At 39.9% G+C, this 144179-nt stretch overlaps 1 protein-coding gene across 4 annotated transcripts; it reads left to right on the forward strand.

The window, feature by feature from the left end:
* The first annotated feature begins 2763 nt into the window (after positions 1 to 2763).
* LOC127583023 (G protein-activated inward rectifier potassium channel 1-like) lies at positions 2764 to 58022 on the forward strand. 4 transcript variants are annotated; one of them, XR_007958192.1, is made up of 4 exons: positions 2764 to 3690; positions 27831 to 28047; positions 34097 to 34170; positions 50571 to 50688. XR_007958192.1 is itself a non-coding variant. In XM_052038717.1 (3 exons), exons 1-3 carry the CDS (start codon positions 3025 to 3027, stop codon positions 51173 to 51175), a joined length of 1488 nt encoding a protein of 495 aa, XP_051894677.1. In that variant the 5' UTR covers positions 2764 to 3024; the 3' UTR covers positions 51176 to 58022. The 4 variants fall into 4 exon arrangements, 3 of the variants coding, with proteins under 3 accessions (XP_051894677.1, XP_051894678.1, XP_051894679.1); XM_052038717.1 differs by lacking the exon at positions 34097 to 34170 and having other exon boundaries at positions 50571 to 58022; XM_052038718.1 differs by lacking the exon at positions 34097 to 34170 and having other exon boundaries at positions 27984 to 28047; positions 50571 to 58022.
* The last annotated feature ends 86157 nt before the right edge of the window (positions 58023 to 144179 follow it).

Below are 144179 nucleotides of genomic sequence, written 5' to 3' on the forward strand. Positions count from 1 at the left end.
GGCTGAAGGCTGCAATGGGACATATTGGGGATATGGGCATCAATTAGCAGTTTACAACCAGTGTCCTGAATTGTCCAAGTTTAGGTGTGCATGCACAAGGCTTGATTTCAAATGGCCTGGAGTACAACAGCTGGTCTCGAGACATATGGTATTTTTCATGATTTATTAGAGACTCTGGAACAAATCTTGGGTTCTCAGCTATGTTTGTGATCTATTAGGACCAGTACAGAATTAGAAAGTCTATTGTGATCATTTTGTCTAAATGGTCATCAGAGAACTTATCACAAAGGATTAGTTGATATTTGCTTCAGGGAAAAATCCATGAATGCAATACCATAGAAACAAAATTGGGCAAGGCTCAGAAGGACTAAGGCCTGGAAAATCGGGCAAGTTGCAGATGCATGAAAAGTGCTCCGTGAGCACATGGCCCACGCCCATCACCCTGACTTCAGATTTAGATTCAGATCCAATATTCAGTTTCCTGCGGTTCCCTCATCAGTTATGCAGCCACCCACCCATCCTTCAACAGAGGAGCACTTAAGTTGTCAAGCACCTCCGCAATTATTGTGGAAAATTCATGACGCACAAGCAGCAAATGTGGCAAATAAATAATTAAGGTCCATCAGCAGAGTCACTGCACTCTAATTATAATAAAAAATAATTCACTGTTACTATAACTTCCAGATGATCATTCTTTGTGGCATAAAATATAAAATACTAGTTGTCCAGAGACTAAACATTAATATGTGGGCACACAGCTTGAATAAAATAGGACAGGAAAATAGCAAAGGCATAATGAGAACAAAGTAAGGGAGTATTTTGAACTCCTTAAATTGCTGTAATGCAAGTACAGGAGGAGTTAAAATCAAGGACACTCCATACCCATTGGTGCTCAGAGTGCACTTGAAGAACTGAGTAGTAAAACCTCCAGCATCAGTTTCCCTACCTGCATATAGTTCTTGATAAGATGTCTGCGATGAGATTTTGGTTTACTTATTTGATCATAAGATGTGGATGTCACTGGGATAATTTACTGACCATTTCATTTCATAGGGCAGTTGAGAGTCATGCACATTGGTGAGTCTGGAGTCACGTGTAGACCAGACTATGTAGAAATGGATGATTTCATAACCTAAGGATGTTAATGAACAAAGTATTTCTTTATATTAATCCAGTAGTTTCATGGCAACATTAAAAATTCAAGCTTTTTTAATCTGAATAATTTGAATACTTGAATTTAAGTTGCTGAGCTGCCACTCCTGCCTCTTGATAGGTAGCTCAGAACACTGGATGTTAGACCAGTAACTTCACCACTTTGGCACTGTAACAGTAAGATGTGCAGTGTAACTGACCCATGAAATGAAATGGCCAGTAAATGCTTGTCAGACATCTGCATCCCATGACCCAATAACAAAAAACAAAATCTCACCATACCCCTTCAACTTATCAGGGTTATAAAGGCTCTCAATGTTGTTGTGATCATGTGGTATTAAAGCTCACAAGTTATCATAGTTCAAGACTTTGCAAAAGCTAGCTTGTGACCTTTGCAACGTGTCCATCATTAGACAGATCAATGACTTTGGTGGATGGACACGAGAAGGAAAACTATAAAATTTAAGAAATGGGATAAAAGTGTCCAAAAAATATTTTAAAAAAGGAACTGCAGACCTTTGAAATGAGGTCTGTGACTATTTTGGAGGCAATGGCCTGATGTCATGATCCAGGGGGAAGTATGAGTAGGTATCTGATAACCTGCCTCTGCAATTCACCAGACTACAACAGCATTACGTTTTTAGCTGGTTTAGGGTTTTTTTTTGTGTGTGAGTGGGTCTGCATGTTCAGATTGGGTTATGTTAGAGAAAGCAAAGGGATAGAAAAATTGAGATGGTCAATGTTGTGTCTGCATGGTTAGAGCTTGTAAGTTACTCTGAAGGATATGGCAGCTAAACGCTTATTGCATGTGTTGAAATTCCTCACTGCTATTTTGCTGGAGACATTAACCAATTTTAAAACTTTCTCCCAAACCGTGAGAGTAGATGACCAAAACAATATGCTCAGTACTTATTTAATTTCAGGGCTCTGGTTTTGTTTGATTTTATAGGTAACTTTTAGCTGTAGGGGGCAGCATCATATCTCATACACATTTTCATTGCAATCCTTGAGAAATTGCAGTTTTGTAAACGATACAGCTTTTATAATGCATAAACTCAGATTTTCCTTGTTCTTTATTTTATAATATTTATCAACACTTTAACATTTTCAAGATTGTTCTCAACATTTAAACTATTATAATTATTCAAGTTGGAATAAGTTTTTATTTGTACTGTCACCATGAATTTTTCTAGCATATTACCATGTAGTTTAATGGAAAATGGTTAATGTAGTAATATTATATTAATGTTCTGGATGGCTGAACTTTGCATTACTAAAATGACCTGTGATCCTCACTTATGTTATTTCTGTCTGTGTTTTGTTGTCTCCTTCTCTGTTATTCCACATCACAGTTCTGTTTGCCAATCTCATTTTTACATCACTTTATCTTTTTATTTGCCTGCCTCTCTTTCTCTCTGTTCACTCATTCTGTTTATCACTTCCCGGAGGGATGATTGCAAGGCAGCAATGTGCTCCAATTGGTCAGCAGCTGCCGTGTACAGCTCCCATCTCTAGAAACACCGTGATGCTGGATAACAGTTCCCAGGGAGTCTCCAAGACCACAGCAGCATTCCTGTAACAAAGCTGCACATGCTCCCGAGCCTTCTACCTCTTCTGATCATCACAAAGCAGCTGAATCGAGGAGAGTCCCCACTTTCCTTCGTTGGCTGGAAACATTAAACTCCCTAGCAACAGGAAAACATCTTTCAAAGTAAAAATCCTAAGCTACCTAGCAACTAAACAATGTCATTTAGTGCCTTTCCAACTTCCAGATTTGAAAGGAGACCTGTGTCTTTACACAAAGACTGAGGCTGCTTCAAGGATAAAACAACACTGGACAAGGATTGATGGTCTCGGGGTACTGCTGAAAGGATGTCTGCACTCCGTCGAAAATTCGGTGAAGACTATCAAGTTGTCAATACTTCCAGGGGTTCCACCTACAACGCTCCCATAAAAAAGAAAAGACAAAGGTTTGTTGACAAGAACGGTCGTTGTAACGTACAGCATGGGAACTTAGGCGGAGAGACAAGTAGGTACCTTTCTGATTTGTTCACTACTTTAGTGGATCTGAAGTGGAGATGGAACCTTCTAATTTTCATTCTGACTTACACAATAGCCTGGCTAGTGATGGCTTCAATGTGGTGGATCATAGCCTATATCCGTGGAGACATAGATCAGACCCATGGTGAGAACTACACTCCGTGTGTGGCCAATGTCTACAATTTTCCATCAGCTTTTCTCTTCTTCATAGAAACAGAAGCCACTATTGGTTACGGCTTCCGATACATCACCGAGAAATGCCCTGAGGGTATCATCCTCTTCTTGTTCCAGTCTTTGCTTGGCTCCATTGTGGATGCCTTTTTGATCGGGTGTATGTTCATCAAAATGTCCCAGCCAAAGAAAAGGGCAGAGACTTTGATGTTCAGCCACAGCGCAGTCATCTCTCAGCGTGATGGCAAAATGTGCCTGATGTTTCGAGTAGGGAACCTTAGAAACAGCCATATGGTCTCTGCTCAGATGAGATGCAAAGTGATAAAGGTAAGCGCTGTCAAACATTAACTAATTTGCCAGTAAAAGTCTCTGTAATGTGTTTAAGTCAAACCAGGCACTTGAACTAGATTTGGCTCTGTAGATAATTTGTTAGACTGAAATGGTTCATTAAAACAAACCTGTTTTATTGCAAGATGTTGCCTTCAGTAATGGAGATTGTTGCAAATTTAATTTTAAAGCATTTAGCATTAACTGACTGGAAAATAAAATGAAGCTCAAGTAAGAGAAATATTGTTCCCAGGGCATTTCAGCAATGGAGGAGTTAATAAAGTCAGTGTGGGCATGACAAGTAAATGCAACACTTGTGCTTCTTTCATGTGTAGACTCCATCAGACTATGTTCAAATGCTACAAGTATTCCCTGTGGCTTCGAATATCTGGATAGATGGTGAAATGATGAGAGAGTAAATTAGAATTACTGTTGCCATCATTAACACAACAGTAACTTGTTTGTTGTTTCTCTTTCCTGCTGAGGTGCTATTCAGTGTGTGCGCAATAATGGAACTTCATCACAAACATAATTTTACACTGTTGTGCATTAAACATTGTCAATACATAATTGTAATATTATTTAACTTAAGGCATTACCCCAGAATTTGTCAGATGAAAGCCCAGCAACTGAAAGGTGAGTGAAAGATGCTCTCACTTCCAGGGCCCAGTCAAATTCAAGTGCCATTTGGGACATATCTTTGGCCAGCTACTTGATCATGGCTGCTGGGAACTTCAGTGCCTTGTAAGAGGTGCTAATGAGGGCCAGTGGGAGTAGGGTGGCAATGAGGGGTGTGGTGATGAGGGGTGGGTTCTCTCTCCCAGTGATAACTCTAAACAATTAAAGACAGGGGAGCCCTTTGGAGAATTGGGCCATTTGAGTGGCCTGGATAAACATAATGTAAAACCCACTTAAGTTTGCATTTATGTTGTAGCTCTGGACACTCGAAAGCCTTTGAAAGCCTGCATAATGTTCTTGAAATGCAATCATTATTGTAGAGTAACACACCAGGAAATGGATGCATTGTAAGGTCTTACACACAATCATGAGGCAAATCACCAATTAAGGTAATGTTGGTGGTTTCATTTGAGGATCAAATGTTGGTCAGGCCACCGGAGAACATTCCTAATCATTTCATGGGGTTTTATGTATCCATCTTAAAAGGCTGGACCAAACATTGATCTATTGCTTCATATAATGGATAATACTTCCATCAATACAACATGTCTTCAAAACTGCTCTGAAATTGAAATAAAATGCTAGAATGAGGTTTAAACCCATAACCACCTAACTCAGAAGACAAGAGTACAGCCATTAAGTCAAGGCTGATACCTAGCACTAGGAATGGGTATGTCACCAATGACCACATTGCCAAACAGAGACAAGTAGTGGCAGGAACATCTGACCTGTGGGAGTTGCTGCCCTTCAGCAGGACCACCACCCCAGTATGAGCTCAATCACTTATCTCTTATCAGGGTCAGATGGAAGTTCTGCATTGTGTCAAGGTTGAAAGCCAGTTCACCTGTGTCACTCTCTTTGTCCTGGTGAGCTCTGCCAAGCCTCTGGTGGAAATCTGGTGGAATCACAATACAATTTCTGGGCCATGAAATTCAAAGTAACATTTAGTTGCTATCAAAACAGAAAATGCTGGAAAACCTCAGTGGGTTAGGCAGGATGTGTGGAAAGAGAAACAGTCAATGTTTCTGGTTTGCGACCTTTTGGCAACTGTGAGTTCTGATGTAGGGTCACAGCCTTGAAACATTGACCATGTCTTTTTCTGAAAATGCTTCCTGATCTGCTGAGTTTTGCCAGAATTTTCTGTTGTTTTTCTTTCAGATTTCCAGCGTCTGCAGTTTTTTTTATTTTCATTTACACATTTATTTGATCTCCCTCCCTCAGAATCATGTGCAAGTCCTACTTTGTATTGCTCGAGGGTATAAAGATACTTACTGCACTTGTAGAGAAAGCTGAGCACCTTGCAGTCTCCAAATCAATAGTTAGTTGGGAAGGATGTTTGTAAGTAATTATTCTGTCAGCAATTTAATTAAATTTTCAAGTATTAGCTAATGTAAAAATGTTATGCTAAGAAAGTGACAAATACAACTCAGAGGAGAGAAGAATAGCATATCACAAGAACACGAGACAATAGGAATAGGCCACCAGACCCCTCAAGCTTGCCCTGCCATTCAATATGATCACAGCTGAGCTTTGCTGGTCTCAACTCTTCTTCTGTGCCAGTTCCCCTTAACCTTCAATTCCTTGATCTTTCAAATATTTGTCTGTTTCCACCTGAATCATACTAATATCTGGCTTCCACCACTCTCAGAGGCAGGAAGTTCCAGAGATTCACTACCCTTTGAGAGAAAAAATTCTACGCACCTCAGTTTTAAATGACCAGCCCCTTATTTTGTAGTTATGTCCCTTTGTTTGATTCCTCCTTACCATGTAACAGAAATACAGAATAACTCCTAAACCTAAATGAAAATGATAATGAATGGCAAATAACAAATAAATATTCAGTTAATGTTTGCATTACACTGTCGGTATAATACAATGTAGCATGATCAGCACGATAATTGTATGTCTAAACAAACAGAACACAAAAAAGGAAAAGATTTATAAAAAAGTTTGTTACAACTGAGTGCCTGTTAAAATTTCTAGTCTCAATTTTGTTGTAAATTATTTTGTACTAAGATGTGTATGATTTTGAAATATATTTGTTAAGCCAGTTTTATGTGTAGCCAATCTGGTATGTACTATGTTGCAGAGGGCATAAAAGCTGGTTTCACATCTCAATTCACTTTTATGAATGTATTAATCAAAAGCTTCAAAACTAAAGCCAGCACGAAAAATAAATCAGTCATTGTTCAGAAATTAATTTGCGCAAATCTCTATGTAAGCATAAAATAGCAGCTACAGAAATAGTTTGCAATCAATTGCATTTTGTTTTAGACTTATTTTGTAACATCCATGTAATCAATTTTAGATTTAGGTTTTTAAACTAAAATGTTTTACATTGAACAATTTCGACTGTAGGTCTGATAGACTCGCACTTAAAACCATTTCTGTGCCAGATCATTTACATAAAATGAACTGTTGCCATAAGACATCAAAATAAAACTCAAGATCTTTGTGGGAACATTTTTATCAAACCTGTTTTTGAACAATTAAAGGGAATGTTAGGTCAAGTTGAAAACCTTAGTGTATTATAACAATTACAACAAGATTCATGGTCAGTTACCTCAGAATTGACACTGTAATTTCAGCCACGAGATACTATGCTTTTTATTGGCAAGATAATTCAACCTCTTTAACCTTTTCAAAGCTTGCATTGATATTTCTGGCCACTAATCAAAAATGGCATTTCCTGTTACTTTCTTATTGCCTCATGAATTGAACCATTTTCACTCCTTCATATTTACTTCCCATTGTGCACATTTAATGCTCTGTACTGAAGAAAATATAATGTGGGGAAAAATCTGTTTCTTAGAATCTGTCTCCGAGGATACAACATAACATCAAGAAAACAGTGATTTCAAACTAACATCCATTCTGCTTTTCAAATAACAGCATTGACTACAAATCATAAACACTTACTTTTAGTTTCAATTAGTAGTATAATGTAGAGGAACAGTCCTTCATAGGAACATAACAAATTGAATCTGGAATAAGCCTTTCAACCCCTTGTGCTACTCTTTGTGATTCAGTAAGATCATGACTGATCTTTTTTCTCAGCGCCAATTTCCTTTTCTAACCCAATAACTCTTGATTCCCTAAATAACTTAAAATCGATCAAACTTGACTGGTTGCATCCTGGTCTGGTGTGGCAATTCAAATGTGCAGGGACATAAGAAGCTCCAGAAAGTAGTGGACTCTGCCCAATACATCACGGGCACAACCCTCCCCATCATTGATGGAAAGCAGCATTTATCATCAAAGATCCCCACCATCCGAGCCATGCCATTTTCTCACAACTACCATCAGGCAGGAGGTACAGAAACCTGAAGTCCCACACCACCAAGTTCAAGAACAGCTACTTCACTTCAACCATTCGGTTCTTGAACCAACTGGCAAAACCCTAATCACCACAGTTTAGCAATACTATGGACATTTTGACCATATTGCACTGAAATGGACTTATTTTTTTTTGTTCTAACTGTTTTTTCCTGTAAAAACTGATGTATAATTTATATTTTTCTTGTGAATGCTGCTTATATAATGCCATGTGCCTGTGATCTGCTGCAAGGAAGTTTTTCATTGCACCTGTGCATAGATGTACATGTGTGTATGACAATATACTCAACTTAAACTTAAACTCTGCCTTGAATATCTCAGTGACTGAGCCTCCACAGCCCTCTGACATAGTGAATTCACCACCGACTGATTGAAGAATTATCTCCTCAGCTCTGATCTGAATGGCCAACCCTTTATTTTGAGACCATGACCATTGGTTCCAGACATTCCAAACAGAGGAAACGTCAACTTCCAATCTACCCTATCAAGTGGCACTTTGATCTCTCTTGCACGTTCAGAAATGTTCCATTGCATACCAAATTTAGGGATAGTTTATTTACTCATTTTCAGGATGCAGATGTTGCTAGGGAGGCTGGCATCGGATGTCCATCTTTAATTGACTTTAAGAAGGAGGTTGTGGTGCACTGCCTCCTTGAACTGCTGAAGTCCTTCTGGTGAAGGTTGTTGTTGGGTAGGGAGTTTTGAATTTGGACTGAATGACAATGAAGGATTAGCATTGTACTTCCAAGTCAGGATACTGTGTGCGACTTGGAGTGGAATTTGATTCAAATTGCTATTCTACGTATTTGAAATGAGTTGCTGAAATTACATTTCTTGTTACTATTTGGAAAGCACATCACACTAAAATAATTGAAAAATCACTTTTTTCTAAATCTGCTATTTCCTAATTGTGATGCAGAATGATACCAGAATACTCTCCACTTGCTTGCTTTTCGAATCAAGGTCAAAGTCAAGTTTATTGTCATATGCACAAACACATGTATGCACCGGTGCAATGAAAAACTTCAGCAGTATCACAGGCACATAGCATGAGATACACAACAATCACCAGAAAAACATAAATCAACAACATAAGTTATACAAAACTATACAAGAAAGAACACAATTAGAACAAAAAAAAGCAAAGTCCATTGTAGTGCAAGTGTTGCTATTCTGAGGTAGTGATTAGTGCTGTTCAGGTTGGTTCAAGAACCGAATGGTTAAAGGGAAGTAGCTGTTCCTGAACCTGGTGGTGTGGGACTTCATGCTTCTGTACCTCCTGCCTGATGGTAGCTGTGAGCTGCTTGAGTGCAGGTCCAACACTCAAGAAGCTTGATATCATCGAGGACAAAGCAGCTCACTTGATTGGCACCCATCCATAAATGACACCCAGACTGCAATGTGTACCATCTGAAAGAAAACACTGCTGTTATTTACCTTGGGTACTCTGACAGCACCTCCCAACCCTGCAATCTGCATCATTAGGAAAGACAAAAGCTTCAGGTACATGGGAGCAGCACCATTTGCAAGTTTCCCCACAAGCTGCACACCATGCTGACTTGAATATATAGTGCCAGTTCTTCATCATCACCTGACCTAAACCCTGGAGCTCCCTCCCCAACTGCATTATGTGTACCTTCACCAGAATTCGTTATTTATGTAAATGATTTGGATGTGAATGTACAAGGCGTAGGTTAGTAAGGTTGCAGCTGATACTAAAATAGATGGTATGATAGACAGTGAAGATCATTATCAAAAAATACAGGGGGTTCTTGATCAGCTAGGTAAGTGGGTTGAAGATTGGCAACTGGCTTTCAATTCAGATAAGTGTGAAGTGTTGCATTTTGGGAAGAGTACAACTTATACAGTAAATGGTTGGGCCCTGTGGAGTGCTGTGGAACATGGAGCCCGAGGAATACAAGTCCATAGTTCGCTGAAAGCAGCCTCACAGGTTGACAGGGTGGTAGCCTGTCACTACCCTGGTACGCCATCACCCCTGGCGTTTGGCACGCTGGCCTTCGTCAGTCAGGGCACCGAGTATAGGAGTTGGGACGTTATGTTACAGATGTACACGATGTTGGTGAGGCCGCACTTGGAGTACTGTTTTGGTCGCCCTGCTATAGGAATGACGTCATTAAACTAGAAAGAGTGCAGGGAAGATTTACGAGGATGCTGCCAGGACTTGAGGGCCTGAGTTATTGCGACAGGTTGGGCAGGCTAGGACTTTATTCCTTGGAAGATAGGAGATTGAGGGGTGACCTTGTAGAGGTGTATAAAATCATGAGGGGTAGGGAGAGGGTGAATGCACACAGTCTTTTTCTGAGGTTAGGGAAATAAAAACTAGAGGGTACAGGTTTAAGGTGAGAGGGGAAAGATTTAAAAGGGACCTGAGGGACAACTTCTTCACACAGAGGGTGGTGCCTAAATGGAACGAGCTGCCAGATGAAGTGGTTGAGGCAGGTACAATAATAACATTTAAAAGACCTTTGGATAAGTACATGGGTAGGAGGGGTTTAGAGGGATATGAGCTAAATGCGAGCAAATGGGACTAGCTTGGTGCGCACCATGGTCAGCATGGACAAGTTAGGCCAAAGGGCCTGTTTCCATGCTGTATTACTCAATGACTCTGTGTCAGCAGTGGCTCAAGAAGGTGGTTCATCACCACCTTCAAGAGGAATTAGGGATGGGAAATAATGTTGGCCTTACCCGAGTTGCCAAATCCTTAAAAACTTAATAAATATTAAATTAAAAATGTATCAAGTAGACCATTGGAAGTCATGATTGAAATGCTACAAACAATCTGCTGGAGGAACTCAGCGGATCGAGCAGCATCTGTGGGAAGAAAGGAATAGATGACATTTCAGTTCAAAACCCTGCATCAGGATCTTTCCTCCCACAGATGCTGCTCAACCCGCTGAGTTCCTCCAGCAGATTGTTTGTTGCTCCAGATTCCAGCATCTGCAGTGTCCTGTGTCACGATTGAAATGCGTTTGGGGAAACTATCTGATATTATTAGTGTTATTTTATTATTCCATTGATTCTACTGTCACATTTTCTTTCTGAAATGTAAGCCTCTGCAAGTAGTCCAAGAAAAACAGGCAGCCCTTTGTCTCAAGAAACATAGTGGGTCACACCACACTTCATCAATTAACGTCGCCTATTGTTGGATTCTCAGTGTGAGGTGCACATGCCCTGCTTTTTCTTTCCTGACCTTTCACCTCTCTCCTTTCCAAACATCACAGAACAGTCCTGGGTGTGGTGTCCTAGCACAAGGCCATTTCCACGTATCAGGACAACTCCAGGATTGTCCTTGTGTCTTTTTAAAATTGAATGACTGAAGTGTTGTATGACTTTAAGTACAATAATGTCACTGTGCTACATATCACTTGGATTGCTTTTCTGTGAGTCTGAAAATCATTTGTTCTGTGATTAATGGAGTTGATCCTGTTGAATCTATTGAAGTAGTTACACGTTGTCTGAATTAAACTGTGTGCTATTTACAGAGCTGCAGTTCACAGAGTCAAAGAATCAGAGCCATTCGGAACAGAAGCTGGTCCGTTAGCTCAGCCTGTCCATGACGACAATCAAGCAGCTATCTATACCAATCCCATTTATCAGTATTTGGTCCATTTCTTTCTGTGCATTGGTGATTCAAGTGCTTGTCCAGATACTTGTTAAATCCCATCACATCACCATTTTTAGTTGCCTGTCTGTCTGTCATCATCAGTAACTGCTATGGTGGGAAGGAGGTAGAGACAATCAAAGCCATCAGGAGCAGTGTGGATCACATCTTGACTCCATATGAATTAAGAATAAATTCTTTTTGATAACAACTACAACTACCCCCAGAAAGGCATTGTACAGCAGTCTCATCGAAGTAGTCCAATTGTCCCATGGGAGGGTTTAAGATCCTGTTACCAATAAACAAGGAGCCCAAAGGTTTTATTTTAAAAGTGTTTGCCATGGATGCCTGAAAATTGTCAGAAAGCAACAAAGATTTTTCTCAGATCTCCTTAGAGCACTGGGCAGATCCTGGCCCACTTTGCAGCTCCCTCCACCTCATATTTCCCTCTGGGAATGTGGAAAACAGTGACTGATTTCTAACCTGAGTCATAATGTATTAGAACACAGAACATTGTATTCCAGCCTTATTCAGCCATTTTAAACTTGTCCTTCTGGTGACAATTGCCACAGTTGGGAACGCCTGAGTAATGCAGGCCAAATACTGGGGGAGCAGTAGGTCTAAATTTGTCTCAACATAAGTTTGGCCCAGTTCAACAGAGTAATGCAAAAATGCTGGAGAAGAGGGTGATGGGGCTGTAAAGAAGAAAGCTGACCCTTGTGCTGTGTTTCAGGGTACAGTGTCACCCTGTAGTAATTACACTCATCCTGGAGCTTTTGATGAGTTCTGTGTGTAGGAAACTCTTTACACACCAGTGGAACAGAAATATGAATGTTATAGAATTATCTTCATCTGTCTGTCACACCTTCTGCTGCAAAGCTGAAGAACAGGAAAGTTCTGCTGGGTTTAGTGTTTCTGCCCTGTGCATTTGATAAGTATTTCAGTCTTGTCTGTTTTGCTTGTCGTACCACAGTAAGTAGGACAACCAAACCATGCTAAATATGTGAGAACAGGGAACCTGGTATGGTTGAAGATAACCTGATCAAAGGTTTCAAATATGCTACTGGAATGTTTTATAATGCAGTACTCGATGCCAAATCTTAAGGAAGTAATGCAGTTTTGGATTCACATCCATAAGCCTGCAGTGACTCAGTAAGTACCAAGTTCCCTCTCTCAAAAAGTTATGGGTTCAAGTTCTGCTCTGGATTTTTTTTTGTCAAGAATACTGGACTGACATTCCAGAGAAGTACTGAAAAAATGCTGCACTGTTGGAGCTTCTGTTTTTTGAACTGGATGTTAAATGGGGACACTGTCTACTCTTTCATGGGAACATGGACATTTTCATGTCACCATTTTGAAGAGAAGCACAGAACATCCCAAGTGTCGAAACCAATCGTTACTGTTCACTAAACACTTCTAATAAATGTCTAATTAATTCAGGTCATTGTCACTTTTTCTGGGAGCTTTCTGTGCTCAAATTAGCTTCAACATCACTGACATCACTATAGTATCTAACACTTCACAATTACTTCATTGTCCACAACGACAATCAAGCAGCTATCTATATACCAATCCCATTTACCAGCATTTGGTCCATTTCTTTCTGTGCATTGGTGATTCAAGTGCTTGTCCAGATACTTGTTAAATCCCATCACATCGCCATTTTCAGCTGCTGCTTGATAGCTGCTTGATTGTCGACATGGACAGGCTGAGCTAACGGACATTCTGAAAAAGGGCATTGGTTGAGCAAATCCTGTGTGGGCATGGGGTGGGTTTGGAGAAGGCCCAAGTTGTAGGGAAGTACCTTCTTGCCATACAGGGCCCTCAGGTCAGAGCTGTGCAGTGAAGACTAAGTATTCTTGCGCACAACACACCCGTGTTCTTGTTGCCCTGTCAGACTCCAAAAGGGAATCACTGTGGGGTTGTAGGGTGACTGATGATAGGAAGTGCCTGCCGAATTTTTTAGGAATGTCATTTCCATTTTTCACTCCGGAATAAAAAATGATTTTCATGTGAAATAAAAATCATTATGTACTATAATGTTCACAAAAATATATTACACACATACATAAAATACTCTGGCAGTGTCATCTGGGCTTTGAAGTTTTGTGAAGATTATGGGTGTCCACGTTCTTGCTGTAAGTTAGAATGTCACTGCTCTGGTTGTCTTGACAGTTTCTGAGTCAGTCATTAACTTACCAAACAGCATGTAGTTGGGATGCAGGAGGAAATTGGAACACTCAGAGGAAACCTACGCAAATTCAGGGAAACATGCACCCACGCAGCAACTGAAGTCAGGATCAAACCCTATACTCACCAACTCACCAAGGCTTCCACAGCAAGCACCTCCTAAATGCCATTTCTGTAAGGTTAAGGACAGTAGACCATCTGTGTGTTCCCTTCCATTTTCCAAATCAATATCCTGACATGGGAATACTGGGAAAAATCCTGGAAGGTCCTGCCAAAAACACTATAGAAGTGCCTTCTGTACAAAGAATGCAACTGGTTAAGAATGAAAATCACTATCCCCTTCTCAATGGACAAAAGAGAAGGATATTAAATGTTGGCTTTTCCAAAAATGTTCACGTTTAAAGTGAATAAAAGGTTGCAAATCTGAGAACAACATGGGACATCCAGTTGTAATATTCTGAAGACACAAGAGACTGCAGATGCTGGAACCTGGAGCAACACACAAAAAGCTGGAGGAACTCAGCGAGCCAGGCAGTATCTATGGAGGGAAGTAAACAGTCAATCTTTTGGATCAAAAACCTTTACCTTGAGTCCAGATGATGCATCTTGACCCGAAACGTTGACTGTCATTTCCCTCCACAGATGCTGCCTAACTTGCTGAGTTCCTCCAGCTTTTTGTGTGTAATATTCTGAACACCATTTAAAGTGGTTTTTTTTTGGGTCCTGCATATTATTTTGTGTCATGCCCCCGACATAACACATATTTAACAGAATATTGTATCCAATGGTGCACTGATAACAAAAGAATTGTTGCACTTCTGTCGTTTTCTTAAGTGCTGATGGAAGTTTCACTGAAATCCCTTTTACTTTTTAAGGGTTAGCTCATCACTGACTAACTCGGCAATGCTGTGTAGAACAATCATTCAGTAGCTATAGCAACAAAGATTCTTTCAGATCTGAGTTCAAATGCTAATACTTCTGTTTTTATTGCTTGCACCATGAAACAATACATTGTTCATACTTTGACACCTACGATATCATTATCCAAAAGAGGAAAAAGCTTCAGATTGACTGCTATTTGACAGTGCACTCCAGAGGCAAGTTCAATGTCTTTGTGTTTGTGTGATCTATAGCAGAATGTACTTTATGATGCCCCATTGGAATCAGACACTTTCATCTTTCCAACGTTACCAAGTATGTACTCATTTTTCTTGTCTTTACATCTCCACCGCCATGTGAACCAAGAGCCAAGGAGATGGATAAGACATTTTCTCTCAGTAATCTGCTGGTGTCACTCTGAGACCTGTTTTCAGAGGATGTGAGAGGGACTTACTTTGATCTTTTTTAACAGTTTTACTTGATCTTTTCTTGACTTCAGCTTGCTGTTTCGTATTACTGCCTCGAAGCCAGAAGTTCCTGGGTCCAAGGTAAACCCAAGAAACTTGAACACAAAAAAGTGACTGACACCACAGAGAATTGCTGAGAGAGGGTGGTCCTACTGGGGAACTATTCGGGCACTATCATTTTCAGATGAATGGTAAACCAAATATGCGCCCTCGAGTTGATGCACAACATCTCAGGGGAACAGCAGGGGTAACATCCCTAGTGTTCTACCTAATAATTATCCTTCAGTTGATATAATTAAAACAAATTATCTGGTCATTAAATCTAGCTGTTCACTGGGGGCAAATTGCTTTATGCACTTCTTACATTATTATTGTCACTGTACTTCAGGAAACAATTCAATGATCGTGGAAGGAGTGGAAACGCTAAGGCTGAGAAAATGCCTGTATAAATGCAAATCTTTTCATCCTTATACTTTCTTGAAGTACCTTGCCTGCAACAAGGAACTCAGCCTGAGGATTTATGATTTCTGTGGTTGTTTATAAGAAAATCTGGATGTTGTTGAAAATGTTCCCTTTTTTTTCTATTGCAAAGCTGTCAATACTTCTATTGCTTTTGTTTTAGTAAAAGTAAACATAAAGGGTAAAATGCATAAAGTCTGACCAAAAATTTGTGTTTAGGCTATTTTTCTGTATCCCTGACAACTGCTTCAACAGGTGTTTGGTCTATTAATGAGGAAACCCAATGCTTGTTTCCAATCCTCACATAGAAACAGGCTTTGGCGCTGCTGTTCAAACATTTCTTCAATAGGGTTTACAGCTGGTACCAACTAAGCAGAACACAGAACAGTACACGCCGACCATGATGCCAAATTAAACTGAACCTATCTACCTGCCATGATCCATATCCTTCCAGTCCCTGAACATTCATGTGTCCGTCTATATGCCTCTTAAACACACTATTGTGTCTGCTTCCACTGCCACACCCAGCAGTGTGTTCCATGTTCTTACCACTTACTGTGTAAAAAGAACTTACTCCACACATCTTCTTCAAACTTTCCCCCCCTTGCTTTAAAGCTACGCCCTCTGGTATTTAACATTTCAACCCTGGGAAAAAGACTTTGACCATCTACCCTATCTATGCTTCTCATAATTTTATACACTTCTATCAGGTCTCCTCTTGCCCTCCAACCTCTCCTTACAGTTCATACCCTGTAATCCAAGCAGCATCCTGGTGAATCTCCTCTGCACCCTCTCCAATGCCTTTACATCCTGCCTGTATTGGGGCTACAAGAACTGCACACAATACTCCAAATGCAGCCTCACCAAAGTTGTATACAGTTTTTAACAATAAATGTAAATTAATTTAACAAAGGATAAACAGTCAAAGAAATGTAGCTTAAATGGTAAGATACTGCAACAGAGGCCTACAGAATGGCTCTACATAAGGCTCAATTTAAGATAAGAGATAAGACAAGATATCTTTATTAGTCACATGTACATCAAAACACACAGTGAAATGCATCTTTTGCGTAGAGTGTTCAGAGAGGAGCCTGCAAGTGTCGTCACGCTTCCGGTGCCAACATAGCATGCCCACAACTTCCTAACCCGTACGTCTTTGGAATGTGGGAAGAAACTGGAGCACCCGGAGGAAACCCACGCAGACACAGGGAGTTTGTACATTCTGGTGTACATGAGGAGGGAGTTGAAGCAGGCAGTAAAGTGTTCATTTCTCTGCAGGGATGGATGGGGAGCAGAGGGCATTGAGGAGATGACCAAGGGCAAGGTGGGAAGTGGATTGAGGTGGGGTAGTGACCAGAGAAAAAGAAGATGATGGGCAATGGGGAAAGTATTGTGGAAAAGGGAGATGGAAACTACTGAGGACAAATATAAGAAAAGAAGATGGGAGTGGGTTGGTGTGAAGCTCAGGAAAAGAGTTATGGTGAGAACTAGTGGGAGGGGGTCATGGAAAAGTATCAGAAGGTCTGGGAGTTAAAAGGATGTTTAGAAGGGAATGAAAAGAGAGTGAAGGTGGAGGGTTGATGGCTGAGAGTTGGGGGGGAGAAACTGAGAGGTGATTGGATAGGGAAAGGTGGTTGGAGAAGGGTAAAAGAAGTCTAGGTGGGTACTAAGGATTCTGATATAAAATCAAGGGTTGATGGAGGTGGATTGCAATGACAGGCCTGAGGGGTCAGGAAGATATCAGTAATATTAGGCAGGCACAATCATTATGGATGAGAAGATAAAGAAGGAACCCATCTAAAGCCAGATCAATGCATCCACAGAGAACCCTCACTGCTGACGAGGCCTTCAATTAATGCTGCAGCAAGCCACACCTCTCCAGCTGACACCTGCTGCAGTTTTTAAAGACTGCTTATGAATTGTCTTTGCCCAGTAGAACTTATTACAGATGACTCTTTAACCATGGGGTGGACATCACTTTTCACCTTTAGAAATATCCAGTGGTTTTGTGCATTTTTGTGAGGTATTCGTCGCGGTCCCAGATCAAAATTGCAGAAGTGCACTTACTGCGCATGGAGCAAGAGAATTTCCAGAATGTGATCTCCCAACGAAACACTGAGGATTTCTGCCTCTGCCTGGAGACAAGGTTTTGGATAACAATCACTAGGAGGGCTTTGGAGATGATTGTGATTGGAGAAGGGTGAGATGAGCCCTCAGTAGGTGAAAGCCAGGTTTCCGGTGGTAATAGGTGAAGCTATCCCATGTGCTGATGGTCTCCCACCTGAAGACCCTGCTTCAACCAATGACTAGGTTGCCACACATTTCGGCTGCAGAGTGTGCGTTGGATTAGCCCTAACCCCAAGCAGCCAGTCTCTCGCTTCATGTGTCAGGGTAAAAAGTTAGGATGGATGGATGTGCATATGTAAGATGAAACCATCACAGCAGTAACCTGGGTGAAGACCACTGGTATTGGTATTGGTTTATTATTGTCACTTGTACCGAGGTACAGTGAAAAACTTGTCTTGCATACCATTCCTACAGATCAAATCATTACATATTGCATTGAGGTAGTACAGGGTAAAAACAATAACAGAATACAGAGTAAAGTGTCACAGCTGCAGGGAAGTGAGCTAGTGACATAGAATTTAAATTTAAAAGTGTAGAACGATTATAGTAAAAGTAATGAATAGATCTGCAGAGAGCAGCTTGCAACGAGTCGCCACACTCCAGCACCATCTTGCCTGTGAAAGGGTTTGCTAAGCAACAAGAGTCCAGTCAGTGATGGTCTGTACTCAGGCAAAGTCTTCAATCTGTGTGAACTTGCAGTCCCAGACTTTTCTATTCAGTTTTTCATCTGGAATGAGATGAACGTTAATGCCCGAGTAAACATGACGTCAGTCAGCTGCTTAATGCAATTGCAAACTTCAGACTTACTGACCTTACAGTTATTCCCCATAGCAGTTTGGCAGGGAGTGAAGCATAGAAGTGAAAGTTTCAGTGACCTTGACTACAAACAGGCCCGCTGTGACAGCTGGTAGCAGGGTCACTGCAGGAGGAGATGCAACTCTATGAGAACCCTCTTGCAGACACATAGTTCCCTTGTGTGGTAATTCTGAGAGCCCGACCCCGACCTAGGCCTGACTGGACATGACTGTAAGTTTGGGATGTAAATTCTGATAAAACTTTCAGTTTGGTTGGGCCAGTCTGACTCAGTACTCTCTCCAGGTCAGGATCATTTGTGCATTGATTTGATCAATAGAAAAGTAGGTGTAGTATAGCAAGTCTGTTTTATCACATTTCTGCAAACACCTCTGGATTGATATGGCTACGGTAAAGATTATTAGAGTACAGCTCGGCTTGAACATCGTCAGGTCAGGTTTAATTTAATATCTGAGCAGACATCTACAAATGGTCAGAAAAAATGTCAATGTTGTGCTCAATCTTACATTTTTAAGCTCTGTTGAGCTGGAAAGGGTTTCTGTGAGGACCTCTCTTTTTATTTGGTCTGTCTACAGTTGCAGTTGTGTTTCTCTTTGCCATCTGCTCGCTTTCTTGTCGTTGTGCTCCTCTTGCTGGAGAGGAATTGGTAGAAGGACACCATGGAGTACAAAGTGCCCATTTAATTCAGGAAATTCTGTAACAACTGGAAGTGCGAAGGAATAATCTGAGCAAAATGTGCGCCACGTAATGCAATATGCTCATCTGCCCAAAACCATTTTGTCTTTAATTTGAGAGAAATTATCATTTCATTCCTGAGGCCCCTTTCCCCTTTCTCTTTCCCCTTCTCCCACCCTCATGACCGGCCCATCTATTCCCCACCTCCTTCCCTTTATTCCATGGTCCACTGCCCTCTCCTGCCGGATTCCTTCTTCTTCAGCCCTTTGCCTCTTCTACCTACCACCTCTCAGCTTCTTACTCCTCCCCCACTCCCACCCCCAACCACCACCCCACCCTCCTACCTTCCCCCCTCATCTGAACTCACCCATCACCTGCCTGCATGTGCTCCTCCCCCCTCCCCCAACCTTCTTATTCCGGCTTCTGCCCCCTTCTCTCCAGTCCTGATGAAGGGTCTCAGCCCGAAACGTCGACTGTTTATTTCTCTCTTTTGATGCTGCCTGACCTGCTGAGTTCCTCCAGCATTTTGTGTGTTGTGTGTTGCTCCAAATTCCAGCGTCTGCAGAATCTCTTGTGTCGATCATTTCATTTTTAATGTGTTAATCATGGCTCAGTTGTTAGCATACTTATCTCTGAGTTAAATGCTTGTGGTTTCAAGTTATGCTCCAGAAATCTGTACAGAAGAATGTAGACTGGTGATAATATCAGGCAATATTCACAACCTGATGGATGATTATTGACTTAAAAAGTTAAGTCGATTTCTTTCTCACAGATGCTGCCTGACCTGCTAAGTATTTTGAATATTTCCTTTTTTTTTATTTCAGATTTCCAGCATTGTAATATTTTGCTTTTCAATTTGGACACTTCAGTTCAGTTCTAAAAGAGTGTTGTACTGCCAAAGTGCATTTTCTCTGTACATAGAATGACTACTTTCTCAGCTGGGCACAAAAGGTCTCCTGGTACCAGTATGAACAGCAGAGGAGTTATGCTCAATGCGAGAACCTCTAGCCAATGATTACTCCTCTGTCAAAGTCACAGAAACAGATTGTCTGGTCAGGATCTATCTATGGGAGCTTGCTCCACACAAATTTACCATATTAGAGAAACTCCCCAAAATCCACAAGAAGGAATGTCCTGGCAGACCTATTGTCTCCACGTGCTCTTGCCCCACTGAGCTCGTATCCTTGTATCTGGACACTATTCTGTCCCCCCCAGTCCAATCCCTTTCGACCTACATCTGTGACAACCTCTCACACTCTCCAACTCTTCCATAACTTTAAGTTCTCTGGCAAGCACAACCTCATCTTCACCATGGACATCCAGTCCCTATGTACCTCCATTCTCCATCATGACAGCCTCACTGCCCTCCACTTCTTCGTCAACCAGAACAGAACCAGTCCCCTTCCACTAACATTCTCCTCTTCCTGGCTGAACTTGTCTTCACCCTAAACAACTTCTCTTTCAATTCCTCTCACTTTTTGCGGATAAGGGTGTAGCCATGCGTATTTACATGGGCCCCAGCTATGCCTGCCTCTTCATTGGTTACATTGAACAGTCTCTGTTCCAAGCCTACTCTGGCCCCACTCGTCAACTCTTTCTCCACTATGTCGATGACTGCATTGGTGCAACCTCTTGTACCCCTGCAGAACTCGACAGTTTCATAAATTTCTCCACCAATTTTCACCCGGCTCTCCAACTCACTTGGACTATCTCTGATATCTCTCTCTCCTTCTTGATCTCTCCATCTCCATCTCAGGAGATTCATTATCCACCTACATCTTCTACAAACCCACTGACGCCCACATCTACCTTGATGGACAGCTCTTGTCATCCCGTCTCTTGCAAGGACGCGATCCCTTTTCACAATTTCTCCACCTTCACTGCATCTGCTCCCATGATGAGGCTTTCCACTCCAGGACATCAGAGATGTCCAACTCCTTTTCTAACCATGCCTTCCCCCCGACTGTGGTAGTGAATGAAAATGGCATGCATCTCTGCCATTTTCTGCACCTCTGCCCTCTCCCCCACCCCTCCCAGATCCAACAGGGATTGGGTCCCTCCCTTGTCCTCACATTTCATCCCACCAGCCAACATACTCCACCACCTCCTCCATCTCCAATGGGGCCCCACCACCAAGCATATCTTCCCCTCCCTACTCCTTTCAGCCTTTCATATGGACCGCTCTCTCCATGACTCCCCAGTTCACTCCTCCCCCTCCCCCCCCCCCCCCCCCACCACACCATCCCGTTCCCACCCAGGAACTTTCCACTGCCCCCTGCCATAGGTGCAACACCTGCCCCTGCACCACATCCATCCAGGGACACAAACAGTCCTTTCGGGTGAGGCAGAGATTTACCGGCACATCCCCTAATATCATCTACTACATTCGGTTCTCCAAGTGTGGCCTCCCCTACATTGGCGAGACCAAATGCAGACTAGGTGACCATGTTGTAGAACACCTACGCTCCGTCTGTAACCGCAATCTACATCTCCCCATTGCCAGTCACTTCAACTCCCCCTCCCACTCCATCAGTGATACATCAGACCTTGGCCTCATCCACTGCCGGCAGAAGTCCAAACTCAAAATGGAGGAACAACACCTAATTTCCCGTCTTGGAACCTTGCAGCCTAATGGCAAGAATATTGAATTCTCCTACTTTAAGTAAACCAACTTCTCCCCAACTTGCCTCTTATTTTGTTCCCTTTCCTAGCCTATCTCTTTCTTCTCACCAATTTTTTTCCTTCTCCTTTTCCTCTCCTCCCCCACAACCCCCCATGCTACCTTCCTCCCTACCTTTAACCCATCCTGATAGATCTGCTCTTCCATCCTCCCCCATACCTGCCTATGACTATCTCTTACCTGCATCTACCTATCACCACCTTGTGCCCACCCCGCCTCCCCTCTTTTGTCCACTTATCACTGCTCTGTTTTCCACCCTATATATTTGGCTTCCCCTTTTCCTATCTTCAGTCCTGAAGAAGGGTCCTGACCCAAAACATTGACCATCTGCTTTTCTCCATGGATGCTGCCTGGTCTCCTGAGTTTCTCCAGCATCTTGTTGTTTGTTACCATATTTCCTCCCTTACAACAGTGACCATTTTGCAATAATGCCATTGGCTGTAAAGAACTTTTTGGTGATATAAAATGGGAAAGCCACTATAGAAATGGAAGATTTCCATCTTTCTACCTCACTGGAATTAAGTGCCCCCGATCCATGCCCTTAGATCCCAGGAATCTAAACGATATAGAATTTATGCATTAAAAGGGGGAAGTCCTTGCAATCAACTTCTGATTTTCAAATGCACATTGGATTCACAAAATAGAGTTACCGAGGACTTCAATGGCAAAATGTTGTATTTTAGCATTATGCAATTAAATATCATTTTATTTCAGATATAAATGTGATAAGGACTATTTCTGGGGCATTTTTACAGAAATTTTGCCATGCTCTTCCTGGTATGCACCTGGTGTGATGACATCATTCTCCATGTAGCAGTCCTTTGGTCATTCCTGGGACAAGTAGGTCTTCCAAAACAATGCTGGATTGGGATTCTTCTCATGCAAGTCAACCTTAGCTATCATCCTTCCAAGGTTTCCAAAGCAGCATTATTGCCATAATCCCCTGTGCTCTCTGATGTTGCTCTCAATCCCTCATGAAACTAAAACAAAACCTGGCTTCGACACGTCACGCCACGCCACGCCACGCCCCCAATGCAGCAATCCCATGGGGTCCCCTACAGTGGCTCCACATTTCAACCCCTACCAATTAGCACATCATTAGCCCAATCACAGGCTCCAACTGTTCTCCCACTATGCAATGGGTCCATGGCCTAATGGTTCTAACCCTGCCCCTCTCAATGTAACTGACATTTGCGACAGAGAACCCTTAACCAACATCTGCTGCATTGCCAATCTAGTAAACCTATTTAGATACACAAGAATGTCCAGACTATATATGATTGAGGAGTTGCATTCTCAGTGTATGCAGCTTTTGAATATTCTCCCTGTAAGTGAAAGCTATCCCCAACCAGTGTAAAGATGATTAATTACCCTGTCTGGAGACCACACTGCCTTAAATTGCTGAGATAGATTTCATGCACCTACTTTAAATATAGCTGCTTACTGCATTTTTCTGAAGGAGGTTTACTCATTTTATTGGGTAAAATTGCTGCAGCTTCTTTCATATTCTTTCTTTAAATAGACTGTTTTCTGAGTGAATTTACTTTATTTATAGTATGATTTGTTTACTGTGATTCAGACACCCACCCTGCCTGCTTCAACTCAGTGGCTGTCGACATGTTGCAAATAGGCACCCTGATGGTCAAAGTAAACTAATCGCAACAGCAGTAAGTTACCATAAAAAACCATCCAGCACACTTTATGTTTTGTCACTGGAATTGAGATGGTGCAGATTAATCCTTTTGAACACTGAATGTATTCCTGAACTTCATTGTCAAAATTAACTTTTGCTTTGGTTTTGTCCCATGTCCCTGTTTGAAGTTAAGCAAGACTGGGTAGACATGAAAATGGAACCATTTATTTGGTTAACAAGTGAACAGAGTCTAATGTGTGCTTATGCGATGAAAGGAAACATATCAGCACGAGGCAGAGGTAGACAATGAAATGCTATCACTTAGAACAAATTAAAATACTGTAACTTAGTACAAGATCAATTATTCTAAGAAATGATTAATTATGATGTTGGTTAATTTATAAAATTTGGTATCAAGATTCTTATTGCGTGTTTTTCTTGTTGGAAATAAATCCCAGTTCATTAACCAAAATGGCAGAAGGATATTAACTACAATTCTAATCATCATTCAATCTTAATAATGATGTGTTGAAATTAGCAGGAGAGCTTTAATGAACCGAATAAAGGGTTGTAAATCAGAAAATCATTTAATTTAGCTATGGTTTTTGAAGGAATGAGAGTTTTGCTGCATCTGTATAAAGCTCTGATTAGATCTCATCTTGTGCACCTGCTACAAAGCATTCTTCTTTCATATATGGAAATGGAAAATGCTGGAAATACTCAGCAGGTCAGCTAACATCTGTGAAGAGAGGTGCAAAATAATGTTTCAGTTTGATGACCTTCCATGAGAATCCTCTTTCATCTTGTGCTGACACCCCTCTTGTCACTTACCATTAAATTACAAACCTTCCCTAATTTCTTGCCACTCTGTCTCCCCCCACCCTTTCTCTAATATACTAAATTTGCTTTATCTATGACAACTCCCAATTCTGATGAAAGATCATAACATGAAACAATAGAATCAGAATCAGATTTATTATTACTGACTTATATGACGTTAAATTGTTGTTTTGTGGCAGCAGTGCAGTGCCAGGTCATAAAATTACTATAAATTACAAAACTAGTTCAAAAAAAGGAAGAATGAGGTAGTGTTCATGGACCATTCAGAAATCTGATGGCGGAGGGAAAGAAGCTGTTCCTGAATCATGAATGTGGGGTCTTCAGGCTCCTGTACCTCCTTGCCGATGGTAGTAATGAGAAGATGAGATGGATGTCAGAATATGAATAATTGGTGTTAAGATATAAGTCAGCCATTGATTTAATTGAACATTGGAACAAGCAGGAGGGAGGAAGGGGGTAGGTGGTTGATAGACCAATTCGTAAACTCCTTACTATCTAGGTAGAAAATATAAATATTTAGTTTGGATTGAAATCCATTGAGTTAACTGACTGGTTCTCCAAAGCCCTAATAATGGTACCATGGAGATGCAGTTCCCACAAAAAAACAAATTGGAACTAAGATGAGTAACATATTTAGTGATGATTGGGTTATTTGGTTATTTTATGTTCTTTTCACCAAGACATTTTCTACAAACAAAAATTGACAAATTAAGTATCATAAATAGAATGGCACTGTTTGGGCTGTAACTAGCAAAGCCAGGCCTCCACTGCGAGGGGCAAACTGAGGGAAACATGGCCGAGGAAGTGAGCCACAGCTGCACTCTCCTATCTCAAATTTGCAGAGATTATTTTTAAACATTCATTATTTATGATGTTGTTATTTCCAAATCTTGCTTTGCATTTAAAGTCAGGAAGCCTAGATTCTTTCACTATCAGCTTCTGGATGTCACTTTCATTTAGTCTGGCCCTGGTTAAAGGTGATAGTCGACTGCCTGATGAATCAGTTGAAGGGAGTCTGATGTAATGGCTCACTGGGCTATTTCAGATGGTAATTAAGATTCAACCCTATTTCTTAAAGCTCGGTTTCATAAAGGTGGGTTTTGACAATAAACTGATGGTTTTATTGTCTAGCTGGTGTCAAGTTTACTAAGACCAATGGTTTAAAACTGAATTCAAATTCACAAGCTGCCATTGTGGGATAGATTGTTGGATTCCCAGTTAAATAACATACTTGATACACTGCCATATAGATCTCTGGTTTCCAAGTCCAATATCATAACCATAGGATTATTCGACCCCATTATCACCCTGCTTTATTACTAATCCAGCTACTTAAACCTGTATATTCAATAACTCATAACTCGGCCACTACATTCCAACCTATTAGTTTTACTATCCAAGTAACATTATCACTACACTCCTGTAACCAAGAGTTCTGAATGACGGTGAAAATCTAATTTTCATTTCTAATTCCTAACCAGTTTTTGGGATTCTGTTATGAACTGATTAGAATGATAGATGAAACTTAGTTATCATGATCTGACAATCTTTGTCACATGTCTATTTGCACCAAATTATTTTTAGTGCAATTAATGTCTGGAGGGAAACAAACCTTTAAGTCAAGTCAAGTTTATTGTCATGTGCACAAGTACAGTGAGGTACAGGTACAATGATAAACTTGCTTGGGGCAGCATCACAGGCATGTAGGTACTAGACAGCACAAAGGATATAAATTATACATAAATTATACAAGACAGTGGAGAGAGAGACAGAGAGAGAGAGAGAGAGACAGACAGAGAGATAGAGGGAGAGAGAGAGAGAGGGAGAGAGAAAGACTGCAAAAAACAAGACCTTAGTGCAAAAAAAAGACACAATCAGGGACAAGTCCATGGTGGGTGCAGGAGGTGATCCATAGTGTTCCATTGCTGAGGTAGGGTTAGGCTTGTGCAGGTTGGATCAGGAACCTGATGGTTGTAGGGAAGTAGCTGTTCCTGAATCTGGTGGTGTGGGACTTCAGGCTTCTGTACCTCCTGGCTGATGGTAGCAATGAGAAGAGGGCATGACCCAGATGGCGGGGATCCTTGATGATAGATAATTGTTAGTGGATAGCTTAATAGAACATATAAACATGTCTTCAAACATGGTGCTAATTTGACATTTTTCTTTAGAATAGATATACTAATGAGGTGCATCTAAAATTAAATGGTTGTGATGGGTTTGAATTAAATGCATCAAGGGTAGAAACAGTGACAACTAAGTTTACTTTTATCAACTTTCATTGCGATGTGGTTAAACAATAGTCCTGGATGCCACTAATATGGTATGGATGCATTATGGTTGGATTTTGGGAACAGGTCTGAAGGAAGGAAAATGATAGTGCAGAAGGAAAACAAAGGGGTAAAATGAAATGTACTAAAATAAAACTTAAAAAATGATGTAAAATGAAAGGCAGAGCATGAACAGAATGCACTAAGAATGTGAAACAGAACAATGGATAGGAAAAATGAAGGAACCATTAAGAAAGGAGAAATGAAAGGGTGGATTACACAAAGCCCTCCACTTCCAGCTGTGATCTACATTGTATTGGTGAAAGTCAGTGGTTACTTACACTTAAACTGATAATGAAAATTTGATTTGCATTGTAATTTAGTGATCCAGTTTCTAGAATATCTGTGTGAGATGATACTGTTCCCTATACTATGTCCTTTTGGAGGATGTGTGGAGACTTGTGCTGGGAAATGACTATCATTGGGCAATTGTAAGACACTCAAGTCTTAAAGGGCCACCCAAATTGGGACCCCTATAAGTGAAGTCCTTACTTGATTTGGTTCCCTCCCCAATATATGGCATCAGGTTCACTCTGACCTACTAATGTCACTTCTGACCCCATGAAGTCTAGGCACCAAACCCATATTCCACCTGGCCTCATTCCCCCTCTCTCCTTCTCCCAAGACTTCTCAGATCCTTCCAACTCCTTGACTCCCATCCTTTTCTCCAACCACCTAATGTCCAAATGTTCCCGAGACTCTTACAATGTTCCTGACTATCCTCCCACTGCCCCAACTCTCTGAACCCAACCTCAGTTCCAGGTGACATAATTTTGATCTCAAACATGTGCAACACTTGTTCAGTTGCTGAAATTTCTACAACCAAAATTGTTGTCAATACTGTGCCTCAGTGCCAGCCTTGTGCACCCACTTGGGTTCACCGGAACTTGCAAGCAGATGCTCCTTTACTTGACCATTTACAATTAGAAAGCATCTATTCCCTATCTCCTGCTAATTGTGAGATTATTTTGCCTCTCGTTTCCTCCGCTTTGGTAGACATGTTCCTCTGCTCACTCTTCCCTTTGAGAGCCGACGAGGAATGCTCCCTCCTATACCCCAGATGCTCGATGTGAGTAAAGCATTAGACATATCTATCAACCACAACCATACTTACTTCTCACCTTTTGTTCACTTTTAAATACCAAACTTATGCTAGGATATGCAGATCTTTATAAAAGGCTTTTTTGAAAGTTATGATTTGTAAAACTCAAGTGACTTATCTTAATTTTAAAACAAAAATCAACTTACAATTATTACTTTAACTCTGAAAGCTATTTACAGTCATGGAGGTGAATATATGAGATGCAGATTGATATGGTATACAGAGGACCACTGAGTCTATTTAAGAAGCAAGCATGAAAGTTACAAAGAATAAATTCCAATGATAATATTGTTTTGTCTCTCTTGTGTTCAGTCCCGACAGACTCCAGAAGGCGAGTTCTTGCCCCTAGATCAGTGCGAGTTGGACGTCGGATTTGGCACTGGTGCAGACCAACTGTTCCTTGTTTCACCTCTGACTATTTGCCATGAAATAAATCCTAACAGCCCTTTCTTTGATCTATCTCAGCGATCTCTCAGAAGTGATCAATTTGAGATTGTGGTAATACTGGAAGGAATTGTCGAGACTACTGGTAAGTCAGTGTTTATTTCTGCATGTCATTAAAATATTTTATTTCTTCTTTATAAACATTTCATAATATTTCCATCTGTTTCCTGTGCCCTTGTAACTCACCAAGACCTTTTTCACTTGTGGAATGTAGTTAGGTTTTGTTGTGACTGTGACTGAGTCAATGGAGACTGAAGCTGATAGATACAAAGGGTCTTATACAGGACAGAAGATCCTCTGGAGAATCTATTTCTCCTGTCCTGACACTTGACAGTACAGTGATGTTCTTCTTTTAAAACACGAAGATAACAATAAGCAATTAACTACAGTTTCAATGGTTGTAATTATCTACTTAACTTTAACATTTTGAGTGTAAACAGGTAACTTTTTCAGAATTACATATTTACAATGGAAGCACAACTGACTGAACACCTTTGAATATTCAAATACCTGTGGCTGGTCTGAGGAGTTCTGAGCACAAAAACATCAGAGACACCCAAAATACATCTCTTTTGTTAGAGTGTTGAGTGATGGCTCACTGGATATACAAACAGCCAGAATAGTAAGTGACAAAATAGGCATGACCTGAACTGTGTATTAAGTGGCAGAGATATGTCTTTAAAAACATGTTAATACAGGAGATGGCACTTAATGCCTTCCCTGATCTCATCATGAGGGTTTTTAATGAGGGCCAATTCACGTGGACCGTTCCTTTAGAGTCTTCCCCTGCATAGTTATAATGGTACAGAATCAAAATGTCCCACACCTGATGATTAGCTTCAATGGACTTAAAGAATCAGTGGAAGTTAAATTGTGAACAGCTTTTAAGACTGTTTCTTGTTTGAATTAACTAGCTGCTCCCTCTATACCAGAAGTGCTGAAGATGTCCCAGTGATACATTACCGAGGACTTTTCCTGGGCAATACACCCCTCAGCTGTCATTAGGAAGGCACAGCAACCCCTCTAGTTTTTGAGGAAATTGAGGAGAGCCAGACTACCTCAGAAGATTCTGGTGAAGTTCTACCGGTGTGTGCGGTGGAGAGCGTCCTGACATTACAGCATTACTGCTTGGTATGCCAGCTGCACTAGGAAGGAGCAGAAGGCTCTGCAGAGGGTCACCAAGACGGCCCAAAACATCATTGGGACTCAGTTACCGGCGATGGAGGACATCTATAAGGCTCGATGTCGGAGCAGTGCTTTAAACATAATTCGAGAACCACCTCACCCTGCTCACTACCTTTTTAAATTACTCCCCTCTGGTAGGCGATACAGGACAATAAATGCACACACTACAAGACTGAAACACAGCTTTTTTCCCCAAAGCTATTAAATTGTTGAACATGGACTGACACCTCCTATACATACATACACACACATGCTATGTCTTCACCCCTTTACCAGGCTGGGCTCATCATGGTGTTATTTAATATATGCTGCTGATTATCATTATTTATATTACCACGGTTCATTTGCACACTGCCTTTTTATATTTTTTATATACTTTATCTTTGTGTGAGTATGTTTGTTTTATTTTATAGTTATAATTGCTCTTATCAATTTACTGTTTTGGTTTTTATTAGGCAAGGGAGTGCCATCATAATCTTGTTGTGTTGTTGTTGCAATGACAAATAAAGAAATAAAGAAAGAAAGAAAGAAAGATCCTGAATAGGTTAAACTGAACTAACCTTTTAAATGAAGGTCAGTGACCCAGTTCAAGTGAATGAGCTGTGCTGGGTTTGCCAGCTGTGGCTGGAGTAAAAATGAAGGGCCAGATGTAAACTGTGGCCAGTAACTTATGGAACCCCCCACCCGCCCCTCCACGTATATGAGCTTCAGTTCGTTCCCAAACTCTATGCTGCAGCATACAGGCATGTAAGTGTTGCCAATTAAATGCCAGCATACAATAAAACACACCAGACAATGACTTTGCCTAACAGCTCTACTTCTTTATTAACCACAATTAGTTCAAAACAACTCAAACATTCACTAGGAGACACAAGAGATACTGCAGATGCTGGAAATCCGGAGCATCACACACAAAATGCTGGAGGAACTCAGCAGGTCAAGCAGCAAATATTGGAGGGAAAATGAGCATGAGTCCTGATGAAGGGTCTCGGCCCAAAGCATCAACTGTCCATTTTCCTCTATAGATGCTGCCTGACCTGCTGAGTTCCTCCAGCATTTGTGCATGTTGCTCAAAGATTCATGACGTAGTTTCAAACAAGACTCACTAACCCCTTAGTTTCACAACTCTTTTAGTTCTGCAACTCTTCAGTTCTTCCAAAACCCTACTACATGTATTCAGATATTGTCCACTCTTGATGAACCCGGCTGGGGTTCTATCTTGGTGAGTTCTTCTCCAGGTCTTTTTCAGTGGTTGGTCTCCAGAGTCACTGCTGCTGATCATCTCATAACACAGCATTTTATACATTTCTTCACCTAACTTCCAAATGTTGGTTAGTACTTTATTGCCATTTACACAGCTGTAACGCCAATCCTTATCCATAGAGTATGTGTTTCCTTTAACACCAAATTCTCCTGGCTCCGTCCCACAATTATTTTAACTATTTGGTTCCTTAATTACCAGAGTGTTTATCTGAGCTTTTGTAATCCATCTAATGTCCGTTTCCATGAGATGTCAGGTCCCCTTTACTTGTTCTGTCCCCTGTAGAGCTCACAGAGGGATGTTTACAATGGGATAGTCCACAGGGCTGTAAAGCTGTCTCAGCTATGTTCTCAATTGAGACTGACAGGCGTCAATGACCTTTCTTCATTGTGCTGTTTTTGTTCTGTAGCTACCCAACATTTCTTCCTGGGCATCAGAGTACCCTCCCAAATTGTGGGAGGATATCTCTGGCTGCTAGACAAGTCCAGAGTGTTCTCTAAACACACTGCAGCTGTACCCTGGTTTACTGTGGAACTGCCTGCTAGCCAGCAGTGCATTTTAGCCCAGTGATTGCAGCAGATCGAAGAGAGAGCCAATCTTCAGAGGACCACAAAGAATGGGAAGCGAATGCCAATGGGCCAGGTTTTGCTGACAGCCAATAAAAAGAAATTCAGCTTTTTCAATCCCCAGGTTTATTTGGTTTCATCAGTAATATTAAAGCTGCAATTTATCACCATAAGATTTCACCAAAATGCTGGAGACTCATTGCTTCAGAAAGAAAGGCTTACATTGATGCCATGTCTTTCAAACTCTCAGGATATTAGTCCCAAAATACTTCATAGTCACTGAAATATTTTAAATGTGTGATCACAGCTGTGATGTAGCTGGTGCATCTAGATTTTGTAAATTGGAATTTTATTTTTTTGGCCAGGATCTTCATGAAATCTTATTGCTGGTTTTCTCTTTCTGGAGATGCTAATGCTGAATGGGAATTTACCTGCTCGCCCATTGACTCAATAAACTGTGTACTCCTCACAGCTTGAGTGCTGCTGTTTGCCAAGGCTTGATCTGTATGGATAAATAAAATCCTTTTTACAGAAAACAAATGTTGGCACCGCTTTCTGATTTTGCTCTTATTCATATGAAAAAACATAAGTAACACGGTAGCAAATTTCAAGTAAAGCAACCTATCAATTAAATAACAAAAGTCAATCTGAAGGATCAGGTTACTTGCTATCCTCCATTTCATCCGTACAATGCTGGTTGTTATGACATTTCAATCACACAAGTATTGAGAGAAAAATTGCTGCCTAGTCTTACATAACATCAGACAGTGCTCCACTTCGTTGATTGTTAGTTAGCATTGGTTGCTTGTCATTTGTGGAGCACAGAAAAACAACATGGCTGGTGATAATTGTGAGCAGTGCAAGTGAAGTACAATTATAGAATAACTCTCAAAATGCTGGAGGAACTCAGCAGATCAGGCAACATCTTTGGAGGGAAATGGACAGTCGACGTTTTGGGTCAAGACCCTTCATCTCCAGATCTCCACATGAAGGATCTCGACCCAAAACATCGACTATCCATTTCCTGCCATATTTGCTGCCTGACTCGCTGAGTTCCTCCAGCGTTTTGTGTGTTGCTCCAGATCCCAGCATCTGCGGTCTCTTAAGTCAGCAATATAGAATGTCCCGAGAGAGAAATTCTTTCCAGTTATGTAGAAATTAATTTAAGATCTAAAATTAGAACTATATAAAGTACAAACCTTCAGTGCTCTGGACGTCATCTGTACTTTTGGTTTCCATATTAATCGGCTGCTTTTGATAAAAGCATTAACACATCATGAAATTATGTTCAAACTAACAAACATTTAAATATAATAAAATATCAATGGGCACACAGTCAGTTAATTGAGACAACCTCTACATTGCCAAAGCACAGTGGTAATCCTTTATAAGCTGCAATAAAAGCTGAGCATGAAAATACCACTGCACCTGGATAAAAAACAAGACAGGTGTGTAATCCCATATTTTTATATATATTTTACACAATGCAGAAGTAAGACTTTTGCCCATTGTTTATGTCAGCCCTCCCATTCGTTGCAATACCCTCTTACTTCGCTGTAATCTATTCTCTCTCACATATCCATCACCCCCTTCTGTTTCTCCTACCACTCACTTACACTATGTTTGCTACTTAACCGGCCACTTTGTCTTTGAGATATGGAAGGAAACTGCGGCACTTGGGGGGGAACCACAAGTCACTGGGAGGCACACAAACTCCACACAGGAAGCACCCAAGGTCAGAATGGAACATAGTTAGCTGGAACTGTACAACAGCAGCTTTAATTACTGTGCTTCTGTGCTGCCTTATAGTACTTTCAATATTGATTGATAGAGTTTGCAGAATTGAATCTTGTTCTCTGTGTTGTTACAACACTGCTTCAGTTCATGTTGCAGGTTGATGACCTTTCATCAGAACTGGAAAAGTGAAGAAAAAAGTGTACTTTAAGTTATGGAGGGGGGAAGTGTGTAGAGAACTGAGGGAACATCCGTGATAGGGCGGAGACCAAGTTTGTCCAAGTGACACAAATGCTATTGGTGCTATCTTGGAGATGGTGATGAATGCTTGTTAATACATATCCCGAGGAGTGAAAATAGCGGGAGAGGAATAAGGGCAGCAGAAAGAAAAAAAAGCAACATGCTGGAACTGTGAGATTCAGAACACAGCAGTTGCTGTGTATCTGAAATAAAGCAAGATGCTGGGAATCCTCAGGAGATCAGGTGGGGAGAGAATAAGCTGCACTAATATTACAGGTCAGTGCGACCATACATCAGAACCAGCATAGATGCTGCCTGACTTGCTGAGTTCCTCCAGCATTTTGTGTGTTTTGCTACACAGAAAGGTTCTGAATCATGGTCATCCACCTGCAGTTTTTCTCACTCCACAGATGCTACCTGATCTGCTGTGTGTTTCCAGCATTCTTGGTTTGGTTTGGTTTTGGTTTGGTTTATTATTATTGTCACTTGTACTGAGGTACGGTGAAAAGCTTGTCTTACAAGCCGATCGTACAGGTCAATTCATTACACAGTGCAGTTACATTGAGTTAGTACGGAGTGCATTGATGTAGTACAGGTAAAAAACAATAACAGTACAGAGTAAAGCATCACAGCTACAGAGAAAGTGCAGTGCAATAAGGTGCAAGGTCACAACAAGGTAGATCGTGAGGTCATAGTCCATCTTGTTGTATAAGGGAACCGTTCAATAGTCTTATCACAGTGGGGTAGAAGCTGTCCTCAAAGTTTGGTGGTACGTGCCCTCAGGCTCCTGTATCTTCTACCCTTGTCCTTCTTGGTTATTTCAGATTCCAGAAATTGCTGTGACCTGCATTTCATGGTCCTAGCTTGTTTTTTTCTCCCCTTTCTGTTGCCCTTATTCATCTCTTCCATTTACACTCCTCCGACCAAGCAATTGTGATTAACTAGAATTCATCACCCTCTCTTGGGTGGCATCATTATGTTTTGTGTCACCTGGTCGACCTTTAATTCCCTGCCATCTCAAACTTTCCCTTTATTCCTTCCACCCCTTCCCCTCTTCTAACTTAAACCATACTTACTTTTACAATTCTTTTCCACTTTTGATAAAGGATCACTGATCTGAAATGTTAACTCTGTTTCTCTCTCCACAGTTATTGCCTGACCTGCTGAATATCTCCAGCATTTTCTGTGTTTATATCTGAAAGGGGTGCAGGTAAACAGGCAGGTAGGAAGTCCATTGCACTGACTTGTGCCTCTTGCTTCTCTGAGAGGCTGCTGAATGAAACCTGGGAGATTGCCACTTTTCATTCCATGCCAACATATTGGGGCAAATCTGCCAAGATCCATATGGGTCTGAGGGCAAATATTGCAGAGCGGATGCTATAGTGCAAGCTTCGGCTTGGCAGAGCAAAGGCAGTGGAACTCCTGGTTTGTGTCTGTGGACATGTCATGGAGTGTGACAGGGCAGCAAGACCTTCCATCAGTTCCCAATCATCGGGCTTAAAGCTGCCACTGAACCCGTGTCAGGTTAAGCCAGGGTAAGTGCAGTTCATTGAAAACATGGGAGAAGCCAAGTAGTCAGAGAAGGTTAAGTAAAGTATTATATTTGAGTCAATTAAGTTAGTTTAAATGTTTAAAATACTTTTTTGAATTTGAATGTATGTGCGTTGTGCATGTGTGTGTTTAGTCTTTTTAACTTAGTTTCTTAAGTACTGGGTGATTTCATCTATTTGTGCATGTTAAATACAGCCTCGAGAGAGAGAACAGGTGGGGCCTCACTGGCTGGCAAAGCTCTTCTGTCAGCACAGCTGGCCTGTTGCACTGGGGGAGGCTTTGGATTGCTGTGGGCCTCAATGATGAGCTGGGTAATGGTCTTCATATTTCCTTACAACATAGAAGGATGATCACTTGTCCCGTCAGGTCAATGTTGTCTCGCAGGGCAATCCTATACCCCCAGTAAATTTTCCCTATAATCTATTCTCCCTACACTTCCATCAAATCCCCTTAGATTCTATCACATACCTATCACTCGGGGCAACTTAGAGTGACTAATCAACATACCAACCTGCACATCTTTGGGTGTTCTTGTTTCCTTGCACTCACCCAAAGACATGTGTCTTGGTAGGTTAATTAACCACAGTAAATTGCCCCTGTTGTGTAAGTGGGAGGTAGAACCTGGAGGGAGTTGATGTGAATGTGGGAAGAAAAGGGAACAGAGAAAATTAGTTGTGGGGGGGGGTTGTGGGATTGTTCTGTGAGCTGGCATAGACTAGATGGGCTGAAATGGCCTCTTTCTATATCCTGATGCATTATGGTGTAAATATGGTTTACTGGCTATATCACTGTTCTGCCCTGGGGAAGACTGAGCCAAGGCCCATGCTGAGACAAATACAATGGCCCACAGCACATGACTGACCATCTCCGGGCAGCAGAAGCTTTGTGTAAACGATGAGGGAAGACTGGATATTAGGGAACTTTTCAAGTTCAGCAATCCCACTGAGGTCACAGAGCTTTCAATTGTAGCTGGAGTGCCAGTTTATATATCCTCCTTTGTTGGCATAATAGTGACATTAGTCTGATTGCTTTGCTGATTCAGAAGGAATTTTCCATATTTGCTAGAACTGAGTTAATTTCATGATTTGGATGGATTGTGACAGTTCAAGTATCTGGAACAGGGAACATTGAAGGTTAAAATCTTGGTGAGAAATCTCAAAATCCCACTTTCTGCCTTTAGCTGGCAGGAGTAAGCACTCTGCTCATCTCTGTTATCTATCATCAGTGCCTGTAAACTCTATTCCCTTATTTTTCCAGGTAAAAGGACTGAGTTCCATTTATTAAATTTTACATTGATAAAGGATTTTTTATCAGCTAGTTCCTGCTTCATTGTGTTATGATTAAGCCACAGAGAAAACAGCATTTAGTTATGATCTGTTTTGTCTTCTTTTTAATAAGGTTTGACAGTGCAGGAGAAGGAGAAATGTTTTTCTGTTTTCAACAGATCATAGTGGCAAACAGTTCCTCCATTAGTGTGTCTTTACTGGAAGTCTGGAGTGAACCCATGCTCTTTGCCTCCCTCCCAGCTCAATACGTGCAATACTTCCACACAATTATTTTCATTAGTTTTTGGGTGAGAAATCTCCATTCATAAATGTAAAACCATAAGATATAGGAGCAGAATTAGGCCATTTGGCCCATCGAGTCTGCTCCTCCATTCAATCATGGCTGATTATTCTTCAACCCCATTCTCCTGCCTTCCACCCTTAACTCTTAACCCCCTTATCAAACAAGAACCTATCAATCTCTGCCTTAAGTACCATCCAATGACTTGGCCTCCACAGCCCTCTGTGGCAACAAATTCCACAGATTCACCACCCTCTGGTTGAAGAAATTCCTCCTCATCTCAGTTTTAAAGGGATCTCCCTTTATTCTGAGGCTGTGCCCTTGGATCTTAGACTCTCCTACTAATGGCCTCCTCAGTATCTGGTAGGTTTTCAGTGGGATACGCCCTCATCCTTCTGAACTCTGTAGGATCAGGCTTTTCACTAAACTCAATAACAAAGAGAAAATACACTTTCTCTTTTCTTTTCCTTCCATTTCATTGAGGGTAAAATCTTCATTATGACATGAAAGGTTTCAGACATATCTGCATTTTAAACCCCATTCCCAATTTCAATGCCTAATTTAACTATTATAATTCAGTTAAGCATTATCATTCCAGACATGCACATGCATCAGCTTTCTGGCCTTATGCTGCTTTGATCCTGCAAAATCATAAATTGTGCCAAACATCAGAGGGACATATTTTGTGCATGAGTAACACTCTATGTAGTTTACATCATATTTAGACAGACAGCTTCCTCCAAAAATATCCAAGTGTCAGTCTTTATAAGTGAACACTCAGTGATCAAATTTCAACCACTTCGGTTAACAATTTGGTTAAATTTTATCATTAGGAAAAGGCACAATATTTCAACTGCATGGATTAAGCACTGGACTGATTATAATTATTTTATTCAGGTGGAAAATTTACAAAGCCTATTTAAATTTTGCACAAATGTTTTGGTTGTCTGTTGCACAACTCTCCTGATATGTGGTGTCACTGGCTTTAGTCTGGACAGTCTCAATTGAAGAGTCCAATTCTGGATTAATCACTGCAAATAAAATAGCCTTTCTGATTGTCTTTGAGGTTTTCCCTTTTCTCTCCAAGCTGATGTTCTCTCATGTTTACCACTGCAGAAGGCACTGACTTCTTTCAGGGCATTGTCCGTGGAAATCAGGTAGTCTCTGGTGGTTCACCCAGGTGGCTACTCTTGATAAAGAGTCATAGAATCATCACGTCATACATCATAAAAATAGGCCCTTTGGCTCTCTGAATCCACGTCAACCATCAAGCACCTGTTTACACCAATCCCATACTAATCTCATTCATATTCTTCTGATTTCCCCCTAGCTTCTACCACTTTACCGACATACCAGGGGCAATTTACAGTGGCCAGTTAACCTATCAACCTGCATGTCTTTGGGATTTGGGAGGAAACTGGATTACTTGCAGTAAACCCACACGGTCACAAGGAGAATGTGCAAACTCCACACGGGTGACGCTAGAGGTTAGGATTGAACCTGGGTCGCCAGCGCTGTGAGGCAGCAGGTTTCCTGGCTGCACCACTCTGCCATCCCAATATACCGTTGAACCTTGACAGTGGTAGCTGTTAAATAATTCAACAACAGGGACATTATAACAGAGCCCAATCTTGCACCTGATCCTGAGTAAACCATATCCTAAATTTCAACTATGTTGGCTAAGCGCAAATCTGAAACGGAGTCTTATCTCTTCCATCTCTCCTCTGGTTCTCCTGCTATTATAGCGAACTGGACACTGGTGAAAAATTGAACTGGGAATCTTGCAGTCTTTGCTTTCTCAGCTGCCTATAGGATAAAATTATTCGGCCACTAAAGGCACCCTATCCAGATTGGCATTGCAACCTATTCCTGATCCAGAAAAGTAATCTTGAATAACATTTATATTAATCTACTTCTAAAATTAAATTTGGATCATATGAAAAATCAATTCCCTCGTTGAATGTATGTCTGAAGAAAGTTCATTGTTTAGCAGAGGACACAGTCTTAGGTTGGAAGTATATCACCACCACCTTCGTTATGAGGCTTTAATTTTATTATGAGGCAATTAGACTTTGCAGTAAATGCTGATCTTGCCAGCAACCACCCTCATCCTGTGTATAAAAAAACATTCCTGGTGGGTGAAGTGTGAGAACATGTGGCAGTGGGAGCTGAGGTCCCAAAGGTAGTTCGCTGATTTTGCATTGTTTCATTTGATGGCCACAAGAAATGACAACTGAGGCAAGAGTGTGTAAAAATCTGATATTTTGCATAAAACCGTTACTTCTATTTAACAGGCACTTAAAATCTGTCTAAAGCTTTCTTGTTACTTCAAAACTAACATCAATTATGCATGTCTGTTTCGGAGAACAGACTTCATACCCACAGGCTTCCTGATATCTGCCCACCAGATTATCAATAAAGACTGTGTGTTTAGTTCCCACTGTTGTTGGCTACTCTCTTAGATTCTGTGAAAACAGCATAATACATTGAAACAGCAAGAACCATCTTACATCAATGCCATCCTTCATTGCAAGCACCCAGCTGGTCTTAGGTCTCTCCGAATTAAAGGGAGACATTAAATATCTGCTGGAAAGCCCATTTGTAAAGATACGCTGTGACTTTTCTGATCAACTGTGGTTTTATCCAAAGTTTGGGCATTACTAATGAAGAATGCCTCTGATAAAGATTGTCTGTTAAAATATTGATTTGGATTTTTTTACTGGCAGAAACAGCCTGGCTCACAAAGAAATTGTGCAAGTTGTTTACTGTGTACTCAGCTCTGAATTAACTCAGATCACTTAAATGGGCATTGATGAGGCACCCATATCTAATTAGAAAATTATCCCTGTTGGATAAAAAGCTCTTTCTGTGTCAATTACTCAAGTGACCATAGACATTCATGTTTATTTGAAAGACAGTAGCCTGGGAATTTGATGTATTAAAAGGAACAGTGCTCACTGTTTACTACTCTTTGGGCTTTTGTGGGCTTTGGTGTGGAACCTGATTCAAGTTTGGAGTTATTGGTTTCACAATGAACTTAGTTCCATGCTGGAAGGAGATGTCTGAGTTGGATCACCTGCCCAGATTTTTTCCCGTTCCACTCCATTACTCTTCCTTCAAATGTTCCAGCTCCCAATTGTTTGTTGAATAGCTGATTGCAAGGGCCATCTTCTTATGATGCTGAGCTTCTGCAGAGTGCAGGAGACCACCACCAGCTCAACTAAAGAAATGCATCCACCATTCCTGCAGCCTCTTCTTTAGCATTTCGAATGAAGGCCATCAGTTCCAGGAGACTTGTCAGCCTTTTGTCTCCGTAGTTTGCCAAGAACTTTCCCCCAGTGATAGACATTGTTTTAAGATAAACCCCCACCCCACCTGTCTGTTCCACTTTTGCTCCCTCATTTTCTTTGATTATTAGGATGCCTTTAGAATGTTCAGAAGACCTAAAAAGAAAATATTTAAAATTAACCATCCTCTTATTTCCCATTATTAATTCCTTATTCTCATCCTGTAAAGTACTAACATTTACCTTAACCACCCTCTTCCTTTTTATGTACTTATGTATCTCTTGTTATATTTTTGTAATTGGTTTACTCTCATAATCTATGAGGCTAGCGGTTAGCGTAACGCTATAACAGTGCCCGCGACCTGGGTTCAGTTCACGTCCCTGTCTGTAAGGAGTTTGTACGTTCTCCTTGTGTCTGCGTGGGTTTCCTCCGGGTGCTCCAGTTCCCTCCCACATTCCAAAGACGTACAGGTTAGGAGCTGTAGGCATGCTATGTTGGCGCCGGAAGAGTGGCGACACTTGCAGGCTGCCCCCAGCACATTCTGAGCAACGCAAAAAGACTTATTTCACTATGTGTTTCGATGTACGTGTGACTAATAAATAAATATCTTATCTTCTCCCTCTTTCTTTTGTTTTAGTCATCCTTTGCTTATTTCTAAAATTTTCTAATTTTCTGCCTGCCATTAATCTTTACAATGTAATATGTCTTTTCTTTCAAAATGATAACATCTTTAATTTATTTAGCCATAAGTGGAACATTCTTCTTATTGAGTTTCTATTTCTCAAAAGAATATATCATAACTTAAGCAGAATTAAAGGAGCAAAGATATCACAGAAGGTTGTAAGCTGAATGAGATTGCAAGGAAAAAGAAAAACAATGTTAGAGAGGGATTTGTAAATGAAGATGATTGTTTTAAAACTGCCAGTCCAGGAACCTTAGAATTGGAACTGGAAATAGTTTACTATTGTCGTGTATACCTAGACACAGTGAAAAACTTTTGTTTGCGTGCCATCCAGGCAGATCATGTCACACATTGAGGTAATAAAAGAAAATAGAATGCAGAGCATAGTGCAGCAGCTACAGAGAAAGTGCAGTGCAGGTAGACAAATAAAGTGCAAGGGCAACAAGGAGGTCGATTGGGAGATAAAGAATTCATTTTAGCATTGAAGAGATCCCTTCAAGAATCTAATAACAGCGGGATCGAAGTTGTCCTCGAGTCTGGTGTACATGCTTTCCAAGCTTTTTTATCTTCTGCCTGACGTGAGAGGGTAGAAGGAGGAATGATTGGGGTGGGGAAGGGTCCTTGATTAAGTTGGCTGCTTTCCTGAGGCAAGCGGGAAGTGTAGATGGAGTCAAGAGAGGGGAAGCTAATTTGCGTGATGTACTGGGCTGCGTTCACAACTCTCCTGCAGTTTTATGTTTGTGTATTTCAGCAAGCTTGGGAGAAGGAGAGTGGCAGATAAATTAAACTACCTTGGATTTTTATTGTCTAGTAACAACTCTGCTCAGAACAGCAAGACCATTATCCCTTGACTGAGGTATGGGCCAAAATTAATACAGTGTAATTGACTGAAGAATCCTGAACAATTTTATTAGTTAACCAAATCTTGTAAAGAGTTGGGAAGATACATCCTTCTGGAATTTATAGACAATACATAGGTGCCCTGATTAAGTTCATGCACCCAGTGCTATAAAATTATCTACTGGGTCCATGAGCTGAGAGTTTAAATCTTGCTGGTTTCCATCAGAATGATATGATTCACTTTTCGTACATTGGCAGGCTCCAAATGGTAGTCATGAGAACTTTTATTCTGAAATGTGACTAGAGTGCTGCTAGATTGTTAACAAATTTTACCTGTAGGTTTGCAATAGAGATGAACATAAAGCTTTCAAATCAAATGTTGTTTTAACTAAATTCCTGACACCTAACTGATGCATAACTTGTACTGTCGTTGATTTGTAGGGCACCGTGCTGAAGTCTTACTTTTAGTCAGAAGAACAAAGCAACTAGTTCAACACGTATGTCCCTATTTAAGTAGTAGAAATGAATACTTAAAAGGGGTGTATTAAGTTGTCATCCGCTAATGTCATACAAAATAATGCCAATCTGGTATCATATAGCAGAAAGTGGTTTAAAAAAAAACAAAGTTATATAAAGATGTTTAAACTTTATGGTCTAGGAAGAGGATGTTTAAATATACAGAAGATGAATTGGCAGATATAAAATAGCTCAGTATTTCCAAGTCCGCAAAAAGGTTAGGATCAAAGGATATAAATTAAAATTTGTGACAAGTGTACTTAGAACAGATATCCAGAAAGACTTCTGCACTTACTGGTAAATAAGGTGAGATTAATCTGCCATTTAATACAATAAAGACAGAACCATTGTGTTTAGGAGATTAACGTCTCTGTGGGATGAGATTTGGTGGGCTAAATGTACTCTTCAATAACATATGTTCTTATAAGTATAATGAACTATTCATCAGCATAAAGTATAACTGATAATAGTTAGTAAAATCAAATATAAGAGTCAAATGCAGTACAGTAAAATAATTTATTTTGGATGAACTGCTCTTGTACTGCTGAGTACAGAACACCTTTCTACTTGTTTGGACACCAGTTTCAACAATCAGGAAGAGTGAAACACAAGAGATAAGAATTCCCATTTGCGTCACCTCAGCAAAGTAATTTAAAGATAATATCAAAACCTGATCCTATACTGTATTAGTGTGTTTTTTTTCATTTCCCATACCAGATATCTTTACAGCTTCTCTGAATGAGAGGCAATTACTTGCCTGGAAATACTCAAATGCAAAGATTTAAACTAGAGACTTGAGCTGGTTTAGAGTACAACTAGTTTGAGAGTGGCCAAACTAATCTCATAATGAGAAGATTTTCATCCCAACAGACCAAACAAGATGTAAATCCAGACTCTGGAGGTGAGGTCTCCTTGTGCCATTTCACCATTCTTCATTTTAGTTTAAATTTTAGCTGGTGGGTGGGAACAATGATCAGATAAGCTCTGTATTAATGATTTACTTAATCCACAGAATTGATCATCAGTGATACGAATCTGTTTGATTTACATTGGTCAACTTTATGTTTTCTTTTTCCCTTCTCTACTTTTGCTTTGTACCATGATTTAACTCTTAATTTTTCTTCCAACTTTTCCCAATCATGACATCTCATCAACCAAAGATTTAGGGGCTTGCTCTGGCCAAATGGGGGAAATAGTTGTTGGATGGGTGTTGTAATAATAGGAGAATTTGAAGATTTGGATTTAGCACAAAATCTTGGATTATTCCTGCTGACTATCGCTGAATTTGCCTGGAGACGTTAAAACAGGTGTCAAGTGCTGAGCAGTCACAATTTGATGTGGATTCTCCACATACTTCTCCATTCCTTGTCTGGACCAAGTGGAATCTCGAGTGAGAATCCATTGACCGAACCTTCCCTTTCTCTTGGTGACCCCCATGATGTAGGGTAGTGCAGCACTATTAAGTAACGTCACCTGTGGAACAAATGTTGCTGGAGTGTCATGCGGTCTTGGTAAAATCACTCAAGACCTGTGGCAGATACCCTGTCCCTATCTCCAGTGCCAAGAGAATATGAAATGGTGAGTATCCCTTTAAGTGGCTGTTGAACAGCCAGGAATTTTTAGGAGAGGAAATAGAACAAATGATAGCCACTATAATATCCCAGGTTTAGATATTTATGTTAACAGTTGCAAATGGAAAAGTGTTGCTCTATTGCAAGTAGGTTAACCCAGGTGTGGAAAGCTTCATCATCAGGAGAGATGCAATGAAGATGAAGAAGCTGTGAGAATGGACAACCTGCCTCCATCTCCTCGTCAGGATCTGCAAGCAGGACCGTCCTGGTTGATTCATTCCTTTGGCCTGCTCTTTTTGTACAGAACTCATTTCTTCCTACCTTGGACTTTATTCTTTGGATGTCTGTGATATCTCAGATGTCCACAGTCTGGGGTGAGGACTCCTGGTCAAAGATATCAACATGAAGACGAAGAAGGTGGAAAAAGAGCTCAGTGCGATGTTGGGTTTAGAACTCATTAAGATGGGGGACGTGGGAGAATGAGGGCTGATTCTTCTAAGGACTGAAGATCAGGAGAGATAGTGAAAATACAGCAAGGGTTGGGACAGGAGGGAGAGATGAGTTCAGAGGAAAGTGAAGGGGAGAAGGATCTGGAGGAGTAATCGAATTCAAGAGCTGTTGAACTTTGTGATCTTTAATGTGTGAAAAAGAAGGATAAAGGCTTTTTGTTGACAAAGAATAAAGTGGAACTGCTGAACAGGAGAGCTTTGAGATCAAGTGAGTCAGTACAGTTGCAAAGAATGGTCGAGAGTATAAATGTGTTGTTGGGTGGCATTAAGTGTGGATCTCAGGATGCAACAAGAACAGTGATTCAAGAAATGCTGGATAGACGGGGCATTCCTCTGATCTTGTTTGGATTGGAACTGTGAAGGGTGGAATTTCAGCTGGACTCCATATGCAACGTGTTGGAGCTGGAGACATTTGTTAAGGAAAGAGATATAGCTGTGGAGGCATATTTTGGTCAAGATCTTATCAAAGACAAGAAGGAAGCAGAAACCATGTAAGGTAACTGTAATAAAAGAGACAGACAGACAGACAGAAAGCCTGTCAGAGACAGGAATAGAACTTCTTCAAGGTGCTAATTTCTGGAAGAAAAGTTCCAGTAAATTATACAGTAATTGAAAAGGAAAAAAATGTAGATGCTAAAAATATTTTTTAAAAAAACAGAAAATGCTGGGGATTCTCAGCAGATCAGGCAGCAATGCAAGTACTTGTCTGGGATTTTAGGCTTCCCAGAGTGCAGGCATTCAGAGATTGCACATGTCCTCCCTGGCAAACTCTGGTCAGGAATGACTTGTGTCTACATTGTCTCCATGGACAAGACACATACCTCCCCGGCCAGAATTCTTCATCAGCCTGTTCAGCTTCCTCTGTCCCAGTTGTTGGAAAAAAGTTACTTGCTCTGTGGTATGCCCATTTAAGATCACGTCTGTTGTAGCACATGCTAAGAACTGTGATAAGTTATAGAGAATCAATAGAGAACGCTGCACAAAAACTGACAACGTCATCTTCAGCACAGCATTGCATAGAAAACCCAATAATGTTGTTCTGGGGAGCTCAGAACTGAAGTTCTCTCTCTGGTGTCTTTCACAAGTAGTGTTAGGACAGCATGCAACACTGTTTAGATGTGTAGGGCAATTTCTAGACCCACGCCTTCAATGAGTGCTAAAAGATATTGTAAAAGGTCTTCATCTTAACAATCCTTCAGGCAGCTCTTCCCAGAACGCTTCAACTCCTTGTGTTCACATAGACCAAAGCACTGCTAATGGGAGGATCATTAACAATGTTCTTTCACAACAGATTCAGCTTCAGTGGGCTGCTGGTCAACCCATTTTTTCTGTAATGTCCATTGATCAGTGTATTGTAGATCAAAGTAAAGGGATGAAGTAACTATTCATGCATTTCTCCCTGACTAGTTTCATGAACAATGCAAATCAGGTCAGTTCTATTCTGTGTATAATTTTTTTTCCATTTGTTAATCTAATTCAAGATTGTCCATTCCAAGTCATCCATTCATGTACGCTAATGGTCCCTTCATGACAGCACCTATTTGTCTGTAGAATAATTCACAAGACCGTTCCATGGTGCAATCACTCTATTAAAGCATGTGAAGCACATTTAAGTAAAGACATTACAGGATTCATTGACATCAGTGATATTGGATGATTTGTCTGTGACACACCTCTCCTTGCTCTACATCCATTTTTGACTTAAAATTGGCAGATTTACCATGTATATGGAACATAGGACAGTACAGAACAGGACCAGGCCCTTCGGCCCACGATGTTGTGCTGAACTAATTAAGCTAATGACGCCTAATCCCTTCTGCCTGCACATGGTCTATATAGCCTCCATTCTCTGCATATTCATATGCCTATCCAAGAGCCTCTTAAACACCTCTATTGTATCTGACTCCACTACCACCCCTGGCAGGGCATTCCAGGCTCTCTGTGTAAAAAGCCTGCCCCACATATCTCCTTTGAACTTTCCTTCTCTCACCTTAAATGCATGCCCTGTAGTATTAGACATCTTGACCCTGGGAAAGATGATATATATGTATCTTGCACTTCCACAAGGTCATCTATCATTTACTTACAAGGTAAAAGAGCATACAAATTTCCAGTCTTTCCTTATAATGCAGTTAATTGGTGCTGGCAATCAGGTTTATGGTGGCGTCTCCATGGAGATCAAATATGCTTCTTATGTTTGAAATAACATGAGGTGATAGTTGTTGACAGTTTTATTGTTTGAATCTCCCTCCTGCCTCACAATTCTCACTCAACTGTTTTCATCAGTTGTTTGCTATTTCACTGGTGGCAGTGGAGTGTTTCATCTCACATGGGGTATAAATCCTGTCACAACCAGTCAGGGAGACAGCTGGTGACAGCAAATTGGCACTGATGCAGGTTATGAAGTACTGCAGAGCATCCCTCTGCTTCAGCAGAAGGAAGAAAGCAGTGGGAGATGGCTTAAAGAGGATGCGCATTTAAATAAAGTAAAGCCCACAGAGGGGTCTTACACTGGAAGATAATTCAAAGCATATTAGCATTGCAAGGAAAGGCAGTGGGGGTGGTGTGTGGGTATTGCTGCAAAATCATATGATCCATCCAAAAACACATCTTGTAGTAATTTAGCTCGGAAGGTCTACAATAATTTCAGAGCAGGTTGAGGTTGTTCTAATTACCAGGATTTTAATTTGGTTTTGGATGCTCCTTCTGTCATTAATTTTAATTGCAGTGTTAACATTTCAGCATACTCAAATCTTGTTTTAGTTCAAAGCTGTAGTTTTGGACTTATAGCAATGGATCTTTACAAGAATAGTAAATTCATTATGATTACATATGAAGTGTTTTCTTCCACTTGCTTGTTTTAACTCCTTCAGCAACACTATCATTTGCAGTGCTCAAAGGATTCACATCTAGTTTATTACTCCTGTGTTCTTTGTCCTCTCCTCGACTTCATCAAAGTGAATTTTGTCAAGATACAAGATCATGGATTGTGTCGTCAGGTCATGTCCTGCTTCACTCAGCCAGGATATTACATCAAATTTTAATGGGATAAAAGAATCAAAAAGAGTTGATCAGCATGTGTGAGAGAGAATAAGTTGCAGGGATACAGGGAAATAAGGAGACAGGAATGGGGGTAAAGGTATTGTTCATCTGGGAGCCAGTGTAGACACAACGGGCCAAATGGCCTCCTTCTGTATGAGTATAAAATAGACCACCGCTTTAGGAGAGATGTCAACACTTTTGTAAGGCTACCCAGAATGTTGCCAAGGACGAAGAGAGACCAGAGAGACTAAGATTGTTCTCCTTAGAACGGAGGAGATTAAGACAGATTGAGGAGAGGTGTTCCTTAATTTTAAATGGAAGAGATATTTTATAAATTGTTTTTACTGGGCTGAATGTTTGGACACAGATTTACAGAAAAATGAAACAAATGGAATTTTTACATAATCAACTGTTACCATCGGAAACGTACTGCCTGAAGGGTCAGTGACTTTCAAGTTTATTGTCAAGGGCAAACATACCCAGGGTATAAATGCCATGAAAATAGCTTTTTGCATTAGCAGCACAGTACATTACAAACATGACAAACGTAAATTACATAAGTTTAAAAGAACAAATTAATATAAAAGAGCATTTTATATGTTTAAATGCATTTTAAATGTGTTGGACATAAAGATGAAATACTTTTTAAAAAAACTACATTTTTTAAACTAGAAAGAAAGAGTAGGAAGATGAGATAATTGAATAGTTTTTTTCAGAATCAGTACGTCTGGGCCAAATGACCATCTTCTGATTTATGTGATTCTATGATTTTATTTTCAGACAAGGATTCATTGGTCATGGCATTGAATACAAAGCAGGGAGGTTGTGCTCCAACTGCACAAAAATTTGGTTGGGCCTCAACTGGAGTACCGCATGCATTTCTGGGTACCACACTTTGGGAAGGATGTGTTTTGCGCTGGAGAGGGTGTAGAGGAGATTCACCAGGATGTTGCCTGGAATGAAGCAGGCTGTCTATTTCCCTCCACAGATGCTGCCTGACCCGCTGAGTTCCTCTTGCACTTTTTTTTGTTCCAGATTCCAGTAACTGCAGTCTCCTGTGACTCCAGCCTTGCACCTGTTGGTTCTCATAGTGACTCAAACATTCTTACTTGCCTTCTGTTCCCATTCCCTGCCTTGCAATGCACAGTCCTTTTATTGCTAACTGTAGAACCATTCCCAGAGATTCCAGAGGTTAAGTATCGCATCCTACAGCTCTTATGTTAAGATCTAATATTAACCTCACGAGTGTAAGGCAAGGTTAGCATACCCGGGTTCAATTACGGCCACTGTCTGCAAGGAGTTTGTACGTTCTCCCCGTGTCTGTGTGGGTTTCTTCCAGGTGCTCCGGTTTCCTCCCACATTCCAAAGACTTACAGGTTAGGAAGTTGTGGGCATGCTATGTTGGCGCTGGAAGTGTGGCGAAACTTGCAGGCTGCCCCCAGAACATTCTACACAAAAGATGCATTTCACTGTGCATTTCGATGTATGTGTGACTAATAAAGATATCTTATCTCTTATCTCTTATGAGGAGAGACTGAAGAGGCTAGGTAGGTTCTTCCAGGAGTGGAGGAAGTTAAGAAGGGGCATGTTTGAGGTATATAAAATTATGAAGGGTATAGATAGGGTAGACTGCAGGGAAGTTTTCCCCATATCAGAGATAGACAAAACAAGGGGTCCTAGGTTTAGGACAGTGGGGAAGAGATACAGAGGGGATATGAGGGGGACCTTTCTCACCCACAGGGGTGAGTACCTAGAATGCACTGCCCAAAAGAGTAGTTGAAATGGGATCGCTGACAGTATTTAAAAGGGGTCTGGATGAGCACTTGTATCACTTTTATTCGGGATATAAATTAGGGATTGAAGGGTATGGGCAAGCACTGGGACATTGGATTAGTGCGGATGGGTGCTCAGTGGTCAGTACGGATGTGGTGGGCCAAATGGCCAGTTTCCATGCAGTACATCTCTATGACTCTCTAATGATTCTATTTGCTAACTATTCCCTGCCAGCTGGCAGTTCAAATATTCAAATCTAGAATAGTACTGGTAGAGATATGGAAGGAGGCAGACCAGTTGAATGTGCCTGGGGATCTTAGTGGATTGTAAATGTCAACGACAATAAGAATTGTTATTTTTCCAACTGATTTTGTACCACTTGAAATACTTCAAACTGACTTCTTATTTTTGAGTAATCCTGTGTCAGGTTTGTCAAAGGGCACATGTATACTACGAATTCTCAACAAAAACAAATTCAAATTAGTATAAAGATCACAATGAAGCATTGTGAAGCATCTTAAGCATTATCCTGCCTTTTCTCTTTATCCAATATGCTTTCAAATATCTGCCATGGATTTAAGATAAGATAAGATATAAGATAAGATATCTTTGTTAGTCACATATACATCAAAACACACAGTGAAATACACCTTCCTGCAATTTTCCATCTTTAATCCAGATTACCAACAGGTTTTATTTCTGACCTTATTCATTGCTGCATCATTTGTTGTGTTAGTGTGCTAAGTAACGTATACTTCACAATCATGGAAAGCTCTTCTCAGTAAGAAGAAGAAAATATGCAAGCAAGTCTCATCATCTCTAAAGGCAAATGACAAGTTCACCTAATTGTCTGGGAGTGCCCAATGCTGGCCATTCCTTGGTACAACATGAACTAATTTCCCTGCCATTGCTCCAAAAAGGGTGATATCTGGAGACTGGTGTTACTTGATGAATGATACTCAAGTGCTGCTCCAATTGGGAAGTGCCTGGTTGAATTTCCAGAGTGATGAGAAATATCCTGGAAATGGTCATGATCTTGTTCCTGTCTGGTAAGAGTACATTTTCAATCACATACCACTGAAATAAATAGCCCTGTATTTCCTAATTCCTGCATTGCTTTGTTCTATGTCTTGAGGTATTAACATGACAGATCTCGTCTACCTTTGAACATTTATGTGATGTGAAGCTGATCTGTGATCTGCAAATACAGCTGCACATGTCACACTGGTGACTGTTTTGGGTCGAACATTCAAGCATCACATTGACTCCATTTTTCATATAAACGCAAATTATCACCTCATCCAAAATGAATCTCGATTCCACGCTCCCTTGGTACTGTAGTGGAATGTCTGTTGGATTTCTGTGCCCAGATATCTGGAATATATTTTGAACCTATAACCTGAGGCAAGACGTTAACTAGTTAGTCTTCAGCATTTTCTCCTATTGGTATTGCTTTCAAAGAGGGAAAAATTCCCTTCAGTACCCTCACCCAGATTGGGAACCGACAATATAGGGGATGTATTACCTAGGGGATGTCCTGTATCAGTGTTGCACGATAAAGCATCAAGAATTGGCAATGTTGGGTATACATTACCCTGAGTATTTGAATCAAAATGTAAATGTGAATAAACAAAGAAGCAATCTCACTTTTCTGCTCTTTCCCTGCACCCTTTTAATATTTTCCTGCTTCATGTATTTACTTAATTCCCTCCAAAGTTTTGTGATTGAATTGACTTACAGTCAACTTTGGTAATGCATTCCATATTCAACGGATTATGCATGAAAGGATTTCTTCTAATCCCCTCTTTATGCTTTTTGTACTAATCCTAAATTTATGCTCTGTGTTACTGATTTACCAGCCACTGGTAATCATCTGGGCACTGTTTATTATCATACACCTGCTCATCATTTTGGATGCTCGAGCTGAATTTTTTAAGATTCTAGTTAATATAGTCCAAGTTTTTAATTCATAAAATTATGAGTCAAATACTGGGTATCTTGTGTCAACTTACGATCTGTATTTATTAGTTGATTGCTGTGGTGGTCTCCTGAGATGAAAAATGAACCTTACTTAGTTATGTAGTGAAATTTCCTCTTCCAGTTAGAAAGTTATTTTTATAATAGGATCAATGATCAGTCACTTGGGTTTAACTATAACAATTTACTTGACTTTGTGATTTTTCAAATGTTTTTAATATTAGCATTTTTAATAAAATAAAGGATGATTTTTGAAATTCCAATCCACTTGGAAAACTTTAAAAGCTATCTGTTATTCTGCTTTGCAGGAATGACATGTCAAGCACGGACCTCATATACAGAAGACGAAGTTCTTTGGGGCCATAGGTTTCTTCCAGTCATGTCACTGGAAGAAGGTTTTTTCCGCGTGGACTATTCCCAGTTCCACTCCACATTTGAAGTCCCCACTTCTCCATATAGTGTAAAGGAACAAGATGAGAACCCGTCACTTACATCACTCTGCGCCACTCCTTCCATCAGCAACAGCAAGAACAGAAAGGAGAGAATCTTCTCCCTGGATTGCATCGATACCCTCGAGGAAAAGGGCAGAAAATTGCCAGCCAAGCTTCAGAAAATGAGCTCCTGCAAGGATGAGCTGCAGAAGAAAGTTCTAAGAATGACTGCAGACATAGGAGAAAAAACCTGCAGCACTGGGGACCTCCCTTTAAAAGTGCAGCGGATAAGTTCAATTGCCAACAATTCCGGTGTTGAGGAAAGACTCCCTCTGAAGGCCTTCAATACCAATTCCGAATCCATCACTCAATCAACGGGGGATCTGCCACAGAGGGCGTATGACTTGCAACCTACAGGTTCACGAATGGACGACAATTTACCTGCCAAACTGAGAAAAATGAATTCTGATCGCCTGATTTAGAAGTGTGATTTTTTTTGAAGGTGATCTGTAAAATACCAGAGACTTAAGACTCTAACTGAGGTGGATTGAGCTGCTTTAGGGTTATATACACTTAGCTAATGTTGGTTTGGTTTGCAAAGTCATGTAGCTATAATGTTTTAAGTTGAAGGAAAAATATGAGCATCTGTTTTGTTCATGCTTCAGTGTCAGAATACTAAATTAGCATAAAGTAAGCGTAAACATGGAAGAGGAATCATTTGTCTTTCTAGAGCAGCCCAATTAAGCTTTAATCAAGCCGAAGCCTTGAGTAAAGCTCCTTGGTGCATTTCTTCAAGTAGATTGATTAATAAACATATCCTCTGTCATCAGTTTGAGTCACACTGATTCAGAGGGTCCTAGGATTTATGTTTATGCTGTGCCAAGTTAGCCTATCTCAACTGTTTTAAAGCAGAAGCTTAAAACTGACTTTAGCATTCCATTGCTAAGGAGAAAAATCAACCAGATCTTCATCTCCAATTGTGAACTCTAGTTTTTCGTGTATCGTTCTTGCTCTTAATTAGGTTCAATGTTCTTTGTGATCTGAGGTAAAATGAAAAGGTTTTTAAAATCCACATTACTGCAGCAATTCAACCTTGACAAACCAATCCCACATTGTGTCCTACCCAGGGCTGCTTTTTCTAAACTGGACAACTAATTGAAACATTGTCAAAATAAATAGATAAGCAAGCATTTGAATTTCATACTGAAACCAAATGAAACATTGGCACTTGTGCAGAAAATGAATATCCATCATTGCTCGTGTTCTAAAATTTAGGCCAAACCTTTGAAGAAATCAACAGGAATATTAAGGATGTTTCCAGTCACTGATCTTTAGCGAGAATGTCAAGTTCCTCAGAGAAAGTGCTGAACAGATTTATTGCAAAGGTGTCCGGAATAAAAGAGAAATTTGAGAATTTGGGGCTGTTTCCCTAAAAACAGAGAATGCTAAAAGAGGATTTGCTTGAAGTATTCAAAATCTTGAAGGATGTTACTGGAGTAAATAAGGAGAAACATTCCAGTCATACCAAGCTTGGGACATAGAGGACACAAACCTAAAATCATTGGCAATGAACCAGAGATGATATGAGGAAAACATTTTACTTGGTGCATTGTTTTCTCACTACCTGGAACACAATGCCTGAAAGAGCTGTAGAAGCAGTTTTAATTATAATTTTCAAAGAGAAATTGGAAAAAGGGCAGGAAGTAGGTGTTGGGATTGGAGATGATGAGGCGGCTTTGAAATGAATGATTCCTCTGATACTCATGAGGTTGATGAGTGATTAGATAAGGGTTAGGTCTGTATGCTGCATAAGCAAATAGCAAGCCAGCATTCAGTGAAGAAGCTTTTCCATCCAGGATAGCCAAATTAACAAATGGCAGCTCCATTCAGCTGTAACCAAGCACCATAGGAGAGAAAATTAGAGATGAAATACATTTTTAAAGCTCTTTGCTGAAATGAAAAAAAGTTCCATAGTTATACGATACAACTTCAGTTAAGAGTCTGGTTTGGTTTTGATGCATTACTTTGAAATTGAATCATATTGGCTTCATTCTGCAAACTTACAGTGGGGTTGACTGTACCTGTGGCATTTCCATCTATGAAAAGCAGCAAAATGAAGTCAAGTATTGCCACCCATCTGTTACCATTGCCACCCATCTGTTTGTAGTGGCCTATTTTCCTTGAGCTATGCCAATTTAAATTGAATTAGATTTGTAACTACATAGAAGCCCCACGCAGCAAAATTGACCAGTGCATGTGAAGGAATTAATGGACATTCAAGTTCAGCTTCAGTCATTTGTGACAATGCTCCTGATTTTCCCAGAGACAGAACCTTCTGGTGACTTTTACTCATGTCAGGCGCTTGTATGGGAAGTGCTTACAATGTTTGATAATGCTTGACGTAGAGTCGTATCACGCAGAAACAGCCCCTTTGGCCCACCATGTCTATGCCACCTCTTGTACACTAATCCCATTTACCCACGTTAGGTCCACAGCCTTCTATGCCTTGGCGATTCATGTACTTATCCAGTTGTTTCTTAAATGTTTTGAAAGTATCCAAGTATCTGCCTCCACCACCTCTTCAGTCAGCACATTCCAGGCTCTAATCACCTTCTGAGTGAATGACATTTCTAAAGAATAACTGGATGCTTCAACTGGATTTAATTATTAAGACAATTTTGACTAGAGAAAAGCCAACTCATGTAGAATGAGATGTAATCCGCTGAAAGTGCAATGGGAATAGTTACTTGAATGTAAGTCAGTGTCTTGTCAGTGGGAGATGTTTACGGAGGTGATAGTGGAGGTTCAGAGTAAATATGTTCCACAAAGGAAAAGGATTGGATTTCCTCTGGATGGCAAAGAACGTACAAGTTAGGTTAAGTCACAGAGATGCATCAGGTGGTGCTGCTGCGTAACACCTCCAGTGATCCCAGTTCGTTCCTGACCTCCAATGCTCTCTGCATGTTCTCCCTGGGATCGTGTTGGAGAAGCAAGGAAGGAAATAGATAAAGATCTGATCATCATTTTTCAATCTTCCCTGAGTCCAGGTGTAGAGTTGAAGACTGCTAACATGGTGCCGTCATTTAAAAAGGGAGAAAACGTCAGCTCGTGTAACCACAGTCAGCCTAACATCAGTGGTGGGCAAAATATTGCAAAAACAAATTGAGGAAAAGTATAAAATCATCATTTAGATAAGCATAAAATGTCAGCATGGATTTGGTGAATGAAGGTCATATCTAACCAATGAATTGCTTATTCAGGAGGTAACAGAGGGTTGAGTGTTGTGCTGTTGATGTAATCTATATGGGTTTTAGTGTAGTTTTGATAAGATTCCAATATGATAAACTGGTCATAAAAATAAAATCCCATGGGATCCAGGGAATGTTGGATGCAAAATTGTTTCAGAAATTGGTAAAGGTTGATGACCAGAAGGTTGTTGCACATAGTTCTACATAGTTTACTGCTAGGTTGCATCCATTCTATGGGATGTGTCAGTGATTTAGTTTTGAATGTAAGGCCATGATTATCAAATTTGTAACTAGGCTGGTGAGGAAGAAAGTTGTACAATGCAGGAAGGTTTCAATGGTCAGTGGGCAGAAATCTGATGAATGAATTCAATATGGAATAGTATGAGGTAATGCATAATAACTGATAGGATATCAAGATGTTCAGGGAAACAGAGAGACTTTGGAGTGTGTCTTCATTGATTCCAGAAGGTAACTGGACAGGTAGATAAGGTCATTGGTAAAGCTCAGGAGATATTTACTTTTGTTATCCTAAGCTCAAATTTTAGGAGCATGGAAGTTTTGGTTACCATATTAGGGGCGTTAGTACCAAAGAGAGTACAGAGGATAGTTGCAAAGACGTAGTGAAGATTATGAGGGTAGATTGGATAGCTGGGGTGTGGGATTGGCTCATTAGCTCTTCTTCAGGACAGTATGGACATGATAAGCCAAAAGACCTCCTTCAGTGCCATACACTTCTCCCATTTTGAAGACCCAATGTTTGCATCAAGCACACTGTTCCTACACACTACACTCTTACCTCTAAAGAAAATCCTTTACTGCAAACGAGTCCAACCTTTCAGAGCAGTGCTTTGGATGTTTTGCCACAACCAATATCTGATGAAATTGCCGTTGATATCTTGGTAAATTCACTGGCCAACACACAGGCTCCTCTTTCTTTCACTTTGACTGTAATTATTATATCTCGTTCTCTTCAGCCTATTCCCCCCCCCCCCCCCACTTCATCTGTGCCTCTCTCCTCTCATTAAACCTTTCTATTTCCTTCTGTTTGTAGGTTCCTGCCTTGCCCTTCAACACTGGTTTCTCTCCTCCTGCATTTATTTCTCTCTTTTCCCTCTTGCACCTTCCTACTTGTACCTTTCCTCTTCTGAACTGCAGCAGAATATGGGGTGGAAGAAGTGAGTCAGTCAGCAGCTCAGTAATGGCAACAGAAGTCGGGTCACTAGGTTGCTCCAGAGTAAGCTATGCTTCTTCCCACTCCAAAGCTTGGCTTATAACGGAAAGGGAGAAGAAGAGACCTCTTAATAAAAGCTTTCATCTCTGAAAAAGGTAAAAATGGAAACTATGAAACTATGGAGACAGAGGAATCCTTCAAAATAACTCCGTGCTAATAGTTTGGATCTGGAGAAGATGCTTACTCTTGTAGAAGAAACTGAATCCAGGTGTCATTATAATAAGTCCATTTAACACAGTGCAATTTTTTTTTCTCTCAGAGAGTTGTGAGTCTTTGGAGCTTGCTTCCTGAAGGGGAGTTAGAAAAAGAGTCTTTGAAAAAGGCTGACATGGATTGATCCTCGATAAGGGGGTGAAAGGTTAACACAGGTAGATGGGGATGTGGAGTTGAGGTTACAATCAGATGAGCCACATTTTTATTAAATGGCAGAGCAAGGTCAAGGGGCTGAGTGATCTACTCCTGCAGGTGGGAACATCAGACTGGAACCAAATAGAAAGGAATAAGTGGGTAATTGGCCTGGGGTCGGGCCGATTCTGGAGTGGTCAGTGTGGGTGTCGAGGGTTTGAACTGATCCAGAGCAACAAACAATCTGCTGGAGGAGCTCAGTGGGTTTAGCAGTATTTGTGAGGGGAGAGGAATTTCTGACATTTTGGGTCAAAAGCCTGCAGCAGGACTGATCCAGGCCTGGGTGAGGGCATGAGTTGGGAGGTGGTCACCTGGGCTTCCACCGAGCGCCTTGTTGTATGTGGGGGAAGGGGCAGAAGGGAAAGATGTTTATGGGAGTCAGGTTCTGAGAGGATTGGAAGATTATGAAGTCAGGAGGTTGAGCTTTGAAAGGTGAGGGGTCAAGAGGATCAGAGGGTTAATGGTTCAGGGGTTGGCAAGATGAGTTGTGGGTCAGAGGACATGAAATCAGGGGAGGACAGAAAGATTGGGATTTCTGGTTGTGGAAGCAAATAGTGAGGAGTCCAGAACCAGACTGGGAGCTAACATAGTGTGTTGTGTTTTATAGGGACAGCAGAAGGATGAGATATGAATAATGGACTTACATTACGAGGTTCAAAATGTACCTCTGCAACACTAGGGCATGGTTGTCCCTGGAATTCCCAATAATGCATGTTCCTGGCACAACAGGTTAAATTCCTCTGCAATTCTCCAAAAATGTGCAGCACAGGGAATGATGTCATCCATGCGTGACTGACACAGAAATCCCAACAGGGGCAAGAATGTCTCATGTCTGGGGGTGCCCGGTCAAACTTTCAGAATGAGCTGAAATATTCCAGAAGTGCTGATTATTATAGTTCACTTCAAGAAAAAATGATGCTCATTTGCATAACTTTGAAAAAAGTAACATTATGCAATTGAGTTTCAAGGGAATTACTTATTGTAAACTTGGAAAATTAGAGCTTTTTTAACTGATAAGAAACTATTAATTGTTAGTTTATAGGGAGCTATAACTATGAAGGTTCTTGGAAGAGCTGCAAGTATACAAGCAGCTTCTGTAAACAATTAAGGAGGCAAGTAGTCTGTTGCCATTTACTGCAAGAAAGCTGGAGCACAAAACTAAAGAAGTCTTGCTGAGATCTTAAGCAGCTTTGATTACATTTGGAATCATTTGGAATACAGTGTACACTTTTGGTCTCCAGGCTTAAGCATTGGCTCAGTTTGCTCTATACTCGTTAGATTTGAGAAAATGAGAGGTTGTCTCAATTTATTCATAAAAGATTCTCTGAGGAGGATTGACAACAGAGAAGTTGAGAGGTTATTTCTTTTGGGTGGACAATCCAGAACCAAAGGGCAAAGACTTAGATAATGGGTTAGCCATTTAGGTCCAAGATGAGGAAAATATTTTTGCAAAGAGTTGTAAATCATTACATTTCTCTATCCCTGAGTGTTGTGGTGTTTGGTTGTTGCATGTCTTCAAGGATAAGATGGATAAGACTTTGGACATTAAGGGAATCGATGAGTAAGAGGTTCAGAAAGGAAAGTGGTCTTGAGGTAACCATCCATGACCTTTTTGAATGACAGAGCGCACTCCAGGGATTTTCTGGCCTCTTGTTTCTATGACTTATATTCTAAAACAAACAGGGAAATTTGGCAGTGTATCAAACACCAAGTTCAGCCATTGGAACACTTCTTACTGAGTTTTGGAGAGAAAGAACAAATGATCTTTTTCACAAAGTGGTGAACATTTGAACACTTTCATCAGAAATATTTGCTTGCGTTATATTAGCAAAAAGAACTGGAGTGAAGCTGCAAGCAGATGATATCCATTTGACGATGCCTCACTTTGTCATTGAAGAGGCAATTAGTTTTGCTGGAAACTAAATGGATTAAAGCAATGTTTTACAAATGTAAAGGTAAATCATTTTATTCCACTGAATTTACTTATGTCCTTACAGCAATATTTCATTTTTCTCCATGTTTAGTGAAGTGTTCAAATTGATTTAAACAGTGGCCCAAACTCTCAATGCAACAGCACTCTGGGAGCACCTTCACCCCTGCCTCTCAAGGGCAATTGGGGATGGGGAATAAATACTGACCTTGTCACCAATGCCCACATCTTGGAAAATAATTTCAAAAAATAAAAAATCTTCCATTGAATAGAAATTCACTCAAGATCACTGGTATCTTGTCTTCTTATCTTGCTCCTACTTGGAGTCAGTCTTCAGACACAAACCAGATGATTGACGAGGCCCAGTGCAACACAGAGCAGTTCCAGTCAGAAGAAGCAAACCTCACCGTGGAATTGCTTTCTCTTCAACATCGAACATTTGAAGCTATTAAATATCAAACATGGGATGTTTTTAATGTAAAATGAAAAAAAACCTAAAACATAAGAAATGTTTAAAAACAATTGCATGCACTTAAATTAACTCAATGAAGTACACTTAATTAAATCCAAAATATATATATATAATTGTACCTCCCCCCTACCTTGCAACTGTTGCTGTGAATTCAGATGAATGACTTTGCTGGATTGTTGCAGGTTTAACCTGGGATGGGTGCAGCTGCAGGGAAATCTGCAGAACTCCTAGCTGTTTAGCAGGGGATCTGGGCCATTATTTATTCAATGAGGTAACCTCCAAATCAAATAGTTTTACACTGCAGGAAAAGAAGCAAATAAATATTCAAGAAACATATTACAAGAGAAGTTGGTGAACTTGAAAACTAATAAACCCAAGGACCTGATGATAAAATTCCCAAAGTTTTGAAAGAAATGGTGATAGAATTATTGGTTACTGTCATCCAAAATTCTATAGAGTCTGAATTTTTCCTGTGGATTTGAGAGTAGGAAATTTGATTCCACTGTTTAAGAAAGGAGGGAGAGAGAAGACAGGGAACTACCAAGCTGTTCACCTAACATCAGTATTAGTGAAAATGTTGGAATCTATATTGAAGGATGTAATAACAAAACACCTTGAAATGAATAATATTGGTATTGGTTTATTATTGTCACTTGTACCGAGGTGGTACCGAGTTAGTACAGAGTGCATTGACGTAGTACAGGTAAAAACAATAACAGTACAGAGTAAAGTGTCACAGCTACAGAGAAAGTGCAGTGCAATAAGGTGCAAGGTCACAACAAGGTAGATCGTGAGGTCATAGTCCATATTAATAAGGAATAATAATAACACACTGCACTGCATTAATTATTCCTTTCAATACAGTGCAATGTCATAGTGCAGTGCAGTTCAGTGCAGGGTCATAGAGTCATCGAATTGCAGATAGAGCACAGAAACTTGCTCTTCAGCCCACTGTGTCTTTGCCAACTGTCATGCCTATTTATACTAATCCCACTGGCTTGCATTAATTACATATCCCTCGACGCTTTGCTCTTTCAAGTACCTGTCCAGATGCGTCTTCAGTGTTACTGTTCCTGCCTCCATCACTTCCTCTGGCAGCTCGTTCCAGATACCAACTACTCTTGGTGTGAAAAGTTTACCCCGCGGATCCCCTTTAAACCTTCTCCCTCTGTCTCCTTCGCTCCAGGGAAGACAGACTCAGCCTGTTCAATCTCTCCTTATAACTCAAGCCCTCCAGTCCCAGCAACGTCCTTGTGAATCTTTTTTGCAGTCTCTCTAGCTTCATCACATCCTTCCTATAACATGGCGACCAGAACTGCACACAATATACCAAGTGCGGCCTAACCACGTTTCATACAACTGTAACATGACATCTCAACTTTCATACTCTGTGCCTCGGCCAATGAAGGCAAGCTCTCTATCTGCCATCCATTTGCCCACTTTCCCAGTTGATCTAGACCCTGTTGTAACCCTAGACAACCATCTTCACTGTCCACCAGACCACCAATTTTGGTGTCATCTGCAGACTGACTAATCGTGCCACCTACATTATCATGCAAATCATTAATATAGATGACAAACAACCAAAGGACACGGCATTAATCCCTGTGGCACACCACTAGCCATAGACTTCCAATATAAAAAGCAACTCTCCACCACCATCTTCTGCCTCATAGCACCAAGCCAATGTTGTATCCAATTTGTTAGCTCACCCTGGATCCCATGTATTCTAACCTTCTGGACCAGCCTGCCATGTGGGACCTTGTCAAAAGCCTTACTACCACCCTGCCCTTGTCAATCACCTTGGTCACTGCACATGATTTCTCATGCACAAAGCCTTGCTGACTATTCCCTAATCAGGCTTTACCTTTCCAAATGCAAATAAATCCTGTCCCTCAGAATCCTTTCCAATAACTTTCCTACAAGTGATGTAAGGCTCACTGGCGTGCAGTTCCCTGGCTTATCCCTGCTTCCCTTCTAATGTAAAGGCACAATGTTAGCTATCCTCTAGTCTTCTGGTACTTCACCTGTAGTTAATGGAGATATAAAAATCTCTGCCAAGGCCCCGACAGTTTCCTTCCCTGCTTCCCATAATATCCTAAGGTACACATGGTCAGGCTTCAGGGATTTATCCACTTTTATGCATTTCAAGACCTCCAACACCACCTCCTTCATAATGCTGATATGGTCTATGATATTGCTGTTCCTTCCCTGAACTCACAACTTCTATATCCTTCTCCATGGATGATACAGATGAAAAGTATTCATTTAAGGCCTCATGCATTTCCCGTGGCTTCACACAAAGATTACCACATTGATCCTTAAGGGAACCTAATTTCTCCTTAGCTATGCTTTTGCGCTTAATGGACTGAGAGAAGCATTGAGGATACTGTGTGAATTTCAGCTTAGAAATACATAAGACTTAGCCAGGTGAGTTTTGGTTCTTTATTCTTGACATGGCTGTTGTAGGAAAATTGACTGGCTTTATTTTTCTGGGTGTATTGGAATAATACAGGCCTAGCAATTCATTACAGCCTGCAATGGGTTAATGCACTACCAAACCACACACCAATAACCATTTTGGATATGGGTTCTCTACTTGTAAATTCAGTAACACTCAGTCCTCAAGATGTCTGGGATGATTGAATCAGCCTTACCCAATATTAAGTATGTTCTTCAAAGGGAAATGGATATGTCGGAGCCCATGGCTGAGTGTGTACAGAGCAGAGAGGGAATGTAATGGGGGATTGGGGCAAGGGCTTGCTGCCAGCAATCTGTGGTGGTGGAGACCTTGTTTGCAGGAAGACGGGGGAATTGATATATTTGGGTGAGTTGGGGAGGTTGATGATTCAGTGGCCTGTGGTCAGTGGTGGGGTTTGATTCAAGATCAAGGTCAAGAGTTTCAAGATCAATGTATATAGTGTATATAGGGCAAAGGTGATGTGTTTATGAGCAGTGGGTACCATGGAAAGATGAGTGGTGATGGGGAGGCCTGACTGAGATCGGGTAAGTAAACAAACTAATTGGATCCTTGCTGCATTGAATTCTGAACACCAGATTGGTACCTGGTCAGGGAGTACCCTTTAACTCACAAGCAATGCTATAAAGCCCTGCTTATTATGCAACTGCTCAAAGAAAGACATATATCAGACTACAAGGATAAATTTTTCCTGGCAATGTTCTAAATGAGCATTGCACAGGGAATGACAGTGAGATATGCACATCTGTCTCATTTCTGCAAACACAATTAGTGATAAGATGTGCCTGGATGAATTTCTGGATTGGCATCAATCTGGAAATCAATGGACGTGCACTCTGATTCAGAAAAATTGGCCACCTTATGTGGAGCAAAGCAAGCAACAGTAACAATCGAATTTTCAGGCAGTATCACTTAGAAATAATGTTTTAAAAAAGCTTGTGTAAAACATTTGAAAATGAGTAAATGAGAGAATTAGGAATTTAGGACTACAAGAAAAAAAATCTTCTTTTATCATCTTTCCTCAGAACTATTCTGATGAACATGCCTCCAATCTATGTGAGCCTTTAAAAGTATGGTATTTATAAATTACTTCAAAATCTTCGTAGAAGAACAATTGAAACTTAGGCCAATGGATGCTCTGATCAGGAGAATCTGTCAAATACAGAAGCAAATAACAGCCATGGTATTCTTTCACAATTTCGTTAATACTACAACTTTTACAGTATCACTACTAGTAGCATATTTGTGTTTTAATACCTGTAAGCTGTTCACTTAGCCCCTTCTTATATAACAAAGCAAAAATTCACCTGTCATTATTTTTATGTCCTTGGAAAGGAAGTTCTAGCAGAATTTGATTTGTTCTGTACTATTTGCGATGATATTAATGGAGATCCTATGGAAATCTGGAGCTTCAACCAATGCTGCAGTGAGGAGAAAATGGGGAGAAATCGGGAGAAGGGCAACTACTAACTGGGAGAAAACTGGAATCTTTGGTTTCTGATAAAACTGAAGAAGTTAAATTTATACATATTAATATGCAATGACTTCTATAATAAAGGAAATTGGCCAGCAAATAGAACAACGATTTGAATGTTTCAAGAACTGATCACAAAACTTTGCAGAAATACCCAAATCCTGAAGAAGTGACTCCATCATTCCTCCAATAATTTATGTTGCACTCCAAAAATTGCATTAAAATGCCATTTCCATGCTCTTGAATTTCCATACCACTATCTATAAAATAGTCGTGTTGTTATGATTTAGGGTTTGTGCTTTATCCAATCTTAGATCACTGGAAAATCATTTAAATAGATTATAAGTTCACTCTGACTTGTAGCATAGTGAAAATGTTGCTCTCTAACATATCAACGCATGGCAGCAACTTTGCGGACAATGGAAAAAAGACAACCAGTAATAAAAAATAATTTATTTACTGGAAAAATCAAGTTCTTTTCTGTTTTGAATTACACACAGCAGCCCCACATTAATGCATTACTGCCAATTATTATTTAGCTAATACGTATCCACCAAGCAAACTGACATTCTCTTCTCAGAGTTGTGCTGAGTTTGGTGAGAGGATGACCCTCGAATCATAGCTTCATTACATTACAGAAGGATGCAACACTACAATTGTGTCTAACCAATGCTCAACAACCTCCTTGTACTAATTACTCTCTCAACATGTCCTGCCGTTTTCAAATATTTATGTGCAGATCTATCCAGAGCTCTCTGTTCTTGCACAGCCTTTCATCTCACTTAATCTCTTTTATCCCTCCTTTCTGACAAAATCACCTAACAATTCTTTGTATTAAATTTCATATTTGTTTTATTTATTCATGGGATGTGGGTGTCTCAAGTAACTTTGGCATTTATTAACCATCTCTAATTGCCTCTAAAGCAGGGAGCCGGTACTTGTACATCAGACAAGGTGAGGATGGCCAGGGAGGAGAGATGGTTTCTCCAACAATTTGGTAATTTCATGGATACTGTTACTGAAACCAACTTCTTTAATTCCAGATTTATTTAATTACCAGCTTAAATTGCCCAGCTGCCTCAGTGGGATTCGTGTTTCTGGATAATGGTCCAGAGGTTGTAGAGAGGGTTGTCTTTGCCTTCCAATCCACTCTTGATGCAGGGGAAGTGCCAAAGGACTTGAAAATGGCAAAGTTCACAATCTAGTTCAAAAAGGGGCATAAGGACAACCACAGGCCCTGTAGTTTAATTTTGGTGGTGGAAAAGTTTTTAGAAACAACAATTGGGCAAGAAGAAAAATATACTGATTGAAATTTGAGTTAATATGGCCAATCTAATCATAAATCTTAACCATTATGCCCTATACCCACTTACTTGCCCATTTTGCCATCTGTCTGCCAAACCAGCCAGTCCATCCAGGTCGTCTTGCAGTCTATCATTAGCTTCCTCGCTGCTCACAACCACGTCCAGGTTTGGTGTCATTAGCAAATTTCAAAATTTTACCCTGCATGACTCATCCGTCATTAATATATATTAAATGAAACAATGGCCTGAGTTCTGACTTCTGGGGAAAACCACTGTCTATTACCCACCAGTCTCAAGAAATAATCACCCACTGTGGCTTTCTGCTTTCTGTCCTTAAACATTTCTTTTTATTCAGGCTGCCACCTCCTCAATATTATTAACAAATCTTACACATTAATATCTGACTTCATCAAATGCCTTCTGAAAATCCAAATAAATGACATCAAGCACAATTTCTTTTTAACATATCCATCCTGGCTCTCCTTTATTAACTCAAATTTCTTAAAATGTCTATAACTTTTTTTCTCTTTTTACTGTTTACTAAAGCTTTCTTGCCACCAAAATTAGAATGTCAGATCTGTGGTTGCCAGTGATGTCCTTATACCCCTTTTTGAACAAGGGTGTGACATTTGTCACTTTCTAGTCCTTGGACACCTCCTCGTATCAATTGGACAATTATGATAAACCCTTCTATAATTTCCACCCCATTTCCCTCAGCAATCTGTGATGCATCCCATCTGGACCACGTTACTTATTTGCAGTAAGTGCTTCAAGTCTTCGTCGCATACTTTTCCTTATCAGTTTTAATCCCACCCATTATCTCTTCTACCTCTGCATCTATTGAGATTTTAGCAGCATCCTCTTCATTGTTCCACATCTAAACCCAATCACTTTTTTAATCCCTATTCAGCCCTATCCCAATTATTATTTACACATCCTTCAAATACATATGGGCTCCTCTTTTCACCTTCTAATTAATATTCTTTTGAAACATTGGATCCTGGGTGAGCTAGCCAATAGGATACAAAATTGGCTTGGTGGAAGGTGTCAGAGGGTGGTAGTGGAGGGTTGTTTGGAGGCCTGTGATCAGTGATGTGCCGCAAAGGTTGGTGTGGGTACCCTATTGTTTACTGTACGTATTAACGATTTGGATGAGAACATTAGTGGCATGATGAGGAAGATTGTGGATGACACCAAAATTCGTGCTGTAGTGGACAGTAAAGTCAAAGTTGAGTTTATTGTCATATGCACAAGAACATGTATGCACAAGGCAATGAAAAGACTTAAAATGAAGAAGGTTGTCTAAGGTTACAACAGGATCTAGATCAACTGGGAAAGTGGGCAAAGGGATGGCAGATGAAATTTCACTCACACAAGTGTAAAGTGATGCATTTTTGGAAGTTAAACCAGGCCAGGATTACATGGCAAATGATAGGCTCCTGGGGAGTATGGTGGAACAGAGAGACCTAGGGGTACAAGTCCATAGTCACCTGAAAGTGGCAGCACAGGTAGACAAGGTGTTGAAGATGGAGTATGGCATACTTGCCTTCATCCAGTGGGGCATTGAGTACAAGAGTTTGGACGTCATGTTACAGCTGTATAGGATATTGATGAGACCGCACCTGGAATATTGTGTGCAGTCCTGGTCATCATACTATAGGAAGGATGTGATTAAGCTAGAGGGGGTGCAGAAAAGATTCACAAGGATGTTGCCAGGACTGGAAGCCTGACAGAGAAAGGGGTAGAGGCAGGTACACCTATAACATTTAAAGGACATTTGGGCAGGTTCATGGATAGGAAGGGTTGAGTGAGATAGTGGTCAAATCCAGGCAAATGGGACTAGCTCAGGAAGACACCTCGGTCAGCATGGGGAGTTGGGCCGATGGGCCTGTTTCCGGCTGTATAACTTTATGACTATCCTTTCTTTACTCATCTTATTTTCCTTTTCACTTCACCTCTCAATATATTCACCCTGATTTTCACATAAGTTGTTTGTCCGACATGCTTCATAGTTTTAGTCTGATCTGATCACCTCTCATTCCAATGAAGTTAACACTCCTCCATTTAGTAAGTTCTTCTTTAGGTTTCTCTGTGCCTTTATTTGTTTCATTACAAACTCCATCTTCTTTGTCATCCAGGATGCCCCAGCCTTGAGGAAGTATTCTCAACTTCTACCTGAATCAAAGACCACCCCTTGTGCCATTATAATTTTACCTGCCAATCCTTGGCTTCACTTTAACCAACTTTTACTGATGCACCATAGGAAGCATCCTATCTGGATGTATCATGGCTAGGTACGGCAATTGCTCTGCCCAAGACCGCAAGAAGCTGCAGAGAGTTGTGGACACAGACCAGCGCATCACAGACACCAACCTCCTCTCCTTGGACACTGTCTTTACCTCTCATTGTCTTGATGTAGCAGCCAGCATAATCAAAGACCCCATCCACATGGGACATTCTCTCTTCCCTCCTCTTCCATTGGGTAGAAGATACAGGTGCTTGAGGGCACATACCACCAGACTTAAGGACAGCTTCTACCCCACTGTGATAAGACTATTGAACGGTCCCCTTTAACAATGAGATGGACTGTGACCTCACGATCTACCTTGTTGTGACCTTGCACCTTATTGCACTGCACTTTCTCTGTAGCTGTGACGCTTTACTCTGTACTGTCACTGTTTTTACCTGTACTACATCATTGCACTTTGTACTAACTCAATGTAACTGCACTGTGTAATGAATTGACCTGTATGATCGGTTTGTAAGACAAGCTTTTCACTGAACCTCGGTACAAGTGACAATAATAAACTAATACCAGTACCAATCTAATCACCTCTCATTCCAATGAACTTAAGACTCTTCCATTTAATTTGTTCTTCTTTAGGTTTCTCTGTGGCTTTCTACATTACTATTCTAAAGTCTATGATGTGATCATCACCTTTCCCCGAGTACTCTCCCACTGACACCAGATCCACTTGCACCATTGATCGTGTCTCTCTAAAGCTACAAGAAGGATCAGCACATGTAACTCATTTACGAACATTGTCTGTATGTAGTTGTTGGGCCATTCTCAATCTGTTCAATGGAGACTACAAACAACACTGTAACTCCATTGGGTTCATGTGTGTGGTCAATAATTTTCTAAGTTGTATCCTGGTCAAGTGGACCGCTCCATAGAGGGCGCTGTGATGGGAGACTGGCAGCAAGAGGGTGATACAGGTTGTTGTGCAGGGATAGGTCAGTGAAAACATGGATAATTTTGACCAGATTCAGGTGGATGTATGAAGGAGGGATGTTAGTAAAAGCAGGGAGTCAAGGAAGGAGAGTGAAACAGAGAGTTCTTCTCAGCAGGTAAGGTCATTGTTTCTGACTTTTGCATACTGTTTAATATGAAGTTCATATATTTACTGAATTTAGTATAAAATATCATCTGATTGCATACATAACTTTTTGGGAATTGCTTTTGGAAAGTTTGTGCATTATCTTGTCTTGAAATATCAATACTGTTTTGTTTTAAGTACCCTTGACTATTTTTGAAAGCAAGTGTGGGCAGAATGTAGCATCATTTCATGAGTTTTTTTTCCTCTATTTTAACTGATAGACATCACATAAAACAAATTGAACCTCATTTGCTGCCTTCATACTTTAATGAGTTTAGCATTCAGAAATACACTGAATTCATTAACTTGGCACAAAACATTCCGAGTGGCAAGTTTCATTTAATGCTAGCCAACACCACTTCAAGAAAGGCTGCACCTCTTCAGGAGGAGGTGCATCAAGGCTGCTTCAGGTATTGGAAATCATGTAGAGAATGATCCTGACTAGGACATGAAAGATTTAAGTATTGCTTCTTCCACAGATGCTGCCTGACCTACTGAGTATTTCCAGCATTTTTTGTTTATTTTGTTTCAGATTACCAGCATCTGTAGTTTTTTGATGTTTAACCATTGAGCTTTCTGGGAGGGAGTGAATCCTGGGTTCTTCACACTGGATAATGTGCTCAGAATTGGAGGAAAAATGTGCTCAGCAGGAGTGTAGGACTGGGGGAGGATGGAGACATGCGGACCGAGCCTAAAAGAATATTAAGTCATGCTGATTTTAACTTGGTAGCTAGGGAGCCACTAGAGACAAATACTGTGCAATGGGGAGGCACGTCTCAGGCAAAGCCAAATGTGAATGGCATCATCCAAAGTAAGGATGTAGGTGGCAGGAATCTTGTTTGTGAGTGACTGGATATTTTGGAATTATAGAGGTGGGCTGCCCGTTCTTGTCTCAGCCTGTGTGCTACTGAAACCTTCACCTGCACCTTTGTTAGGTCTAGAGTTGACTATTATAAAATACTCTCTGTGGGAAAAAATGTAGAATCAATTGCCACGCAAGCATTTTCTTGACCTCACAGGAGCCTTTGACTCCATTAACCAAGTGGCATTGTGGAGAATCCTGCACAAATTTGGCTCTCCTCAGGAAGTCATTATCATTCCACATAGGCAAGCTTTGATCTTGAACACTCACACAATTGCATTGCAAACTGGAGTCAAACAAGGTTGTGTTATCACTCCAGTCCTCTTCCCAATCTTCTGTGTGTTTTAATCACTCAAGATGGGGCCACTGCAAAGGAATCTGAGTCCAAATGATAACAACGACATAAAGGAATTTCTTGGAGACAGAAGAGACTCAGATACTGGAATCTGGAGCAACAAACTATCTTCTGAGGAACTCAGCGGGTCGAGCAGCATCTGTGGGAGGAAAGAAATTATTGACGTTTTGGGTCAAAACCCTGCATCAGAATCCTGCTCGATCCGCTGAATTGCTCCAGCAGATTGTTTCTTGCTGAAGAAATTTCCTGATGACAAGAGCTCCCGAATGTGCCACGTGATTTTGTTTAGCTGTCCACCCACTCCCACCTCATGGATTGATGAACTGTTTTGATTAAATGCAATCACTGACTTCACAGGTCTCTGTATCCCTCAGAAACACACGATAAGACATTTAAAAGTTTAATTAGCATTGACACTGAAACAATGAAATCTTAATGAGCAAAGTGCCAAAATAAAACACTTTTCTTGCAACTGAACCAGTCAGAGCAGCTGCCTGAGTATTTGATTTAAAACCTGAGGGACCCTGAACAAAATATGTAGCTTTCTCAGAGTGACTTTTTCTGCCAGAAGTGACAGATATTAACAACTCTGACATATAACTTTGGTGGTAAACTCATTATTTTCTACAGCCCCAAGGTTACATTTTCAAAGTATCATGAAGGCTGTTGCAATGTGTTCTATCAGACTTTATTCACTATTATTTCAATTTTGATCCTCTATTTCGGCATAAAATTGTATTTACAATGACAACTCTATAAGTAAACAGTAGCCCATATTAATTGGATTTACTTCTATCTGCTATATTTCACAGCATTTAACACTTCAGTGTCAAAATTCAGGCCAAAAGCTCACGAAAGAAACTTGTATTTTTCTTTAGTTTGCAAACTATCTTTTCCATAAGCTAAATGGGATGCATCTTGCCACCTTGTCTTTCTCTGCTAAGAAGACCTTGTCATTGCCTTTCCCAGCTACAGATAACAACATAGGTGACAATTCTGATGTATTTCTGGCCATTTCTTGAATCTACTCCTTAATTCTACCCCATTTTAGAACAAGGTAATCAAAAACTCTGTCTCCATGTCTTCAAATACCAGCTCCCTTTTACCTGTTGCTGGCAGCATTGTCTTTTGGTTGAATGTGTCTCAGTTGTAAAATTCTCACAATTGCTTTCTGGCCTTGAAAATTCTCACATTCATGAGTTCATGACCCTACCCTCCCTAACATTGTATCTCTGTCTCTCTCTGTCTCTATCTCTCTCTTCAATGTCAGATTTTGATTGATAAAACTCTTCAGCCAGCTTTTCCAGTATTAAATGTGTTAAAGAAGATGAACTTGTTGTTGTAGCAGCAGCAGACCAATATCAGGAAGAAATAATAGGTAGGATGGAAAGGAGACTGCAAACTTGGAATTGATTTATTATTGTCACTTGTACCAAAGTACAGTGGAAAAACTTGTATACCGTTCATACAGATTGCATTGAGGTAGTACAAGGTAAAATAATAACAGAAAACAGAGTAAAGTGTCACAGCTACAAAGGAAGTGCAGTGCAGGTAGACAATAAAGTGCAAAGATCACAACAAGGTAGATGGTGAGGTCAAGGGTCCATCTTATCGTATAAGGGAACCGTTCAGTAGTCTTATAACAGTGGGATAGAAGCTGTCCTTGTGCCTGGTGGTTTGTGCCCTCAGGCTCCTGTATCTTCTGCCTGATGGGAGGGGGGGAGAAGAGAATATGTCCGGGATGGGTGGGGTCTTTCATTATGTTGGCTGCTTCACCGACGCAGGGAGAGGTGTAAACAGAGTCCATGGAGGGGAGGCTGGTTTCCGTGATGTGCTGAGCTAGGTCCACAACTCTCTGCAGTTTCTTGTGGTTCTGGGCAGAGCAGTTGCCGTACCAAGCCGTGATGCATCTGGATAGGATGCTTTCTATTGGTGCATTGGTAAAAGTTGATGGCAAATTTCTTTAGCCTCCGGAGGAAGTAGAGGCGCTGGTGAGCTTTCTTGGCCATAGCATCTATGTGGTTGGACCAGGACAGGCTATTGGTGATGTTCATTCCGAGGAACTTGAAGTTCTTAACCCTCTCAACCTCAGTATTGGTATTGGTTTATTATTGTCACTTGTACTGAGGTACAGTGAAAAACTTGTCTTGCGTACCGATCGTACAGGTCAATACGTTACACAGTGCAGTTGCATTGAGTTAGTACAAAGTGCATTGAGGTAGTACATCACCGAACTTATTCAAGATTTCTTCTGAAGTGTTTGCTGCCATTCCTGCATGACTATCCCTGCTGGATAGACTGTCAGTCAGGTGTGCAGATAACTGACCATCTCTTGTGCTTTGGGTATTATTTCTTATTTGCCCATTTGGAAGGACATCCTAACTAAATGCCTGGTTCCTTTTGTTCCCAATTGATTTCCACTATCAAATTCAGTGACAGATCTGTCAATTAAAATTGCCATGCAAATTAACAGGACAAGCAAAGTATCCACTCAATTCTATACACATCCACTGCAGCCATCCATAATCAAGGCCAAGTCTGGTTGTTGCCTTCCTCCTGCATCCAGTAGAAATGTTCTGATTGATAAAATTGAAATGTAATTGAGCTTCATGTTTTCTAGCTTCTGAGTGCCCCAATTATCATTACTGCTACTTCTCCTGATAGTTGCTGTCCCTAGGCACATTTATGTCAGAAGATCTTTTTTCTCTCCTGTCTTGGGTGGACAGATTTGTCTTTTGCATCATGCAATTCATTTGAAAGAGATTTATTATGATCTATTTTAGCAACATCTTGAGTTACCATTTCTCACCCTTATACATTTGTGATGAAAATTGCTGGTTTGAAGATATTTCTTGTTAAGGATCTCCATGGCATTGTGGGCTGGAAAATTATTCCTTTATTTCTGTGCCCTGACTGCAAATCCAGCAGAAATTGTCTGACTGAAACTGGTCGCTGTCAGTGTTTCTATTACTGAAATAAAGCAGCACAGCCACAATGCAGTTTTCAGACAATTGTAGACAGCCATAATTTGGCATAAGGAAATGTTTTATTGAATTTCCTTGTGGGGCTCACAACCAAAGTAGACTTTACCTGGCCTCCCATGCACATGAATTTCTCAGCTGTAAAACGTGATTGAAAATCAGGGACCTTATGTTAGTTGCACAGAAGTCTGTGATTTCTCTTTCTAGATCCACTGTTATTTAATGCACTGAGGATATTGGACATGTGCAATGTATACTTGAATGCCTCTTCTGTAACTTTCAGTTATGTCTGCATGACTCGGGCTGTCCACAATTGTCCGAGGACGCTTTCATTGATGGGTCTGAGGCCTACATCATGTACCTTAAAGGACACCTCCCCTAGTAGGTCCCAGGCTAATGCTGAGTCTCAGTCTCGGGTTGGTCCCCTTAAGTTATTTACTTAGCTGGCTCTGTCTCGACCACCAATCCAACTCAACTGTTTCTTTTTCACTGGTAGCAACCATCTATGCCTGAAAGCCTTACCAGATCCCACCCAGCCAATCACCGATCTCCCCACCTGATATCCCCCAATACCCCTTGGTTCCACTGAAAGGTCCTCGTTCTGAAGCATCACATCCGTCTTCTTCCCATCAATACCCCCTGACTTGGATACTTCCATACTTGGGCTCAGATCTCCAGCATCTGCAGTTTCTTGCTCAAACATCCATCAATCTTTTACTTGGTCCAATGTTAAAGGTCGGGATATTTTCAAAATTTTCCATCAGAGTCGAATCTCAAGAACTCTTTAATCACCTTCTCACAACATGAGGCTTGTCCAACTGTTGCTTGCACTTAAGATAATGTTAAACCATGTGACTAAAGCATCCAAATGGTGGTCCAAGAACAAAGGAGCCAGAGCATAGATTGCAACATTATGGCTGATTGCTCTTTCAGTCTTTTTGGCTGATGTTTATAGAGTCTGGGTTCTCTAACCATTATGTAAGTGGTCAACTCACCATCTCAAAGCTCAAGAGCTCAAACAGATTTGATGTATTCAGATGACTCCCCCAGACCCCCTCTGGAAGTTTCTATAAACAATGTTGCAATCCAGAGATCCATCAATTATCTGACCCTGGTAACAACAATTAACCTTTTGCAACCAATACTATATACATTTCAACATTAGAATATGCCTTTTGAATATAAAGCTACTCTCTCGCATTTCCCCTTTTGTGGACTACAGCTTTCAGACTTGTATCTCTGCTTCATCATTAACTTTTGAAGGTATGTGGTAACAGAGTCATAAAATTGTACAGTAATCTTCAGTGAGTATAATTTTGATGATGCCCAATAAGTGTAACTGAGTGATTTTTAAAACATAATCACCAGTCTCCCATTTTATTTAAGTAATAACTGTGGACAAAATCATACACATATAATAATGTGTAAAAATGAAACAGAGCTGGAAGAATTAATTCATTCAGAATGAGACTGAACCAAGGAAATTAACGGAATATATTTTTGCTGCTTTATTATTCTGTTCAGTAGATTGTACAAAATTATGTGGGGAGAAAACAACCGTCATTGTAATGTTTGGTAGCCTGGAATTGTTCTTGTTTGACTGTATGATTGTTGCCTGACTTAACATCAAATTCTGCTCCTGGGAGAAATTCCACTTTTTTTTTTGGCAGGCAGCAGCCAGGGATTTGGTGAATATCCTTTATGGGTGCACCAAACCTTCCTTTCATTGCAGAACAGTTTGAACTTGATTGCCTTTCAAAACCTCAGCGGGGTTGGAGTTAAGTCCATGAGATAAAAGGTCACTGGAAAAAACAGATTTGCGGGAAAGATAAACTTGGTGAAGCAATGAAAGTATTTTAGTTACTTTTCAAATGTCACTATTTAGATTAGTATATTCTTATTAAAGTGTAAGATTAGCACACAATTGCAATAACATTTTTTTGTCAGGAATATTTTAATTACTTTGGGTAAGGGTATCAAAGGGTAAGAAGCTAAGTGAATTAATAAAGTTGAGGGATATGATTGAAGTGAAAGCTAGACCCAATTGAGGGGACGAATGGTCGACCTCAGTTCCAGACATTTCCTAGTTCAGAAATGTGTTCTAATTCAAATGTAAAGAGTGGGACAGTAGCACAGCTAATAGAATTGTTGCTTCACTCTTCAATACTTTGAGGCCCTGATGTAAGGCCCAAGTCTCAGAAGCAAAAAGGAGAGTAGAGGTGCCCAGTAGAAAATTAAATTTGGGATATGGGAAGTGATCCATGTTTTCTAGAGTTGTGTCATGGACCTTTATTGTTGGGGAAGGTGTTGTAGAGAGGAGATAAGTTGTTTTGCAGGTTGTAAGTATAAGATCCATTTTCTCATGTACTTCAGTGAACAAGATGATTTTTGCTTTGAGCTCAACCGCCATATGTGCACACAGACAAGCACTGAGTACTGCAGCTTGATGACTAAAGTTGGGATGACCTTGGTTCTATAGTAAAGGCAACATGGACTGAACTGTTTCCCATTTGTTTTACAGATTAGTTTTGCTCCAATGGGAAGCTTGTTGGAGAAGAGGTGCAGCATTATGGCAAGAAAGATCTATAAAGCTAGATAAAGCTTGTCTTTTGTAAATAATAGTTTAGCCAGTTTTGGCTTTTTATCTTTTTTTCTCAATTTTGCTATTTTTTTTCTCTCTTATATTATTGTTAGGTTTCCAGAGCAAAAATCAAGTTGTTGGAGAAACTCAGCGGGTCAGGCAGTATCTGTGGAGGGAAATGGAGAGTCAACTTTTCAGGTCGAGTCCCTGCATCATGGTTTCAACCCAAAACCTCAACTATCCCTTTGCCTCCACATAGCTGTCTAACCCGCTGAGTTCCTCCAGAAGCTTGTTTTTTTGCTCCAGATTCCAGCATCTGCAGTCTCTTGTGTCTGCATTTTAACTAGAGTTTCTGTCATTTCAAGTAGTCTAGGGTTCCTGTTTTCCATGTTTTGTATCAACAAAAGGCACAGGGAAATCCATCTGCCTCACTGTTTCAGGACTTAATTGCTTGACCAGGCCACTCTACCTCTGCTAGATTTTGATATGATATGAACACTGTTCATGGAAAGTAGATTAAAAAATGTCAACAGCTATAGCAAGGGCCATTTTAAGATGAAACAATTAACACAGTGCAGCACTCTTACAAAACTATGTCCGTGGCTGCCAAATTTATTCCAGAATGTACCATTGTAGATTTGCCTAAAACCTCATAAATATTTATTTGATCTGTATCACATAAATGAAACTACATAAATCAGATTATATCTTCCAATTTTTAACCAAAAGATTTTCTAAATGTAGATTAAAGTTTAATATTTTGCCTTGCTATTCTTCCTTTGTTGGTAAAATTTTAATATATATCTGGAGTAAGCATAACATGATTTTGTTTAAAGCTGTCCTTGCTCACCATGTCAAATCAGGTTATTTTATTTTAATGGGATGAGTTTTTAAAGTAAAGAATAAAAAATAATCTGGTGAAATTAAGATTTTGGATTTTTGGGTAAACAAAGTCCTATCAACAGAAATTGTTCATGAAGGCATTTGACATACATACAATGCTATTATAGTCAGAATTTAATAATTCTTGTTATGATTTTATTTTGAAGGCTGAGAACAGTAAAGGTTCAAAGAGAGTTAGAGGCCATGAGAAAAGACCATTAAAATGTGCAATTGCTGATGTTGGAAATACTCAGCTCGGTCAGGCAGCATCTGTGGAGAGAAAAATGGGCTGATGATCTTTCATCATAAACACTCTGAAGAAACATTGACATGTGATATTATTCCTGTAATTCTTTTACCACAGAAGTTGTCTGATCTGCTGATCACTAAGATGAATAACAAAATCAAAAATGCTAATGCAATGTTAGATTTCACATCTAGAGAGCTGAAACATCAAGGAGTGAGGAGAAGGTTTACTGCAGCTATACAAAAGCTCAGTCAACTCATGTCTGGAAGGATATGTGCTCTTCTGGACACCACACCTTCAAAGGAACACATTGGCCTTATAGAAGTAACATTGGCCATGAAGTATGGAGTGGAGATATGCCATGGGATCCAGAGTCAAGTTATGAGAAAAATCTTCACAATCTAGGCTTGTATATCGAAGGATCTAGAATTTAAAGCATGATTTGATTGTTAGGATTTTGGCACCATTGCTGGAGAAAGATCATTGTCCACTAGTGGGAGAATGGAGGATGAGCAGATAAAATTACAGCCTTGACATTCCAGACAAAAGTTCAAAAGCACTTATCGTGCTAATGATGGATAATGTGTGAATCTCTCATCCATAGCAGATGGTAACTCAATTACCTGAGATTGTTAGACTGCTGCAAATCAAAGAGGAAGCCATTGTGTGCATGTGGAATTAGTTAACGGAGCAGCCATAATCTTATTGTGGGGCAGTACCAGCTCATGGGGCTGTTGTCCTGTCCTTATTCTGTGAATTTCTTCCCTTTTACCATGTTGGAATTTCAATGAAAACATTAAGAAATATTCACAATTTAATAAGTCTGTGTTTGACATATGGTACCACTGATGTCAGCATTAATTAAGGAACACAATACACTCCAAAATAATTTGAAAAACGCAATTTATCCAGCATTCATATAGGTTAACTTGAGGAAAGAGCTCTGTAGATCGGGTAGAAAAATAGCGTAATTTTCAAGATAAATGGAAAAAGGTCAGAATAAAACTGTGGAAGAACATGCATAAAGTTGATAAAATCTCCCTTTAATGATTTGGATCACGAACAGCTAACAAACCAAACTTTTTAAAATCCATTCTTTAATTTTGGCACAGTTGATGACACCATCCTTCACTGCTAACAATTGAGTGTACACTGATGGGGTGGTAATTAGCTGGTTTGAATTAATTGAATCTAATTTCCTGTGTGGATGTTATTGCCAAACCACAGAAGCAGGCTTGAAATACTACCTGCCTGTTCCATTCCGTATTTTGATGGTTTGACCAGTGGCAGTGGGCACTAGCAAGTTAAAAGGCTATGGGTTCAAGTCTAATTCAGGAGACCTGCATTGAGAATCTATGCTGACACTGCATTACAATACTGAATCAGTGCTGTGTTTTGAAGAAAGGCAGAATACCTACATGTCCTGGCTAATATTCTACCCTCAATCAACATTAATGAAACAGATTAGCTGGCCATTGTCATTTGTTTGTGACACCTTGTTGTCCAAATATTAGTTGCTACATTTCCTCTATTACAATATTGACTACACACTTTGCTTTGAAGTTGTACAGTTAAAGAAAAAATATTTACTTTAATAAAGGCCATGATTTGATGTGAATCCGCTCTTTTTCTTCAGCATACTCTCGAGATTGAGGATGACTTTTTTTCCCAGTCTAGTTCTGTGGATTTTAAGATGGCTGATGAGATCAAAGTGGGACTTGCAGATTTAGCCACATGTGGGCCAAGTGGTAATGGATGGGGGCGGGAAGACAATGGTTTGGGAACCGGCGCCCTCCTTCTGCTGTTTATACTGGGTCTCTGTGTGGACACAATGAGCAGACCTGAGGTTCTAAATGCCAATGCAGATGTTCCTTTTCCATTTTGAACCGTCAGGTATACTCATGAAAAGGGGACTTTGAGAATAATTTTGAATCTGTTACTCTATCCATCTGTTGGTCTCTTGGCGCAACAATACCCAAAAATAGTATGTCTGTTTCAGGATTCTGGTGTTGGACATGTGAGCAATGTGGCCCGCCCATCAAAGACATCTGAGTGTAACCATAACCTCGTGGTTGGCCTGCGAGAGGATGCTGATGTTGGTCCACTTATTATGACAGTGGATTTGAGGGATTTTGCAGAGATTGCATTGGTGGTATCTCTCCAGTGATGTGTAATCCATGTGTCTGAAGTACACAGCAAAGAAGGGATCATTACTGCCCAACAGGCCGTAAACTTTGTGCTGGGTTTGAGGTATTGATCTTCACTCTTCTTCTCAGATAGCCAAAGGTCCTGCTGCTGTGCTGAAGGCAATGGTGAGTTTCATCACGGATGTCTGTCTGGTTGGCACTAGTTTCACAGTTGGCTCCCAAGGATATGGGAAGCAGCCCATGTTTTCCATGATCTCAGTGTAGACCTTTTATTGTCAGTGGGCAGTGTTTCTTAGTAAGGGCTGATTGGCAGAGGACCTTTATTTTGTGGCTGCTTCAATGAACAAGTGCGTTTGTGCACTGCAGCTCAATGACTGAGGTTGGGATGATCTTGGTTCTGGAGTGGAGGTGTCATAGATAGAATGCTTTCATGTTAGTCTTTTCCACTGCAGCAGGAAGCTTGTTGGAAGTATAGCAAGAAAGAATGAGAATTAAGCAATGAAGCAGCCTTACTTAATGCCGATCTGCACTGAGGCTGGGTCTTCTGTCCAGCTAAATTAGTTAAGATCATGGTTTATAATCCAATGTGAGGCAAATGTAAAATGAAGGTGAATTTCTGCAGGCAGTCAGATTTGAGAGGATGGTCCAGAGGCCCCCTCAATTGATGGAGTCAATACAGGCCATATGCCAAGTGATAAACAAGGGCTTGGTTGCAAATGGTAACCTTATTAAAGTTCGAAAGCAGTCCAACTTCAGTCCCCAATTTGCAACCTCATCTCTTGTATCTGGGAAGGGGGGGCCTCTGACTTGCTGTATTTTAACCACCTTCATGAAGGTTGTGGTGCAGAGGAGTCACCCTGTGGTCTGCCACAGGGAAAGCCATTGTCCTCCTCCCTGAATCAGTGTGGATTTGGTCCATCCGGTGATACAAATGATTGGACATGCCAAATACATGTATCAATGACCATGACCAAGTGTCATCTCTAGGTAAACCATTTACACGTTTGATGTGAATACAAAGCATTCCATTCAGCAAGGAATGAATGAATGGCCACCTTTACATTGTATCCAGTCAAATCATCCCTGCAGGAAACAACTGTGCCTAAACTTTCAAAGAATTTTAAATTGTAACTATTATAAAAATCATAGTATCACGCTGACTGCCATGATAATCTTCCTCCCAAACAGTATAGATTTACCATAATGATGCCCTGTTAAATTACAAGGATAAATTAAATGAGGGGAGACCTGATAGAAGTTTATAAGATTATGAGAGGCATAGTTAGAATAGACAGCTGGTATCTTTTTCCCAGGGTTGAAATATCTAATACTAAAGGGCACAAATTTAAGGTGAGAGGGGGTAAGTTCAAAGGAGATGTGCAGGGCAGGAATTTTACACAGAGTGGTGGGTGCCTGGAATGCACTACTGGAGTGGTGATGGAGGCAAATACAAAAGTGGCTTTTAAGAGGCTCTGAGTGCGCAGAGAATGGAGGGATATGGACATGGCATATGCAGAAGGATTAGTTTAGTTTGAGGTTTAATTACGAGTTTAATTAGTTTGGCACAACAGCATTGTGAGCTGAAGGGCCTGTTCCTGTCCTGTACTGTTCAATGTTCTAAATAAATTAGGTTGTATTTCATGGAATTTAGGAGGTTAAGGAGTGATTTTCTCTAAGTTTTCGGAAAGCTAAAGGGAAAAGGCAGGGCAGATGGAGAGAAATTATTTCTGGTCATTTGGGACTCCTGCTCTAGAGGGCATAGACTAATAAATTACAAGTGAACCTTTCAGGAATGAGTTAGGAACTATTTCTACTTGCAGAGGGTGGTAGAAACCCTCATCCCAAATGGCATTCAATGGTCAATCAGTTGTTAAATTTTAAATCTGAGATTGAAAGATCTTCATTAACCAAAGAGATTACGAGATTGGTAAATCGTAGATCAGCCAAAATCTCATTCAATGGCTGAACTAGGTCAAGGGGCTAAACTGCTTTCTCTCATTCCTATGTTCTTAATTTGAAATTGGCAATATTTTCTTGCACAATGATATAATCCTTTTATTTTCCAGAATCCATTTACTGGTTGATAAAGGCTGATTGCTTGATGCTGAATTTATATTGACCTTCAATATTTGCATACAAGCTGCTAATTTCTTAAATTCATTTTAATTCTTGTTGAAAGATCAACATATGCACTTTATCATACAGTAATACTGTGAAAGTGCAAATGAAGTAACCATCCATTGTGCTTCTGTAATCCCTGTGAAAATCAGACCCATGTAATTGAACCTACCTGAACACCTTGTTCCTGAAACCCATGACTTTTAATGGACAGTTTGTGTTCAAAGAGGTGAAGTTGTTTGCCTCGCTGTTAGTTCCAGTTCATTCATCTGAAACAAGCATTTTTAACCAAATAATTTAGAGTAGGTTCTGAGGCACTATCATTAGCATGTTCAGATAAGCCTTTGCCTTAAATTAAAGTTGCCTTTTAAGGGCCAAAACAATGATTTATTGATCAGGTCACTGCGAGAAGTCAACAAAACGCACAATTGGACCCATGTGATCCTTCATTGGTGCAAGTTGTGACTAGGTGGTTTATCAATGTCAATGCAGGGTCTGTCAAACCTGCACAAAGCTGGATATAAAGCAATTTCCTATAAACTAATCAAATGCTGACATTGCTGAAAGGAGGGCCACCAAACACTCAAGAAGTCTTCTACGAGTCCATGGTGCAAAACCTTTGGCTAATTTGGAAAGCCCCCAGAAATAGACACAAGAATCAGTATGCCTCGTTTCATTGTGCCTGTTAATTGCAATGCAGCCAGCAAATCAGCTCAATGCTGGCTGCTTATTATGATGATTTCTGCCTGCAGCCAGTACCAAATGATATTGCTACAGGGAAGAAAATCATAGCTTACGAGCACCAGTTAAAGTCAACTTGAACCTCTTAAAGAGACAATGGATTATGGCTGCAGCAGTGATGCTGGAAATGAATCTGATCTTAGAAAAGATGAAGCGTGACACAATATGGAACAGGGCAAGCTTCAAAGTTCTTCTAGAGTTTTTGTTTAGGTAAATAATATAGCAGAGGTGCCCTGTATGTACAGGGAGTAAGGAAGCCTTCCAGAACTGTATTCAAAGGAAGAAGAGGAGAAAGTAGCTATAGCCAGTGCAAAATCAAAGCCCAGTATCCAGAATGCAGTGCTGTTTAAAAAAAAAATCTAATTATTGTATATGCATGGTCAAGGTCAGTGAATGTATCCAGAAGTGCCATGTCCTGCAAATCACAGAGCTGGTCTCCGATATGGCTTAATTCATCCCACTCCAATCACTCGCCTACCAACCGTCTCAATGAATCATGAATCGCACTCCACATTCACATGTGTCACCTCTGCCTTCACATTACCTCATACGTCAGAGACCTCTCTCCAAAGCAAATCTTGGGTCCTCTCTTTACTATGTTTAGATAAACTCCTGAATTAACATGTTTCATAAACTGCAGATCAACAAAGTTGACAACAGTGTTTATTTTTTAACCTCATGTAATGCTTGAGATAACTATACTTGAGATATATTCATATTGCAGCATCGGAGGAGGCCATTTGGCCCATCAAGTCTACGAAGGCTATTGGAATATTCCCATTGATCGCACCTCCTACTTATTTCCCTGTAACCTATTCTCTCTCCTGTACTCGCCAACTTCACCCTGATTATCCTGCCACCCACCTGCACGAGAGGTAAACTATAGTTGCCAGTTATAACCCACTACCAACCCACATGTCTTTGGGGTATGGGAGTAAAGCAGAGAAGAAATGTGTGCAATTGCAGGAAGTGCATGCAAACTCCACAAAGGCAGGATTGAACCCGGGTCACTAGAGTTGTGAGGATGCAGCGTTACACTGTGCTGCCCATAAAATTACCTCACCAAGTATACAAGATTAGGAAATAAATAACTATAAGGCTCCATGCAGTCAAGAGAAATTAATACTCCAGCCTAATTGCTGAGAACAGCTAGGTGATTCTATGAAGACAATTCAGTTTAGCTAGTTTAGTCCGTATGGCTCAGAAAAGAGTCCATTGAAGAGCAAATAGAAGTCAATTTACTCAGAAAATAAACTTTACTTAAAGAGCAGAGGTAACAGGATTAACAACTTCTTCCAATAAAAGCAAGGTAATTTCTTTAGAAAAAAATAGTGACTGAAAGATAAATTATGCACATAAAATCAATCTTACCAATGCTGTATTCAAGCTTGACTGAGATGCGTACTACCCAGTCATTTCCAAGCTAAATGCAACCTGGTTTTAACTTTTAAGTGTGTCATATAGCACTTTTGATGGGTTAACTTTCAAAATGATTTGGATTCCTTCACAGATTTTCTTGCTGCCTCATCTGTTTACTGTTCATAGCATTATTCTATTAACTATGAAAGTGTCTTCAGATAATAGGATTGGTGCTGCTTTTATCTGCAGAGACTGTTTTTGAAGTCTCGTGTTCAAGTTATTGATTATGTTCAGCTCCAGTTGTTCCATTAGAGACTTCATTTAATTTATTCTTTAGAGTTGACTTTGCACTGCAGACCTCACTTCTTGCAATAGGGACACATTTAGAAAGGAATTAACTTGCGTTTTCTGTAGTTGTGGTGAAAATATTGGCAATCTTCGAAATATAATGTAGAATAAGTTCACCATTCCTATCTTTTTAGCAAGGAGCTGTGATCAAATGGTCCATAGATTTAGTACAACAATGTTGTAACCGTAACTATCCAAACTGTGCTTTACTGGGCAGGAAAGAGGGATTCACCAAGTAACAAAATTGTGGATGCTAAAAATCTGCAATGAAACAGGAAGTGCTGGAAATCATCATCAGGTCAGCCAGTGTCTGTGGAAAGAGATGCATCACAGCCTGGTATGAAGGCTCCATTGTACAGGATTGCAAGAGGCCGCAGAGGGTTGCAGACTCAGCCAGCTCCATCACAGGCATAACCGTCCCCACCATCAAGGACATCTTCAAGAGGTGGTGTCTCAAGAAGGCGATATCAATCACTAAGGACCCTCACCATCCGGAACATGCCCTCTTCTCGTTATTACCATCTGGGAGGAGGTGCAGGAGCCTAAAGACTTGCACTTAATGATTTAGGAACAGCTTCTTCTCCTCCACCATCAGATTTCTGAATGGTCCATGAACCCATGAACACCACCTCGTTATTCCTTTATTTTGCACTATTTATTTATTTTGTAATTTATAGTAATTTTATGTCTTTGCACTACTGCCGCAAAACAAGAAATGTTAGTGATAATAAACCTGATTCTGATCAAAGCTCTGAAGACCAACTAAAAGCTATAATACTATATTTTGCATTCTTAATAACAGAAGGTAGAATATAGTGTTGTTTTTCTTTCACTCCCTCGATGTACTTGTGTATGGAATGATCTGTCTAGCTGGCATGCAAACAAAAACTTTTCACTGTATCTTGGTACATGTGACAATAATAAACCAATTACCAAAAGTTAGAAACTGAACATGGTTAAAGTTGCAGAGAAGGGAGGATGGAGAGAACTAATGGAATTTTTGTGATAGGGTAGAGACTTACTGAATGCCACCTGTAGTTATGGTGCTGCCTAAGAAAGGGTAATGAAGGCTTTTTTTTATTGCAGGTAAGCTGTCTGAAGGAGATGTAAATAGGAGATAATGAAATAAGAGGGGAAATAGGAAAACAATCAAGAACATTAGAACAGTGAGATATAAAATACTGCAGTTGTTGAAAATCTGAAGTACAACAGAAAATGCTAGAAATACTCAGCAGATTGGGCAGCATCTGTTCAATTTCTCCTAGTGGAGACTGGTGACGCTTCATCATAAATGGAAAGGCTTTTTCTCTGAAATTGTTAAATTCGTTATGAAGTTCTGAGAGTTGTTACATGCTTAGATGGAAGCTGAACTGCTGTTGCTCTGGTCTAGGATGGGCTTCTTTGGAACAGTGTTGGAGGCCAGGGCAGAGAGCGGGTGAAGAATTAAAGTGACGGGAAACTGAAAGCTTGGGGTAACCTTTGCAACTGAATGGCGATGTTTAACAAAGCGGTCACCAATCTGCATTTAAGTTCTGCACTGTGGGGGCAACCACATCATTAGCATTGAATGCAGAATGCTAAAGTGGAAGAAATGTAAATGAATTGCTGCTTACGTTCAACATCAAGTCTTATAGTGAGCCTGAGCTACTGGCTGCCTGCCATTTTAATTCCTTATCCCACTCCCACACTGATCTCTCTGGCTGTGGCCTCCTGCACTGTTACAACGAGACCCAACAGAAGCTTAAGGAAAAACACCCAATTTTTCATCTGGGAACATTGCAGCCTGCGGGACTCTCCAACTTCAGATAACTTGCTCTTCCTTTCTGTTTGTATCAGGTCTGGCCATTTGTCCTAATTATTCCTCTCCTCGCTCCCTTTTTTGCCTTTTTTTCCACTTGTATATTCTGGTCTGCTCAGCACATCTCAGTAGACTAGATTATAGAACATCACCCAGACTTTACACCGTTAGCAACACATTACGCAGACAAAGAAGCTTAATTGTACATTGAATGTCTGAATCATTTCACCCTATCAGAAACATTCCTTTTGTTCCATCAAGTGCCGTCCTCCACCTTCTCTGCTACCCAGACTAATTTGTCTTCTCTCTGTCTCAGTTCTGGTGAAGGGTCTTTGACCTGAAATGTTAACTGTTTCTATTTCCACAGATACTGCCTGACCTGTTGAGTTTTTCCAGCCTTTGCTGTTTTATTAATAATTTGATCCCATGTGGGCTCATTTACTACACCTTTGATTTGGAGAAATTGAGTGGAGTTGAAGGAGAAATTATTCAATGTGAGACTGAGCTCAGTCAGGCCAGGGATGATGGGGACTAATTGGATGTCTGTTTAAGGAAGAAGCAAAGGGCCTCAGAGTCAGATTTAGAATCAGGTTTATTATCACTGACATATGATGTGAGGTTTGTACTTTTGCAGCAGCAGTAGAGTGTAAAGACATAAAATCCATAAATTACAAAATTAAATAGTGCAAAAAAAGGAATAATGAGGTAGTGTTGATGGGTTCATGGACCGTTCAGAAATCTGATGGGGGAGGGAAGAAGCTGTTCCTGAATCAGTTAGGCTCTTCAGGCTCCTGTACCTCCTCTCTGCTGGTAGTAATGAGAAGGGGGCATGTCCCAGATGGTGAGGGTCCTTAATGATGGATGCCGCCTTCTTGAGGCACCACCTCTTGAAGATGTCCTCGATGGTGGGGAGGGTTGTGCCTGTGATGGAACTGGCTGAGTCTATAACTCTCTGTAGCCTCTTGCACTCCTGTGCATTGGAACCTCCATACCAGGCTGTGCTGCAACCAGTCAGTATGCTCTACACCATACATCTATGGAAATTTGTAAGAGCTTTTGGTGTCATACCAAGTCTCCTCAAACTCCTAACAAAGTAGAGCTGCTGGCTTGCCTCCTTCATTATTGCATCAATGTGTTGGGCCCAGGGTAGTTCCTCTGAGCTGTTGACACCCAGGTACTTAAAGCTGCTCACCCTTTCTACCACTGATCTCTCAATGAGGACTGGTGTGTGTTCTCCCGACTTCCTGAAGTCCACAATTAGTTCCTCGATCTTGATGTCGTTGAATGCGAGGTTGTTGTTGCGTTACCACTCAACCAACCAATCTATCTCACACCTGTAAGCCTCCTCATTGCCTTCAGGTCATGCTGGTGTGGATGGATGTGTAGAAGGATTGGGCGTGCATGATGAAGATATGCTAGTCGGGACTAGGAACCTATAAATTATTAAAGTGATAGAGGGCATCAGAGATGCCACAGATGTGTGGGAAGAGACTAGAGGATGTGAGAAAAAGTCGAGGCAGGAAGAATTAAATTCTGTAGGGCAAGAACAGGCTGCAATGGGTCTACCATCATAGTCCTGTTGGTGGATCTTGGGGAGGTGGTTCAAGCAGAGTGTGCAGGGTTGTGGAACTACAAGGTCGGAAGCTGTGTAGGGAAGATGTCCAGAGTCAATGAGGTCAGTGACTGTCTGGGATAAAATGGCCTGGTGATCAGTGGTGGCCTCGTGGTCCAGAAGGAGGTGTGAGGTGGTGGCAGAAAGCTGGCATTAAGTCTCACCAAGATAAGGTCAGTTTGCCAAATGAAAACAACATTGACCTTCCATCAGGTAGGATGACAATGCAGGGAGTGGCCCTCAGTGAATGAAGTGCTGCAAGTTCAGGGAAGAATAGGTTAGGTGTAAGTGGAGTGGAAAAATTGAAATGGTCATTGTCACCCCAACAGTTAATGCTGAATAGATCCAGAGAGACTGGGGCCTGAAAGAGGTGGTAAGATGAATCTCCCCCTCCCCTGCTCTTTCAAATGCCTTGGTCATTATACAATAGCACACTCTGACTGTCCCTGCAACAATAAAGATAAATGTACAAAGTTGAAGACAACATTAATAGTTTTGCTGCTGATGTAACAGATGGATTTCTCTTCTATGTACTCCACAAGGTTGAACTATGAGAAAGAGGTAAATTGTGCCAGGGAGACGATGATAGAATGGCATTCGCACTTAGGAACTGGAGTCAGAGGCAAATTTTAATTACTGGGCTACAATGAATAGCACTGATCATCTGTCTGCTCATTTCAGGTAAAGAATATCATTGACTGGGTCAATCAACAGATGTTGTAGTTTGAACAGCCTGGATATCTACGTGCTTTCTGTGAAAGGCTAACAATCAAATGGGTTTATAAAATGGATGTCCTGGTTGTTGAGAACTGCCAGTAGCCTTCCACGTAAGCTGTACACCTCAGGATGAGTGGTTCTGTTTAACATTGGCTGAGAAATCATTATACTTGTTAACTCTCTTCATGACATTTGACTACCATTTCAGTAATTTCTCTACACGTGATATCCCCCCTGATTTTTACCTTATTTCCAAAAACGGCCCATTGTGTCAACAAAACCATTGAGACAAACATTGACCTCCAAATGTCTAAAGGAAGAAGATATGAGATTCTGGATGGGCTAAAAATGGAATAAGAAGGAGTAAGTGCACTTAAAGTCAATAAAACATCTGATCCAGTTAGGATGCATCTCTGTGGACTGTGAGAAGTAAGGGAGGAAAAATAAAGAGGCACATCCATAATCTTGTAAACGTAAGTACCCAAAGGTGGAGCATTATGACTGGTAAATTGAAACTGTTATACTCTTGTTCAAAAGAGGTGTAGGAATAAAATCAGTGTCAACAAACCAGCCAATTTAAACTCAGTGTGGGGAATTTCAAGAAACTCCAATCAATTAACAGTCACTTAGACATTTATGGATTGATTAGTGAAAATCAGCATGGATTTGTTAAAGGCAAACCTTGTCTAAGTAACATAATGAGGTTTTTTGATGAAGTAACAGAGGGAGTCAATTAAGGTAATGTGGTGAATACAGCATTTACTGACTTCCAAAAGACATTGGGTAAAGTGCCACAGGAGAGGTTTGTCATCAAGTTTGAAAGCCATGGAATAAAAGGAGCAGCAGCAGCATTGATATAAAATTGGCTAAGGAACAGTAGTGGAAAGTTGTTGTATGGGTTGGAGGTACATGAGCAATGGAGTTCCTTAGGACAATTCTAGGATGTTGCTTTACTTATTATTGACTTTGACTTGGGTGTAGAGGGCACAATTTCCAAATTTGAAGATGATGCAAAACTTGGAGCCATAGTGAACTCTGGGAAGTGCGGTAATAGACTTCAAGGAGATACAGACGGCAGCTGGAATGGGCAGATAAGTGGCAGATAAAACTTTAATGTCGAGAAACCAAACTGTTACATTTTGGTAGGATGAATAACAAGACAATATAAACTAGAGAACACAATTCTAAAAGGGGTCTCAAGAATAGTGAGATCTTGGAGTATGGGTGCATAATTTATTGAAAGCACCAGTACAAATTGAGAAAGTGGTTAGGAAATGCTATAGGATTTTGGACTTTATATTTAGAGGCATGGAGTATAAGAGCATAGGAATCTTTATAAAACTGGTTTAGTCACAACTGCAGTACGATGTCCAGTTTTGGGTTGGGGAAGCTTGGGAGGAATTCAATCCCAAGCTTTAGGAAAGTTGTAAAGTCTTTTGAGAGGGTGGATAAAAGATTTACAAAACTGATTCCAAAGATGATAAAGTTTAGTTATGTGGATAGAATGGAGAAGCTGTGATTTATCTTGGAAGAGTGGTTGAGAGGGGTTCTGACAGAGGTATTGGAAGTCATGAAGGGCCTATTCTGAGTTGATAAAAGAAATTGTTGGCAACAAAAAATAAAAATGACATGAAGAAATTTTTCTTGACCGAGCTGGGTTCTGTAATGCACTGTCAAGAGTCACAGTGGAGCTAAATTCAATTATAGCATTGAGAATATGTAAAAGAGGGAGAAGAATGCAGGGCTACAGAATGAGGATGGGAGAGTGAAGCAAGCCAGCTTACTCGCACATAGAAAAAGTACCAACAGTGACTACACTTCAAGAGTACTTCATTGGCTGCAGAACACTTTGATATTTTAATATGGCCTAAGGTTAGAATTGACATTATATAGATGGTGCTTTGATGTCAGTAAAGAGAAATCTACACATTTGCTTCTAGGCAGAATAGGTAATTGGAATCTCCATTAATAACATCTTGGACAGCACAGTTATGTCAAGTGTATTTGCATGAATATAGAGATGTACAAAATTAGACAGAAGGAATAAAAAGTCAAACTGACATTAGAGAAGGAAATTAGATGAGAAAATACAGAGAAGCTCAAAACTGGGACATGATTTAAAATTTTACTTAACAACTGTTATTTTGCATTTTACAACTAAAGTTACAATAAAATTCTACTGCCTGTATCATGCCCCACATTGCTTTTGCTCCTGTACGAGCCCACATTTTCCAATGTATTCAATTTAGAATTCTTTGACTTGCCTTTAATTCCTCCCAAGCTTCCCCACCTTATCTTCTCAATCTCTTCCAATGTGATATTCCAGTCTCTCTTTCAACCCAGCCCAATATTCCTGTCCTCTGACTCCAGACTTGTGCAAATCTGTTTTCCATCCACTGAATGTGCAAACAAATTTTGGATTTATTTTAAATGCTAAATGCAATATGGAAATTCATCTAGTAGTTAGGCTTATTATAGCAGTATTAATCCTTGTTCCAATACCCTGCTACTTAAGCTGGTTTGCTTTGGAACTTCCTTGGTCCATCTTCTACCCATTTCAAGAGAATAAAAGGGCTCTGATGGTGATTTGTAAGTTTCAAGTAATTTGTATTTCTTTTGAATTATTCAGGTTAACTTGAGTGTATTAAATTATTAATTTAAAAGTAATTTTGTATTTTCCAGTGTGTTGATTGTTTCTAATCATTTTTATTTTTCACCATTCATCTTTACTAGCTTTTGATTATTTTTGAATGTTAGAAACAGTTGCAGACGTTCAATGCCCTTTGACACTTACTGCTGGTAAGCCTAGGGATTTGATTTGATCAGCTATCAAACTAAAATAGACACTCAAATCGCAATCAGTGCCAAGACAGAGAAGAAAATTAGTAAGGATTCCTGTGGTTTGGGGCAGCACCAGCTATTTTTGACAGGACTGCCCTGCACTGCAAAGGTTCTCTCTGATCAGGATCTGGATTTAGGGACTGACAAACCTGGACCATTGGATGTGCAACATAGTTTTGTGTTTTGGAGCTAATTGTCCTTCTTTCTCTCCTTCTTTCTTGGCTTCCAAGAGAGCTTATCTGCCTCTGCTTGCATGTCCTTTGTACAGGGAAATCTTCATTGCATACTGCATTTGAGTTAATTGATAGTGACGTTCATGGATTTCCAACTAGACTGCTTTCTATGCAAGGAAATTTCAAGCAATAGTGGAAAAGGTGCAACTTAATTATGGCTGCAGGTTGAGGTCTGATAGCTTGTTGGTGATGAAAGGGCAGGCAAACTGCATTGGTTCAGTCCTTCCAAGATGTATAAGATCAGGGCAGATGTTTACAGTGTTGCTCATTGACTGCACTTTGCTGTCTATGCAGTACACAAGTCTGTGATAGCCAATTTGTTCATTAAATCGGTGCATCTTTCATACCAGTAGTTCAGATTAGCACAATACTTATAGTCCTGTTAGAAACCTAAAAACACAACGATCAGATGTCAACCAAATTTTTGGACATGGTTGCTGCAGACCAGATTTTCCACCAAGGGTTCTCACCATCTACATTTTGTAATGAAAGCTGGAAGGAAGATAACCTACTAGCCGTCTTCTCTGCCTAGTACAGAAGTACAACACATCATTACTCAATGGCCAAATTTGCATATTCTTTGGCCCCATTACTGATTTGAGAATTCTTACTGAAAACTCTGACAGATTAGCACTTATCTGATGAATTGTACATACTCCCAACAGAACTGTTCTTATTTTCCTGCTGACCCAGGGACACTGGGCTTGCTCAGAACGATACACAATGTTCTTAAAAGGGAAATGCAGCAACGTAGCAGTACAGGAGCCATGATCATTTTCTTCTCTTGGTCTTGATGCTAATTATGACTTTGATTGATTTGTTTATTCTAGTTTGATTATATTTTAGTTTAATGGTTGAGCACACTTGCTTTACGGCACTGTGTTGAGAAACTGGGACAACTAAACATGCCTCTGTTAGTTTGTTTAAAATGAAAAATGCTTTCAACCATTGGATGACCATAATGAATAGTTTGTAACTGCCTGATTGATGGAGATGAAGTGTGCAAATTCCAAGCTGTGAAAGTAGTTCAGTAATCTAAATGTGTTCGTTAATAAGTAACAGAGTGCATGTGCAAATACATCTGTGTAATGCTTGGTTCAAGCTTTTACCTGGCAACACTGGTTTAATATCTTCGCCAGCTTTCCTCTGCTTGACTTAAGTGTAGAATTTCAGTCTTATTGTCGTGTACAGACATCAAATAGCTCTAATCCAATAAAGTTCCACCTTGTTGAAGAAAGTAGTCTTCGTAAATTAGTTTTGCTCCCTATTGGCCTCAGTGTAAAATACACACAAATTTTTTATGTTGTTTTTGTGCTTTCTTGTGTCTGTCTTTTAGAATCACTGTTAAGTGGGCAAAAGAACAAATAGCATCACAAGGGAAAGTATTTTTATACAGTAAGTAGTTAACATCTGGAATCCAGTACCTAACATTGCATTGAAAATTTCTATAATGGCCTTCAAGAGGAAGTAGTTCAATACCTGAAACTCCATACAATAGGATAAGGGTGGGAGTGAATTTTACATTGTTCTTGTAGTGAGAAAGTCTGGACCTGAAGAGCCAAATGGTGTTGTTACCATTCTACAATGCTATGATTCGAATGCAATGGACATTCTGAAACAAAACTTACTGGGAAATGCTGGCAGTTCTGTGCTGTCAAGTTTTTGATTCCCACACAAACATAAGAAATCCTTAGCTTGCTGGCTGCTTTTCACTGATGAGTCCTTGGTGTGCTTCGGAATGGGACCTTCAGGAACTACATGATGATGACTGATGGCAGCTTGATAGTTCCCTGTTTGTCAATCAGAAATATTTTTCTAGTTAAGCATTAGAAATGAAAAAGTAGTTTTGGTAGAAACAAATGTATTTCAAATGATAAACAGATACATTAACCAATAAACATTACATCTTTTACAATGAGCTCGCTTCTCTCAACTGATCATGTCCTGTTTGCGTTGTCATGGATTCTCCCCTGAGTTTGGCTGTTTTTTAGTCATAAGATTAAGGGGAGAAGCTATCCACTCACAGTATTGTAAAGGAGGAAATCTGCTGACGATTTCTTCTAATATATGTGGTGGTTAACCATGGAAATCCCAGTGATTTTCAACTCCTCCAAAGATCATGCAGCTTTCTCCAAACTGAGCTGGAGAAACCAAAGAATTGGTTTATTATTGTCACATGTACTGAGATATAGTGAAAAGCTTTTGTTTGCATGTCATCCAGACGGATCATTCCATACAGAAGTACATAGAGGTAGTACAAAAGGAAAAGAAGACAGAATGCAGAATATATTGTTACAGAGAAAGTGCAGTACAGGCACAGGCAGACAAACAAAGTGCAAAGGCTATGACAAGGTAGATTGAGAGATCAAGGCTTCATCTTTATTGTATAAGAAGTCGATTCAAGAGTCAAAGTTGGGTTTATCATATGCACAAGTACACGTACTTGAAAAACTTACTTGCAGCAGCATCACAGGCACATAGCATATAAACAGCATTCACAAGAAAAACATAGATTAAACATAAATTATACACAATTTTTTACAAGAAAAAACACAATTAGAACAAAAAAAAGTCCATTTTAGTTTAAGAGGAAACTGGATAAGCATTCGATGGAAAATAATTTCCAGAGCTTCAAGAAAACAGCCGAGGAATGGGGCAGACAGGGGTACTCTAACAGGAGCCAATGAAAGCTCAAAAGCCACTGAGCACCAAGGTGCATCCCTCCAGGAAGTGCTGGGTGCTGAAATTGTCCAGCAGTGCAAACTCTGTGAGGGTAGAGTAGTTGTGTGTCCTTCCCTGAACATGTCATGAACATGATCAACTGCTGCTCGAGATCCATAACCTGAGGGAATAAGGGGGTGGAAAACTTTGCTGTCCATAACAAGGTCCTGGTTATGAATGAGAGTCCTTTTGAATTCATCACTGCCATCAATGACTGCCTCCACTTGTGAGAAGTCAGCAATGCCGGCAAATCCCAGTGCCCGAGGTACCTTCTGTTGTTCACTTAAATTAAAGTAATTAAAATCATTTTGATTTGAGCACATTGTCTAGGTAATTTGTCTGATGCAGCAGAAAGAAGCAAATTGGGAAATGTGACAGAGATCTGCTGCGGCCTCTAGGAAAAATTACAGGGATGAAGACGTTGAGAGTTAGTATGACCTTAAGCTGTAGGAAGAGTGCAATTCAGGCATGAAAATTTGACCAATGGTCTTTCAATAAATTGGGTCATCTTGATAATGACAGCCTTGTAATATTTCAGCTTGCAAATGCATCGTTCGTTAAGAAGATCCGGGCAGGAGATGGTGCCTCTTGCCTTCTACACTGAGGCCCCTGACCCATCCTTCGTGGTCAGTCACGGTCATAGCTATTCTAGCATTGTCATAACTGAAGCACCCAGGAATGGCTATGCTAAAAACTAAATGCTGGAAAGACCACTCACTACCAGTTGCAGTGCACTCTGTGGACATCAAAATGTGTTTGAGCAGCCTGCCGTCACTACTGAAGATGTCTTAATCAGGTTTCCCCATGTCAGTGGTGTGTCCCTTTAAGTACAGGGAAAGGTAACAAGCTAGTGCAATGTTCAATGTTTGGTGCAAATGTTTGATGGTCGTCTCAGGGTGAACATCACAAGACAAAGGAGAAGAAGTAGGCCATTCGGCCCATCGAGTCTGCTCCATGAGCTAAACTAAAACTATTCTTATCTAGCCCCAATTTCCAGCCTTATCCCCATATCCCTTGATACCTTGACTAATTAGATATCTCCTAATTAGACTAATCTCCTCCTGAAACGCCCCCAATGATCGGGCCTTCACAGCTGTATGTGGCAAAGAATTCCATAAATTTACTACCTCCGGCTAAAGAAATTTCTCCTCCTTTCTGTTTTAAATGGGTACCCTCTAATTCTAAGACTGTGCCCTCTAGTCCTGGACTTGCCCACCAAGGGAAACAGCTTAGCCACATCTACTCTGTCCATTCCTTTCAACATTCAAAATGTTTCTATGAAGTCCCCTCTCATTCAAACATGGGGTTTTTGTGACTAGTGACAGATTGTGGTGCATGCTTGATGTCAGGAAAAGGCCACATGCTGATGTCAAGAGCTCAGGGAAGTACTCGGCTAGTTTCGTGCCTGGCGCAATATCACCTGAAAATGATCTGCGGCATGGTTTTCTCCGAGTAAAATCATAATTAGATTGCGTAGCTCTTAGAAAACAGGTGCCACACAATCTACTTTCAAGGCTGCAATTTGAATGTATGAGAAAATGGGTACATTGTAAAGATAACACGAAGAGAGTTATATTTTCCACTTTCAGAAAAAAGTTCTTCAAATTATCTTTTTATAAAGAGGAAAAGTGCAATTTATGAAAATGTCATGGTTTGCAGGAACATTATGAATCATAATGCAAGAAAATAATAAGATTATTCCCCAAAACTTATAGCCTTGTTCTTCGCTCCTCCAGTTCAAGGTTTTTATTGCTACTAAATGCATTATAATTGATTGAATGCAAAATGGATCAAGAGTTTTTCTGTCATAGAACATTACAGCACAGTACAGGCCCTTCAGCCCACAATGTTGTGCCGACATTTTATCCTGCTCTAAGATCTATCTAACCCTTCCCTCCCACATAGCCCCCCATTTCTCTAACATTCATGTGGCTATTCTTCAATGTCCCTAATATATCTGCCCCCACGACCTCTGCCGTCAGTGCGTTCCATGCACCCACCACTCTCTGTGTGTAAAAAAAAACGACAACATAGCCCTGACATCCCCCTTATATCTTGCTCCAATCACCTTAAAATTATGTCCCCTTGTGTTAGCCATTGTTGCCCTGGGAAAAAGTCTCTGACTGTCCACTCAATCTATGCCTCTTATCCTCTTACACCTCTATCAAGTCATCTCTCATCCTCCTCCTCTCCAAAGAGAAAAGCCCTAGCTCACTCATAAGACATGCTCTCCAATCCAGTCAGCATCCTGGTAAATCTCCTCTGCACCCTCTAAAGCTTCCACATCCTTCCTATAATGAAGCGACCAGAACTGAACACAATACTCCAAGTGTGGTCTAACCAGAGTTCTATAGAGCTGCAACATCATCTCGCAGCTCTTGAATTCAATCCCCCGACTGATGAAGGCCAACACACCATATGCCTTCTTAACAACCCTATCGACCTGTGTGGCAACCTTGAGGGATCTATGGACGTGGACCCCAAGATCCCTCTGAATTATATGTCATTGAATTACATCTAACTAAAAATGTCTTGAAGTCAAAGTTTGAATTAAAGTTGTTTCTTTAGTTTAAGAAAATTACAATGGACAAGAAGTGTCTTTCTTTATAAATAGATCTTCTGTGATGTTCATGATAAATTGTAGGATGTGTTATTTTAAAATAGGCACATAACATAGACCAATGAGGAGATCTAATTGGGAAGACATCAAATGGAATGAACGTGGCACAAAATGTATGCTATATGTATATGAAACTATAATTTAGATGTATTGAAAAAGTATTCAGTTTTTATGCTGGTGTAGAAACATGAAAATTAAGGCACATAAGGAAGCCATTTAGCCCATCATATCCATGCTGGTATAAAATGGATTTAACGTTAATCCCATTTTGCAGCTCCTGCTCCATCAGCCTTCAGTTTATGGCAGGGTTTCTGCCTCCACCAGCCTTTTAGACAGTGAATTGCATCTACAGCAGCAGTTAGTGCCAGGGGATCCTTGACTGTCTCCGGCCAGAAGCTCGCTTCCAACCCTCTCCTCACCATTTCTCTGTTACACTCACACTGGTGTCGGACTTGACAGTTTTAATTAGTTTTTTAACACGTATAGTGTTTATTACACCTCAAGTGGCTGCACAAGGAATGGCCGCTCACTAGCTTATTGGTTCGTCCATCAGGTGAATATGTGGGTTTTTCATTGGTTGGTTTGGCCACAAGTATCTAATACACTTCCTGATTGGACTATTGTTAGCTAAGGAGTATCTCTTATCTCAGGTATAAAAGGTGTCTTTTTTTGTTAATCTCCCACTTGCTCTTCCTCCCCCCGGCCTGAACTCATCTTTTGTTCCTTTATCTTGGCTCATCAAAGCTAGTGCCATGTGCTCTGTGACTATTTCATTGTTTGTTTTAAATTTTTCCAATAAAAATTTGTGAAGCACCAATTTTTTTTCAACTCATTCCTGGACTCCTGAAAGAACCTGCGGATTCGAAAATAACCGGATCCGACACTGGTTTGAATGATGCTGCTTAAATTTATTTGTTGCAGCTAATGGTTTGCTCTGGGAACCTTGTAAAACTTTCCTTTCTGAACAAATAGGTTTCCATGAATTCCACTTTTTAAAAATATTACTTTTAGTTTGTAACAGTCTCTTGTGAATCAACCTACGTATGGAAAACTTCCAGTTTGCATTTGCAGGATATTGAATCAATAGGTTTTAACTTAACTTCAAAATAAGATATTGTTTCTGTCTGAAAATTTCATGCAAAGCACTTAATCCACAATTTTGGGCAGTAAGGAAGGAAATTAGTGGCAACTGTTCCAGATTTAAATGCTACCAGGATATATATCAATAAGAGTTGCTTTATTTGCAATGTGAGCAATGAATCTGAGCGGACTTGCCATTTGGTATAGAGCTTTGAAACTATCAACGAGAAAGATATCTGCAACGGGGCCATATTACAATCACTGCCTTCTGTATAATTCTTCCAGTTCATTCTTCCAAACATGCTTCCAAATAAGCTTCCAAACATGTATTTTCTGGGAAAGTTCTGATATTTAAGATGGTGAAATTAATATTTAAAGACGTCATATGTGGAGCTAGGTCATCCTAAGCACATATCCCACATGTATTGAGCTAGTGGGCAGTTATAATTTCTCAAGCTACTTTGCCAGTGAAGAGATTTTGGTGAGATGTAACCTAAACCAGGTGTATAAGCTAACTATAGAAGATGAGGGAGATCCAATCAGGCAATGGGGAAGAAGAATGCCTAATTTCAAAGAATCTGGTTTGGTGTCCAGGAATAATTTGTTTTTCAGGTTTAAGCTATCTTCTAAACTACATCAATCCAAAGTAAATGGGTCAGCCAGCATGATAGTTGGATTAAGGTTTACATTAGTAGGAAGCCATAAAGTACAATGTGCTAAATCTATTTTGTTAGAATGTGCGGTAATCTTTTGGATTGCAACTTTTGTGAGTGCAGATAGATCTTTAGGGCTACAATTTTGTCCGCTAAGACTGACTGATGGAGGAAATGTAGAGAAACTATTCCGAATTATTGGGGAACCCTTAACCAGAGATCATAATTCCCTACTTAATTTTTTATAATTAAGGAGAAATTTCTTTACACAAAAAGCAATAAGAAGATGGAGTGTGTTGCTACAATGATGAGCTGAGGTTAATAGCATAAACTTAGCCCTTGATATCCACTGATTTGCTGTCCATGAATCTGCATACTCATAAGGTTGACCCCAGGCCCTGTACCAACTTTTTTGAATAAATTTATCAATTATACACATATACAATGAAGAACAGATCATTGCTTGTTTAAATACTGTGATCAGTTCCCACATCACGTGTGTCAGTGGCTCCCTTCTCTTGCCGATGTAATAGAGAGCGGTCTTTGTTTATACAGCTGCTCCTTGTGGTCTTGACACTGATTATTGCCTGTGAATTCTGGGGAAATGTTTTGTTAATATCATTTCCCTTTGGGCATTTAAGCGTTTTAATGTATTGATGTGTATTAATGCTTTTATAGTATTTTAGGGCATAATCATGTTTACTTTGGGGAGTATTGGGTACTAAGGACAGGACATTAGTGGAATTGGAATTTTTGTAATCTGAGGGAAATCGATGCTCCTCCTCCTCACAGATAATGAGGACTTTATGCAGAGTAAAACTCCAATCATCCAGTAGCTTTGGGAGAGCTGGACTCCAGACTATTGGATTTTACTCCAATTAATACCCAAACACATTTTAATTTGTTTTAAAAAGTAATGCAGTGAACTTAAAGGGAGTTGGAAATATATAAGTGGTCTGGCTGCAAACTTTCCCACATTCCTGACCCCTGATGTTCTGGATACCAGCCCTGGCTCTGGCCACACACCCTTCTTGCATTCTGGACTCCCAGCTCATATTCCAGACCAATGAGTAAGCCAGACACTGAACCAACAGGATGTCCAACCAATCAGATATTGGATTATTGGAGGGCTACTCTTTATGCATTTATGGTAGCTAGATCAACATGTGAACGAAAGGTATTGAAGGATATGTGGATAGATTATGGTGAAGTGAAATGTAGGGAGGGGATTTATGTTATAGGATAAGTGCTAGCTAGCCCAGTTTGGCTAAATAATGTAATCCTGGACAGTGCACTTACATGTAACTGGACAGTAGTCCATCGAAAGCTTCAGTCCATGTGAGGTGACAAACTTCTAACCTATTATTAACACACTGTTTCATAAATGGAATCTCAATTGTGATTGAATTGGCTTCTCTCCATGTGCCTTCTTAATTTTGACCTTGCATTGCAGTTTTTTTTGGACTTGATTCCATGTTTTGTTGTGTGGTTATTGGTTGGAAAGAAACTTTCCGGGATAATGAGTGACCACATAACTCAGTTAATTAAAAGCTAACTTTATGGTTTTCATGGACTAAAAAGGATGTGATAGTTCCATCATTCAAGTTTGCAAAAGCATTTCGTTGTCATTGTTCTATCAAATTTCAAACCCTACAGGGTCAGTTAAGTGGGATGTTAAGATGATGACATCTTGACATTTGAAGTAATGTTCAAGTGTTATGGTCCATCTCAGATAAGTCAAATATTCCATTTTTCTCTGGTCTTGGGCTGTTGCTTGCAATAAATCTCATTGTTCTCTTTTGGACTGTCTTTGAATGTATTTTGGGGTGGTTTCTGATGATCGAAGGACAACCAATAGACAAAGAAAATGTACACAAACACAACCAAAGCTTTTGCTCTAAAGATTAGATTTTCACATTGCTAAATTGATCAGGAAATATTTAATTTCTTTCATCTTACTCAGTATTTGAAAAACTGTATATAGCATGTAAACTGAAAAGGATACTGCCTGCATTTTAGTTTTAAAATATTCAAACCTTGTGTATTGTGAACTTTTATTATTGCCCTGATACAACACAATTTCTAACAACATGCATTTACTGTATTAGGTTCTGGAAACTATTGAGAAGTTGGCAGCTTCAAACACAAATTCAATTATCAGGCTCTCTGCAGGGGGATATATTTAAAGTGTACAGAATTGAGAGAACTGTCGCTCTAAAAGTAAGTTCAATGATCCTATACCCTTGTTGAGGAGGTGGTTTTGAAAGAAGAGCAATACTTCAGCTTTACCTTTCCTCTTGCATTCATGGGAAGCACAGGGTTACGTGGATTTACCTTGGAGTTACCCTTACACTTGGAGTTACAGGAGTTATACTGCACCTTTGATTCCCCATTCCTTTTGAGTATCCCTGGCGTCTAGGATGATTTTATCTGATTGTACATTTGTGCTTGCACTAATCTAATCTACTGTCATGCTATGGTATTGGTACATAATATAAGACTGCCACCTTATGAACTCAAGTTGATATTCTACAAATTATTTTAGAGGAGAATTTAAATTCATCCTTCTCTGCAAGCAATGGTTCTGTGCAAAATAGAGATCATGGGCTAGAAATTCTAATGTGTGTAGAAAGGCGGGTTTGAATGTTGCTGCGCAGTGGACTTTTGCCACTTCCTTCTGAGGCTGCAGGGAAAGATTTTCGTAGAAGCACAACATGCAAAGATCCATGAATGTGGGCAGTATGAATTACAAGCTTCAGCATTGTTGCACACAGGAAACCATGCACGTTTTCAAAAAAAAAATAGAGTATGAAGCATGAATGAATGTATGTGATCTCCTGCCACAGCACAATCTCTTAAACCAGTGGTTCTTTATGACAATTGGTTTTTCAAGGACTGGGCTAAATTTGTGGACCAAAACAGGAGTGGGAAGGACAAATAAGTTAAGATTTCTTTATTAGTCACATGTACATCAAAACACAGTGAAATGCATCTTTGCATAGAATGTTCTGGGGGCAGCCTGCAAGTGTCACCATGCTTCCAGTGCCAACATCGCATGCCCACAACTTCCTAACCCATATGTCTTTGGAATGTGGGAGGAAACCAGAGCACGCAGAGGAAACCCACACAGTCACGGAGAGAACGTACAAACTCCTTTCAGACAGCGGGTGACATTGAACCCAGGTCGCTGGTGCTGTAATAGTGTTACGCTAACCCCTACACTGCCGTGCCTGCCCTACCGTGCATTGGGTGGGTGTGGTCTGACAAGAATTCAGGCATCGTGGTTGGTGGGGTGGACATCTCATGGAGGCATCAAAATGATATAGGTCTCCATAAAAGAAAGAAGGGGGCCCTACCTGGTACCTACCGAGGCACCTGATCTATTAGAGAAGAATGAGCGGGTGACTTCCCTAACTGTGTCGCCGATCAGGACAAGACTTTACCTTGTGCTCAAGTAGGTCCTCGTCCATTTGTTAAGGCCTGTTTTCATAGTCAAGGCCCACTTCCTTTCTTCAGCATGTTTATGTGGCCTGGCACCGGTAATATGAAATGTTTAGTCGTGTACAGATTGACATCACTGCTGTTTGCTTCTCTGTGCATGTGTGTCACGCCACTGGAAGCTAGTGAATCAATTTCACGTTGTGTGCAATGCACACACACGAGTGTTGATCATGTGCTATCAGTTTTGCACTTCCATTCAAAATCATAACACAGTTAAAAAAAATGCACTCCCTGACTAAGTTTCCCAATCTGATTGTTCCATTGAAATAAAAGATATAAAATACCAAGAAGTTAACATCCTTTAGGAAATGTATATTTCATTGACTATCATGAACTATTATTGGAATTTACTTTTTACGATTAGCTTTTGCATGAGCCAGATGAATAGTCAGAGGGGTTCTGGATATCCTCCTTTGTTATTTGCATGGTTCCGGTAGCAGTGAAGCATTCTTGGTGCTTTCAATGTTATTGCTCTCTTCAGACAGATGCACCAACTGGATCAGTCAGTTCATCAGAAAGAAGTATAAAGTTATTTCATGAATCATTGCTATTTTGATGGTAACAAATGAAAAATGGGATCTCAGCTGGGATTCACTGTAGAAATAAAAGAAATGAGTGACAGCATGGATGCAACCCTGAACATCTAGTCATTGGTTTTGATTGGTTATGAAAAAGCAACAAAAACTTGTTATCCGGCAGATTTAAAGGAGCAACAGAGCAAAACATCTCAAGGCTCTTCACAGAAGTATAATCAAAGGCATTTCACACTGACACACATAGAAGATAAAGGGGAAAATGACCAAATGCCTGTTCAATACGTTTCTAAGAACAATTTTAATGGAGCAAAGAAAAGTAATGAAGTTTCAGGAGGGAATTCAGAAGTTTTGATATTTAGCAACTGCATGCACTGCTGCCATTGTGATGAAGGATAGGTGTGCAGAATTGAAGGAAGGTAGCAACTTCTACAGGTTTTGAGCTGGAGGAAGCTATAGAGATGTAAGGTCATCGGAGTGTGTGTGTGTTTGCACGTGTGTGGTGGGTTCAGAACAAAGTTATGAGGTGTTGCCTAAGCTGGAGACCGTGTAGGTCAGCAAGTTCTATAGCAGGGGAAGATGGCCTGATGAAAGTTAGGGTACAGGCAGCAAAGCATTTAGTGACCTCGTGTTTACAGAGAGTAGATCAAGTGAAACTGGATAGGAGCATGATGGAATTGTGAAGTCAAGAGTGAGCAAAGGTTATAGATAACGGGATGATGGTTCTTCCAGCAGATTAGCTAATGCAAGACACCCTTATTGTTATTGTAATGCAGTGAAGTAAATCTATTTACTTGGGGGAGGGGGGAATAAATTTAGAAGGCCATCCACTACTTTAACTGAACTTGGTCTTATCATCTTTTCTGTAATGTCTTAGCAAGAGATCTCAGGCTTATGGCTTTTCGGATCAAAATGGAACAGTTGTGGTGGAATTTTAGCCAAACTCACCTGGCTGAAATGGACCAGATGTTCAGTTAAAGTAGCCACACAAGGACTTGCAATGTTTACACATTGAGGATGGGATAGTTCAATGTTTGAGACTGTGATTCATTTTATCTCCATATTCATTTAAACCATATAGAATAATGAGAGTGGTTGGATTGGAAGATGCTAAGACAGGAGTTAATTATATAGAGGTTCTGTCCATCAAAAATGAAAGATCAATAGAATGGATATCACACCATTGCAAAATGCTGAATGTAATGTCAGGTGTGGTGTGATATTGAGCCATGATAGTTATGAGTTCCATCCTTATACTGCTAGTTTAGACAATGAACAGGCAGATAAATTTAACACAGAAGTGTGAAGTGATGCACTTTGGCAGAGCAAAAATGAGGAATGATAACTAAAGGCTACATGGCACCATTTTAAAGGGTGTGCATGGACAGAGACCTAAGAATGTGTGTTCAAATATCTTTTCAAGTGATAGATGATGCAATGGGAATGGTTAATCAAAGCGTATGGGTTCATGGGATTCCTAAAAAGAGGCACTGAGTATCCAGAAGACTGTTAGGAAAATTTCTTTTAAAAAGTAAGTTTCTTTCTGTTTTGAAACAGGCTTTGAATGCACAACTAGCACAGGGAGAATAAATTTGCAATCAAGAGATTGGAATCATTCGATGAAATAATCCATTTACTTGGAGTATTCTAACAACATCATATCTTTGTTTTGCATAATTGCTTTTAATGTTGCTCAAAACAGAATATCTTTTGAAAGCACATAGGATATGATTTATATCATACTTGCATTCTGAGCTTAACTGATTAGTACCTTGCTTGCATGATTTATCGAATCAGTCCCTTCAGGTCATGTATGTTGTTTAGCACTCGTCTCCATACAGCAGATTCTGCCTTGCAGATTACAATATTCAGTGAGAGACAGAGAACAGAACCTGACTAACTTAGACTGCATTGAGTGCTAGATATTCATGCTCATTTTCAACCTTCATTGAATCAGACTATTTGTGACACAGGAATAGGCTTTTGAGCTTTCATTGGCTCCTGTTAGATTACCCCTGTCTGCTCTATGCCCCTGTTGTTTTCTTGAAGCTCTGAAAATTATTTTCCCTCAAATGCTTAACCAGTTTTGCTCTTGAATAAAATGAACTTTGTTTTTGTTTATTCTAATTGTGTTCTTTCTTGAAAAATTGTGTATAATTTATGTTTAATTTATGTTTTTCTTCTGAACGCTGCTTATATCATGCTATGTGCCTGTGATGCTGCTGCAAGTAAGTTTTTCATTGCACCTGTGCTTACATGTACATGCATGTGACAATAAACTTGACTTGAAAGCCCCGATTGATTCCCTTTCTGGCAATCTTACAGGCAATGAATTCCAGATAACTGCTGCTCTCCATTTTCACATTCCCGTTTATATCATTTGCTCAGTTTTTAAATTGGGACTTTTGGTCTTAGAATCATCTGAAAATGGGACCATCTTCCCTCTATTTACTCCCTCTAATTCAGCCATGATCTTGTACACCTCCATCAGATCTCTTCTCAATCTTTTTGGCTCCAAGGGAACAATCCCAGTTTCTCCACTCTAACACAAGAGCTGTGATCCCTCATCACTTCAACTGTTCTAGTAAAATCTCTTATAAATACATTTCTTTGATTCTGTTTCAATTGTCTATTGGGACATGTTTGTATTAATTAAATGGAATGCTGAAATATACTTGGGTCAAATTACAGCACATTGAGATAAGGTCTCATCCTTGAACAATAAATAATAGACTTCCATTTATCTTGGACACACAGGAGACTGCAGATACTGGAATCTGGAGCAATACACGATATTGGAGGAACTCAGTGGGTCAGGCAGTATCTATGGAGGGAAATGTAGAACTGACATTTCAGTTCTAAACCCTTCATCTGGATTGATATTTATCCATCTATCGTGCACCATTCACAACTTCAAGGTGTATCAAAAGCCCTCGCAGACAATAATATGCTTTTGAAGTGTGATCACTCCTTTTGATGTGGGAATTGCAGCAGTCAATTTGTTCTCAGCAAGGCCTCACATTTTAATATGATGTTGGTTGAGGTATGTAAGTCAGGACACCATGGAAAATCCCCATGTTCTTTGAAATAGTGTTATGAATTTTTTTTCTTTATCTCATGAGGGAAGAGCTAGCCTCGGTTCAATTTCTCATCTGAAAGATGACACTGCATGATTGGTGCAGCATTGTGGAATTGGGAAATGGCCATAAAGGAAAGCAGAAAAGGAAAATGTTCTCGTGATTATCTTCTAATGTGGTCTTTGTTATATATTGGGTTTCTTTTCTGATGTAATGCATTCATTTTTGTCTCACTTCTCACTGATAAGTCTCAGTTCATTGTACCTTCTATAGTGTCTATCCTTGCCTTGAGATCACGTTAAACTCTCAATGATTTGCACACATTAATGAACAATGTGTTATCTGATAATTAATGTTTAGGTATTGGAATTTACCCGGTGCTACTGTGGGATTAAACTGACCTTTGAAACAATAGCCTGCATATAAAACAAATAACCAGAAACATAATCCAACAATTGTACTTACAGAAGAAAACCTGTTATCTCATATTCCGAATAGAAAAAATAAACATTCAATCTAATAATCTATTCTTTTATGCATATAGTCCTTTTCCCACTCGTAGCCCATTCAAACTAAGAAAAATGAGAAGATTCCAAGTGATTTCAATATTTTCCAGCATTCCTGGTTAATAAACAGGTCCAACATTTATTTAGCGTTTTACTGGTTGCCATGGCTTCTGTGAATTATCATATTTGTAGCACAAATTTAAAAATAATTGGCTGTCATACAAGCATCTGAAAAATTACATGGCCTTTGTGCAGAAGTAGATTTGATTCCTAATCTCAGGCATACAGTTCTAAAACCCATTAGAACTGTCCTCACAATGCTTCTATCCAATTTGACTGGGACATTGGTTTCATTTTTGTTTAACTGAAACTGATTTTAAACTCTTTAAACCTCTAAATGGATTTAAAAGGACAGCCATTTAAAGCTAGACAAATAAAAATTCTGTATTTTTTGTAATTATTATCACTGTAAACAAATTAGCATGTGTAAAAGTAGCCAGCACACCAACTCTACTCCCCCAACCTGTCAAGGGTTATAAACCAAAATATATTAGATGTGCTGGTTATAAATTTAGCAGAATTTGTAGGTATTAAGGAATGTATTTAAAGAGGAAGGAGAGTTGCAGAGATTTAGGGATCAAATTCTATGGATCCGGACCTTGGCAGCCATTAATGTTGGGGAAATTAAAGTTGAGGATCATCTTTAGACCAGGACGTTTATCAGATGATGGCCAATTCCTCTGTCACCTCTGATCTTCAAACACGCTTTTACAAATCTTTACTCCCTCTCTGTATTATTATTTGTTCATCCATCCTCCAAGTAAGCACATCGGGGGGGAAAAATACCTCTACAATTACACAAGTCACGTGGCAAACACGGATGTGCAGAATGAGAATTTACACTTCACATTTCAAATTCCTGATTTTTTTTTTGTTTTGTGTTTTCCTCCAGTGGAATTTAACATAGTGTTCATGTGATCTAATTTCTCAGCACATAGCCAGTTTTTTGCTTGCTCTGGGTGTGAATACTGTCTGCCTGAATGAAACTGCACTTGAAAATCACATGGACCTGGCTATTATTTTAATATTTTTATCTCATTTCAATCTTGCATAATTTGAAAAATGAGATAACATCGTGTCAAAATTCATTCCCCATGATCTGGAACAAGATTAAAATTAACACATCATATGATACTAAGAATTTGGATTTATGTGCAATTCTGATTAAATTCATTTGAACTATTAAAAGTTGTGGACCATCATTGTTCTCAGAAAGAACATCTATATACTTTATACCATTGGAGGTGCAGGTTTTGTGAAGCTGTAATCAAGTGGATCTTTAAGATTTATTGCTATGCAGATAGAACCCTGTGAGGAATCTTAGAATTCTACATGAGGTAACACAACCTTAGGATTCCTATTTGTTATACTTGCAGCATCAAGCACAACTGACTGAATTATCGACAGTAACATCAATAACCTGCAAATGGGTGGCTGTGCTGCTATTGCAATTCCTATAAGAATCTGCTTAGCTTGTCTTTGAATCAGAATGAGTTTTTTCACCTTTTCCAATGAATGAATACCTGCAAAATTGTGTTTTTCAAGACAGCAATGTTTTCCTTAATAGTGTTCTTTACATTCTTTTCCAAGCATCTACTGTAATCTTGCATTAAATCTACTGTCAATGTCATGACAATAAACGTGGAACATTTAGTTTTTCTTTGTAAATTGAACAAGTAAAGGTATTAACCATGTGGTTTGCATTATGGAAAGATTTATCTTAAAATTATTCTCACAGCAACACATTGGAATTGTCTGTAACTTATTTTGGTTTCTGAAATTTTTTTTTTGTTCCTAAGTCAAGGGAAAAGAATTTAGGAAATGGTGTTTCACACATACATTTTACCACACTGCATTTTTCACATATACATTTGAGAAAAGTTTCTGTTCTGTTGCTATTAATACTATTGCTAGACATTCGAATAAACTGGCATTTCACTAGTTTCTTTGCCCTTTTGCTCCTAAAAACTTGTAGCTTTATCATATATTTCTGGTAAAGTAGCTTCTGTCTTTTTTGAGATAAGCAGATCAAATTGTTTCTCAAAACTGATTTTTTTAAAGATTGTTCAGCCTAGTTTTCTGCAACAATATGTTCCAGAACAACAATGTGGCAGGCCATATTAGATTTAGTGATGAGTAATGCACCAGATTTAGTTATCTAGCAATGTATGAACATTTGTCTAATTGCAATCATAGTTTGATTGAGTTCAACATAATGTTTAAAAGGAAACATGAAACAGCTGTTAAGAGTCTAGATTTGGACAAGGCTGTCTTTGGTGCAATGAAACATAGTGTGCCCAGGGCAAATTGGAAAATCTGCTTGTGAGTAAATGACAGATCTGAGAAAGGTGTTCAAAAAGTTAATATAATACAGAACAAATTTATACCCCAAAGGGGCAAGGGTTCTACTTGCCAACAAAGAACCATAAATAACTGAAGAGGGAAGGGACTTTTCAAATAATCAGAATTCTAGCATTTTCATTTCAGATTTCCTGAAGGACTGTTGTCTCCCCCTGCCCTCCATTAACAGTGGACCAGGAAATAAATTACTGTCAGCTGTGCAGAAGTCCTGATTAGGAATGTTTGCTAAATGCCAAACAAAAAGTATTCCCAATTTTGTGGTGAAATATCTTTTCTCAGGGTTGAAATCTTAATGCAACAGCTGACATCATCTTTCTCACTGCCTCTCTTTGATTGGAACTGTGTACTCCTGACCATGCGGGGGTCAATTCACAGACGAACCAATGAGGCATGACTTCTGGTGACTGACCAGGCCACGTTTCCCAGAGCCATATGTCTGAGAAGTCTCAGCTTTAAGGTAAGACCCTGTTGACATAAACAATTAAAATCGCAGCTTTCCCTTTGATCCAACGGTTTTTTACATACTTCCCCTCCCCTTCTGGACTGATCAAATAAGACTTGGCTCTCTTCTTTTCTCCTGTTTGGTACCTTTAGAATCATAGAGTTATACAGCAGAGAGAAACAGGCTCTTCAGCCCCTCTCGTCCATGACAACCAAGATGTCTTCCTGAGGAAGTCACATTTGCCTGCAGTTGTTCCATATCCCTCTAAACCTTTCCTATACATGCACCTGTCTGTGTTCCTGTATTGATCTTGTTTAATTTATAATATTTTGCAAAGTAAATTCTGAATTGTACTCCAGGTGGTCAAACACCATTTCAGTAGTTACAATGGAGTTTCATTAGAGCAGGTGAGAAAGGAATTTTGATGTAATTACATGTTCACAATAGGGTTATATGTCAGGTGGGGAAAATCAACATTTTAAAATTTTCCAACACCACTTTCTGTCTAAACTATACTAATCATATATTGATATGAAATGCCACATTAAATAAACAAGTCTTCAGGATTCTTTCTACAGGGTTTTAACTAACACCATTTTTCACTCTTACTATTTGTAAAGGTTCTTGTACAGAACTCCAAGCATGCAGACACTGTTTCCTGACAGAATTGTGAATATTGTAGCCCTAAGGACAGTCAAAACCACAGAAGATCAGAAAAGAAAAAAAAGATATGGTTAAACCAGCAAACTCATCTTTCCTTCCCTCACATCTGGCAGGCTCTTTCTCTCTCTCATCTTACACCCTATCACAAATAAACACCTTTGTTCTCTTCTCCCCTCCTCATTTGGGCTCCACCTTAAAATGTATTTTTCTTTACCTTTTCCCACTTAGAATGAAAGATCATTGACTTGAACTGTTGGCTCTGTTTCTTTCTCCCTGGACAGTTTCTGACTTACTTTGAAATTGCTTTCTCGTGCGCCCTATTGAAATTGTGTTTGACCACCTGGAGTATTCCCACAACTTTTATTATAAAACTGAAAGAAAGAGATTATTAAAAGGGGGAAAGTGCATCAGAGATAAAAAGAACAGTCAAACTAGGCAAGACAGATGGTAAAAGCTGCAACATTTTGTTTTGTAAGGGAATTTGCAATTTAAATCAACAAAATAAAGAGATTATACCAGAAGCTGTTCGAAAAATGATAATTATGATATTGTAGATAAAAAGAAGGAAATGGCTGATATGTTGAATAATTACTTTGCAGTAGAGAAAGGGTTAGAATGCCAGATAACCCCAGGAAATGAATATTGAATTGGTGATGGAACTCACAAATTAACTAGAGAATAATAATGAAATCGATGATCAAATGACCTCAATTCCAGGGTTTTAAGCAAATAGGTGAGAGCAGTGTAAGTGCCTTAAATGTAATTTTTTGAAGTTCTACTGATGTACAGAACTGTTTGTCACATTGCAAAATTATTTAAGAATGGTGAGTGGGGGAAACCAAGGAATTTATTGTCAAGAAAGTACGTAGTCTGTATTTAAAGATAGGGTGAGTGAACACCTTGGAAGATTCCATGTAACAGAGAGAGCCTTTGTAAAGGCCAGGTCATGCCTGAAGAATCCAATCATTTCTTTTATGAAAAGTTGACTAAATTTGATGTCTATAGATGTAATTTATCTGCCCTGCCAGAAGGCACTTAGTAGGAGATTGTTGTAGCTAAAGTGAAAGCTGGTGGATTTGAAGGCAAAATATTGAGCTGGTTAGGAATTTGCCTGATATGGGGAGTAAGGATAAAAAACCAGATACTTGGATTGGCAGAATGTGCTAAGCTGTTCCCTGTAAAGTTCTATGTTTGAGCCACAATAGTTTACTGCAGTTATAAAGGATGGAGATGATGGAAGAGGAAGCCAAATATCCAGGATTTTCAAATGATACAAAGATTGATAACACTTTAAACAGTATTGAAGGAAACATTGAAAATACACCAATAGATAAGAAGTGTATTTAAGGACTTCAGTGTTTTTCATGATGATTCATGGGGATCAGAGGGTTAAATCATACAGGGGCATTATGTAGACCAGGGCTGTATTCCTTTAAGTTCTGTCTCAAGTTTTACTGAGTTTCCAAGCAACACACCCGTGGACAAAATGATCAAAATGTCTGATGGTCCACAAAACAGCAATTGGTTGATGTATATTTCTAGGTGCCAATCACATTCCAGACAATGAAAACAGACTACAGTCATGATCCAATTGAATTGTGGAACAGGTTCCAACGTCCCTTTGCTTGTTTATTTTCCAAAAGCTCATTGGTTAAATGGATCCACTATGTTGTACTGCACACAAGGGTCCCAGTTCCTGGTTCTTTCACTGCAGTTTGTTCAGCTGTTACTCACAGCTGTTAAAAATGATTTGAGCTGAAGGCAATGGGGGTGAGACTGGGGGAGGGGGAGAGTGGTTGGGGGGACACTAGTCAAACTAATGGTAGACAGTTAGATGTCTGTTTTTTCTCAGTACTTATTATTTGGACTTTAGCCTAAGATCTGTGTTCAACAACTTGTTTATTCTTCCAGTCCTATGCCATGCCAATGCTACAGAATATAGTTAGTGATATGATACAAAATCATGGACTTGGGCTTAACAGTGCAGTTCTCTATTGATTCTTGCAATGTATAACAGATGGTCTGTCACAGCGCATTCTGGCGATTAAACCAGATGTTCAGTTTTCATGTGTATTGCAAAAGATCGTTCATTAAAGATGAGCAACTAATTAATTAAGGAAAGAACCAGGTGGCTGTTGTCATTATTGATCTTTTATACTTGGTGCAGATGACTGGAACACACATTTACCTTAACATTTTAAAAGCTTTGGCTTATGCCTAATTTAGAATTAATTGCAGGTGAAATTGCTCAAATTTGATTGATTTAAACAGTCAGATATTTCTGATGGAAAAAACCTAATGATGTCCACCATTAATCAGACTTTTCCTTGTATATTCAGTTGCAATCTGCAAGTTGCTGGAAGTGTCAGAAACTGCACAATCTTCCCTCCAATATATCTTAAGTTCACCATGAAAACATCAGACTACATGGCAGTATAAAAATCGAAAACTGCTATTAGTTCAGTCAGGTGTGTTACCTATGCCCTTGGTATAGAGGTTGTGCGTTTAGGGGGTGCTGTCAGATTAGTCTGGATAAGCAGCTTCAGTGCATTTTTTAGATGGATCATTGGTGTCACCTGTTCACTGATGGGGGAGGGAATATATGTTTAGGATAGTTGGTGAGGCTGCTTTGTCCTGAATAGTGCCCAGTTTCTTGAGATGTGCAGGAGTTCCACTCATTCAGGCAAGTGGAGAATATTCTATCAAGCTCCTTACTTGTCCCTTGTAGATGGTGGAAAGGCTTTGGTGAGTCGGAAGATGAGTCCTCTATCTCAGGATACCCAGCACCTGGCCTGCTCTGGAAGCCACCGTGTTTATGTGGTTGGTTTGAATGAGTTTATGGTCAGTGATGACTTCTCAGGATACTGACATGAAGGTACACTTTGATGGTAATGCATTGAAGCAAGGGCAGATGGTTAGACTCTCTTTGAATTGGAAATGGTCATTACCTGGTATTTTTATCACACACATGTTGCTTGCCACTTATCACCGATGTATGAATGTTGTCCAAGTCTTCATTCGGATGTGGTGTGCTTCATTTACTGAGGAATTGTGAATGTACTTGAACATTGTGTATCATCAGCAAACGTCCCCACTTCTGACGTTATGCTGGTAGAAAGGTCATTGATGAAGCAGCTGAAGATGGTTGGGCCTAGGACACTGCCCTGAGAAACACCTGCAGTGATGCACTGGGGCTGGGATAATTGACGTCCAAAAACCACAATCATCTTCCTTTGTGCAAGGTATGACTCCAATCCTCAGTGTTTTTCTCTTTCTTGGAATCCTTGTATTTCTGGTATTTTCGTAAATCTCTATGATCTTGATTCCAAGTGTTATCAAGCTTTTTTTTTTGCTTGATCCAGTAAGTGTTCGATTTGAGTGATTTTTTTAATATATATTTCTGTAGTTTAAGAACTAGTCCAGCGATTTACCATTTTTGACATTGCAGCTGAATATTGGTCTAATTAAAAACAACTTTATTGTAGCCAAGTACCTCTTAACTGGTGATCTTGTGTAACTGATTCTCATCACTTACAAATGAATCCAGAATTGTTGCATAATGAATCAATTTCATTGAGTCACGTTTGCTTTAAGTGAGAAATGGGAATTAACAATTCCATCTCTTGCTCAGACAATTCTCATTTACTCACTATCCCAGTGCATCTATGGAATGGATGTATTTGTTTGTCTAGATAGTGACGTATTACTTTTCTGAATCAGTGCAAGAGAAGTTAACAGGGAAAAGACTGTGGACCAAGGACAGCCATCTACTGACAAAGTTATTTCCAAGAAGAAAGATGATTTTTATGAAAAAAGTAATTGGAAATGTTTTTATAAGCTAACATGTGGCACAAATTTCACTTGAAATAGATCATCACATCATTTGTGAATGATATAATTCAAATAAAAATTACCAACAGATGTCCATGAAGACAATTACCCTGTAAGTGTAAAATATAACAAAAACAGTATTTAATGTTTACATGGAATCATCGATAAAGTGATACCCTCCATAGTGCTTCACAGAAGAATTATCAGGAAATCACATAGCAGATGAATTTTAACTAATTCATATCTAAAATCACATTTAGGAATGGGTGTCAGAATAACAATTTACCTTTGAAATACTCATCTTTGAATATAATTCTGGTTGAGTTGCATTATAATTCTGATCTGCCTGGTGATTGGTTCAGGATGCACTCTGCATACACATATAGGGAAATTTTTATGAGAATGTGCTGTTTTGCAGTGACTGAATACCCTGCATACAAGTGTACTTACAGCACAGAAAGAAGGCAAGAAAACCAGTGACACTTTGGCGTTTATGCTCTGAACTAGTTTTCCTAATTTTCTTCACAATGCCCCCTCCTCCCATCAATATTTCCTTTGTCTCCTGTGTGTATCCTGCTTGCTAATGAACATTTGCCTGCCATCTCAACCATTCCTTGTTGGAGTGGTTTCTACATTCTAAGTAAATAGGATTCTCCAGAATCCCCTAATGAATTAATTAGTGAGTACCTTGGATCTGTAACATCAGTCTGGTCTCTCCTGCAAGCTGAAACAGTCTTTTCATCAACCAATATCATACTCTTCAAAAGTTTTAATGACTTCTATCAGGTTAACCCATAATTCTCTGGAATGAATAGTTCCAACAGCTGAATGGATTTAGCTCTCAGTTTTGGTGTCATCTTTCTTCATCTTCTCATGTCCATGGGCTAGAAATCAAATGGAACCTATAAAATGGCACATTGAAAGGTTGACGAATGGTAGACACTTGTCCCTTTGTTCTGGGCCCCAGTAATGCAAGGTTAAGAAGCTCACAAGGTCCAAGATGCTGAATGCTTCTGAAAGGCTTCTAATGTGCCTGTCCCAGTGGACTGGAAGAAGAGTGAAGGGAATTGGGGGTGGTGGTGGTCACAAGCACAGAGGAGAGAGTCCTGGGGTGTTTGGGGAAAGTTGGGAATTGGGATAGAGACACAGGGGGTTGCAGATGCTGGAATCTAGAGCATCACACAAAAAGCTGGAGGAACTCAGCAGGTCAGGCAGATGGACAGTCGACATTTTGGGTCCAGACCCTTCATCTGGACTGATAGATAGAGGAGAGTTAACAAGTATAGAAAGATGGAGGGAAGGGGTGAAGCAACAGCTGGATCCAGATGAGGGGCAGGGTGGGAGGTTGAAAGACAGAAGGAGGAGGGGAGAGTGGGAATGGCATTACTTGGGATGGATTGGGACCTCTAGGGTCAGGCAGTGATGTCATAGGGGAGAGCCATGACTGACACCCTTGGGCATCCACAGGCTCAAAGGTCCGCAAAAAGAAAGGAATGTTTGAGGGAGGGATTGGTGGGGCTGGTTAGGCTCAATGGGGAATTGAGGGACACCAGACAGGAGCTTGGTAGGGTTCAGATAGGGGATTAGGGTGCTGGGCTGCAGGAAGGTTTGGATGGGGAATGAGGGAGGAGGTCAGGCTGGGGAGGAGGGAGGTCCATGCAAGAGTCAGCAGGGGTTTCGAGAGGAGAAAGTGTTGACTGTTACAAGTTGGGGATGGGAGTGGTGTGGCCAGCTCAGTCACCTTAACAGACAGAGATTTTATCTGCAGATGTTGCTGAGGCTCACTTCTCAGCCTGCAACTACTTCAGGCAGAGCACTTTGTAAATTCTGCTGAAACAAGTTTCACAAGTTCTGCGAATGCCATTTCTGTAAAAGCATCACGCATCACCCGCAGATCACAGGCATGGACCAAGTGGTATCCAGGAGTCATTGGCATTGCACTGGGCTCCTCTGTGCGTTAGTGTGTAGGACCTGGATGGAAAATCAGACACTATGTCTGACTCGCAGCATGTCCACAATGTTCTTTTGCAAATGGCACTTTTTAAATTAAAACTGGGTTGCTTATTACACAAATTGGTAGCACGATACAGTCAGTTTCTAGGCTTTTTTTTGTAACAAAGGACAGAAACGTACACAAAACACTGTGCTACCTTTTCAAGGTCTTCCATAAATCAGATATGATTTCCAATTTTTTCTCCTTGGAAATAAATGTCAGATTTCTTTTATAGTTAATTCTGTGTTGTATTCCCCAATGTGGTTAAATCTGCCTGATAAATAATATAAAAAGCTTAATTGCAGGATAACTACTTAGCTGAGTAAAGAAATTCACTGCAATATCTCCTTTATTATTTATTGAATTGTCTATTGAACTGTCAGCTGTGGGGCACTAGGCCACCCAGAAGGAAAAGTTGAGCAATACCCAACCTGCTTTTGGCCTCTGAGAATATCTACTAAAAGAAAGGACTTGCATTTATGTTATCACCTTTTGCATCCGTTTCAGAATATCCCAAATCACCTCCCAGGCAATGGAGTCTTTTTGAAGTCGGTCACTGTTATAATATAAGAAACACTAGTGCAGGCATAGCAAGCTTCCACAAACATGTGGAATGCAATAATATTATCCAAAAGACACCACCTCCAACAGTGCAGCACTCCCTTAGTGCTGTACTCTTGTCAAGCCATATTTGTGAGCTCTGTACTCTGGAGTGGGACTTGAAGTCAGATGCACCTGGCTCAGGCAGTGAGTGCTACCCTTGTGCATGTTGGCACACATTGGCATATTTAAACTAATATTGAGAAATCTAGATGAAGAACCAAAGGTCAGGGTAGAAGATATCAACAAACTTTGTAAGAGAGAGAAAGCCTTAAGTTGCAAGCAGAGAACAGATGGCACCATGTTTGACTTTCAAAACCAATAGATTCATGAAGTATCCTTATCTTAAGATTTATTTGTTAATAGTCATAGTTAACTGTATCACACAGGGCAAAAGTACCCTGATTAAAATCCTGAATTGCATAGACATAGAAGGTCTCTCTAATTTGAGTTTGAGAAGGAAATAAACTGAAGTATTCAGCAATGACCACATAATTTTCAATGATGGTGGATTCTGAAGATCACCACCCTTTGAGTCAACCATTATTATCAGACGGTAAACAGTCATATCTGACTTATTCCTCAGGAAATACTAACAGCTGGATAATAATTAATCATAGCTGTTTTTAAATTTCAGTTTTATCTTGAACCTCACACTTGCTATTGTAGACGTAAAACAATTAGAATTAATGGTCACAGTGCTGTAAATTTTGTTTTATCTATCACAGATGAAAACTTACTTATTTCTATGACATAGTTAAAAATTTAAGAGGGGTTATGCTTATAGACATATTACCAAATTCATCCTTCAAATATTTCTTTGCTATGTAAAAGGAGAGCTTTTAAAAGGCCAACATTCAATGTTGAGAATGTTAGCACAAATTAAGTTATCCTTCTTAATTAATTTCTCACTGTGTAATTAATGCTATGCACTGATAAAATACAGAGGTTATTAAGGTCTAGCTTGTTAATCCTTGCACGATTATAATGCATTGCAAAGCGCTTACTTTTGGGGAAAGTTCTTGTGTGTCTTGTCAGGTCTCTTAATGATATTTTCTCACTCGGATTACTTGTAATACAATTGTGTGGCTGTGTAAGGAACTGAGGGAGAGGCAGGCTTTGTATTTAGCAGACAGCATTTTTTTTTAAATAAGCCACTGCAACTTTGAAGACTTTCAAAGGTTACTTTCAATTTAGAAAATGCAGTTGCAAAATGTGAATATCAAGAAATTCATTCCATTTCTTGGCACTAATTGTGTTCCATTGCAGGGTTGGCACATTGTATTCTGCCTCTGAAACTTATTCCACTGAAACCAATACAATGAATTTTGGAGGCAAAGTGGAATGCACTTTCTTATGTAATGCACTTATCACTACTATGAGGAGAGAATGAGGATGTGGAGAGAACCTGGGAATTAATTTCTTTGTCCTGGTCGATAGTTAGCTTGAGACATCATCACTTAAACAGTTTTCTCCAGAAGTTCAAGTGTCATGTACTTGAAGATTGGCTCTACCTAGAGTGAAATACAACAAGAACCATTGAAATCCTCTCCCCGTCACTCCTGAAATTCAACCATGCACTTTCCCTTAGTGACTCACACTTGTATGCCTGACATGCTTGGTATCAGTAATACAGAACATGGTGTAATTTCCCACTTAAATCCTGTTTTGGAAAATTGTGGGTGCAATTAGACCACGTTGTTCAAAGAGGAATCATCTTTCAACCTCAGGACGTCTAGGTTGGATTGTGACACCTGTAAGTACTACGTAGAGTACCAGTGCACTTACCCCTTTGATTTCATTCTGTAGACTCAGGCCTAATCCCATTAACTCTCCAGTTCCACTGATGTTCCAAGTTCCTGATCCTTCCCCCCCCCCCCCTCCCCTCCCCTCCCCGCCACCCCCCTACCCCACCTCCCCAACCCCATAACCCAGGCCCAATCTTCAGCCCCTTGCATTTCCATCCCTGTCCCTTGACTTCCAGCCTTGATCCTGCTGTTATACCATTCCTCATCCTAGCCTCCCAGGCTTCCCAGTCACTTAACTGCTGGATCCCCAGCTCATGGTTGCTGACATTGTTCCCCTTTCAGATCCCAGGCCTGATCCATTTGGATGCACTCGTATTTCCATGATGTTTATGAGACTTCGTTGCAAGCAAATTGCCTGCAGTGTTTCAAGTGTTACAACAATATCTGTACTTCTAAAAGCTAGTCATTCCCTTTAGAAAAGCCTGAGGTTGTGAAAGGAGCTGAATCAATGCATTTTCTGAGGAGGCAGGTGTGTGAGATGTTAAATTTTGTGTAATAACGTCTTCCACTACTTCTAAAGGACAATTAGTGACACCATGTAGGGTTGATTGTGTGGATTAAGAGCATGTTGGTAATGTGGTGTAATATGGATTGAGCGACAGAGGTGCCATTTTGTAAGAGATCTTGGAACCTGATACAAAATTCTGTAAAAACAGTTTTGGCCTGGAACTTCTTGAGCAGGAGTTTCCAGCTCAACAAGTTGAGTTGCGGGGTCTTGCCTGCGTAACTGCTGTCACGTGAGTGGGACAGAGCAATCCCACTTTGAAAGTGGGGCACCTGGATAAAATTTCAACAGCTAACAAAGCCAGGACCCCAGGTTTGCTTTCTCTCAAAGCTGTCAAGCTTTGTAATATGTGAATATCTGAGACATTCAAAAACAATTGATGATATAATAAACAATTAAAAATTGCTATTTTTAATATTTTTTAAAAAAATTATCTCTTAAAACAATTAAAAAATTAAAAACATGAAACAAAATTGAAAAAAGTGGAAGCTTTCTGATTTTCACCATTCTTCTTCGCCTTTGCTCTTGTCTGTTCAAATGAATGTGTTCATGACACATTTCTAGGAATAAGTAAGCTGATTCCCTGGTGTCAAAGCTGGGAATCTCAGCAAGCCCCTACTCCACAGCTTTTCTGCATTCAGAATGTGGTTATGGAACATAACCGGGAATCCGTGGGCAGAATGTGCCCAGATGCTTTGCAGACAAGTGTTCCAGCAAGAGTCCTGATCTTTGTTGGCAAAAATATGTCAATGCTGCCAGTTTTGCACAGAATATCCAACATTTCCCAGCTAACTCTATGGTTTCCAAATGTTGTGAACATAAAGATCACTTTTTAAAAAATTCTAATAAAACATTTTGTTCTGAAGTATCAAAAAAATCAGAAATTACCTGAAATGCAATTTTTTACTACGACATTCTGACATTCAATGGATATTGGAAATGGAATAGACCTTTCAGTGTCTCAAGATTTTTCAGTTGTTCACTTAGATCAGGGCTGATCCAACATAGGTTCAGAACCCCTAATGCATTTGCTGAGCAAAAGTAGTTCAAGTGTATGAAAGCCTTCTCAAGAATGTTTGAGCAGTACAATAGTTGAGGGATTGTGAAAAACATTCTTATTAAAATATTCCCAATAACATGTAACTATGCTAAAAATTCATCTCTTGCATTGTTTCCAAGCCATTCCCTAAATTGTATTTGACAAGACGCATTTAAATCTTAAAAAAGAATATTATCATGGCTTTCTGGAAATTATGCCAATTGTCATTTCCTAAAATGGCATGGTAACACTCACTAGTGTGTAGTTACTTGGACAAAGTCTTGAGGAGCTTTTGTGCTTAAAGGATTGTGCCCTTGCAAAACACAGAAGTTTAGAATAACAGAAAAGGAAACTGATTAAGGAGAGAAAAAAAATACAAACTCCCAGTATCAAATAGGATAGATCTCAACAGAGCCCGCACCTAAATGTGATCCTGGAAAATAGAAATCAGGGTGGCTAGATTCTGAGTGATAAATTCCCATTGGGATAACTTTTCATCTTTTATCATTTCTAGTACAAAACTTCATACACTGGGAAGTTAAGGCATGGTTCTTCCATCATTAGTGTTTTCCTTCTATAATGATGCTAAATCACCATGGATTCTGCAAATGTGGTATAAAATATTTAAATCTTGCCCACAAAGTACAGTATTTCATCACTTATTTTGGTAAATGACAATTGAAACCTATGCCCCTCCTAAAAGTGACTAATTCTTTCTTCTGTCACTTGATGCAACATCTTGAAGTATAATGAGGAACAATTACTTGGTAGTTAATAACCAGTTTCCACTTTTATCGTTTCTAATCTCCAACAATGTTGCTGATTAAATATTTAAGGCAATGACACAAAGCTCTATTACTTCTGAGGAAGTTAATCTAATTAATAGAGGAATGGCAAAGCATTCATACCCAAGGAACACACATCCTGTGCTATGTGGAGCTCCAGGTGTAGAAAAGTAATTCTGTGATCACAGAAGCGGTCCTGGTATGGTGTGAGGGTCAGGGATATTACTGAGTGATTACAAAGCCATCTTGGGGTGGGGGGGATGTCAGAGATTTTGGTCCATGTTGGTACCAAAAGCTTAAGTAGAAAGAACATAGAACAGTACAGCACAGAACAGGCCCTTCAGCCCACAATGTTGTGCTGACATAGCTATTCCCTCCTGCCTACAGGATGCCCATGTCCCTCTATTTTCCTCTCATCCATGTGTCCATCCAAGACCTTCTTAAAAGCCCCCAATGAGCTTGCCTCCATCACCCTATCAGGCAACGCATTCCAGGCATCCACCACTCTGAGTAAAAAAAAACGTACCCTTCACGTCTGTTCTGAACCTACCCCCTCTCACCTTAAATGTATGCCCTCTGGTATTGGATCGATCAATAATGGGAAAAAGATATCGCTTGTCCACCCTATCTGTGCTCCTCATAATTTTAGACACCTCCAACAGATCACCCCTCAGCCTCTGCTGCTCCAGAGAAAAGAGCCCAGGTTTGTCCAGCCTCTCCTGATAGCACATGCCCTCTAATCCAGGCAGCATCCTAGTAAACCTCCTCTGCACCCTCTCTAAAGCCTCGACATCCTTACTATAGTGAGGTGACCAGAATTGCACACAGTACTCTAAATGCGGCCTAACCAGAGTTCTGTAGAGATGCATCATAACTTCTTGACTCCTATACTCAATTCCTCGATTAATAAATGCAAGCGTTCCATAAGCCACCTTAACCACCCTGTCTACCTGTGTAGCCACTTTCAGTGAGTCATGGACTTGCAGCCCATGGTCTCTCTGCTCTTCAACACTGTGAAGGGTCTTGCCCTTAAGAGTGTACTGCCTCTTGACATTAGCCTACCAAGATGCAACACCTTGCATTTAGCCGGGTTAAACTCGATCTGCCACTTCTCTGCCCGCATCTGCAACTGATCTATATCATGCTGTATCCATCGCCAGTCTTCCACACTATTCAAAGATAGTAATCTCTGGATAACTCCCCATTCTGGGGAAGGTGGGACTGATGTCCCCACAGGCAGGTTTTGTTGGTGGTATTAGGGAGGGTTGAAGTTAGCATAGCGGTGTTGGGAGCGGGGAGAGGGTGGGGGGGTGGGTTGCATAAATTTAAAAGGGAGAAGATCAAGATCAGTGGAGTTTGGAATGTAGAGCAAACAAAGCTTGGAAAACAGACAAATGAGTGTCAGTTTGTGCTTAGTGATACATTTCCAAATGCAATGAGTATATTCAATAAAGCAAATGAGCTGAAGTTTCACATAGACAACTCAGAGGATACTTTAGCTATTACTAAATCTGGCGTAATGAGGGACAGGAATGGCAGCTTAGTATTCCTGGTTACAGGCCTTTCAGATGAGATAGAGAGGGGGATTAAAAATTATGGAGATTGGTAATTGGTTTATTATTGTCACATGTACCAAGATGCAGTGAAAAGCTTTTGTTTGCATGGCATTCAGACCGATCATTCCACACACAAGTATATTGAGGTAGTATGAAAGGGGGGAAAAAAAACAAAATGCAGAATATAGTGTTACAGTTACAAAGAGTGACTGCAGTGCAGACAGACAAATAAAATGCAAATGTTGGTAAAGAAACAATCTCAGCTGTGGATGGGATGATATGTTAGAAGGATCATCAAATGAGACTATACGGGTTGAATTAAAGAAAGAGAGTTATTCACACCATTAAGAATGTATTATTGACCTCCACACAGTTCGTAGGGAGCTAGATGCACAAAAATATTACCACAGTTATAGCGAGGGAATTCAATTACCTCCCAATATTAACTGGGATACAGTTAATGTAAAAAATATATAGGGCACAGGAGAATTTTTTCAGCTAGTGTATTGCAAGTGCAGCAATGTGATTTTGTGGTTAAGGAAGAACTGTGTGAAATGGGATGGGATAAATAAAGGAAAGGATGAAGTAACTAAAGCTTTAGCATCTTTGAAATTGCTCGGGCTGAATGAAATATATCCCAGGTTGTTGAAGGATACATTGGAAGAAATTGTGGAGATTCTGACCATTATTTTCAATTTTCTCTGACTTCGGATGTGTTGTCAGAGGATTCGAGGACTGCCAATGTTCTACTCTTGCTCGAGAGCAGGAAAGGAGTAAAAAAAAAACAGGTACTTCAGGGCAGTTAGTTTAACTTTAATGGTTAAGCAAATTATTGGAATCAATTCTGAAGGATGGTATATAAGCTTTCATTTAGGAAGGCACAATTAATCAAAAACACTCACCATGGATTTGTTAAGGGAAGGTCACATCTGACTAAAACTGAAGCTTCTGAGGCATTACAAAGAGGGTCAATGATAGTGATGAATTTGATGTTGTCTCTGAGGATTTTAGTAAGGCTTTTGACAAGGTGCAACATGACAGACTGGTCAAAAAAGTAAAAGCCGAAAGGTTACAAAATCAAAATAGTTGATGGGTGTTTTTGTGACTAGAAAGCTCCTAGCAGGGAAGAGGGCTTGGCACTTGGTCCCTTTTGCAATAGATAATGATTATTTAGACTTAAATTTATGGGGCATGACAAAGAGGTTTGCAGATGGTACAAAAATTGATTGTGTGGTTAATAGTGAGGAGGAAAACTGTAGATTGCTGAAAGATGCAGATAATCTGGTCTGTTGGACTGAAAAATCACAAGTGGGATTTAATCCAGAGATGTGTGAGGTAATGTGTTTAGGAAGGAACAATAAGGCAAGGAATGCACAATAAATTAGAAGGATGAAAGACCTTGGTGTGCATTCACAAATCTTTAAAGAAAGCAGGATAACTCAATAAGGCATACAGGATGCTTTCTTTTATTAGCCGAGGCATAAAGTATAAGAACATGGAGGTTGTGCTAGAAATGTACACACCACAAATTGGACCACATTTTGATTACTTGATTTCTGGCCACCACATTACAGGAAGAGTGGGATTGCAATGGAAAGGATGCAGAGAAGATTTATATGTATGTTAATAGGGCAGCAAAACGGAAGCTATGAGAAACAATTAGATGGATTGGGATTGGTTTATTATTGTCACATGAACCAAGATACAGTGAAAAACTTAGTTTTGCAAGCCATCCATATAGTCCATTCAAAGACATAAGTAGTACAAGGGACAAGCAGAAACAGAATATAGTGTAACATTACAGTTACAGGGAGAGTGCAGTATGAGATAGATTGTGAGGTCAAGAGTTCATCTTCAGTGTAGAAGAGGTCCATTCAAGAGTCTAATGAGAGTGGGGTAGAAGCTCTCCTTAAGCCCTGTGGTGCGTGTTTTCAAGCTTTTATATCTTCTGCCCGATGGAAGTAGAGAGAAGAGAGAATGTCCAGGGTAGGAGGGGGTCTTTAATTATGCTGGCTGCTTTTCGAGGCAGCAAGAAATGTAGGCAGAGTCCATGGAGGGGAGGCTGGTTTTCATGATGGACTGAGCTGTGTCCACAACTCTCTGCAATTTCTTGTGGTCTTGTGGCAGAGCAGTTGCCATACCAAGCTGTGATGCATCCTGATAAGATGCTTTCAGTGGTGCATCAATAAACAATTGGTGAGGGCAATGTGGACCGTTAAAAGATTGTTCCTTGGGAACAGAGGAGATTTGCTTCCAACGTATAAGATTATGTAGATAAAAGAAATAAGAAGCACCCAGTTCCCTAGTTAGAAGGTTCAAAAACGTGAGGGCATAGAGTTAATGTAATTGGTGGAATGATGGATAAGGAAAGCTTTCTCGTGCAGAGCATGTAGAGGGTCTGGATCTCACTGCCTGAAAGAGTGGTGGGGGCAGAAACCCTCATCACATTTAAACAGTACTTGAATGTGTGCATGAGGAGCCATGAGCTGCAGGGCTAAGGACTCAGGAAAGGAAAGAATAGATTGAGTAATTCAGTCACCAATACCTAATGGGTTGAATGGCCTCCTCCTATTCTATTGCTAGGCATTTCTTCAGCCACAACTCAAATTTACAGTTAGCCTGGAGAACAGGACTGCAAAATGAATTACAGTAGAAAGCCCTGGATCTGTTCTGTTCAAACAGAATTTGATTTTAACATTACTGCTAATATTAAGAAGAGTTGCTTTATTATTTTAAAAGTTATGCTTTTAAAATAATAAAACCCTCAAGATTTAATTTTTTTTTAATTTGTAGAAATTAAAAGATGTATATTTGTGGATCTCTCAACTAGACATTGACCATTTCAAGTTCAGACTTCTCATTAACATATTAGCCCAAAATTCTGTTATTAGTCAAATGTTTTTGTGCACAATGTGACAGGATTTTATCAGAAAACCAAGGTAGCTGTTAGTGATTGAGGCTTACCCCATGGTTATTCAATGATGCCAAATTACTTTTGGGTCCTCCCTGCACACACTAACACATAGACAGCCAAACATCAAACTGACTTTTCTATGGGCTGACCTTGATATTCTTTAAACATTTGCCGGAGATATAGAACCACATTTTTTTCTTGAATATCTATGGAATTAAAATGTCAAATATGCTGTGGAATTTGTTTTATGAAAATGGATTAGCCAGCTACATAAACGTAATAATACTTCAAAAGTGTCTGGCACATCCAGCATCTTTTTCGTCTGCACTCTTACTTGAAATATTTCAGTCTTTCATTTGAACTCGCAGAGGACTAATTTCACAAAACTTAAAAATGCTTTTAAAAATTGAAGGAAGAAAACACAGTAAATATTTTACTTATTTTTAAAGTCAGAATTCACAGCAACCTTCCCCAGTTTTCCCCTAATGGAATACAAGAGCTTTATTCCTTCATATCACTGAATATTTCATTGCCTAGTAGTCACTGACCTACATTAGCTCCCAGTATGGCAAAACTTTGGCGTTCTCGCATAGCTTTTCACGTCTTTTCAAGGATCTGTCACTATTAATCTCTGCAATTTCTCCACCCTACAACTCACCAGTCCTCCATATCTACTTCCAAGCTCATTCCTGTTTTCATTAATATACCATGCATTCAGCTCCCCACACCCTTAGCTGCATATTTCTATGTTAAATTTCTCTCCCTCTCTTTCCTTCTTTAAGGTGCACTTTAAAGCCTCTCTCTCTTTGGCCACCTTGGCCAATATCTTCTTCCCTTGGTGTGGGGTCAGTTTTTGTTGGAGAACATTCCTGTTTTACCACTTAAATCACCTGTCCTGGTCCAACCACGTAGACACCACACCCAAGGAAGCGTACCAGTGCCTCTACTTCCTCAGGAGGCTTAAGAAATTTGGCATGTTGCCTTTGACCCTCACCAATTTTTTAATAGGACACTGTCTATGGTGCATCTATCGGGATGCATCACAGCTTGATATGGCATCTGCTCTGCCCGAGACCACAAGAAACTGCAAACAATTGTGGACGCAGCTCAGCACATCACGGAAACCAGCCTCCCCTCCATGGACTCTGTCCATACTTCTCGCTACCTCGGTAAAGCAGCTAACATAATCAAAGACCCCACCCCGGACATTTTCTCTTCTCAAAGTCAAATTTATTGTCATGTGCACAAGTACATGTCTGCACAGGTGGAATGTAAAACTTGCTTGCAGCAGCATCACAGGCACATAGCATCATATAAGCAGCATTCCAAGAAAAAACATAAATTAAACAAATAACATACAATTTTAATGTACAATTAAGCAATTAATTAAATACAATTAATGTACAATACAATGAACATAATTGGAACAAAAAAAGCCCATTTTAGTGCAAAATGATCAGTCATAGTGTTGCTAAAGCATAGTGATTAGGGTTCTCCCACCCCACAACCACCAACCTCCCCCCCACCCACCACCACCCCTCCCACCCCCACCCCCACACACAATCAGGCAGAAGATACAAAAACCTGAAAACACGTACCGTCAGGCTCAAGGACACCTTTAATCCTGCTGTTATAAGGTTATTGAATGGTCTAGTATGATAAGATGGACTTTTGACCTGACAATCTACCTTGTTGTGGCCTTGAACCTTATTGTCAGCCTGCACTGTACTTTAACTGTAACACTTTATTCCTCATTCTGTTGTTATCTCTTGTACTACTTCAATGCACTGATGTGATGAAATGATCTGTATGGATGGCATGCAAAACAAAGTTTTTCACTGTACCTCGGTATATGTGACAATAATAAACCAATTTAACACGTTAAATCATTATTGTTGCCCAGTACTGTTGGGTAAACCATTTGTTATATTATTTACAGTTCTGTTAATCTTTGAAAGCAATGAGCCAACAACAGCTATGTAATTCTACATTTTTATCAGTTTCCTCCTGGTTATGTGCTTGCATTGCTTGTATTGATGTGCTACTTTGTCAGCGCAAACTCTAATCTGCTCTGTTGTATTAGTTATATCATAAAAGTGAAGCAGCATTGATTTTATGATTATGTTGGTATTTCAGTTGAGCAAAGTTCAGTAACTGTTTAGAGAATTCAATTATCCAAGCTATACACTTTCAGTATATACAGGATGTAACATTTTTCAATATTGGGCTGTGAAACCTTATCTTTTGTCACTGTCTCTTGCTGATATACCCCAGAAGTCATTTTGTAAACTCAATAATGCTTCTTCCTGTCTTTCATCAACTGTCAATAAGTCAGTCGTGACCTCTGCCAATTGTATCTCTTCCTCTGAGAGAGCTGACACTTATCAGATATAGTTTTCCACCCTTCTCTCAAGACCTCATCCAAGTGAAATTTCTTTGTGAGAGCCCAGGAAATGAGTATTATCACATTATTCAGCTAGCCTTTCTCATTTCTGTCCTAAAAATGGACCGCTTACAGCAATCAATTAAAGGGAGGCATATGAGGGAGAAGGAAATAGAGAGACACACTGACTGGTTTAGTTGAGGAAAGATAGGAGAAGGCTTATGTGCAGCATAAAGACTGAATGAGCTGAAAGCCTAGTTCTGTGCAGTTTTATCATATGTATATTTATTTAATCCTTCATACAAAATCAGTTGAGTTTCCCGCCCAGGATCTCTATAACATTATACCCATTGCATATTGCATGATATGTTTGAGCCCAAGATCAGGTTGGAATTGGGTTTGGTTTTGTATCCTTTGGAATTGCAAGAAAATGATGGGTTTAGACATGGAGAGGAAAAAAAATGACATGTATTGCTTCATAATTTCCATATAGGGTCAAGAATGACAGCTCATTTCAAAAAGGATTCTGCCATCCCATAGAGAAAGGATATAAATATATTTTGCATTATTTGGCTATTCTGGATTAAAATTCAAGTCATAGAGGAGAGGTATTGTTTTTGGATTAGATATGCAAGTGGGAGATCTCACCACGTGAACTGTTATTGATTATGATACTGAGATTTGGGATGTGTCTGCATTGTCACATATTGATACTGATCTTTAACCTATAATAAAGTTATATAAAAAGGTGAAATTCGACAAGGTACAAAATGAACATGCACATACTCATTAAGGTCAGCAGGTGTTTATGCCTCAGTGTCTTTCTCAATCTCTCTTTAAGGAACTGGTGAATAACTATAAATTAAACTAACAAAGGATTTTATTAATAAATAAAAAAAACTAAGATGTCTCAGACAACATCCCTACTACATACTTCCCCCTCAATAGTGGATTTTCTAGAAACTTCTACATTAAGCAATGTTGCAACCCAGGGAGCAATTGATCACATGCTGCAGTTCTTAAAGGGGCACCAACCAATATTGCATGCAACAGGGTTTTTGATATTTCTTAACAATTCGCTGCCTTCATCTGTGATTTGAATCGTACTTCTTGCTGTATTCAAAATATTTGGTTTGTACATAATTATACCTCTGTATCGATGATCTGTTTTGCAAACCTATTATACTGAAGGGCTTTTTTCTGAGTTACAATTGCAGCACCATTATATTCTCAGAAGTGATGATGTAATTGTCCCTTGTATTACGGAGCAGACAACTGTGTTGATCTATCAGAAATCACATTCAGATCAGACCAAGAGACTACAGTAGATTTCCTCCTTTGAAGGATTTTAGTGAACAAGATTTTTTTAAGGCAATACAGTAGAATCATGGTTAACATTATTGAAACCCTTGCCTGGAAATTGGACCCATTTGTGCCTGTTTTTATGCAGAAATTTTGTGCTAAAAGAAGAATAGAAACAGGAGTCCACCATTTGGTCCTTCATTCCTGTTCCACCATTTAATAAGATCATATTTTACCTTGGCGCCATTTTCCTGCACTTACCCCGAGCCCTTGACTTTTGAGGTGAAAGCCAATTTCTGTGCAGTTTTATCATATGTAAACTTATTTAATCCTTCATTCAAAATCAGTTGAGTTTCCCACCCAGGATCGTTTACTATCTATCTTGAATATACTTGTCAACTGAGCCTCCAGTCATCTTCGTTAGAGAACTCCAAAGACCTGCTGTAAGTAGGGGTGAAGAAGTTTCTTCTAAACTCTGTCCTGACCCTTTACTTTGAGACTGGTTCCACACAAACCAGCTAGAGGAAACATGTACTCTGTATCTACCTGGTCAAGCTTCTTAAAAATTGTGTATATTTCAATGAGATCACATCTCATTCTTCTAAACTTGAGAGAGTACAGACTTGGTCTGCTTAATCTCTCCACATTTGACATACCCACTATCCCAGGATGAACTTTGTTGCAATCCCGTATCGTCTTAGATTGGAGGAGCAAGCTTGTACACAATATACCAGATGCAGTCTCACCAGCGTCCTATATAACTGGAGCAATAAGTTTCTACTTTTATACTCAAATCCTCTTGAAATAAAAGCCAATGATCTATTTACATTCATAATTGCTTGCTGGACACGCACATTAACTTCCAATGATTCGTGTCCCAGGATAACCAGTCCTTTCGGACAATACCTTTCAATCTCTCGCCATTTTGCAAATAATCTGCCATTTTGGAGTGGATGATATCACATTTTTCCACATTATACTCCATCAGCCAAGTCCTTGCCCATTCAGTTAGCCCGTATACCCACCACCCCAACCCCGAAGCCTCTCTGCATTCTCTTCACAGTGTACTTTACCACAAATTCTACTTTTTTAATAATCATCAAACTTGGATATATTACACGATACCCTCATCCAAATCATTGATATAGAATGGAAACAACTAGTTTCCCAACACTGACTGGGTAGTACTCCACAGTTCATGTTCATCAATGCAGAGTTTAATTCACTTGCCTTTACATGTTTGTGCCCATTTCTGGTGAAGGTCCTGCTCATGGGAAATTGGATTGAGTGCTTCCTGTCCTGATTCTCTCCAATGCAGCTTTAATTTGTCCATTGCAATTTCTCAACGTGGTGATGTCATGAGAATTTTGAGGCTCTTTTTTAATTACTTAAAGACATAAATTGGATCAAAAGGTCCAATGTAATTTACTCAAGGAGTAGCAAACAAATTATTAAGTTGGCCAATACTTCCTAAAGTATATTGACGGCTATGTATTGAAATATCTTTGACAAGAACATGGACCATTGGTTTTTGTGGAATGTCTACCGGACGGTTTTTTGGAGCAACTTGTTGATGAACCCACCAGGGGATCGGCTGTTTTGCATTGGGTGCTATGTAATGAACCAGAGGTGATTAGGGAACTAAAGGTAAAGGAACCATTGGGAACTAATGATCACAATATGATTGAGTTCAGTTTCAAATTTGAGAAGGAGAAGCTGATAACTGGTGTATCGATATTTCAGTGGAACAAAGGAAATTACAGTGGTATGAGAGAGGAGTTGGCCCAAATTGATTGGAAGAGTAAGCTGGCTGGAGGGACGGCAGAACAGAAATGGAAGGAATTTCTACAAGAAATAAGGAAAATGCAGGATAGACATATTCCAAGAAAAAAGAAAGTTTTGAATGGAAAAAAGGCACAAATGTGGATAATGAGAGAGGTGAAGGCTAAAATAACAGCAAAATGGAGGGCATACAAGGAAGCAAAAATTAGTGGGAAAACAGAAGACTGGGAAACTTTTAAAAACCTGCAGAAAGAAACTAAGAAGGTCATTAGGAAAGAGAAGATGAATTATGAAAGGAAGTTGGCAGATAACATTCGAAAGGCTACTAAGAGTTTTTTTAAATATATAAGGAGTAAAAGACAGACACGGGTTGATATAGGACCAATTGATAATGGTGCGGGAGAGATTATAATGGATGATAAAGAGATGGCAGAAGAACTAAATGAGTATTTTGCATCGGTCTTCACTGTGGAGGACATCAGCAATATACTGGTTAGTCAGGGGTCTCACGGAATGGAACTGAGTTCAGTTAAGATTACTAGAGAGAAGGTGCTAGGAAAACTAAATGGGCTAAAGACTGATAAGTCTCCCGGACCGGATGAGGTGCATCCACGGGTTCTGAAGGAGGTGGCTTTAGAGATAGCGGAGGCATTGGTGATAATTTTCCAGGAATCGATAGACTCCAGCATGGTTCCTGAGGACTGGAGGGTCGCAAATGTAGTTCCGCTGTATAAGAAGGGTGGGAGGCAGCATAAAGGAAATTACAGACCTATTAGTCTGATGTCAGTGGTGGGAAAGTTATTGGAATCGATCCTCAAGGATGGGGTTATGGAATACCTAGAGGTGCAAGGCAAGATAGGTCCTAGCCAACATGGTTTTGTGAAGGGAAGATCCTGCCTGACCAACCTATTGGACTTTTTTGAAGAAATCACAGGTAGGGTGGATAAGGGAGAGGCGGTAGATGTTTTGTATTTAGACTTCCAAAAGGCCTTCGACAAGGTGCCACATAAGAGACTGATTAATAAGATAAGAGGTCATGGAATTGCAGGTAGGATAACAGAATGAGTGGAGCATTGGCTGGTTGGCAGGAAGCAAAGGGTGGGAATAAAAGGATCTTGTTCTGGTTGGCTACCGGTTACTAGTGGTGTTCTGCAGGGGTCGGTGTTGGGGCTGCTTCTTTTTACCTTGTACATTAACAATTTGGGTGATGGAGTAAATGGTTTTGTGGCTAAGTTTGCGGATGACACCAAGATAGATGGAGGAGTAGGGAGTATTGAGGAGACAGGAAGGTTGCAGAGAGACCTAGGTAGTTTAGGAGAATGGACAAGGAAATGGCAGATGAGATTCAATGTTGAGAAATGTGCGGTTGTACACTTTGGAAACAGAAATAAACGGGCAGATTATTACCTAGAAGGGGAGAAAATTCAAAGTACAGAAGTACAAAGGGACTTGGGGGTACTCGTGCAGGATACCTTAAAGGTTAACCACCAGGTCGGATCGGCGGTAAAGAAAACAAATGCTATGTTGGCATTCATTTCGAGAGGTATAGTGTATAAAAGTAAGGAAGAGTTGATGAGGCTCTACGGGGCACTAGTGAGGCCTCATTTGGAATACTGTGCACAGTTTTGGGCCCCATATCTTAGGAAAGATGTGCTGATGTTGGAGAGGGTTCAGAGGAGATTTACAAGGATGATTCCCGGAATGAAAGGGCTTGCGTATGATGAGCGTTTGTCGGCTCTTGGACACTGGAGTACAGAAGAATGAGAGGGGACCTCATAGAGACATTTAAAATGTTGAAAGGACTGGACAGAGTAGATGTGGTTAGGCTGTTTCCCTTGGTGGGTGAGTCCAGGACCAGAGGGCACAATCTTAGAATTAGAGGGTACAGGTTTAAAACAGATGAGGAGAAATTTCTTTAGCCAGAGGGTGGTGAATTTGTGGAATTCCTTGCCAGGTACAGCAGTGGAGGCCAGATCATTGGAGGCATTTAAGGAAGAGATAGACATATATCTAAATAGTCGGGGTATCAAGGGATATGGGGATAAGGCCGGAAATTGGGGTTAGAATAGTGTGTTTCTTTTTCATCTGCCCCCCAACCCCCCCCCCCCAATTTCTCATTTTCTTTTTTCCCTTTTCCTTGGAGCAGACTCGATGGGCCGAATGGCCTACTTCTGCTCCCTTGTCTTGTGATCTTATGATCTTGTGAACATACACCAAATCCAATTCTGCAATCAACAATATAATTACTGGGTGACACGGACATACAGTCAACTTTGACCACTGGAGCAGATTTCCATTCTGCTGAAGTGGCATTTTCTCTGGAACACATTAACCCTTTGGCCTATGCTTTGTGTCTTTGAGATGGAATATATAATAACAAAACTCTAATTTCAATCTGGATCTAAGTTAGTTAACAACACTTAACATAATGCCAATTCATTTGGTTCTGCATCAAAGAGCAAGATTGTTAATTTCTCTTTATGAATGCTTATGTAGGTAAAAGGGAGATCTTAGAGATGTTACTGTCATTTTATAAATCACTCGTAGTTTCCTCTATAAAGTGCTGTTTGAATAAAAATGTCTGCACCCATTGCATGCAGTGCAATCATGGTTCCCAGATTATTCCAATCACCCTCCCTCACCCCAGCATCAGCTTTGGCCCAAGTAGGCTGCTCCATACCTCAGGACCCCATGCACCACTAAAACCTGCAACCCCCAGACTTCCAGCTCTCCACCCCTCCTTCACTTACCCCTTCCTTCATTGATTTGTTATCATCCCACTCTGATTCTTGCACCGAATCCCTCTTTGAGCTCCTTTCGATGGCATTCTGCCATGGAGAGGTCCCATTAACAGTGTTAACCCAATTCTCATGGATCAGTGTGTAAATGCCACTGTTGCTATGCTGTCCAAGATGGCCATCTGAGCTAATTACATTTGCCTGCATTTGACCCATGTCCCTCTAAACCTTTCCTATCCATGTACCTGCCGAAATGTTTCTTAAAGTAAAGATGACCATTTTATTTTCCTCTTGTGACTGCTGATTTGATGTTACTGTGCCAAAATTGCTCAAGATGTAATTTCTAGGCACAAGTTTATTTTTAAATTGCATGTTTATTAAATTACTTGAATTTAAATTGCCCAGCTGCCGTGAGTGTGATTCAAACTCTTGTCTACAGGTTTCTGGTTCAGCTCACTGCATTACAAATCTTGACATTTAATTATGTTCTTGTACCTTATTGTATATTTACTATAGACCTACCTTTCCACAAGTCAGTGTATCAGTTGCGTTCAATAATTACATTGTTAGTTTCAAATACCTTTCTGTTGAGTTGCAATGCACTTATTGACAGTATTTTGATGGACTATACGCTGAGGTAGACAGATCCTATTTCAGAATCAATGAGTGGGAAGACAAGGACCTTAAGCATTCATAAAGAGAAATTAACAATCTTGCTTTTTGATGCAGCACCGAAATGAATTGGTATTACTTTAAGTGTTGTTAACTGATTAGGTCAAGATTGAAATTAGAGTTTTGTTGTTATATGTTCCATCTCAAAGTCACAAAGCATAGGCCAAAGGTTTAATGTGTTCCAGAGAAAATGCCACTTCAGCAGAATGGAAATCTGCTCCAGTGGTCAAAGTTGACTGTACGTCCGTGTCACCCAGTAATTATATTGTTGATTGCAGAATTGGATTTGGTGTATGTTCAAAAACCATTCATCCATGTTCTTGTCAAAGATATTTCAGTACATAGCCGTCAATGTACTTTAGGAAGTATCGGTCAACTTAATAATTTGTTTGTTAAAGATAAGCCTTCACAATTTTTGTACCTTTGCACTTCAGCTCATTTGATTTACTTGTGACTGACAGTATTAGTAACACTTTACAGGTAGAACTGAACACCTTAATTAAGAAATTATGTCAATAATTTGTAGTTTGCTTCTGTTTCAAGTCGAAACACTATAACTGCATCAGAATCAATTTATAGTAGGACCTGACATGCAATATTCAAAGACACAGCAGCTTTGATTTAACTGCATTTTAACTGCAAGTCTGATCTGTTACCATTCCAGTAACAGGTCCTAGAGAAAGTAGAATGAGAAAGGTAAATGCTGGAAATCACTTTCTTGTTGGTCCAGTGGAGCAGGAGTTCTCCTCAGCACTACCCAGCCCTACCCCAAACAGGCTTGTCTCCACCCCCCATTGCCCCAGTGCTGGTTGTTAGGAACTTATTCACTGGTCCTTACCTCCAGTCTGTCAACCAGTTGGCTGTTAAGAGGGAATCTGTCCAAAGTTGTTCTGCTTCCTGAAGCTTACCAGGTTCTTCACCCATTGCTCAACCCTCTTGCTTCCCTGGACATTTAGTTGGTCTTGTGCTGACCTATTAATCAAAATTCCCCAGATGAGTGGCCAGTACATTATTGGGCCAAATACTTCCATCCAGATACGCCAAAATGGCCCTTTTCCAGTGGAACAGGAGAAGGTCTTGCATCCTCGTGAACATGCTCAACAAGATCAGCTTATAAAGTCATGGCAGTTTGTGTGCCTTGAGTTCACTTTAGTGCCTGATTTGCATATCCTCTGATTTCCCAAAATCTATCAGACTTCAACGTGTACAATATCTGAGCAACCATTGAGGTAGAGAATTCCACAGATTTGCAATATCCTGGTTTAAAAACTTCATCTCAGTCTTAAATGGTGGTCCCTTATCCTATGTATCCCTTATCCAGCCAGAGGAAATGGCCTTTGGCCTGTCACAGTGATAAAAATGTTTCATGTGTGTGTATGTATGTATTCTAAGAGGCTATTTTAATCAGCTACTCCCCCTTTAGAAAGAAACAATTCTCTTGACCATCTTTTACATCAGCTTGCCTCTTCTTTAATAAAATACAAATAATAAAATACAATATTACCATGTTCATGAGAATAAGCTAAATGAATTTGGGTGCAGCTATAATGCAATATAGTGCATGTTAATAGCTTAAGCTTAACAATCTAATAAGTTGGGGCCAGGCAATTTTTGTGCACTTTTCTTGATCAATAATGTTTCCAAATCTAATAAATCCACTGGTGCCTGTTTTAAAACTTTCCATATCATAATTAACCCCAGAAACTATCCTGTTTTGTTGACATTTTGGGGCTAAGAAGATCCAAGTCCTAGGTCACCAATACATTAACAAGACTTAAAAACAGAAAATGCTGCAAACACTTGGCAGTTCTGGCAGCATCTGTGGAAAGGGAAAGAGTAAACATTTCACGTCAATGCTCCTTTGTCAGAAGTCTTTCACCTGAAACATTAACGCTTTATTTCAGATTTCCAGCATGCAGTTCTTTTATTTTTCACTTGAAGGACAATTTGATTCATTAGGAAAAAAATATGATTTTTTTCTTCTTCCTCCTTTCCTACAGTTCAGGCAACCCCACCTTTCTTATTTCTATTTCTAATTAATAGTGTCATAGAATCATAAAGCATGGAAGCAGACCCTTTGGTCCACTGATCACGAAGCACCCATTTACACTAATCCAACACAGATCCCACTTTATTCTCCTCACATTCCCATCACCTGCCTCCAGAATTTAGAGTGGCCAATTAACCTACCAACCCGAAGTCCTTTGGATGTGGAAGGAAACTGGAGTACCTAGAGAAAGGCTAGAAGGTCACAGGTAGAATGTGCAAACTCTACACACACAACACTGGAGGTCAGGATCGAACCCAGGTCCTAAACTGTGAGGTAGCAGCTTTGCTACCTGCACCACTGTACTGCCTTTCATCTCTCATTCAGTGATTCTGATGTTATCTATGCCTCCAAAATATCTAATCCTCCTCATGCTTTTGAGTTCTTCATCCACTTGTTTCTCATGCATTTGAGTCTCAACACAATTTTCTTAAAACTATTAACGGATTAAGATGATCTTTCTCCTGTTCAGACAATCAATCCCTGGAGACTGCTGGACTAGTCAGGGTTGTTGACAGCATTGCTCCTGTTGAAGGTCAGGCACCCTCCCCTGCGCCTGCAACACCTGTCTACCCTCTCCTGTCCACCTGACCCTACATCCCTCTGTGCTCAATTCTTCAGGTTGACTGATGCATCTGATTCTAAGTGAGTGGGAAGGTATCACTAGATGTTAATGCAATTGTCTTTTGCATCCACAAATTTTTCTACTCCCAAGTATATTGTGGAAATCGGCCCATCAACACAGATATGGTTGATATTAAATTGATATTGAACAACAAGTCAAACTATTTTACTGATAGGGGAATAAATACAAGGGTTGGCTTTGTAACTTCAATTTACATCCTTTTTATCTCTTGCACTGGAAAAGCTTCAAAAAACATTCAATTCAGGTAATCTTTTTTGTATAAATTACATCAACTGAATAATATTTGAACCTTCTGCACTTTATGATTTGCATAGAATTGTGAAAAATATTTAATACTTTACATTAAAGACAGGAGACATCAATGAATACCATGAGAAGCTTTGCACAAAGATGAGGCAGTACAGGGGTGCAATGGTTAACACCGCTGCCTTGCAGCTTCAAAGACCCAGGTTCAATCCTGACCTCTGTATGGAGTTTGCCTGTTCTCCCTGGGGATCATGGGGCTGACCTGCTGATATTGAACAGCTGAGTTTTCCAGTGCTGGAACTGCACCTCTCTGACTCCGTCTTGCCAATTGCTTTCCTGATGGTCTGGCCAGCTCTAGCTCTACATCTATGGCCCTCTTTTCCACCAACTCTACTCCCAGGCATTTGTAAGTGACTTGTCCGTGGCTGGAAAAATCATCTTGCACCCACTCTAATGGCACTGGGGAATGGCACATAGGGTAGCACAGCAGGGCAGTCTCTGTTTCTGCACTGGTTCTATGGAGAGCTCTGAGTGCTAGCACAGGTCCAGTAGACAGCATAGTGCAACTGGTCACTTCCAGCTAAGGCCATTTCCCCTACCGTGTTAGGGTCATGAATGGTGACAACAGTGGGACTGGAAGTGAGTGAGTTCAAGCAGATTCAGGTTGTGATCCAAATTTTTTGTTCAACCTGCTCACCATGACCTGTTTTGTTAGATTCAGCCCAGTATTTTTGTCTAATGTTTGATTAAAAATATGTATGCTTAGACAATCAATTGTATTATGCCCTTTGTTTCAACATCATTCAACTGAAAATTGGATTTTTCTTTTCCAGAATCAAATGCAGTAATTCCTGGTTAGTTCCCATCACTTCAGAAATTCAACTGAGTACTAATCTCCCTTGATCCCTGATGCAATTTCTGTATCGAAGGTGCATGGATTGGCATTGCTTCATTTTTGCAGCATTGCAGAGGAATTTGGAACATTTGGTTCTGAAAGTGTTGGTCAGAGGCAGTTAAAAGATGTTCAAACTGACGGCTTTGCCAATGGTTTCCTCCCCAACGTTAGCATCTGTTAAAGCCTTTTGGGGCATTCCAGGAGCTGTACCAATGTACTGCTTGAAGTCTGCTCCAGATTTTTTTTCCCACTTGCTTTCACCTTTAATGTGACCCCGATCTGCCTGTTGTGTTACAGAGATCCAGAGGCCCAGTAAGACTTCACATCCACACAAGGACCAAGTCAATATAGATACCCATCAGACCATTTCTCAGCCCCTCCTTTTCCATTTAAACAGCCCCAGCCTATTATGGCTATCTCTCCTGATAGAAGTACCTCTCAGCTCATTAAGGGAGGGTCATCAGTGGAGAGTCTGGGCAGTGGTCCAAGCTCGGCAAGATCTGGCCCAATGAAGTCAGAACGTTCAAAAAATCTCTGATTCACCAACGTGGGAAAAATGAGAATAAATTATTGTACTTTGAGGTGTAATTCCATTCTCTGCACTGCATATTGCTGGGGAAGATTTGCAACAAAATACAAGATAGTTTTAAAAACTTACAAAATGGATTCATAATTGGTGAGTAAATTTTAATATAGCAAAGTGTGAGTGAACATATTATGGGAGAAAGAATAGGAATACTGCAAGCTGTTCAGAAATAAGGATTTGAATAGGGTGGCAGAGCATAGGGCTCGATTCTGACAGACAAATCAATAAATGCAATAGTGCAAAGAAAATAGGCCATTAACAGAAGCGAGCAGAACATGGGGGTTAATTTCTGAGGAGAGAGAATTGAAAAACATTGAGATTAAGTTGACCTTACATGGAATGTAAGGATAGTGTGGTGTTCTGGTCTCCATAACATATAGTAGAGAGGTACAATAATGATTTACAAGGATGATAACAGAGCTGAGGGTTATTCCTACCAGAAAATCTAACTGTAACAGGGTAGGATTGTTAATGTGGAAGAGGAAAGGCTGAGAAGTGACCTGATAGAGATCCTTTAAGATCAAGTAATATCACGATGTGGTAGATGTATTAATTTTACTGTAGAAGAACCTGAAGTTATGGTCCACAAATATGAGGTGGTTATGAATAAACGTAATGAGGAATTTGGGAGAATTTGATTATGATATAAATTACACTAGGCAGCCAGGTATGATCAGAACACAATTACATGCTCTTAGAACTGAAGACAATGAGAATAGGTTCAGCTCTTTTTTTATATAGCTTCCAAGCACAATTACAGCTATCACCAGGGTCTACAGGTAGGTTTGCCTTCCACGCAGTGACTGACTAATGGAAATTTTAATACTGTCATTTCAATTGTTTTTCTTAAAAATGACACACATAACCCTCCTTCCCTCAGCTATGCCATCAGGATGTAACACTGAACGCAAGTGGAGATTTTGTCTGACTGCACAGCTGTGCTTATTTATGGGAGAAATTGTGAGCAAAGTTATACAAACATTTAATATGGGAGTATGGGATCCTTTAGAAAGTCCAGCATTTATTGCCTATTTCTGTTTGCTGTTGGGCAGCTGGTAGCGGACTGCCTTCTTGAACCATTGTAGTTCCAAGTGATCATGTCAGTGTGCATGATTTGGAGGGGAACATGGAATTGGAGGTGTTCCTTTGTGGCTGCTGCACTTGTTCTTATAGATGGTAGTGGGTTCGGGTAGGCTATTTTAAAAAAAACAGGCCTGATAATTTGCTGGAATGCATCCTGTAAATCATCAACAAACTGCTTCCATGGTGTGGTAGTACTGGAGAAGATGAAGCTTATTAAAAATTTTTGCAATTATTTGCATATAGATGAGCAGAATATATTCTTTCACATGTTGACTTGTGTCTCATCATCAGACTTTGAGAAGTTAGGAGGCGCCCCACTCACCATAAAGTATCCATCCCCTGACTTGCTCACTTGTAGCCATGGCATTTTATGAATTGACTGACTGATCCATAGCAATGCCCCAAGATAATGATGGGTGTGAATTTAGTGATAGCAATGCCACTGAACACTCTGTGGAGATACTTTAATTCTCTCTTGTTGGAAATGGTCATTAACTGTCATTCTGGCCATAAATATTACTTGCCAATTATCATCCCAAACTTTCACGTTGTCCAGGTCTTGCTGCATGCGTACTTGGATTGTTGTACTATTTGAGGAATTGTTAACAGAAATGAATACTGTGCCCTCTTCAGTAGGCATACCCGTTTCTGAACCTAGTAATGAAGGTAGGGTGATTGATAAAGCAGCTGAGTTTATTTGACCATAGGCACTACCTTGAGGGAAGTGCTGTTACTTTTTTGTATCAATGTAATCTACGGAATAATGTGGACCCATGGGATTAAAATACTCTTGAAAGCACTAACTCACCATTAGGCTGGTCAACTGCCCAGTAGAAGGAGCAGAGAATATATATGCTGATTAAAGTATTGGCTTTTCTATGAAATTTAAAGCCTGAATAAGGACAGCAGTCAATACCACGGTAACTTCCACGGTAGTGTAGCGGTTAGCATAAGGCTATTACAGCGCCAGGGACCCAGGTTCAATTCTGGCTGCTGTCTGTAAGGAATCTGTACATTCTCCCCATGACTCTGTGGGTCTCCTCCGGGTGCTCTGGTTTCCTCCCACATTCCAAAGATGTACAGGTTAGGAAGTTGTGGGCATGCTATGTTGACGCCGGAAGTGTGGAGACACTTGCGGGCTGCCCCCAGAACACTCTACACAAAAGGTGCATTTCACTGTGTGTTTCAATGTACATATGACTAAAAAAGAAATCTTATCTTAATCTCTCCATCATGAGGCATGGTAAATGAGGTACAATCATAGCATTTCTGCTTTAGATGCATGAATGCAAAAAGAATACAATATTCAACTGAAATAATAAGTTAAAAGGAATGAAAGTAGCCTTGACTGTAATTGCACATTAAGATGTTAAGCAAAAGTTTCTTTTTAACCTTAGCACACTTAGATGTTCAAGGTAATAGCTAAATAAAATGATTGTTATTTCCAGTATTGAATTTTACCAGTTATACTTCACTCCCATCTCTCTCTCTCTCAAAAATATTATTCCATTTTGGTCAGTGGTGATTGTTAATCTTTCATTGCTAAAATCAGTTGGTGAGGGGAATTGTAATTTTGGATCTTTTCACATGAAATAAGTGCTTGTGTGAGGAACAATGAATATGTACCTTCTGATTTTGCTCCTTTCCAGGGAAATAAAATTACAGGTTAATAACTTGCACATATTGTGTCCTTTTAGGATTAGGAAATCACAGAAGGGTGCTCTGAATACCAAACAGATGTGAAAAATTTTAGCATGATGAATGGAGGGATTGGCTGAAGTGACAAGTTTGGATAAATCATTTGAAGGTGGACAGAAATGCAACCTAGTGCCAGGTTTAAGGAAGGAAGAGCAAATTCAGTTTGATCTTTTACAGCTCTGCCAGGGATAGTAAAAGAACAGAGTGATGGGTTGAGTAGCAGGGAGAAGAAGAAAAAAACTGTTTGCACTCGATCCCAGTTCACCAGCATTGTGTTTACAAATCCAGGAAAACCTCAATTTTCTACAGTCTTCTTCAGCTCAGTGCCCCACTTCACACCCTCTATTCTTGTGAAAGGCTGGATGCAAAGCAGCAGAAGGTGTAAATAGGGACAGAATTGGAAGAAGGGGGTAGAGGCTTGGTAAGCTGATCTCTGGTGTGCTTTGTAAAATGAAATTCCAATCAATAGAGAAACAAATATCAGGAATAAGCAGAAATGATGAATGACAAAAACCTCAAAACTAGAGCAACAGCTTGACATAATGCAGCAATATTTTGTAATTACACTCTCTTTAGCTTTATTAATCATGAGAATTAAAAGAATTAGTTAGGTCAAATGTTCGGTCTCTGACTACAAACTGCAACAATGAACAGTAAGGATGGCATTTTGGGGAATATGTTCAACTGATTTATCCTGTCTGTTTCTTAACCTGGATTTAGTTCATAACAGCCAGGTTATTACAATATCCTGACGGCAATTTATAAATGCAATAAACCAGAGCTGCATCACGACACAATGGGACAAACAAAACAAATGAAAAATCACTATTTATACCAAGAATAAAGAGAAAACACTTGCAACAATGTTTTCTGTTTCAAATCGTTCAAACAAAATTGTACTTAAAATTCTTCTCATTATTTCTAGTTCTCTTCTTTTCTGAAGGCACTGACCTCCAATTGGTTAGGGTCCTGCTCATTGACAGCCTTTGGATGTATATGTAGTATGAGCCTTGGCAAAAAGGACTGTATATGGGAAATATTGGTTCATGCCTTGCACCTTTTCCATCAACTTTCAATTTGCCCATAACTATGAGCTCAGACATTGATTGTTCATGGTTTTTTTCCCATGGGAACCATATAGAGCTCACCTGACCTTGAAGTCGCCAAACTTTCTGAATGCAAGTTTCCAGCAGTAATCAATGAAAAATAATTAATATCAGGATCACTTGCAGATTTTTTCCTTCCTTCATGTATCTTCATACCAGACAGTTCGATTAACAAATACTCAATATATGTATATTTCTTAGTTTATAGGACTAATTTGTATTTTTCCTACGGCTTATTTTACAAAGGTCTTGGTTAAGACATCTATTCTGTGCAAGTGTGCAAGATGGCATTGCAATGGATCTCTTTTTCCCCATACCAGACAAGGTTGAAAATAAAATGTAATAATTCAGCTCATTGTTCTTTGACCAACTGATCTGCATGCAAATTCAATTTCTAAATGAGGGGCAAATTGTTAAATGCCAAGATTTCATTATCTAACATTTGAAGGATGGATAATTTACTTTATGTTGTGAGGACACTGAGTAATTTTAATGTCACACTCTTATCTCCAATATATATTTTATAAAATTATTGGGTAATAAGTCCAATTAATTAGTTACCCACTGTAGATTTTGATGCTTCAGATTTCTTATGGAGTAAAATTGTATTTTCAATCAATGTTATTGCCCTTGAAAGACAAGCAAATGTTTATAATTCTTAGCGAACTCTTTCCTACCTTTCAAGGGATTTTTTTTTCCTCTGGTAGTTTGTTGCATGGTTTCCTTATCAAGCACTATTGCTCAGCTATTTATGCAAGAAAATCGTGTTTGACTAATTTACTGAAGTTCTTTGAGGATGTGACTAGTAGAATAGATGAGGTGAAACCAATCAATATGGTGTATGTGAACTTTTGGAAGACTTTTGATGAAGCCCTTACCGGGGTTGAGTAGGTGGAATTGGAGGTAATAAACCTGCACATAGAACAGTACAGCACAGGAGCAGGTCATTTGGCCCAGGGTGTCTATGTGAGCATGATGCCAAATTAAACTAAACCCTTCTGTCTGCACATGATCCATATCCTCCAAACCCTGCATATTTATGTGCTTATCTAAAAGCCATTTGAAAGCCACTATCATATCTGCTTCCACTACCACCCCTGGCAGCACGTTCCAGGCACCTACCACTCTCTGTGTAAAACAAAAAGAACTTGTCCCTCACATCCCCTTTAAACTTTCCCCCTCTCACCTTAAAGTTATGCCCTCCAGTATTTGACATTTCTACCCCCTGACTGTCCACCTTATCTATGCCTTTCATAATTTTAAAAACTTCTATCAGGTCCCCCTTCAACCTCCAACGTTCCATAGAAAACAACCCAAGTTTGTACACTTCTCCTTGTATTACATGCCCTCTAATCCAGGCAGCATCTTGATAAACCTCTTCTGTGCCCTCTTCAAAGTCTACACATCCTTACTGTAATGGGGTGACCAGAACTGCACGCATACTCCAAGTGCGGCCTAACTAAAGTTTTATACAACTGCAATATGACTTCCTGACTCTTGTGCTCTATGTTCCTAGCGATGTAGGCAAATGTGCCATACACTTTCTTTACCACTCTATCTACTTGCATTGCCACTTTCAGGGAGGTATGGATTTGGACCCCATGATCCCTTTGTACATCAATGCTATTAAGGATCCTGCCATTAACTCTTTGTCAGACTTAATCTCACAGAGGATTCCAAAATGGCTTCAACTTAACAAACACTCAATGATGTATTTAAAAACTCAAACTCCCCTTAAAATACCACCAGGCAATTTCACATTTCTATCATAAATATAATTGGGAAACACTGTTTTAGGATGTTAAATAGACAGTTCCAATCAGCCAGATTCATATCGAAGCGATTTATTCAATTTCAGGTATCAGTAGGCTTCATGCTGTCAGTTTGTGTTAAATGGGTACACATAGTGCTCAGCAAATGACCCGACTCACTGATTCAAATAATCCTGTGCTATATTACCTTTCAAGCTGCCTTAGGAAATCAGTGCATGAAGCATAACTTTGTGTCAAAGAAATCTTGCATCATCAATGGATGAATAATTAGAGAGAATCACCATATTTCCATTGCATTTGCTTTCATGTACCTGAATCTGTATTTCCAAACAGTTTAGTGCACCTCAGTAATTCAAGCAGTGTATCTCAGAGTGGGTTTGACAGGCAGCCATTGATTTTTTTTTCAAAATTAGCTACCATAGTTTAATTTTCTATTATCTTAAAATAATATCTTTACTTTTAGATTGGAATTGGATGCCATATTATGGGCTACTGAAAATCATTCTGGATCCAAATTGGAAAGATTCAGGCTCTGATGAGATGTAGATGGTTTCCTCAGTGATGAAGAGTGTCACTTCTATTATGTTTTGAATAAGTTACATTAAGATTGAGCTCTCTGTTGTCAACAATGTCTGTCTCCAATGATGGCCAAGGTGTTGTCAGGAAAGATGGAAATTCAAATAAAGCTTGAGTGAGCAACAAAACAAAAAATCCAATCATCTGAAAACTGGGAGAAAACTGCCTAAATGTGTCCTTTGACCAGGACTTATTTTAATCAGGTACTAGTGCAGTTTCTGACATTAGTCTTTTCCATCTAATCCATGATCTGTATTAGAATGGGTAGATCTTCAGTTAGTAGTGGAGGTCTAAAGTTGTGTCCTTGAAACTATCCATCACTCTTCCCTTCTGCAGATCAATCTTATAATGGGTTGTCCCTTTTCTGTGTACCTGCTGCTGCTAACTAATGCTCTATGAATACACCTGTGCAGACCACTTCAATGTATTAAGTATATGAGACATTTTTTCAATATTAGTTGCTTGGACAGGTAGGAGCAAGAGATGGTGCAGCTTTAAGGGTCTGTATATGGCATCTGTATAACTGGAGTGAGGGACAAGGGTTGGCACATAATCAGTTACAGATCACAGCCATCACAATACAGCCTAAATGTCGCTTTATGTGTGTTGAGGTATGTGTATTAGAGCAAATGGGAATTAATCAATCAAAGGAGGACAGATAGAAGAAATGCTGAAACTCTCTGAAAACCTTTGTAATCAAATGCTTATGATTGCATCCTCCAGTGGTGGCAAGGTTTACCAAATAGGAGGAATGCTGCATTTACTTGGAGACTACCTTTTATTTGTATGTCTCCTGTAAGATGAAGGGGAACAGATCAGTCTGCAACCTTTTGAAGGGTCTTGATGGTGTGTGAAGTAGATTAGCAAAGCCTGCAAGCTGAGAAGAAGCAGCAAGTGTGGCCAACGGCAGGGGTGGAATAATTTTGCCAATAGTAATTGTGTGTGTGCGCGCGTGTGCGCAAAAGGGAGAAATTTATTGAAGTACCCCATTATCACTAATGGGAGGCTTGGGAACGGGACAGAAGGGTCTGGTAATGGTGGGATTAGAGTGCTACAAGCCTGTACAGAGTAAGAGAAATGTGAAGGAGAGTTCTGCTTTTCTCTCTTGCAAAGATTGTTAAATTTTCTTTTATTACAAGCTGAATTGTACTGCTGGTATTGATTTAGTCAGCCATCTCTCTCTCTACTGCTCCAAGCAATCATTTGGGGGCACCATATAAAGGAAAGTGGATACCTTTCCTATTCTTCAATTCTCATGGTTAGATTGAAAAGTTAGTGCACCCAAAAGTGCTTCCCCTCTTTAAGCACTGTAGACTGCATTTAAATGATATGTGGTCCACTGACTGAACAATGTGATTTTCCCTGGGATTTCACCTGTGGTTTCCAAATGGAATCTGACCACTCCTATTAATGTATTCGGGCAGATGGAGCCACTGCCTGCTGATTGCTCAGTGCCAGGGCTCCTGCCTCTGGGCTGATGAATCTGATTTTCAGGTAACACAAGTAGAAAAGCTGGGATGAAAGCCTGAAGCAGTATAGAAGGAGTGCTACACTGCTGGATGTGTTGACTTTAACACATTAAGTCAACATTTTCTTCTTGCTTTGCCAGGTGAATGTAGAATATCCCATGGCATTATTTAAGGAAAGGACAGGGGAGAACCTCTCTGAGTCCTGGGTAATCTGTGCACAAATTGGCCTCTCTGTTTCCTAAATTAAAACAATCACTATACTTTAAAAGCTGTGCATTAGGAAATTCTGAGATCACAAAATATACTACGTAAATTAAGGTACTAATCTCCTGTGATATAATAAACCAGAGGTGAAAATGTCATTTCTATTCTAGCTGGTCATATAAAGCTGGCCAACTCTAAATAAATGTGGTCCTGGTTTGAGCTTAATTTGCAATGCACCAAATCAATTTTCAATTATTTTTGTTCCTTGGAATTCTTAATCAAATGATAACATGAATATAATCAAGCATAACATTTTCTGCCATTGATTTTTTAGGCTTGACTAATTAAATTTGGTCAATACAGAAAGCTGCTAACACCTTTTTAATTTGTAATCATTTTGTACTAAATTATAAGCTCTGATTAAATTTCTTAAACAACATGAGCTAACACCTATAAAGTTCTTCTTTATTCAATTTGTAAGTTTCTTGATCTAACCAAATCAATTACATCGGTGCGGTAAAATTGAACGTGCACAGAAACGGCATGGAACAACACAAAGATATAAATAAAAAATAATTACAGTCATAGAGCATAGAACCAGGTTGTTTGGCCTACTGTATCCATGCCAGCCATCAAGTATCCATCTGTACTAATAGCATTTTCCAGAACTAGGCTCATAAATTTCTATGCCTCAGAGTTTTGACTGTTCATCTAAATACTAAACCTGCCTGCTCCACCCCTCTGAGGCAGTGCACTCCAGATTCCATCCACAATCTGGGTGCAAAAGATCTTCCTCAAATCAAGCCTAAATCTCCTACCCCTTTCCTCAGACATATGCTCTCTCTGCTATGGGGAAAGGTTACTCACTCTGTACCATTGCTATGCCTCTCATAACTTTGTACACCTCAGTCAGTTTCCCACTACCCCAGCCTTGTCCCATCTCTCAGCCCTCTTCACTCCAAGGAGAACAAACATCCTCAGAGGTGAAATGCTCCATCCCTGGCAACATCCTGATGAATATCCCTTACACCTTCTCTAGTGCAACAACATACTTCAGAAAGTGTGGTGACCAGAATAGTACTCCAGCTGTGGCCTAACTGATGTTTTATGCAGTTGTACTATAAACTTCCTGTTCTGAAATTCTATGCTCTGGCTAACGAAGGCACGTTTCCTCTGTGCCCTCTTCACCTTGGATATGTATCCTCAGGTCCTCCCATTCATTGTGTAAATTCTAATCTTATTAGTCCTTCCAAAGATCATTTCTTCTCATCTTTCAGGATTAAATTCC

Source organism: Pristis pectinata, chromosome 25, assembly GCF_009764475.1.
Source record: "Pristis pectinata isolate sPriPec2 chromosome 25, sPriPec2.1.pri, whole genome shotgun sequence".
NCBI classification, from domain to species: Eukaryota; Metazoa; Chordata; class Chondrichthyes; order Rhinopristiformes; family Pristidae; genus Pristis; species Pristis pectinata.

Excerpts from the sequence above, each read along its gene's own strand:
- LOC127583023 (XM_052038717.1), top strand. The coding sequence starts at position 3,025 with ATGTCTGCACTCCGTCGAAAATTCGGTGAAGACTATCAAGTTGTCAAT. Across the intron at positions 3,691-27,830 it reads TGAGATGCAAAGTGATAAAG|TCCCGACAGACTCCAGAAGG; the intron begins GTAAGCGCTGTC and ends TCTTGTGTTCAG. Across the intron at positions 28,048-50,570 it reads AGGAATTGTCGAGACTACTG|GAATGACATGTCAAGCACGG; the intron begins GTAAGTCAGTGT and ends TCTGCTTTGCAG.